This window comes from Micromys minutus, assembly GCF_963924665.1.
Source record: "Micromys minutus genome assembly, chromosome: 20".
In the NCBI taxonomy this organism is placed as follows: Eukaryota; Metazoa; Chordata; class Mammalia; order Rodentia; family Muridae; genus Micromys; species Micromys minutus.
In genome coordinates this window covers 14263476-14407654 of record NC_137955.1, presented here as the reverse complement: position 1 = coordinate 14407654, position 144179 = coordinate 14263476, and the positions used below count along the sequence as shown (strand labels likewise).

General features: G+C 41.4%; 3 protein-coding genes and 2 pseudogenes across 6 annotated transcripts; 2 read left to right on the top strand and 3 right to left on the bottom strand.

Moving 5' to 3' along the window:
* Nucleotides 1-33354: 33354 nt before the first annotated feature.
* LOC308433651 (activated RNA polymerase II transcriptional coactivator p15-like) lies at nucleotides 33355-46204 on the bottom strand (annotated as a pseudogene). The gene is made up of 2 exons: nucleotides 46162-46204; nucleotides 33355-33716 (listed from the first exon to the last, which is right to left on the bottom strand). The product of its transcript is annotated as an activated RNA polymerase II transcriptional coactivator p15-like (transcript).
* Nucleotides 46205-55157: 8953 nt separating this feature from the next.
* On the bottom strand, nucleotides 55158-57697 carry LOC308433649 (granzyme A-like; annotated as a pseudogene). The gene is made up of 2 exons: nucleotides 57565-57697; nucleotides 55158-55444 (listed from the first exon to the last, which is right to left on the bottom strand). The product of its transcript is annotated as a granzyme A-like (transcript).
* A 10751-nt stretch (nucleotides 57698-68448) lies between these two features.
* Nucleotides 68449-74282, top strand: GZMA (granzyme A; the record flags this gene model as incomplete). The annotated part of the gene is made up of 5 exons (XM_080933895.1): nucleotides 68449-68518; nucleotides 70119-70263; nucleotides 71726-71864; nucleotides 72047-72316; nucleotides 74121-74282. The coding sequence occupies 5 exons, from the start codon at nucleotides 68449-68451 to the stop codon at nucleotides 74280-74282; spliced, it is 786 nt and encodes a 261-aa protein (XP_080790021.1).
* Nucleotides 74283-76900: 2618 nt separating this feature from the next.
* CDC20B (cell division cycle 20B) lies at nucleotides 76901-129800 on the bottom strand (the record flags this gene model as incomplete). The annotated part of the gene is given in 13 exon segments (XM_080933735.1): nucleotides 76901-77082; nucleotides 85005-85122; nucleotides 85627-85752; nucleotides 87804-87914; nucleotides 87918-88014; nucleotides 88847-88941; nucleotides 90051-90247; nucleotides 95678-95791; nucleotides 101842-101935; nucleotides 106282-106415; nucleotides 108065-108305; nucleotides 129406-129468; nucleotides 129741-129800. Coding segments are annotated over 13 exon segments (1632 nt in total).
* On the top strand, nucleotides 116265-120131 carry GPX8 (glutathione peroxidase 8 (putative); the record flags this gene model as incomplete). 2 transcript variants are annotated; one of them, XM_080933540.1, is made up of 3 exons in its annotated part: nucleotides 116265-116468; nucleotides 116950-117211; nucleotides 119701-120131. In XM_080933540.1, the coding sequence occupies 3 exons, from the start codon at nucleotides 116265-116267 to the stop codon at nucleotides 119862-119864; spliced, it is 630 nt and encodes a 209-aa protein (XP_080789666.1). In that variant the 3' UTR covers nucleotides 119865-120131. The 2 variants fall into 2 exon arrangements, with proteins under 2 accessions (XP_080789666.1, XP_080789667.1); XM_080933541.1 differs by lacking the exon at nucleotides 116950-117211.
* Nucleotides 129801-144179: the final 14379 nt, after the last annotated feature.

The following is a 144179-nucleotide window of genomic DNA, read 5'->3' as shown; positions in this document are numbered from 1 at the left end:
GGAAAATTCTAGACACATACAATTCATAAGTTGTAACATTCTGAGGAACTGTAATTGTAAGGTAAACCTCTGAGGAAGGTGAGATCTATATACACTCCATGAGCAAGACCTGACCCCTCCCTTGTGCATCTTTTCTGTGTTTTACCGAAGCGTTGGTCACAAGGCAGCCATGTCTATGATCAGACCATCGGTGCATTGACGTGTTTGTGTTCGGGTCCTCTTTATTTTCTCTAGTAGTGACCCAACGTGCATTAATAAAATAGAGTTGGCAATTTGAATATGACAAAGATAAGCCATGGAATGAATGCTTCCTTTAAGCAAAAGCAAGTGGCTGTTCTCAAAGGGAAAAGATTATACACAGAGACGATCTTCAAACCATGCACTTGTAACCAAGGTGAAGAATGTCTTCTATCTGGCTAATGGATCTCAAACTGATAAATGTACAGCCAGTGCATGGTAAGTGCTGAAAGATAGAAGACATGAGGTTACAGGGTTCAGGACCATTGACTGTCTCAGGCCCACAATGGGACTCTCCACAGATAAAGGGGGAGGAAGTGCAGTGTTCATCCCACATAATCCCAATGAAAAAGTCAGAAGCCTTCAAGTCCTACCATTGACGTAGACAAGTATATAGCTCTATAGCCTAATATCCAGACTTTCCACAGTCCCAAGTAATTCTTAGATTTCCACATTATAGTATTTATAAGAATTAACTCAGAAAAAATGTTTAAATTTTATTTAATTGGAAAACCTTTCCCTTCTGACTAACAAATCTTCACCATGTCCTGCTGTGTGGTGAATATTTTTGTTCTTATAAAAATAATACATGCTAACAGTTAAGAGCACTAGTTGCTCTTACAGAGGACCTGGGACCAATTCCCAGCACCTAGAACCATCGCTAACTCCAGTGATGAGGCTCTGATTCCTTCCTGTGGAATTCCTTCTTCTTTCTACCTTTGCAGGCACTGCATGCACGTGGCGAACGGACATTGTGTGCAAACAAAACACCTACATGCTAAAATAAAATTAGATGAATCTTTTAAAAAATAACTCATAGTAGTCATGAATCTGAAACAGTGTTTTTCCCTTCTTGTGTACTTTGCAAATGGCTCTTGTAGAACTGCTTTTTGTAAAGTTCCTTGTGCATAATGCTGTCTGGCATTTGAGGTTATTATCTGCTCTATTATTTCGCCATCATTTGAAATGATATAGCAGCTTTTTCCGTTCAAAATATAATAGCAACTCTATTGGAAGAGAGTTGGATGGAGCAACATCCTGAATGCTAGCACTATTGTAGAAATCAAAGCTTCCCCGCATGGGATAAGATGACACCAATTCAGGCCAATTCTGGGATCTTCACTATGTAACCTTTAGGAAGCCATTCTTCATTTATTGACTTAGTCACACATTAATCAAACGCGTCCCAAACCCTTCTGTTCCCAGCACCTTCTGTGTTGATCACTGTAGAAGCCAAGAAGAAAAGAGAATTTCTGCCCTATTTATTTCCATTGGCATAAAAATAAACATGGTATATAAACATAGAAATATGGATGCTACACTTTGGGTTTTGAATAGCCTCAAAGGACTGTATGTCAGAGGCTGTGAAAGATGGTGGAAGTCTTCAAGTGATACCACCATGTTATCTAGAAGGACTGTGGGAATCCCTTCTTTTCCCTCTCCTCTCCTCCCTTCTCTTCTCACATTCTGTGCATCCTAGGCAAAACTTCTTATACTCATTACACTCTAGCCCCTTTTGCTCCCTCTTTTACTTTCTGGTAGGTGAACAGCCTCCCGATTATGTGCTCCTATAATGAGGTTCTGCCTTACTATAACCCAAAACAATTGTTCAACTCTACCATGGTCTGAAACTCCTACAACTGTGAACCTTTCTCCCCTTTAAGTTGATTAACTCGGGCAGCTTGCTACAGTGTCAGATAGGAGAGAAACACAACTATGGTCCAAATTTTGTTACAATGGAGACGTACAGAAATTATTATCATGGGGACACGAACATGGCCAGGAGCTTTATTCAAGCAAAAGTAAGTGAGCCTGTTCAGATAACACCCAATTTAACAATGTCCGAAGGTAGAGGAAAGAGAAAGAACTAGATTACCAGATCTGTGTTCCCCACTTCTGACCACGTAAAAGTAAAAAAAGAACTACAGCAATCACTACAGTCAAGCTATAGACAAAGATTAACCCTGACCACCACTAACGTTACTGTTTGGTCTTAATCTCTCCTGGAAGGTGATCTAACACAAAAGAACTGTGTGCAATCTCAAAGATCTTTCTCTAACTGGCAGGAGGTGGGGGCTGGTGAGGGGGCAGACTTTACCCTCTCCCAGCAGGAGATTTCTGGGCAAATAGCAGTTTCTTGAGGATTGTTAATTCACTATCTGAAGGTCAAAGGAAGAGCAACAATTGTCACTTTGTACCTTCATTCTTGCCAAACTGGCTACACTTGTCACCATGAATACAACATGGATAGAAGAGTCCTGAGCACAGGAAATCAGTGAAATAAGATTCAGATTCCATCTCTGCCGTGAGCTATGAAACCTTGACACTTCATTTTTCCAGGCTCCCATTTCTCCGTTCTTCATATCTGTGGGTTGGACCAGATAAGGCATAAGGTTCATAACAGCCAAGAAAATTCTAATACTGAAGTCAAAATATTCTCCTGATTATTTCGAGCCACCAACGCAGCCTCGATACCGAAGCCACCCTCCTCCTTCTCAGATGCCCGATCATTTCCAAGCTGCAGCCACACATGAGCATGAGCTATGAATATGAGAGACCAAACGGCAGAAGCGGGGGCCCCAAAGAGCCAGTCAGCAACCACACGAGGCTCCTCACCCCATCTCAATTTCACAAGTTTGGCAGCCCCAGATTTCTCTTATATTAGGAGAGCCTTTGGAAAAAAGTATCTCAGCAAAGTCATTTTTCTTTTTATAATAATATTTATTGGTATCTACGGAAATGGAAAACAGATGACAGGTTATAAACATAGACCAAGGGAAATGAGAGATTGTTCAACAGGCTGCCCTGTTTGTAACTCACCTTTTGTGAAGAGTGTTGCGAAACATTTGCTAAAGAAGAGGAACCACTACTGTGAGTCCTGAACCCCAGCACCTCGGTTCCCTGGCTTGCAATCCACAGCTAGTCTAGTCTTATCTCCATGACATCTACTGCCCCAGCTCTAGATAACTTCGAGGCAAACGCCACCACCATACTGTGTCATCTGTAAGTCCCCCAGTATGTAGCTCTAAAGAACAAGTGTCCTTTTGAAAGGATAACCTTACAAGACCATCTTTACAACTTTTAGAAATTATCTTTTAGAACCTTTATCTTAAGACTTAATCAATTGATGCTATGTTTGTTCTTGAGTTTTTCTGGCGATTTGTTTGTTTGATTATTTGTTTCCAGAGAAGGGTCTCATATGTAACCCAGGCTAGCCTCAAAGTCATGATCCTCCTGCTTCTGCACACTTCTCCTGTATACTAGGATTATAGGCCTACCTCTACCAACACTGGCTCTTTAACATCAAACAATATTCTGTGTTCACTTTCCCCAACCATCCTCTTTTCTTAACAAGAAACATTCAGTTCAGAATCCAGATGTTTCCCGTATTTGAAACTGATTTATATGCGCCTTATGTTTTTGAATGTAGAGTGTGGATGTTCTTGTCATTTTCTCCCATGATTTGGTCGTTGAGGAAACAAGCATTTCTCACATAGTTCCCAGCGTGATTTTTACTATTACAGTGTCACTAGCAAGGCTGCTCTCTGTGTTCTAGCTTCCATCGAATGATAAAGTGTAATTGGAAATGATACACCAGTGATCGGTGTCTGGGGTGAACACTTTGGTCAGTGTGGATTATCTCTCTGTCAGGAGCTAACAACTACCTCCTGATTCTTGAAGACATGACAACCTTGCCTTCTTTATGATGCTTCTTCCTGTTGGATTGCATTTTTCTATGCATTTACCGTGAATGAGATGAGAGTCTGTGCTGTGTTCACTTTCATACAACAGGCAGGGTGCTTGCTTTTGAAAGGAAGCATACAGCAAGTTTATGCAGGCTCTTTCCATTTTGAAACCAGGGTATTTGTTTAATTTTATCTTTGCATTCAAATGCATAACAAGATACACTGCTATTGGAAATATAAAATGTGGTAACCTTTTATTCAGCTTTACTCCTGGCTCCTATAGGCCTATCTTTATTTTGGTGGCTCCATGATGCCTCTAAGTACTCATAGACATCGGCTTCTTTTGACCCACGCGCGGTCCATGCCACCCACCTGCCCCAGCTGTTTCTGCTCTAGGTGGTCTGAGACTGTCCCCAATGTGTAGTTTTCACTCACTTCCCCTTGGCGTGTTGTTGTCAAGCCTTACACACACACATTCCAAACTCGGCTGTGGGCTTTGTGTGTACCACCACTATACCCTTTGAACTCAATTAAGTCACCACATCAAAGAGCACACCAAAATACTCTGATCTAAGTGGTATGATATAGTTTTTCCATCTAGATAAGTCAAATGATCTTGTACAATCCCATCCCTTATAAAATATTTATAACAACCTTTTTTCAGAGATGTGCTGAGAGAAACATCACATCTGTTTCCATGTTGCCTTTTCCTTCCTCTTTCACTTTTCCAACTTTGTCCCCACCCCACACCCTACTGTCCAATCATATGTCACCTTGGCATCACCCTACAATACACAATAAGACACACAGTTGTTCATTTGCTTTCTCACACTATCTGCCTAAAATGATCTTATGATGACTGCAGTGATGCTGTCCCCCAAATTATGTTTATCAAACACTTCAGGATGTTTATTTCTTGTCTGAGGAGGCCTATTTGTTTGTGGTCCACAGAAAGTTCTTCTTTAAAATATATTTCATTGGGAATTTATAGGTAGGGTTTGGAAATATAGAGTGCTTGTTGCTCTTGCAAAGGACCCAAGTTTAGTTCGCAGAACCCACAGAGAACTCACATTCATCACTATCTCCAGTCCCAGGAGATCCACTGCCCTCTTCTGGCCTTCTTGAACAACATACATGTGTGTACTGAACATACATAGATACATAAGCATTCGCGTGTAAAATTATTGTGACGTGGTCACTTAAGCTTCATACCACGTCTAACATACATGAAAAACCCAAAGGAAGGTGGCTGACCACAGTTCTGTTGCTTTCCTTTCCATGGGTAACTGTTTGTCTTACAGAAACTCAGATTTTTTTTTTCCTTAGAAAAACACCGAAGAGAAGAGGAGGCAAAAAGAATTTAAAAGCAAGAGGACAGGGAGGGATGCTCTGTCTGCTGGACATTTCAGGGCTGTTGTTCTCACAAGTTCACAGCAGCCATGGTTACCTGCACAAGAACTGCAGACCAAGCCCCCCTCAAGGCCCCACTCTCAACAGAGGAGCTATTGGCAGTTGAGCAGAAGGAGAAACATTCTCTGGGGATGTGGCTGCTGGTAAATTGCCCAAATTCCAATGGACTGTTCCTTATCCATGCACATACTGGTAGCAAATAATAATAACAAAAGTAATAAACAGGTTTTGTGATATCCTTTAAATTCTTTTTAATATTTATTTTAATTTATACTTTTATTAATATTTTGTTAGAATACATCTTATATACTTTTACCTTCCACCTTTGTATGTTTGTGTGGGGGGTATGTGCAAGTGTTCATATGCACACAAGAGCACATGCACATATGTGAAGGTACATGTATAGAGAGTTCAGTATAGAATGTCTTCATCAATCACTCTCCCCTTGTATTTTGAAACATGGTCTCTCATTGGTCCTCTCGCCAGTTTAGTTAGACTGACTGACTAGCAAGTTCCAGGTGTATGCCTCAACCTCTCCAAAAATTTATTTGTTGGATTATGTCTGGCTTTTTAGATGGGCCCTAGGTATTAGACTCAGGTCTTCATGCTTGCACAAAAGCATTTTGCCTTCTGAGTCACTTCCCTAGCCTCCCATCCCTTTAAAAAGGTAACCTTATAGAAATACAAAGAAATGTTCATTTCTTATCACTGTATTGTGTACAGTGTATGAATGGAACAGCCATTCAGTTTGTCTTCTACTGATGGACGTTTGGCTTATGTCTAGCCTTTCATTCCAATTAAGACTTCAGTAAATAGGACATCTATTTTTTCTAATTTTTTTTTTTCTGGTAAGCTTCTCACATGGTTAAGATTTGCCTCAATTCCTAACCCTTTATGTCCTCATTTTGTTTCCCTAAGGTCTGGGACAGAATCTGGTACATAGTAGATGCTCAATATGTGTTTTCTGAGCAAAGAACTCATTCATCTGTGCATACGATTTAAGAGCATACCAGTTAACTTCATGAAGACAAATGGTGGGGGGCTAGACCCATGCATAAGTTGGTGACAATTCTGTATACTAAGAGACCCACTTAATTCTAAAGAAGATAACCCAAACCACCACAACTCCAAAGTCACCTCCTTGCCAATGTATTTTGGAAGCTTGTCTGTTTTATAGTTACCTGCACAAGATGGCTTGAAGATCATAACCTGCTTCCACACCCTAAGTACACATACCACCATGCCTGCAGAGAATATTTTATCTTCTGCTCTGGTTTTGTGTGATTTGAGAGTCTCCCAAGACACTATGGCTAAAGGCTTACTCCTAATAGTGGGTCTGTTAGGAGAAGATGATTAAAGTACTGGGTCGTGGAACTGGGTAAGTGGTAACCAGATAATGAGATACTTATTTTGTGACTTCTAGTTCCTTATGACTGCTTACCCACCATGACCTTCTACCATTGCTACCTGATATCACCATCTATCACAGGGCTGTCACCAGACTACAGCAGGGTACACACCAAACCCTCGCACCTCCAAAACGGTAAAGTAAATGAACTTCTTTTCTTTTCACACCCTGTCCCAGGTATTTTGTTATAAAGATCATATTGAGCACCACCGAGGGGTTAAGGATCATGAGCTTCTCCTATGTCACTTTTTTTGCTTCATTGTGCTACTACTTATTTTTTATGAAGTCTAGTCATCCCCACTGGAATGTAGGTTCATGGTGGAAGATCAAATTTTTCTATATATCTTGTTCTTAGCTCTAGTCTTCATGCCCCACACTGAGTTTGGCACATGGTAAATATTCTAGAAATATTTGCTGAATAAAAAAAGAAGTAAATCAAGATTTTTAAAAAAGAAAGCATGTATTGGTTGGTTGGTTGGTTGGTTGGTTGGTTGGTCTGTTGGTTGGTTGGTTGGTTGGTTGGTCTGTTGGTTGGTTGGTTGGTTGGTTGGTTGGTTGGTCTGTTGGTTGGTTGGTTGGTTGGTTGGTTGGTGGGTTGGTTGGTTGGTTGGTTGGTTGGTTTGGAAAAGGGCCTCACTCTGTAATCCAGGCTGGCGTGAAACTCTAAGCAATGCTTCTATCCCAACCTCTCAAGTGTTGGGATTACAAACATGAGCCATCATACCAAGTAGAAAAATTCTTTCTATTGCAAACAAAAATAACTATGAAGCAAATCTACTTCTAAATCTTCTTCAGCCTGTTTCTTATAGTAGTGCTTCCTCTAAGAAAAAGAAGACACACCTTTATGATGATCAAGTTGAAGTAGAAACCCAGGTCTCCCTGCAGTCTTCCTCCACAGCCACAGGAGGTCTGTCATCATTATGAGCAGTGACGATGGTGTGGAGTCCAACTTGGCTTCCATGGATAACTCCAGACACAGAGGGTTGAGTTACCAGTTACATCTGCCCATGTGCCCTATTGAGACCACAGGGAACAGGCTGCTCTCTACCCTCTCAGAAGGGATGGTGGCCCCAGGCCAAAACAGAGTGCTTAGGAACGTTCATTACTGATTGGGCAAAAGGCCAGGTTGACCCATGCTTTTTCTGATGTCCTGGTGAAGGGAAGTGGGGTACTTTTTCCCCTCATGGTTTGGCTATAGACAAACAGTTACTGTCTTTCTGTCTTGCTCAGTCTCTCCTTTCCTGGCCCTTTTATTTATTTATTTATTTATTTATTTATTTATTTATTTATTTATTTATTTATTTCTGGGGCTTGTTTTTCCTTTCTTTTTCTTTTCTTTTCTTTTTTTTTTTTTTTTTTTTTTTTCATTTTGGTTGTTGTTGTTGACTGTGTGTGTGTTTATGTTTTAAGGGTGGCTTCTTCCTCAATAAGTCTGGAGGTATATAAATCAAAAACCTACCACTAATTTCCTTAGGGTCCACATATCTACCCAGTCTATGTTACTCTCTTCAACTTTCTGTCTCCTTTCTTAAATTTAAATACACAGAGACAATCAATTCTGCGGGTCCTCATCTTATCACATGAAGAAGGGAGTGGGTGAACACTGAAGGGTGGGCAAATAAAAATTTTATTCATATAGAAAAATAGAGTTAAAAAAACCCCTAGTGGCAGCAAGATGCCAAATGAGAGAGACTGCCAGCAAGCACTACAGCTCTTTATTCTGGCTCTTCGCTTGAAGTGGGTCTTGGGTTGCCAACCAAGACCAGCCCTCAGAAAAACAAACCGATGGAGAACAAGTCCCTGATGAGAACCAAAAGTGCCAGGTCTCCAAGGCAGGAGCAGTGGTCCTCCTTAGACAAGTAGTCCAGGAGTCTGAATATCAAAATGCTATGGACCAGGTTTATATAGTACCAGGTGGGTCCTGATTGGTGGGTGTATTGTGGATATGCAAATAAATGAAGGATAAAAACCAATCAGAACTGAGCCCGCCAAAGGAGAGACAGAGACAGTGAGATAAAGGCAGAGACAGCGATACACACATGTTAGAGAGAAGCTGTCAAATGGGCTTCCAATCAGGTTAGCAGCTTCATTTCCGTTGCTGCCTTGCCAGTTATAGGGAGGTGGGATGTCCATGGTCAGAAGAGTGCTACAAACCAGGTGGTGCCCTGGGGATACCTAGCTCCAGCTGTCACAGATTTTGCACTATTCTTGATTCCAGTTGATTCTGGAAAAGCAGCCCGTGGCCAGCTCTTTGCACCCTGACGTGCCCACCTTATGGGGTTGGGGTATGATGCTAATTTCTAATGATAGAAATAAGGAAAAGTATACATGCTTAGGAGGAAATATAGAAAGGTTTATTTACTACATTTTTCTCAGATGTAGACGTCTGAGGCTGTATATTTAGATCCCTTTTGTTAAGAATGGCATGTGAGGTGATATTTTACTCTTAGGACACAGGATGCAATCTCATTCATGCATCTGTCAATTCATTGATAATGATAATTTGTAAGTGTCTTGATATTTTGTAGGCATCTTGCCATATACCCAACCTGAATCATCCTTGAAGGTACAAGGTTAAGCAAGCTCTTGATGTCATAAGCTGGTGGAGGTGACCTCACTGTCATGAGCTGACGGAGGTGACCCCATTGTCATGGGCTGATGGAGGTGACCTCACTGTCACGGGGTGGTGGAGGAGATCATATAAACTACTGACAAACAGTAATGGTAACAAGAGGAGAGAGCAGCTGTCGAGCTGTCCAGCATGAGATGGAACTGGGTGGAGTCAATTTTCAAAGACTCAATCGTGAAAGTGATGTTTGTCCAGAGGAATAACTGGGAGCATCATTATAAACAGAGGAGGAGCCTGAGGAAAAATCGGGGCTGGAAAGAAGGGAACAGCAAGCAAGTCCATGTGGGTGACAAACAGAACAAGAAATAATGAGGAAAGAAGGATGTAAGGCATGAGGTATAAGGTCTATACAAAAGGCCAGCACTCAAGTTTTCTTTAACAGGGAGGTTTCAGTGCATGGATGGAAAAGTCTTTACATTTTCCCCTTGAGTGACTGAAGAGTTAAGTCTCCTTCCAGAGTTTGTTGTTGAGGTTTACTCTTCACAGGCATTGGAAATGATCACGTTCATAAAATCAAGAGCATGAAGATGGTTAGTGTTGGCTGCAGGAAGGATAATGTGGAGTTTCCAACCAACTCACATAAGTGTTCCATCACACAAACCTACAGTCAACAATATGCGTTGTACATGTAAGTTAGTAAGAGGTATATGGGGGCTGGAAAGAGGGCTCCGTGGTTAAGAGCACTGACTGTTCTTCCAGAGGTCCTGAGTTAATTTCCCAGGAACCACATGGTGGCTCACAACCATCTGTAATGGGATCCGATGCCCTCTTCTGGTGCGTCTGTAGGCAGCTACAGTGTACACTCATATGCATAAAATAAGTGAATAATTCTTTTAAAAAAACAATAACAAAGAGGTGTAGAGGGGTTGGTCTCATGTTGGTCTTCTTACAACAATAATTTATTTTTCAAATAATACCTTCTTTTTCTAGCCAAAGCCCATTTCAGTCAACATTTTGTCAATTCCAGGGTCCCCAGGCATTACCACAATCACAGCTTAAGAAAGCAAGGACCACTGCATTTATTTCAACCAATTAGTGGTCCATTTAAGTCAGCCAACAATTCAAAGTCCCAGAAACAGTTTGCCATGAAGTTTATTTGTGTTACTGCTGCCCTGAAAATAAGGAAGGACTAAGAAAGTGAAAAAAACAAAGATATTATGGCTACAAGGAAGACCTTAAACTAAGGCTCTACCCTTAATCTTATCACATGTAGGAGACCCACATACAAAGGATGTGGCCTGAAATTGATGGACTTCAGCCAGAACAAGGCGTTCATCTGACAAGCCACAGAGGCAGCAGCTATAATCCAGGGGAGGGTTTGGTCCTCTGATGTCAACCAGTATTGTTGCTGTGGACTCTTTTGGACTGGCTGTCCCCCAGCTGTGGGTAATTTGATGGTCACTTGACCCTAAGGCAGGACCACAAGTCCCACTTCTATTGAATCTACATTAATGCTCATGCTTTGGAGAAGAGGAGGCTGGAGCTAACAACAAAGACTCCAGAACATTTTCCCAGAGCTACAGGCTAAACCTCTAAGCTATGACAGTACTCATGAAATATTTGTTGAGTGCACAAGCTCAATTTGGAAGACTCAAGAGGAGAAAATCTCAGGAGAAGCAAAGTATTTTTACATGTTTTTGCTTGTTGTGTTCTTTCTTCCTAATGTCCCAAGTTTTCTTCTTTTATCCTTTTCACTCTCTTTAGACCACTTTTTAGTGTACCCTATGCTGTCAGCATGCTTCTCATGGCCATGAAGACTCTTTTAGTAGGTATTTTTGCTGGATGAAGGAATCTTGACTGACAACTTTTTCTTCCATGTATCACTTCCTTCTGGTCCCATGGCTTCTGATGACAAATCATCATTTTGAATTACTTTCCTCTCTTACTGCTTTCAAGATATCCCCATTTCATCTTTAGGTTTAGAAGTGTGTGTGTATGTGTGTGTGTGTGTGTGTGTGTGTGTGTGTGTGTTTCTCGACCATTATGGGAAAGGTATAAGGACAGGAACATGAGGCACCTGTTGCATTGCAACCACAGTCAGAGAGGGAGAGAGAGAGAGAGAGAGAGAGAGAGAGAGAGAGAGAGAGAGAGAGAGATGAATGCTGCACTTACTGTCTCCTTTTGACTCATTCCAGGACCACAGCCCATGGAATAGAGTTGCTTTAAGATGGGTCTTTTCACCTCGGCTACATTTCTCTAGAAATGTCCTTACAGAGAAACCAGAATGTGTCTCCTAGGTATTCTAAATCCAGTTGGCTTTTAGAATGGCCAATGAAGGTTGGCCATTAGGAAGACTATGTTCAAACTGATTACAAAATGTGTCTACTCTTGCAGAATAAAGAAAAATGCTTCTGGGCATGCTCGGTTTTCTCCAAAAAGTTTTAGCAAAAAAAAAAAGAAAGAAAGAAAGAAAGAAAGAAAGAAAGAAAGAAAGATAAAAACAAACCATGAGAAGACAAGGACAAGAAGATATTTTTAAAGTATGTTAATATAGACGTTTCCCTTAAAGGTGCCTGCCTCACTTAGCAGTTAACAACTAGGGACCGGAATGGTTAGGAGAGGCAGAAATATTTTATTTTTTATTCTTTGGCAGAGGATGATCAAACAAATGGTTGATATTACCATGTGGTTAGTGAGAGTATCCACCCAAAAGGATCTTGTTTTGAAAGGTCACTGGATGATGAAACACTAGTGAATGAGTTAGCACATTCTTAAATTCACTCTGAAGGGTTGATTAGGAGAAAGTCCTGAGTGGGGGAGGCAGATGACTGAGAACATGACTTTGAAGGACACTGTTTGTCCCCAGGTTTCTCTAAGCTCCCAGTTGCTGGGAGATGGGCAATACTCTTTCATGCCCTGTCTGCCATGGTGTCCTGCTCACGTCATTCCCAATGCAAAGGAGTCAATCAACAATGGCTGAAACCACTCGCAGAAATAAACTTGCTCTGTAAGTAGACTTGTTCTGGTATTTTTGCCACGGTCATGAAAACTAATATAAGTGAGGAAGAACTTATATACTGTGATTAAGCAGAATTAGGTTGGATATGTTGCTTTGAAAATTATGAGAGTCCTTAGAAATGCTACTCATGGAATGCTTTCAATTTCACAATTCTAGAGAAACCGTAAAGTACTTGGTACAGAAAGATTGCTGCTCAGCAGGCAAGACCCACAAGAGTGTTGATGCCAAGATTCCCCGGCTAAGCTACGACGACTCTATATAGCCATAGTCTTATCCCTGAGCACAATGTCAATGTGAAGATGAGTCTTCTCTGACAGTGCCGGTCAGATGGCATTAGTCACTCCAAAACGCCATTGTGTCTTAGTGTTCTAGAATCCCACTGAAGGCTGGAGTGCAACAACAACCTTCACGATGACTTCCAGATCACACTAGATAGGAAGTACAACCTTCACGATGACTTCCAGATCACACTAGATAGGAAGTACAACCTTCACGATGACTTCCAGATCACACTAGATAGGAAATACAACCTTCACGATGACTTCCAGATCACTCTAGATAGGAAATACAATCTTCACGATGACTTCCAGATCACACTAGATAGGAAATACAATCCTCTTGAAACCCTGGCGATAAGTGATATGCTAGCAACATGGTTAGCAACTGGCTCAGGAGGCAGGAAGCCCTGCTTTGTATCGTTTGCCAATTCCTGCTCTCAAATAATGCTAGTCAATAGGACAGCACTATTGTGAACTTGAGAAGAGCCATGCAGTAGTGTATGACTACACGTGCTGATACAGTAAACATAAAAACTTCAACAATACCAGTGATCGTAAAATGTAACAAATAATCAGAAAAGAGTGCATTTTTAATATTTAACACTTGTGCCATTCATTCAATTATAAGTTTAACTCAATTTTGATATTAGTCTGATTTAATAATTGGTTCCCAAGAATTTCTGAAAATTTTAACAGTTTGCCCTTTGTGAACTGATGGCTAGAGACTCCAACATACCATGGTCAGCATTTTATTTCATGAAGAAATATTGGCTGAAAACTGAAGTAGTTTTTAAAAATAGGCTTTTTTGAAAAGATAAATCAGCCTTTTACAATTTTTTAACACACACACACATATACACAAAATCAGAGTAGTTTTAAGGCAGTCTCACAAGGTCTTTTTAGTTACACATGTTAAACAGCTAAAGTCCCAAACCTGAAATATAGCAAAATAAAAAGACTTTGGAGGCACCAATTTGATATAAATGGGAAATTACAAACTTGATCTCATGTGTCAAGTCACAGTCAAAATGCAAGCGATATTAAACATATTAGATTCAATTGAAACCATATTATATGTATATAAAACACAAATAAAAGTCATACTTAGATTTAGGTCCAATCATCAATAGATCTCATCATATATTTGAATATTTTGAAATCAGGAAAACATCTGAAACATTCCTAGTCTTTTTTTGGGAGGGATGCAGTGGAATTTTATTGATGGTATTCAAGAGAGTAGGGTGGGCTTCCTAGGCCCCTTCTGTTATTATGGGGGTCTGGGATGGAATTTGCGAGGGAGATGCTCAATGTTGGGGGCTGAGTTGGGATGGGACTCCTCAGCAGCTGAGGGCCTCTCTCTTGCTCTCAGTGTCTTTGCTGGGGGATGGGTGGTCCGGGGTTTCTTACTCCTTAGAGGCCGTGTAGGTCAGAAGCATTCCTAGTCTTAACATGAATGCTGTTGGGCCTGTACTATTTCTACATATGCTTGTAGTTTTTACATGGTTTTAGATTTTTAAAAATTAATTATGTATATGGTTGATTGAATGAAAGTGGCCTCCATAGGCCCATAGGGGGTGGCACTATTGGGAGGTTTGGCCTTGTTGTAGGAAGTGTCACTTGAGGGTAGACTGAGTTTTAGACTCAAGCCAGACCCAATGGCTCACTCTCTCCTCAGACTGCCTGCCAATCCAAAGGTAGTGCTCTCAGCTCCTTCTCCAGCACCATGTCTGCCTGTGCACTGCCATGCTTCCTACAATAATGATAATGGACCAAGCCTCTGAAACTGTAAGCCAGCTTCAACTAAGTTTTTTTCTAATTAAGAGTTGTCATGGTAATGGTGTCTCATCACAGCAATTAAGCAATAAGACAGTGGCTGTCTCTATGAGTGGGTAAATGCATGTACAAGCGTAGATATCTAATGAAAGGCTCTAGTAGGCCCAAGCATAGCAAACATGGCTTTGGCAGGCCTTGCCCTCCCTCCATTGCCTCTTTGTCACTAAAAACCACTGGATTGCATTCTTAAAGCTAGCCACCAGGGTCTGTTCCCTTCTTTGGCCATTTCCTCTTCCTGAGGCTGACCACTAAGCTATCTATCACAGTATTGAAGTCCAACAATCAAAAGCCTCCTTTGGCTACCCTAACTAACTTACCCAATTAAAAGGAAACACTTCATCCTAACTCAGGTTCCCCCCTTTTACCTTTATAAACTGCCAGTTGCCTATGGCACACATCTGTCTCGTCCCTATTCAGAGACAGTTCTTTGTTCCTCTGAGGAAAATCGCCCTTCCCCCTCTTCCTTGCCTCTTCTCTCTTCTCTTCCTTGTTCCCTTTCCTTTCTCCTTCATCCTGTTTTTGTGTCTTATCCCCTGCCCTTTGTCCCTTTGGGGCAAATGAATGTAACATCAGTGCTAGGAACCAAGCAAGCAGGGCATGTTCCTAACTGCTAAGCTTTCTCCAGCCTCAAAATTACCTGAATTTTATGAAATCATGTCTTTTCAAAAATGTGGATGGTACTGGAGATTATAATGTTTAGTAATAAGCCAGACTTAGAGAGAGAGATATGGTACATTTATCTTATGTGTTAAGTACAAATTTAAAAAAAAAGAAAATAGGAGGGAGATTATTTGGAAATGGGAGGAAGTAAGAAGAGGACAAGGGAAGAGATTGAAGGACTGACACTTACCAGTGTGTATTATGTACGTAGATTGTGTGCAACACAAGAATCCATGATTTTGCACAATTAATATACACCATGAAAGTAGGAAAAGTAAAAAAAAAAAAATGTAAAGCAAAAAAAAACTAAAAATAATTTTTTCACTGGTTTAAAAATGCTGAGTGTTTGATGAACTGTGGCTTCCTGGGTCTACAAAGGCTTCTGCAGAATACTTAAGTGTTCAACCCAATATCCTCCACATTTCTATTGCTATAAAATATAAAATATCAACTGTACAGTTTTATGTGTTTCAAAAATGACTTTAGCACCAGACATTGGTGGTTCAATTCTTGCAATCTTAGGTATCTAGGAGATCGGTGTGGCCCACAGTGAGAGACATCAGACGATAACAGCTCCAGTGATAGTGAATCTGCGTTTCCTGAGGAAGCACTCCAGTTACTTACACAATTGCTGGTCACCAAGTGAGGTTAGCCAATGCCTGGCCCCCAAAACTGTAAGAAAAGAGAACCTTTCCACCATGATTCGCCTCTTCAGCAAGGTCTCTTCCTTGGGCTCCTGGCTATAAATTTCATCTGCTTTAACTTGTTTTTGATATAAAGCTTTCCTGAAATGGTTACACTTCCAACAGCTCTAGAGCTGAAGACAACTCCTCGGCTGCTAACATCTCAAGCTCCACGTGCACACTCCCTTAAGAGACACAAGGGTAAACGACTCCCCCACTTTGTGTGCACAGTTCTGTATTCAGCAGTTTTACTCATTCACAGTCAAAAGTGGTCAGAAAACATTAGATGGAAAATTCCAGAAAGAAGGAAAAACCACATTCACTTAACTTTTCCTGAAGGATACAGTTACACAGTTCTACTTTATTATTAATCTTCCTAATCTCTTACTGTGCCTAACTTACGAATTGATATTTATCATAAGTACATGTGATATATAGATATAGTATGAGAGAACAGTACACTCTACAGTCTCAGGCTGGTGAGGGTCTTGGGATTTGTTCCCCACAGGTTAAGTATAGAAATGACTGCCTGTAACCAACAATCATGGTCATACTTTGTCAGAAGTAATTTGTCCAGGAATCTTTCAGCCACCTTCCTTCCAGACACTGTTTAAAGGAGCATTTGAGAATTTGAAACTTAGCAGAAAGATCAAGCACAAGAGCACTGGAAATATTTTCCTGCACAGACTCAGTTTAGAGACATGATCTGAGAACATAAAAAAGTAAAAGTCCATTCAAGTGCCTACTTTCATGTCAGAGTAACTTTAATTTAGACGGAGTCTTTTCGCTGTAATATCACTTTGTAAATCCCTTACTATGTGGGGAGATGCCTTTGTGGATAACGTACTGGCTGCTTAAGCATGAGGACCCGAGTTTAGATTCTCAGCCTAGGCATGGCAGGTCTGAGCAAGGCGGAAGTGGTCAGAGATGGTGGTTCCCCAGCATTAGTTAACCAATAAGATTTGTGTTCAATGAGGGATCCTGCCTTAAAATGCAAGGCAAAAAGCAAAAAAGAAGACATTTAACATCAACCATTGGCCTTCACATGCATGCATACACATATTTACATGCATACAACACACACACACACACACACACACACACACACACACACAAAATAACAACATAACAACAGAGTACATATAGTCATTACAGCAACTGTCTTAGATTTGTTATCTTCTAAAGCAGAGTGGGAAAGAAGACCCAAAGAAGTACTAAAAGAAAATTCAGAGAGTGCATTAGGGAAGGGGAGGAAGCCTCATGAGCAGATTATCACTGCAGGAACCTGTGCTCTGACCTAGAGACAGTAGTGAGCATACCTGGAGTTAATCAGCAAGGGCATAAAGCAACTACAACCTACTGTCAGTCAATATTCAAAGGCTGTTTCCAGAGCTCTTAATTCCTAGAACTTTAAGGCTACATGAAATTTGCATTTAGGGAGCACGGAGATGGGAAGTTCTGAATTGTATGTCCAGGACAGAAGAGTCGGACCAGATAACTATTCTAGTTCATCACATTAACAAACTATCCTTCTATTTCTCTATTTTCTTTAGAAATACACTTAAAATATCCAAGTTTACTAGGGGTGGGAGTGGGAAGAGTTGGTTAGTAGAATATTCATGTAAAATTTAGTGAAGATAAGAGTTCATTTTTCTCATCAATATTATGGGGCACAAAATACACTATTATTGTTCAAAAGGTATTTCGTTATTTCGCACCTATTAAGATGGCTGTAAGGAGAGAAACCATCAAGCATTAAGAAAAATGGACAGCAACTGGAATCTTTGCCTAAAGCAGATGGAAAAGAAAACTGGTGTAGCCACTATGAAAGGAGGCATGACAGGTCAACAAGAATAAAAAAAAAAATCCACACAATCTACTATCTTCATTGTGGGGTATACACTCAAAAGAATCAAAAGGAAGAACTTACATAGGTGTTTGTGCATCTGTGTCCACACAGCATGATGGATAGAGAGAAGTCAAACGCTGACTTAATGTTTATAAGCATATGCATGAATGAACAAACCATGATATACACTTACAACTTCATAAGGGAAATGAATTACTGGGGCTAGTGAGATGGCTCAGCAGATAAAGATGCTGGCTGCCAAGCCTGAGGACCAGGGTTCAATCCCCAGGTTCATAAGGTGAGAAGGGAGAAAAACAGCAAGTTGTTCTCCAGCCTGCATGCACACACACAAAATAAGTGATTAGAATGTTTGTAATTAAACAAAGTTCAATGCATACTCCTACACAAACAAACCTTGAGGATACGGTCATAAAGGACAAATCCCACATGATTCTACTTCTAAAAGGTACCTAAAGCAATCAAATGAATAGAGAACAAGAACTGTGTTTGCCAGGGTTATGAGACAAGAATGGAAAACTACTGTTTAATTGGTGTAGAGTTTCAGTTAGAAAGAGCCAGAGATGACTGACTGTATTTGCTACCCTTGAACCCCCTTGCAGATGGCTAAAGTGATGAAATCCATTATACACATTTGTGTGCATGTGGTATGAATCTATAGCCACCACATTTAAAATTCTGCAAAAATAAAATAAAATAAATGGGCTGAAGTCTGAGGCCCTAAGTTCTATAACCAATACCATAATAAATTAACACACAAACAACCATTGTATGGATTTTTAAAGTCTTGCATTAATTTTCTAAAAATCTGTTATTCACATGTCTACTTAACAGAAGAGGGCATTGAATCCCATTACAGATGGTTGTGAGCCACCATGCGGTTGCAGGAATTGAACTTGGGACCTCTGAAAGAGCAGTCAGTGCTCTTAACTGCTGAGTCATCTCTCTAGGTCTTACAAGTGAAGCCTAGCAAGCATGGAGGAACTGTGGTTCCAACTATCAGTTGCTCAGAGGCCTGTGCTGGTCATTCCTTCTTCCTCCGGCCCCTTCAGGATGCTGGAATGGAAGATAGATCAGCACTGTCAAATTCCCACTTCTAACCTTGAGCACATCAAATAGCAGCTGTGCAACAACCCCCCAGCTGACTCTTGTACACTCCCATTCTCTGTACTGCAGCCTCACTTTAAACATGAGAATCCAGAGTCTACCTGTAAGAAGCAAAAGAATTCTCTATCAATCCTCAAACTGTTGACTGGATCTCTATATTTTCAAGAATGGCAGGATTTGAACCATGCATTTAGGATCCCTGAATATACATGTGTCTGTGTTGTGTGTCATCCAGAGAAGCCTGGGCGTGCATCTGTTTTATACTTTCTTTTGTTCTGTGGTTTGTGTGTTTGACTGATTTGTAAACAAAGTCTCGTGCAGCCTGAGCTAGCTTTGAACTTGCTATGTAGCTGAAGTTGACCTTGAACTTCTCGTCTGCCTTTCCTCTGCTGGAAAACAACCTATGCACCACTGCTCTTGGTTTAATGTTTTGTACTTCGGTTTTCTATAAGAGTTCTTATAGACATTTTTTTACTTTTTAAAAAACTATATAAATAAATATATTATGTGTGATATATGTTATAATATGTATATATATATATATACATATATATATATATATCTTTAAAAATTGGAGCTGGAGAGATGTCTCAATGGTTAAGAACACAAACTGCTCTTGTAGAAGACCAAAGTTTAGTTGCCAGCACCTGTGATGGGTAGGCCACGCCCTCCTATAACTCCAGCCCCAGGAGCTCTGACAAGCTCTCCTGGACACCATGGACACCTGCAACTCACACACACAAATATCTACACAGAGATACACACATACACACATAACTAAATATAAAGTAAATAGTTTCAAGAGGTAATAGAAAACTGCTAGCCCCAGTGTAGGGAAATGCCAGAGCAGAGAGGCAGGAGTTGGTGGGTGGGTGGAGGAGCCCCCTCATAGAATCAGAGGGAGGGGGTATGGGATAGGGGGCTTCCAGAGGGAAAACTGGGAAAGGGGGATAACATTTGAAATGTAAATAAATGGCCCAGAAAGCCATCACTCGCAGACCAAACGCTCAGGCCATTTGCCACCAGGAACAGCAGAGAACCAGGGACACAGGTCTGGCGAGACTGCGGTGCGCTGTGAGTAGCCAGGGCACAGAGAGGGCAAGACCTAGCACACGGTAGGTGCAACATGATGGTGAACTTCAGTGACCCCAAAAACTCCACCAGAGAACTTCTACAGCTGATAAACAACTTCAGCAAAATGGCTGGAAATAAAATTAACTCAAACAAATCAGTAGCCTTCCTCTACTCAAAGGACAAACATGCAGAGAAAGAAATTAGGGTAAAGATACTCTTCACAATAGTCACAAACAATATGAAATACCTTGGTGTGACTCTAACTAAGCAAGTGCAGAGCCTGTATGACAAGAACTTCAAGTCTCTGAAGAAGGAAATTGAGGAAGATCTCAGAAAATGGAAAGATCTCCCATGCTCATGGATTGGAAGGATCAACATTGTAAAAATGGCCATCCTACCAAAAGCAATTTACAGATTCAATGCAATCCCTATCAAAATTCCAACCCAATTCTTCATAGAGTTGGAAAGAGCAATGTGCAATTTCATCTGGAATAACGAAAGACCTAGAATAGCAAAATCCATCCTCAACAAGAAAACATCTGCAGAAATCACCATTGCTGACCTCAAGCTATATTACAAGGCAATTGTGTTAGAAACTGCATGGTACTGGTACAGAGATAGGCAGGTTGATCAATGGGATAGAATAGAAGATCCAGAAATGATCCTCACATATATGGTCACTTGATTTTTGACAAAGGAGCTATAAATATTCAATGGAAAAAGAACAGCCTCTTCAACAAATGGTGTTGGTCAAACTGGCACTCAGCATACAGAAGAATGAAACTAGACCCTTTCTTATCTCCTTGTACAAAGCTCAAGTACAAATGGATCAAAGATCTTTACATCAAACCAGGTACACTGAAACTATTAGAAGAGAAAGTAGGGAAAACCTTAGAACACATAAGCACAGGAGAAAATTTCCTGAACAGAACACCAATGGCTGGTGCTCTAAGGTCAAATATCAACAAATGGGACTTAATGAGATTGCAAAGTTTCTGTAAGGCTAAGGACACTGTCAAGAAAACAAAATGGCAGGCAACAGATTGAAAAAAGATCTTTACCAACCCCTCATCTGATAGAGGCCTAATATCCAAGCTATACAAAGAACTCAAGAAGTTAGACACTAGAGAATTAAACAACCCTATAAAAAATGGGGTACAGAGCTAAATGAAAAGTTCTCAATTGAGGAATATCGAATGGCTGAGAAGCATCTAAGGAAGTGCTCGACATCCTTAGTCATCAGGGAAATGCAAATCAAAACAACCCTGACACCAACCAGAATGGCTAAGATCAAAAATTCAGATAACAGCAGATGCAGATGCTGGTGAGGATGCAGAGAAAGAGGAACACTTCTCCACTGTTGGTGGGGTTGTAAACTGGTACAACCACTCTGGAAATCAGTCTTGCAGTTCCTCAGAAAATTGGACATAGTACTACCTGAAGATCCAGTTATTCCACTTCTGGGCATATACCCCAGAGATGCTCCAACATACAACAAAGACACATGCACCACAATGTTCATAGCAGCCCTATTTATAATAGCCAGAAGCTGGAAAGAACCCAGATGTCCTTCAGTAGATGAATGGATACAAAAATTGTGGTATATTAATACAATGGAGTACTACTCAGCTATCAGAAACAATGACTTTATGAAATTCTTAAGAAAATGGATACATCTAGACAATATCATCCTGAGTGAGGTAACCCAGTCACAAAAGAACAGACATAATATCCAGTCACTGATAATTGGATACTAACCCCAGAAAGCTCTGAACACCCCCAGAAACAACTCACAGACTATATGAAGCCCAAGAAAAACAAAGGCCAAAAAAAAAAAAAAAATCCTCAGTCCTTCTTAGGGAAAAAAAAATGTATAGCACCCTCTCAGAGTGTGGTACACCTGGACCTCAAATCATTAATAATCCAAGAGCTAAGATAATAGCCTTGTGGCGATTTTTGGTAATCACAGATCATTATGCTTAATCTATACCCTTACAAGAAATCTGTTTCCATGTTACATTCTGTCCTACATGTACTTCTTGCTTATGGTAACTAGTGGGATTTCTATGCATGCTATCACACCTCTAAAAGAATTAGGTACTGACAAAATTATTCATATAATGTTATGCCAAAATGCCTTTAAAAATCTGTAAATGTATCCCTCTTTTTTTAAAAAAAATAAAGTGGTAAGGAATAATAAAAAAAAGAAAGAAAAGAAATGTAAATAAATAAAATATCCAATTTTTTTAAAAGGTTGTTTAAAAATTGGTAGCCACGTGTCACATGACATGACCTTCAGGAGTGGACGGTTGAAACCACCCCACCATCCCCACCCACTCAACACAATGGCATGAGCTTAATTAGCAATTATCGTGGTAGCAGTGGCTAGAAGTGACAACTCCCAGAGCCCTATTGTGGTGAGTCTCTTCACTGAGCTTTGTTTTCTTATTTCAGAACAAAGAGACCTATCTAGAAGACTCTATTACAGCACATCACAATGAGTCTCTCTGAAGAGAGAAAAGTGCTCTGTGTCTGTGCTGGCCAATGTGGAAGCCCTACTCACAAGTGATTGAACAGGAGCTGGGTCTTTAATTCTAATTATCCAGTTTTATTTGCTCCCTTGAGCGGCAGCTACTATACTAAAAGAATGCAACTTTAAAACATGATTTCTGAATGCCCTGGGTCTATGACATTCTAACATTCTTGAACTTTGTAAATAACCCTACATCGGCCTTATTCCTTCTACCAAAATTTATATTCAAGAGATTGAAATTTGACTTCCTCAAAATAAACAGTAGGTGTCTCCATGGCCCACAACATCAACTATTCAAATTGTGTTTTAAAGCCTATAGATAAAGATAAACAGACATCTGCCAAGTCAGTGTGCTGTCTCTAGACAGTCACCAAAACCTGTAATCTAGTTGTTTTCTGGGAAATCCCTACATGCTACAACATTGGACTTAAGAACAGAACGTGAGCTCACACAGCCCCGGGTGGCTGGTTGCCCATCAGTTACTTTGAGTGGTTCCTCTGGGTCCCCTGGAATCCAGGATACCTCTGCAGTTCGTCAGAGATCCCGTATCTTGCCAAGGCAGAATTTCAACAAAAATGCAGACCAGTATCCATTAGCTCAAAACCTCGTTCCAAGAAATGTTGCAAAGCGGTTCCCTAGAATGATTCTGACCATCCTCCTACAAAGGAGAAAAACTACAGCAGCAGAGGCAGACATGGGTGAAGCCAAGGCAGGTAGGTGGCAGCGCGCCGAGAAAACCAGCACTGGACTTGAGAGTGGCCTGTGGGTTGTCTAGCTCCCTGTGTTAAGAAAATGGCTTCAGACATTACTGCGCGTCTTCCCTATACTTTCTCCTGCTGTGATGAAACACCAAAAGTGACGGGGAGGAAAGGGTTTATGTGGCTTACACATCCTCTGTCAAGGGGCACTGAGGGAAGCCGAAGCAGGAACTCAAAGAGGGGACATGGAGACAGGAACTGAAGCAGAGGCCATGGAGGAACACTGCTTACTGGCTTGCTCTTCGTGGCTTGCTCAGCCTGCTTCCTTTTATGGCCTTATACCTGTCCAGGTGTGGCACTGCCCCAAGAGGGCTGGTCCTTCCCACATCAATCATTAATTTTAAATTTTTCCCACAGGCTACCCTAGAGACCAGTCGTATAGAGATATTTTCATAGTTGAGAGCCTCTTTCTAAAATTACTCTACCTCGTGTCGATTTGACAAAAAAACACCAGCCAGTACACTGACACTCAGATTTCTTGGGCAGACTTCAGGGAGCAAATATTACACATTGTGCCCAGCTTTCTAGTGCACCTCCTCTTACACAAGTATCTCAAAGTGCACAGGCACTTTTGCACAGACATCACGACAGCACACACACACTCACACACATCACTACTGTCTCATCACCATAGCACTGCGGTGGTTACACAGTGGTCGGTTGATACCATGCACTCTGGATTTGCATCCCAGGTCACAGCTAACTGGCTATGCCACATCACTCTACCTGTTAGATGATCTTTTAGGCAGCTGTAGAAAGAGAAGGCAGAGAGAAGGAGAGGCTTGGTTCCACCTTAAGTATAACCATATTTATTTCCAGCAACGAAGCATCTTATCATCCATGCATGTAGATGGGCAAAATATCTATATGATGGGAAGTGTACCCTTATAGAGGCAGAAATGGGTAAAGTTGTCTTCTGTGGTCTACAGGGGAAACTGTAAAGCATAGTTTAGCAGGAAATTATCACAACCTCCTTAATAACCAGATCCTTCATATATAAAGAGAACATTTGAAAAAGAACAATAAATTATCATACTGAAAGGTCAATGTGTACAAGAGAACATTAAGGAAGAGTTCTATCTTATACATCAGCTATGTGAAGAATTCTCTCACATCTTTATTTTTGTTGTTGTGTGGTTGTGGATATTTTCCAGCCTCCTCTGTTCTCATGAACTGTCTTGTGTGTTACTTTCTCAGCTCGACGGGAGATTTTCATTTGAACAATAATCTATGAGTCTTTACTTTCATAGACTCTTCATTCACAATACACATGCACATAAAAATAATCTAATCTCCCCCTTCTTCCAGTGCTGTATCTCACACCTGCTTCCCAGAGCATCCTGGGACAACATTCTTTCATGCTCTATTTTGTGTTGCTGTAACAGAACTCCTGGGGCAGAGTGCTATTGTTTAAATCAAGAATATCAGCTGAAGCTGACATGATAATCTCCATCACCAAGGAAACACAAGAGGGAGGTGGTAATAACGGAATGTTAGGGCCTAGGGAGAAGTCTTTGGATTCACACTTCTGGGGAGGATCAGGTGGCATGGCCCTCTCTTTGCTTTTTATTCTGCTTACTGGCTCTCGTTGTTCATTCCTGACACAATGTCCTGCCTCACCCTGTACAGGCCTCAAAACAATGGGTCTGTTCAATCATGAACTGGAACTGTAAGCCCAAAGAAACCTTTCCTCTTTATAAATGAGTTACCTTGAGCATTTGTTAGAGTGGCTGAAGGTAGAACCTGGACAATTTACAAAGTATAAACAAGAAATAGGCAGCAAAGTTGATGGGCTTGTACCCGGCAAGGGTCTCCTTGCTCTACAAACAAAAGAACAGCTAAATAGCAGAGGTGGGAGAGGGGCTGATAAAGGGGGAAAAGGAGAGGACAGACTCACTGTAACTGAGACTCCCTTTTATGATAATTAAATCATACCATGATAATGCCCTGTGAACATGGAGTTTGGGCCTCCATTTTTCCATCCTGCCTCATTGGGAGTTCAGTTTCCAATGAACTTTGGGAGACACACTCAAACCAGAGACTTTTACTCCTGGCTTCTAAAATCCACCTTCTTAGCCTATCAGTCCCTAACTCTCAAGCAGTAACTGAAGGTCCAAAATCCAAGGGCCTCATGGGATAAACCGTGGATGAGTCTCAATACACGATCTACCTGGCAGTAAATCTTTAGAATTAATCAATCACATGCTTCAAAAAGACAATGATAAGACTGAAATAACACATTCCCCGTTTTGTAAGGAAAGGGAAAGGCAAGGAAGGGGTAACTGGCCCACAACATTCAAAACCCAACAGGAAACAACAGGAAAGTTTTACAGCTGGAGGGTTACCTCCTTTAACTCCATCGTACACATCCTGAGCACTCTGTCTCTGAGATCCTGACATAGTATGTCAAGACCTCAGGCTTAAGGACTCTCTGAGTGTATATAATTAGAATCATGCAGCACTTTTATCCCCCAGAGCAGGGGCATAAACATTACCCTGGTCTCTTAGAGCTGCAGCTCGAGCAAGCCAAAGAATAAATGACTTACAAGAACAGAGACTGAATCGGTTGTGTTTTATTAAAGAAAAAGAACGAGCCAGGATATGTTTTAATATATAGTGCAAAGTGAGGTGGGAGGGGTGTAGATTTATGTTAAGGTGATTGGACAGGAGAAAGATAGGTGGGGAAAGTTTGAAGAGTGGAAGGAGAGACAGGGGGTGGAGAGAGAAGGAGAAGGATTCAAGATGGAGCTTGAGAAGGGTGATCTGGATCCAGGTGGGCTTAATTGGCGTTAGGTAGACATGAATATTTTAAGGAATTCTATATGTCATTTATCTCATATAGAAGGCCAATTTGTATCTTTGTTCATTGGATATAATCCTATTGTGTAGAAGGTTTGTGGATTGAGAATTTGATATATAAACCTACAAGAAAATTATCAGTTTCGGAGTCATGTTTGTGCCAGGGCGGTCGAATCCACCTAGGACAGAAACAACAGGCCAATGGAGTGAACCATACCTGAGTTCTTAGAGGTGTCCTGAAGCACATAGTGGTATGGGGACCACATGTGTGCACACAGGCATTCGTGGAGTAAGACCTCGGGGGCTGGTCAAAGGATAAGCCATTTTTAAATATTTACAGCAACAACCTGTTAAAGCCTTTTAAAGACTCTAATTATTAAACTTTTAGTTTGTACTATCTGTTCTACAGCCCCTGGGCTATCTTCTCTGACCTATTTGTGTTTGATTGATTTGGGGTTTTAGTCACACACACACACACACACACACACACACACCATTCTTGTAGTTCAATGGAGGCAATGTCTCCTAAGCTGAGTAGATTCTCTTTTTGCAGTTCCCACAATCCATAGCCATTGCTGTATTTGTGTATCTATGTGTGTTACACACCTTTCCTAATAGTGACTTGAACAGAATAATCGTAACTAAGTTCCCTGGGATTCCCAGCACCTGAATCTTCTCTGGCTCTCATTCTGTGATTCTCCAGTCTCCTGACTGTGAAGTTTGTCTTTATCTCCAGGTCATGTGATCAGGTAAATAGTTTTGTGCCTGGGACAGTGCTTGGCTCACCTCAGTCTAGGTCTCTTTATTCTGGCCAGGTCCTCTTGCTTTGTGATTGCAGTCTCTGCAGTTAACCTCAGTGTACCACGGGCTTTCATTTCCGCCAACATGACCTTTGGCCTGCACTGGCCTGGGGTTATCTGAAAGCTTCCTTTGCCCTTCTTTTCCACTTCCCTTTGAGTGTGAACCTCAAAGCAATTTCCCAGACATCTGCTAGTGTGTCATTTTGTTCTCACAAGCCTGGGAACCTTACTCTATGCTCCTGTCCAAACCTGGCTTGGTTTTAGATGTGAAACCATCTTTTCCCTTAGGGCGGAAAACCTTCTAGAAGGTTGTGGTTTGATTTTGGTACCCCACTCCCCCTTGCCTTGGTCACAATGTGTCTTCCTACATGTCTGGAGGTTGAGAGTATTCGTTCCCCTTTTTCAATGGTTTAGAACTGTTGCTTTTAAAGAAAATAAATGAGATTTATTATGAGCTCCCTTGGCAGAGTGTTTGTTTAAGCCCCATAATGCCCTGGGTTTGATGCCCACCACCACATAAGATGTATTTGGTAACACATGCATGCAATCCCAGTAGAAGAAGTAGATCAGAAATTCAAGACCATCCCCTAGACAGTGATCATGGGGTCAGACTGGGATAAGAGACCAGAGCGGGGCAGGGGAGGGTAGTCAGAAGAAAAGGAGATACGAGTAAGCCATCCTCATATAGACCATTCGACTCCTTTGGTGGGAGCTGCTCTACGCCCTCACACCCAGAAAACTTTCCAACTTTCTGCCTCATCCTTGCTCTATGAAGAAAAGCTCACTGGTAAGTTGAGTATTGCTCTTCTGTCTGCAGCTCCCTTGAGCAACTATATTTTCATGCAAATGCACACATGGTACATAGAAAACCATGGCTACTTGCAACCAGCCTCTGTGGTGTCCAGCATCATTTCCAATCCTAGTGTTTGCTTCCTAGAGTTACTCCACTTTCCAAAACTTTCAGGCCACCCAAAAGCTCAGTTCTCAGAGAATATCAAAAGTTACAACTTTACAGATTACTCAAATTTGTCCTTCTTATAAAGATGAGACCAGCTCTTTTCCTCCCTCTCTCTGTCTGTGTGTGTGTGTGTGTGTGTGTGTGTGTGTCTTTGTACACATGACCTCATACATATGATTGTGTCTTTCCTTCTATTATTCCTAGGAAATAGAACAAAGTTCATCAGACTTGACACCAGGGGCCTTTAATGACTGAACAATTTCATCAACTCTTGGTTTTTAAATGATCGAAACCATCATCATCATTGTTAATGGGGCAAGGCGACATAAAGACAACACTCTTAAAAATAAATTACAAGGACCACATACCACAAAATGAAACGGGGGTGGCCAGAGAAGGACCTATTTGGCTGGAAATTCGGTGGCTTAATTTCATAGATGTTACATTTAAAGTATTCAGTAGGGTAGACATGTCAAATAGGAATAGAGAGCTAGGGATGTGACTAAGTAGACAGTGCTTGCCTACCATCCACAAACCTGAAAAGTGAGTTTGTACAGGTGCTCAGATAAGAACAGCATAAATATTAGCTATTTTATCAGCAATATGTGTGAATTTGAGTTTTACTGGTGTAAACAGACACCATGACCAAGACAACTCTTATAAGGACAACATTTAACTGGGGCTGGCTTATAGGTTCAGAGGTTCAGTCCATTATCAAGGCGGGAGCATGGCTGCATCCAGGCAGGCACGGTATAGTAGGAGCTGAGAGTCCTACATCTTCATCCGAAGGCTCTTAGCAGAATACTGACTTCTAGACAGCTAGAGTAAGGGTCTTATACATACCATAATGCAAAATACATTTAGTCCAACTTCAAAAGTCCTTATACTCTAGAGCAGTCTCAACAAAGTCAAAAGTCCAAAGTTCAAAGTTTCTTCTGAGATTCATCCAGTCACTTAACTGTAATCCCCAAAGCAAGGCAGGAAACCATCTGGGCAAACTCCAAACTCTGCATCAGCTTGTCTGATGTCAAAGCAGTTTTCAGATCTCCAATTCCTTTTCATCTTTGTTGATGAAAACAAACTTCTTTCTCCTGGGCTGGTTCTACTCTGTTTGATGCTTTCTTCAGCAGCTAGCCAATAGATCTGATATTTTGAACATCTTGGGGTCTCCAAGGCAACTTCAGTGTTACAGCTTCTTGTTTCAATGTCTGGGATCCACATATTATCTCTTTCAAAGGGTTGGCATTACTTCTGCATCTCTGCCCTCTATAGCACTCTAAGTTCAGGTTAATCCACTCCACCACTGCTGCTGTTCTTGGTAATCATCCCATAGTACTAGAATCTTCAATACACTGGCATCTTCAGCTGCAACTAGGCTTCACCAAATGGCCTCTCCTAAGCTTTCTTCATGGTGCCAAGCCACAAATTCTTTGCATGACCCCTTCAGTCCTGGACCATCAATTGCAACTGAGGCTGCACCTTCACCAGTGACCTTCCATGGCCTCTCAAAATGCTGAGCCTCAGCTGCTTTTCATGACCCCATCATAACTTCAAAATCAGTACCACATGGGTGATTCTTACACATTATGAAGTACAGCTGCAGCACAAGGTACAATCTTGTCTAACTCTGAAACACAGCTCTCAGAAAATACGCCCCAGAATTCACCTAAGCAATGCTGGTCATTTCTTAATGACCACTAATTTCTTATCTCAGCTAACAAGCATCAGTTGTCCCAGTATCCATTCTATTCTGAACTCTAAATCCAGAGCCAGTTCCTGCTGCTTTCTGGGGCTGAAACATGCCCCCCTTGTTCTATTACATTATCACTAGCTTTCTGTTTTCCAGCTTCTTCACTGCCTAGGCTTGGCTGTCCTGGAACTTGCTCTGTAGACTGACTTTGGTCTCAGAGATCTACATGCCTGTCTCCTAAGCACTAGGATTAAAAGTGTAGTCCATGAAGCCTGGACTTAAAGCTTTTATTCACCTAGAACTTGCTGTGTTCAGGGCTGGCCTTGAACTTGGAGATCTACTTGTCTTTGCCTCCTGGGACTAAAGGCTTGTACTACCTCGCTGGGTAGGATCTTGCCCCAAAGTTACTACTCCCTTAATTCAATTTAATATCCTTGAGCACAGGATTTAGCTCTATTTAACTTCCTGGTGCCTGTTTAATACCATATATCTTATATTTTTCTTTCTAAGCTTGCTACACTTGTTCTAAATGCTTTTCATAAAACTGAACCAGAGAACAAAGTCTCTACTGGACTTTTTTGAGATTTTTTTTAATGTGATTAATATGAATCTCTTTACCTTAGCCTCAGCTAGACTCTTCAGCCAAGGGGCAAGAGCAGGCATTTTCTTCACCCAAATCCCACCAAAACAGTCTCTCTAGGCCACATATTGAAATTCTACACTGAAATCTCTTAGGCCAGGTCTACACAGTTCAAATCACTCTCAGTAACAAAGTCTTCTATATTCTTACTAGGATAGCCCATTAAGCCCCACTTAAAGCATTCCACTGCTTTCCAAATCCAATGTCCCAAAGTCCACAATATTCCAAACAAAAGCATGATCAGGCCGATCATAGCAATACCCCAGTCCCTGGTACCTACTTCTGCCTAACAGACTTTATGACCAATGCAATATTTTTATTGTTGTTGTTAAAAATTTGTTTATTTTATGTATGTGAGTACATTGTTGCTGTCTTCAGACACACCAGAAGGAGGCATAAGATCCCATTATAGATGGCTGTGAGTCACCATGTGGTTGCTGGGAATTGAACTCATGACCTTTGGAAGAGTGTAGTCAGAGCTCTTAACCTTTAAGCTATCTCTCCAGCCCAACCAATATATGCATCTCTTATAAGGACAACATTTAACTGAGGCTGGCTTACAGGTTCAGATGTTTGGTTCATTATCATCAAGGAGAAGCATGGTAGCATCCAGGCAGACATGGTGCAGGAGGAGCTGAGAGTTCTACATCTTCATCTGAAGACAGCTAGGCAAAGACTGATTTCTAGTCAGCTAGAATGAGGCTCTTAAAGCCCACACCCACAGTGACACACCTACCCCAACAAGACCACACCTTCAAATGGTGCCATTCCCTGGACTGAGCATATAAAACCCATCACAGTGTGCCTCAGTGGCCCTGACAACAGCCATTTTGTGTAATAATGGAATTAAACCATGACTAGAGTGGATTTAGGGGAGAGTCAAAGTAGATGGACTGGAGTTAGAGAGTGAAATATTATGAAGGTAGAATGCTAACATGAGGAAGACAGGTTCAAGGAATTGAGCCAGTCAGGGCACTACACGGGTACTGAGTCACCTAGAACTAAGACAAAAATTGTAGTAGAAAGGATGTAGTTGATATTAAGGTGCAGGCAGGCACAAGATAAGGCAACGCCTGTGATTGAGCAGTGAAAAACTAAGGTGGGGACAGAGTTTCGGAAAGGAGGAGAGAAGCCAAGAGACGGGGAGAAGTCAAGATAGAGGAAGAAGATGACCCATGGCCATGTGGCTTTAAATAGCCACAGGTAGCTATGAATATCTTATAAGGGATGGATTATTACAGGATAATTTATGTTGTATAGGTGGGCAGATAATATCATATCAACTAGACCTGAGTTTCTTGTGTGGATGTTTTATGGAGTGAGAATTTACTGCTATAAACCTGATTGATGAGTTAGAAGCCTTTAGAGTCTTGCTTTTACGGGGTTGCTGGGAATGCAAGCAGAGTCCTCAGCAGGGAGCCACGAGAGGACAGAGTAGCCTGTGGCTGCAGAGAGCCAAGAGCTGTCAGTGCCGCAACAAAGTCTGTGAGTTTGGCCAAATGAGATGAAAATACCCCACAAATTCCTCAGAAACACTCAAGAGAATCAACACGTGGTTCAGCAGTTTTCTCCTGAATACACACTCAAAGGAGATGCAAGCAGAGACGTGTGAAACACTAACAGTACCCAGAAGGTAAGGACAGCCTAACGCTTCTAGCAGGCCAATGGATAAATGGCGGACCACTATTAAACAGTTAAAATACATCCTGATACAGGCTGCAATAAGAATGAACCCTGAAAACACTGTACCAAGCAGAATAAAACAGTCCAAAGGATGAATGACTTATGATTCAACTTTTGTAAAACATGTATACATGCAAATGCATTGACAGACTAGATTACAGGCCACCAGGTGCTGAGACAAAGGAAAAATAGAAGGGTGTTACCTAACAGTTCTAGGATTTCTGCTAGGAAGTGATGAAAAAGATTTGGAAAGGTAGCAGTGAGAATTTGAAATGGTATACATCTGTTTAATACTGTTGAAGTCTATTACTAACATGGTTTAAATGGCATTTTTATAACCTAACTAGTATTTAAATGAATAAAGCAATATACCTAAAATCATTGAATTACACGTGTTGAATAGGTGGAACTGTATAGCCTATGAGCTATATCTTAGCACAGTGACTACACAAAACTGGAAATAAATGGCTGTCCCAGAGGTGGTTTAGGTGGTGACATGAAAGAATGCACCACTGTGTGTTGTGTGCTGGGAAGCTGCAGAGCACTCCGTTACCTAGAAAACCCACCACACAGCACCTTTTGGCCTAGACCACATCTAACTGACCAAACTCTAACCAAATTAATTCGGTGAGAACCCATTCAAGTCTGTTCTCGTGTCAAGGTTCAATCCAAGTCCACAGTTCAGAAAGTCAGTAAATCACATGGGCCCCTTTTTCCACCAGCATCTTATGGAGAAAGCCTGCTCCTACCTTATTGTTACTGACAGAAAAGAACTATGACCTAACCGCTGGCAGAAGCCGAGGAGTCCATAGGCTTCCACATCCTCCACTCAGCCCACCCCATCCTGACCTCAGATCATCTTTGTCTACTTGATGCAAACTCATCATCAATAACTAAATTGATTCTAACACCTCTAATTTATTTGTTCCCTCTCTATATTCAGACACTCTGACTTAAACAAAAGTGTCCTAACCAATCTGTAACTAGGAAGTGTGCAGTCGCTCTCCTAATGTGAGTTTCTACCCTCATTCCAGCACACATCCATCCTTTGCTCTAGATTAGAACTCAGTATTTGTATAAAAGCACTGCTCTACAGACAAGTCTAACCTCCCACATAGCAGCAGATCGCTGCCCCTTAAACGTAAACTATAAACCCTGAAGCTGTCACTGCCTCTGCATTGGTGCCAGAAGTTCCTCTTTACCAAGTACAGATCATTTGCCTGTTGAAAACCCTTAACTGGCTGATATTGACAATTACTGTTATGATCTTTACAATGAATGCCATAAGTCACACCACAAGACAAATCTTGAATGGGACATTTTTGGGGAAGGGGTTATACAGAGTCTACCTCTGGGCAAAGGTGGCGGAATAAAAGGTAAGTCGAGAAAAAAACTGGCCTTTTATTTTATTTTTTTAAGATTGTAATGATCTGACTTTATTTTATACTAGGTAAGGGACACAAAGCAATCCTCTTTAATGAAGTTGACAGCTTCACTTAGAACATTTTAATAATGCACACTTTTTAAAAAGTATTTGTCTTACAAATTTTTCTGCAATCCAAATATGCAACAGTTTGGAAAACAACATTTAGAAAACAGAAGCCAATGTAAAGAGACAGATTAAAACAGCTACAACAGTACAGGTTTGCTATGACTCAGAGTTTACAGCTTTCTCACTGCATCACCTATGTCGGAGATCTGTTTCTTCAGCTGGCTCCACTGTTCCATGTTTAAAGAAATACTGTTTCTCCCTGGTTCATTTCACCTTCTGAGTCCATCCAGCATTCTCTATTATCAATTAGAATCTTTCCTTTAGTGTCCCGAACACTGACATATCCCATCTTTCCTGTCTGGAACATGTTATCCCCCCTGCTGCTGCTGCCCTTTGGAGGATACCAGAGTTCTAGAAGTCTCCCCAGGCTTTTGCTTCTTCACAGGTTTCTCTGAGACAACTGCATTTTCCTCTAACTACTTTTCAACTTTGCTCTCAGAATCACTGCCCGAAGAGCTTGAAGATAAAGTTTCTTTTATGTAGGCATTGCTCCTCGCCAGCCGTCCAACAGCCTCTAGAGCTCACTCGCTTGCTCCAGACTGTGGACTGGCCTTTTATAAGGGGATGTCGCATGTGCACACTGGAGGATGTGCAATGCTGGGAATGTGTTCCATCTTGGCAGCTTGTTATGATATATTCTGCTATCTCTGGACCCCTGGGGCAGGCGTGGAGATGCCTGATTACCAACAATTACTTCTTTCTAGAACCATAAAAAATATCACCCAGTACTGTGAATGCTAGTCAATAGGAGTAAAGCTTCTAGTTGGGTACCAGCTTATTTTTTTTTTATGTTCAATTAAATACATGATATTTTCGGCAGTAGGGTCTTACCTTCAGGTTGTGGAAAGTAACCAAAGCCTTTGCAATAGTCGGTGATGATTAGGCGATCTACGGGACCCCTTTGGCCAATGACTTGACAATATGTAACCAATTTCTATCATGGGAGTGGGGGTCAGGGTCTACTTTGTGGCATTAGATATCTAACTGGGGCATTTTAAAATTTCTTTTCAATACTCATATGCATGTGTATGTATGTGTTTATTGTATGTTGTATTTTTTGTCTTACTGAGTTTTTGTTTTGATTTGATTTTTGGTTTTGGCCTTTTTTGTTTTGAGAGATAGAACATTAAGGTGGGTATATATGAAGGCAGGAGTACTTAGGAGAAACAAGGGAAGGGAAACAATGTAATCAAAATTGTATGAAAATGTTTTTCTGAATAAATAAAGACAAAAGAACCTTCACTGGCTCCCTCTCCTCCTTTGATATCTATAGACCTTATTCATCATAATACTCAACTTTAATGCTCCCAGACCTCTAACCTCATCCCTCATTGTTGCCCACACTGGGGTTCCTGAAATATTTGCTAGTTAAAGTACCCACATAACCCAGGTCCCGAGGTCTAGGGTTTATCTCTCCATCTAGCACGAGTCCAGCAAAAAGATTCAACCAAAAATGTACTGCATGAGGTATTTATTGAAATCATCTATCAAGTCCACTGCTGAGACACAGTATCAATTCTACTTTTTTATATAAAACATAACATCCACTTTTCATCCCTGTGTCTGGACACAAAAGATCTTCATTAAAGACTCAGTGAGTAGGTTGGTGGATGGATCAATGGCTGGAGAGATATGTGCATGGATACATAGACAGATGAGGATGGAGATGAACTGCTTAACTATGAGAGAAAGGTTACATTAGGAAAGTGTAGCTGCTTGTATCATGAATGCTAACTGTGTTCCCCAAAATCTGTTTATACAGGAGACTACAGTAGCTTCTGGAAACCTGCCCCCAATTGGTTCTGATTGGTAAATAAAGATGCCAACAGCCAATAGCTGGGGAGAACAGGCAGAGGCAGGATTTTAGGATTCTGGAGATTGGGACCAGGAGGAAGCAGAAAGAAGGAGATTGTGCTTTAAGGGAGGTGGGAAAGGAGGAGAGACACCACGCAGGGAGAGTGCAGAACAGAGAGGCAGAGCTGCCCTGTGAAGGGCCCCGAGAGGCAGCTCAGAGAAATGCCCTTGTTGAAGGTGTGTTACTCAGGGAAGGCTTTGAGATTTCAAAAGCCCATGCCATTCCCAGTTAGGTCTCTCTGCCTCATGGCTACATCTCAAAATGTAGCTTTGAGTTACTTCTCTAGTACCATGCCTGCCTGCAGCCATGGTCCCAACCCTTGTGGTCATACACTAACCTTCTGAAACCAGAAACATCAAATTAAACACCTTCTTTTGTAACTTGACTTAGTTATAGTGTCTTATCACACAATAGAAAACTAACTAAGACAATGTCTTCACTAATCTTTATGATTTTAGATCTCAAAACATGCTAACATAGAAGATTTTCAATAAAGATATTGATCATAAATTAATATGTAACTATGTAAGTTATATAAATAGTATCATAGTAGACCATAATTTAATAAGTAAATATGGTGTTATAATTAAGTATCTTATATAAAATAATGCTTTAGACATTAAAAGTTCAGACATGAAAAATCCTACTAACTAGAATAAAGTTTAAGACATTAAAAGGAACACTCAGCAATTAAAACCATTGGTAAAATAATTTCCATTCCAATATAAAAACGGACCACATTTCCTTGACCATTCTTCAACTGATAAACATCCGTGTGGTTTCAATTTCCTGGATTTGTGAATAGAGCAGCAATGAACATAAATGAGCAACTATCTCTGTGGTAAGATATAGAGAGAGTCCTTGGAGTACATGCCCAATAGTGGAATAACTGGGTCATGTGGTAAATCAGTTTATTGATGAACTTTCACATTCATCTCCTCAGTGGTTGAGCCTGTTTGTACTCCCACCAGCAATGAGGAAATGTTTCCCTTCCCCACATCAACAGCAGCATCTGCCATCATTTTTGCATTAGTGACGTGACTATCAGGAGAGTAACCAACTACTTTTTGAATCAACTGAAGGCCAATTCCAAAAGATAGAATCCATGCCTGACACCATTACAGGGGCTAAGACCTGTGACTAGACAGATCATGGGCCCTAGGTGAGAATCTACTTTGTCACACTGCAAATTGGAAATGGAATTAAACTGACTACTAACGATTCCTCATTGTACTCACGGATCAGTACATTTCTAAAATCTCATAGATTCTTCTTTTTGCGGTAGACGACAAGTAACACCGACACCCCGCAACTGGACAAGGTTCAGAAAGTAAGTGTGACTGCAGAGTGATCATCCATGAATGGGACATCTACATCACACCCTAGTGCCTTCCAAAGCATAGGCATTGTTATGGAAGAGGACCAGGAAGGACAGTAAGAGACGTAGACGGTGGGTGATGAGAAGGAAACTGTTTTCTGAGCACAACCGAGCACTTGCACACATGAATGCCCAGCAGTTCTGACGGCATACACAAGATCTGCACAAGCTCAAGCCAAATTAAATTCCAGTATGGAGTGGCGAGGTAGGTACAGAGCCAACTCCTAACTGAGGAGCTATTGATAATTGGTAGCTCCTTAGAGAGGGACAGTTATCTTTTTAGTGTATAGCCACACTGCTAAGAATACGTAGCCAACACTAATACAACTTAATGGGTTGAGTTTTTAAATAAAGACAGAGTTGAGTGGGTATAGAATGGGTGGATGAGTCTAGGAGGATATGGAAGAGAATGAATATTACCAAAATACAACTCTCAAAGGATTTACAAAAATATTTGAAATGTCCATTAGTGTCATCCATCTCTGATGCTACCAACATTTTAAGATTTTTTTTTCTAAGCCAGATTGTACTATATATCCTTGGCTAGGCTGAAGGTTGTTATATAGACCATCCATTTCTTGAATTCACAGTCATATACCTGCCTCTGCCTCTCACATACTCAGAATAAAGGTGTGGGCCTCCATACCTAGATGGTACCTACTTTCTAAAAGAAATACTGACAGACTAGATTAAATGTCATGTAGAAAAAATAATTGTTAGCAAACATTTACTTTGAAAGTGTCTTTATTAACTATTCTGACCTCAATTCATTACAAAATATTAAAACTATAATTATATACATAATAAAATAATTATTTTATCTTCTGCAATTACCACCAAGCAAACGCTCTCTTTGCCACTTGTAGTTAAAATATATTTTTCTCTCCATCCATTTAGTTTGTTTGTGTGTGTGTATGTCTGGTGTGTGTGTGTGTGTGTGTGTGTGTGTGTGTGTGTAGGCATATATGCACATGAAGATCAGATGACACCCAAGAGTTAGTTTTCTCCTTCCACCATGTGGATTCCAGGTTTGGCGACTCCCCTGAGTGATCTTCCCAGCCCTAAAATATATTCTTGTATTTTTCACTGCTTATATGTGATACATAAAACAGATAAAATGAGAATGTTGAGATCTTAGGTTTTTACTGCTGTGAACACACACCATGACCATAAAGGCAATTCATAAAGGACAGACAACATGTAATTCGGGCTAGCTTCCAGGTTCAGAGGCTCAGTCCAGTATCCTCAAGATGGGAATATGGCAGAATCCAGGCAGGCCTGGTGCAGGAGAAGCTGAGAATTCCACATCTTCATCTGAAGGCTGCTAAGAGAATACTGGCTTGCTTCCCCTGGCTTGCCCAGCCTGCTTTCTTATAGAGCCCAGGTCTACCAGCCCAGGGATGGCACCACCCACAATGAACCCTCCCAGCCTTGATCACTAGTTGAGAAGATGCCTTACAGCTGGATCTCATGATGGCATTTCCTCAAGAAAGGCTTTTTTTTTTTTTCTGTGATAACTCCAACTTGTTTTTTTGTTTTTTTTTTTTTTTGTTTGTTTGTTTTGTTTGGTTATTGTTTTGTTTTGTTTTTTGTTTTGGTTTTGGTTTTTTGGGGGTTTTTTTTGTTTTTTTTTTTTTGTTTTTTTTTTTTTTTGTTTTTTGTTTTTTGGCAATTGCCTCTGAAAACAAGGGTCTGCAGAAGAATTTCAGCCACTAGTATGTTATTAAGTGGGGTGAGCCAGAGCAGTGGGGTAGAAATTCAAAGAGGTGGAGACAAGTCTCTTCAGGGTCCTCTGTCGATACAGCTACCGCTGGAGTGTGCCTGGTGGAACTACTTCCTGGATTCTATTTGAAAATTAGTTTTGTTTAGACAGAGCAGGCAAAAGAGAAGTCGCACACTGCTCTGTGTATATTAATCAGATTTTCCTAATAAGGTATTCCTTGTCTATCTCAGGTCCTGGAGCTTCCAGGAAAATCTTTTGCTTCCTCATACCCAATTGCAATGGGAAAGGTTTGAAGAGCAAAATAAGAAATATGTTGTGAGGGACTAAGTTGAATGAATATATGTGAAGCTGTTTCAGCCTGTGCAGAGCTAGTTGTCATGGTAACAGCTGGGGAGAAATAAACACAAGAGGCAGAGATCACCTGAGGAACCTCAAAGGTGTGTGATACAGGTTCTTAGCTATTCCTCCCGTGATAATAGGCTTCTACAATGCACATGATGTCTCCATTTTTTTTTTTTGTTTGAAAATAAAGCTTCCCACAGGTAGCTAGTGGTAACATTTAGTTGGCGTCTGTCTTAGTTAGGATTTTATTGCTATGAAGAGACACCGTGACCAAGGCAACTCTTATAAAGGCAAACATTTAACTGGGGCTGGCTTACAGTTTCAGAGATTTATTCCATTATCATCTTGATGGAAATCATGGCAATGTACAGACAGACTTAGTGCTGGAGAAGGGGTTGAGAATTCTACATCATGATCTGAAGGAGGCCAGGAAGAGACTAGAATTCCACACTGGGCAGAACTTGAGGATAGGAGATCTCAAAGCCTACCCCACAGCGACACACTTCCTCCAACAAGGCCACACCTACTCTAAAATCTCTAATAGTCCCATTAATCAATGGACCAAGCATTCAAACTAGAGGCTATGGGAGCTATTCCTATTCAAACTACCACAAGGTCGCCTCCAGGTCTATATATCTACAGTCTCAAAAGAGACTTGAGTAGGAAAAGTTCAACCACTATCAATCAGTCTTATGTTGAAATAACACATCTCTTCTCAGCCACACCTTCTAGAGTTTTCTCAACACTGGCCCACAGTTTGGTGGTTTGGGCTTATTGCTGGGCACAGTGACTTTGAGTCTAAGACTATCATGGCCTTACAGTCTTCAGTCCATGGTTACTGCAACTGCTGGGTCAGGGCTGTCCTTGACAGCCTTGAGCACAAGCACCAATGATACCAGGGCACCCCTGGGAGCTACACATTCTCCCCCATCATCACCTGGAGCTTCTCTACTTCCTGGGACCATATAAACCAGTGCCTCTCATCCCCCTGTAGAGTAAGTCTGTTCTTTGCTTGCTGGCTGACTGGCATGGAAGACTGAACGGACCCCATTCTTCCTCCTTCCTATTTATTTCAGCTCTCATTAGTTTACCGCATCCTAGAGCAGTGGCTCTCAACCTTCCTGATCCTGAGATCCTTTGATACACTTCCTATTGTTGCTGTGACCCCGCCCCCACCATAAAATTATTCTTGTTGCTACTTCATAACTGTAATTTTGCTACTGTTATGAATCATAATTTAAATACCTCTGCTTCTCCAGCAGGTGGTTATTCACAGGTTGAGAATCCCTGACCTAGATAGAAACCTATACCCTCTTTCTTCCTAAATTCACCAGAACTTAGTATCATATGGATACTAAGAACAAATTGTGTGAAACAGCCACGGGGAGTCTTGTTGAGAGGAGCCATTGATCCATATAGGTTGATTCCCTGCCATGGTGACCCATGCTGTCATAAGAATGGACGTGTAGATATCCCTGGGGACTTTTAACATATGAGTTTATGTTTGTATATTTATGTGTACATGCCCATGGTATTCGTACATACATTGGGGTACCCAAGGAAGCCAGAAGAAGACATCAGATGCCCTGGAGGTACAGATACAGACAGTTGTTAGCTGCCCTACATGGGCATGCAAATTGAAATCTGCTCTTTTGTAAGAGCAAGGGTCTTACCAACTGAGCCATCTCTTTGGCCCTGTAAGTATCTCTTTGGTATAATAATTAAGTCTCCTTTGAACATATATACCCAGCAGAAGGATTGTGGGGTCCTATGGTCAGTCTGTTTTTACTTTGAAGGGAACCCCAGACTATGTCCATGAAGCCTGCATTAATTTACATTCCCATCAAGAGCGTACAAGAGTGACTTTCCGCACATGCCTACTACTACCACTTCACTCTTGATGGTCGCCTTTCGATTGATTTGCACTTTCCTAGTGATTTCCGCATCTCCCTGCCAGCCACTGCAGACTTCTCTGAAGAGGATGGAGAGGGAGAGAAAGAGTGCTGTGTTCTCATCTTATTAAGCCAGCATCTGGAAAGTGCTCTCCACGTGGGGAAGGACACTAGAAGCATCAAGATGCCTGTAGCTTCCTTTCCCCCCATGGCCATCTTTTTCCTTCTAATTTCTTGAAGCAAGATATATATTTTATATGAAAATAGAAATCAACATAACCTTAATTTATGCTTAATGCTTTATAAAGGGGAGAAGGAAATAATAACCCCCAATCATTCTTAATGTAATCATTTCATTATCTAAAAGGCACAGCTCTTAAAGTGCCAGTGTCCAAGGCAATCATATGAAAGCATCAGCTTCATTTTGTGACTCTTACGAAGACAGACCTCTACCCTGCCAGTGCACTAGAGTAGCGATGCATGGGCTGCAATGCTGGTTGTAATAACACAAATCAATGCTCTAGATAAGTCTTCCAAAGTTTTGTTTCAATATCTTGTTTGTAGTTGTGCCCATGCCCAGTAGAATAATGAAGAAAATAGCACTACAATAATTGGAACTACATGCATTCATGCACACACACACACACACACTCATTCACATAAGTGTTACAAAATTAATGGTATACTAATGGCCTCTCAGACAATTGCTCGCTGAGTATCTTAGTGTCATCGTTGTCCACTGCACTTCACATTTGAGAACCAAGACCACAAAGGTCACTAACTGGACTGAGCATGCGCTGGTCAGTCGAAGGGCTGGGCTTAAACTCTGACTTAAGGTTCAACAATGCTTCCAGAGCTTTGACATAGGATCTAAGAGCCAAGCTTGGAAATCAGAAAACCCATGGCTTTACCAAAGCCATATGCAGATATTTAAGCTGCATGCATATGCCCTGTTTTCTTAGAGTCTCATAACTCTGTAGGAAAAGTGTTAAAAGAAAGACAAGACAGTAGGTAAGAAGCCACGATTGGAGGACACTGTGCCTCCTGATGGGAGAATATGGGTTTGTACTCCATGGGAGAGACAGGTCAATGCTTTGACATTATTAATGGTGTGAACTTGGGCATTTAAACTGCATCCTCAGTTACCTGGAAAAATTCCACCCATCTTCCATTGTACTTTGAGCTGTGTCACGCATAACTGGGTGCCTGGGAGTCACAGACACTCCATTATTACTGTTACTGCAGATTCTGGTTTTTTTTTCTTTACTTTTAATACAATTTACTAAAACTGCCACTACAAATAATTAACTTGCTATGAAAGAGTGTGGGATTTTTAAGGTCAATACCCCAGTGTCTCACCTGTAGGGGACACCAACACCCAGAAAAGAGAATACCTTCCCACTCTGACCTCTCTGTGTCATGTGCTTTATGAGGTTGCCTGGCATTTCCCCACCTACACTTGGACTAAGTGGTGTGAACTCTGTTAAAGGAGAATTCAAGATACAGGTTGCAGAGAGACCAGGAAAAATTGGGATAAACTCAGCCTGAACAATGGAGAGGCTGGCAGCAGGTTGAGTCAGAACTTGAAAAGAACACATATCATTCTGCTAACATTAAAATGCTCAGATCCGGCTCTGAGAGCACCAAAGCTGGACCACAAAAGGAATTAAACGCAGTGGATCAACAACTTCGACCTCTGGGCCGTTTCTTTCTCAGCCTCCCCAGTACACTGGCTTTTTCTTATCTAAATGGAAATCTCCTCTACCCTCACCCAAAATCTCATGCACCTTAAACTTCCTTCAAGAAGACTTAGCAGCACCCGTCTCTGAGTTCCTGCAGCACCTTGCCGAAACCCAGACCTGACACTTCTGAGCACTGAGGTGAAGCTGAAACACCGCCTGCCCATCTTCCTAGTGCTTACAGTGTTGGAAGACAACTGTGTTCCCTTCACTACTGGGCCCCTTTTAACAGCAGATAGTTAAAAATAGTTGCAGGACAAATGGGATGGTTGTGAATTGATTTAAAAAAGAAGTCCTGCAACCTGAATTAAGAGGCGGGGACTGGAAAGAGGGCTCAGTCTGTTAAGATCCCTTGCCCAAGTAAGACCTGCTCAGGACCTGAGTTCATTTCCCCCAACCCACATGGTGGCTCACTACCATGATAACTCCAGTCCCAGGGATATAATGCCTTCTTCTGACTTCCACAGATACACATGCAGGCAAACATTCATACACATAAAATAATTATTTCTTAAACCTATAACCTTAATGTCTTTGAAGTGGATCGTGGTATGAAATTCAGACCCAGAGTGGCTGGAAGATGAAGTCATGGAGTTTAGGAATCCAAGTCAGGAGGCTGAGTTTCTTTTTTATTGGATATTTTATGTATTTACATTTCAAATGTTATCCTCTTTGGCCCCACCAAATACTTTTTTCTATCCAGGTATAAACATGCTAAGGTTTTATACTTACATGGGTACATATTTTACTAATAATAGACTTTTTCATCTATGATAATTCAAGGTTTTCAGTATCTTTGCTTCTGAATAGACAGTAGAGAACTGGTTTCCATGCAAACGGGGTAGCAGGAAGTCTGCTTGAGGCTAAAGCCAAGTCCTGGGGTCCTGCCAAGAATGCTGCCAACCCAATCCACCCTGCTCCCTTCCAGTCCTCCAAGTTCTGGCCACTCGGTGGTCTGAGATGTCACTACCACGTATCAACTGACTCTGTGAAATGCCATCTGCTGGTGATGACAACCCACAATGTCAAAATTAGAATAATAGCTGCTTTCTTAGATATGCCCACAGTCCTCTGCTCTCAGGGGGTCACTGGCGTCAGACTCAGCCGTATGCTTCCTGGCTCCAAACCATTCTCTCCAGTGGGTTTACGGAATGTGTGCCATCATTGTGAAAACAAAGCCTGAGAACTATCATAGAGAAAGAAAGAAAGAAAGAAAGAAAGAAAGAAAGAAAGAAAGAAAGGAAGGAAGGAAGGAAGGAAGGAAGAAAGAAAGAAAGAAAGAAAGAAAGAGTAAAAAGAAACCCTTCTACAAATTCATCATTTTCATCCTAGTGAGAAAAAAAATGGGTAATGAAGAAATGGAAAGAGAGGGAGAGAGGGGCAGAGAGAACGAGGCATCAATTGAGGTACAGGGCATAAAAAAATCATTTAAAAGTAGGGATGTTTACTTACAATAAAACTTTAAAAATAAAGCTAATCTCAAGCCTGACATTCTAGCATCTGGGAAGCAGAGGTAAGAGGATCCAGGCTAGCCTTGGCTACCTAACTAGCTTGGGGCTAGCCTGGGCTACATGAAACCCTGTCTCAGAAAACAAACAACAGAAACCAAGCACTCAGCTGAGTTTGATCAAATGCTATGAAGCATGTCTGCATCTCGGGGGACACAGGCATGGGGCAAATATTACAGCATCAAGAGCCGGCTGGAGCCTGGTGACTCCATCTATTTATTTCCCTGGTACAGGAGACGCATGTAAGAATTAGCACTGTAATTTTTTATATTAGCCTAATTTTCCTGTGGTTAAGGATGATTGCATAAGCAATGGTTTCAGCCTCTATTGATCTCTTAATTTTTCCAGAATCCTGTAAAGGAATTATGGGAGGAAATGAGGTGCCATCTCATGCCAGACACTACGTGGTTTTAATCAAAAGGCTGGAAATGTGTGCAGGGGCTTTGATCAAAGACAGCTGGGTGCTGACAGCTGCTCACTGTGACCTGTCAGTCATCCCAGCTCCTCTCATTCCCAAAGCTGATTCATAGCTATTCAGTTCAAAGCCACAGTTAGGATGAAACAGAGAAAAAAATGTGGACGCGTATAATCAGCATTATATTCTGTTGTGATATTTACCTCACAAACAAGGGCCAGACAGTATGGATAAGACAGAAAGGCACAATTCTGCATTATTTAAAAGTGGATCTTTTCCCACTACAAATATCAACAGTATTAGAAGCTGAAAAGACAGAGAAATAATCGCACTCAGGTGAATTGCCCCCACACCATATCTGTCAGGATTTTGTTTCCTGTTTGGTTCATAAGCACATGTTACACAATTACTAAGTTTTGAGTGTCTCCTATAGTGACAGCCCACTTATTCCCTAACCATTGGTCTTTTCCTACTTTAATATGATATTTTAGAGTAATCCCCAGAAATTACTACTCTTTGACTGTGTAAAAAAATACCAATACCCTATAACTTAAACTAATGACTTGGGTCATCATTTTAACGGCAGCATCATGCGGGTCTATCTACTATTCTCTAACCTGCACCTGTTGTTGGTGAGCAATGCCTGACATTCCCTGTTCACTCTAGCCCAAATTGCCTGAAGCAAAATTCAGCTTAAAATTATATATAAAGTTATGCTATATAAAAACTAAAATTTATCAAGCAAGAACATCAGCATGACCAGGGGCAGAGAGATCACCCAGGACCCGCCCCCGGATTCTTATAAGCTCACTTTTCTTAATCAGTCTGTAAAACCCATCTTTCTGGATGTCATGAATACTGATAGAAAAGGTTGATGTCCTCGCATCTGATCTTTATTTAGCTTACTTTTTCCTCGAAAAGATTTATTGTGCACACAGGGTTGAGTGAATTATCACCAGGAAAGTTTTCACCCTGTTGTGCTGAGCTTAAATAACCCTAAAATAAGCTACTTGTGTTTAAACTCCCAGAGTGTGTACCAACACCAGCTCTTGGTCATGTTAAACTGAGCTGCCTTCCTGTCTGCTGTGGATCATCATTCTACTGGCTGTGGAGGGTGCAGAGACCCTGCATGAAATGCCCAGAAACTGATAGACAGAAGACATATGACTCAATAAAAGTGGGTACCAAGTATGAACAGTCAAGAATATGCATGTACTGAGCCACCGTAAAGTTTTGTTAGTCATGGGGCATTACAGGTCAAACTCTGTTCCCTAAAGATTTAATTCTTGTTGGTCTAAGTACTGATAAATCAGTTGTACTCTGACATAAGGTCTTTAGGGAAGTAATGCACTTGGAATGGGTTTGTAGGTTGGCTCTAATCCAATTTTATTGCTGCGTTTCCAAGAAGGGATGAGGACAGACAGAGGATGAGCAGCTGAAGATGAAGCAAGAAGGTAGGCACTGGGCCGGAGAGATGGCTCAGTGGTTAAGAGCACTGGCTGCTCTTCCAGAGGTCCTGAGTTCAACTCCCAGCAACCACATGGTGGCTCACAACCATCTTTAATGGGATCTGATGCCCTCTTCTGGTGCATATGAAAACAGCAATGGTGTACTCATGTAAATAAAATAAATAAATATTAAAAAAAGAAGAAGAAGAAGAAGGTAGGCCTTAGGGGGCAGACTGATCCAATGAACTCTGACCTTGAACTTGTAAACCTCCTGAATTGTGAGGAAATTCGTTTTTGCTGTTAAATGACACAGTCTTTGATCTTTTGTCATAGCATCCCCAGAAAACAAACTCAATAGGAAATGCAAGCTATATGGTAAAATACACAACATTTCTCTACAGAGTGGACACAATTAAGCAAACCAGAAGAAATTAAATGTTCATGTGGAAGTAATGTGGTTACATTAGCCAGCTTTGTATTACTACAGCAAAATACCCTAGGCAACTAACTTTATAAAAGAAAAAGTTTTGTTTAGCTTGGTTTTTAGAGGTTTCAAGTTCAAGATCAAATGGAACCATTTTTTAGTGTGTAATGAGAGCAGAATATGGCAGCCATACCATAGTAGGAGTACATGGAGTAGCCATCGGGGCTCTGCTGCATACGGGCAGATGAGAAGGAGAAAAGAGGGAGGGAGAAAAATTGATTTAAAGAGAGAGGGAGAGAGAGAGAAGGATCCACAGTCCTGTCCTTTTCTTTTATTGCAGTAACTGTTCTTTTCAACTTTATTTTTTAAAAAACAGATACATGTATAGATTTTTAAAAGTATTTCTGCATAAAAGTATATGAATATATTATTGTCAGCACTTGATTTTTTTTAAAAGATTCTTAGTAGGCATTGAAATCTTACTAGTTACAATGATCAGGAAGTATATGTAAAACAAAACGTAACATGGAAAGAGTCTAAGTTTTCTTGGTGTGTAAAGATTAAACATAATGATTTTTAAATACCAAGAATTGCCATAAGGCTATATTTTTAGTTCTTGAATTATTAATGATTTAAGGTCTAGGTGTACCCCACTCTGAGAGGGCGCTATGCACTTATTTTTTTTTACTAAGAAGGACTGTGGCTTCCACCTTCCACTTTCAGGGCTAGTATCCAATTATCAGTAACTGCATGTTGTGTCTGTTCCTTTTTGACTGGGTTATTTCACTCAGGATCATATTCTCTAGATCCATCCATTTTCCTAGGAATTTCACAAAGTCATTGTTTCTAATAGCTGAGTAATACTCCATTGTGTAAATATACCACAATTTCTGTATCCATTCATCTACTGAAGGAAATCTGTGTTCTTTCCAGCTTCTGACTATTATAAATAAGGCTGCTATGAACATGGTGAAGCATGTGTCCTTGTTATATGTTGGAGTATCTTTTGGTATATGCCCTAGAAGTGGAATAACTGGGACTTCAGGTAGTACTATGTCCAATTTTCTGAGGAACCTCCAGATGGATTTCCAAAGTGGTTGTACCAGCTTACAACCCCACCAACAGTGGAGAAGTGTTCCTCTTTCTAAGTATGTTGAGCACTTCCTTAGATGCTTTTCAGCCATTCGATATTCCTCAATTGAGAACTTTTCATTTAGCTCTGTACACCATTTTTTAATGGGATTGTTTGATTCTCTGGAGTCTAACTTCTTGAGTTCGTTGTATATAGTGGATATTAAACCTCAATCTGATGTGGAATTGGTAAAGATCGTTTTCCAATCTGTTGGCTACCATTTAGTTTTCTTGACATTTTCCTTAGCCTTACATAAAATTTGCAGTCTTATTAAGTTACATTTATCAATTCTTGGTCTTAGAGCACAAGTCATTGGTGTTCTGTTCAGGAAATTTTCCCCTGTGCCAATATGTTCTAAACTTTTCTTTCTTTTCTCTTTTAATAGTTTCAGTGTACCTACTTTTATGTGAAGATCTTTGATCCTCTTACACTTGAGCTTTGTACAAGGAGATAAGAAAGGATCTATTTTCATTCTTCTGCATGCTGACTGCCAGTTGAGCAACCACCATTTGTTGAAGAGGCTGTCCTTTTTTCCATTGAATGTTTTCAGCTCATTTGTCAAAGATCAAGTGACCAATGTGTAAGAGTTCATTTCTAGATCTTCTATTCTGTTCCATTGACCTACCTGCCTATCTCTGTACCAGTTCCATGAGGTTTTTAACACAGTTGCTTTGTAATATAGTTTGAGGTCAGAGATGGTGATTCCTGCAGAAGTTTTCTTGTGTTGAGAATAGATTTCACTATTCTAGGTTTTTTGTTGTTCCAGATGAATTTGCAAATTCTTTTTCCAACTCTATCAAGAGTTGAGTTGGAACTTTGATGGGGATTGCAAGAATCTGTAGATTGGTTTGGTAAGATGGCCATTTTTACAATGTTAGTCCTTCCAATCCATGTGCATGGGAGAACTTTCCATCTTGAGATCTTCTTCAGTTTCCTTCTTCAGAGATTTAAAGTTCTTGTCATACAAATTCTTCACTTGCTTAATTAGAGTCACACCAAGGTATTTCATATTGTTTGTAATTATTGTGAAGGGTATCTTTGCCCTAATTTCTTTCTCAACGTGACTGTCCTTTGAGTAGAGCAAGGCTACTAATTTGTTTGAGTTAATTTTATATCCAGTCATTTAAATTTATATAATTTTACAGCTGAAGTTGCTTATCAGCTGTAAAAGTTCTCTGGAGGAATTTTTGGGGTCACTTAAGTAAAGTATCATGTCATCTGCAAATAGTGATATTTTGACTTCTTCCTTTCTGATTCATATCCCTTTGATTTCTTTTTGCTGTCTAATTGCTCTGTCCAGAACTTCCAGTACTACATTGAGTAGGTAGGGGGAGAATGGGCAGCCTTGTCTAGTCCCTGATTTTAGTGGGATTGCTCCAAGTTTCTCACCGTTTAGTTTGAAGTTGGCTATTGGTTTGCTGTATATTGCTTTCATTATGTTTAGGTATGGGTCTTGGATTCCTGCTCTTTCCAAGACTTTTAACATGAAGGGGTATTGAATTTTGTCAAATGCTTTCTCAGCATCTAGTGAGATGATCATGTGGGTTTTTTTTCCTTTGAGTTTGTTTATATGGTGGATTACATTGATGGATTTCCATATATAAAACCATCCCTGCATCTCAGGGATGAAGCCTACTTGACTATGGTGAATGATCATTTTGATATGTTCTTAGATTTGGTTTGCAAGAATTTTATTGAGTATTTTTGCTTCGATGCTTATATGAGAGATTGGTCTGAAGTTCTCTTTCCTTGTAAGGTCTTTGTGTGGTTTAGGAATGAGAGTTATTTAGGCTTCGAGGAATGAGTTTGGTAGTTCTCTATCTGATTGTTTTGTGGAATAGTTTAGAGATTATTGGTATTAGGTTGCCAATAAATGTCTGATAGAATTCTGCACTGAACCCATCTGGCCCTGGGCTTTTTTGTTTGGGAGGCTTTGATGACTGCTTCTATTTTTTTAGGTGTTATGGGATTGTTTAGATGGTTTATCTGATCCTGATTTAACTTTGGCATCTGGTATCTATCTAGAAATTGATCCATTTCCTCCAGATTTTCCAGTTTTGCTGAGTATAGGCTTTTGTAGTAAGATCTGATGATTTCTTGAATTTCCTCAGTTTCTGTTATTATGTCTTCCCTTTCATTTCTGATTTTGTTAATTTGGATACTCTCTTGTGCTGTCTAGCTAGTCTGGCTAAGGGTTTATTTATCTTTTTGATTTTCTCAAAGAACCAGCTCCTGGTTTTGTTGATTCTTTGTAATTTTTTTGTTTCTACTTCGTTGATTTCTGTTCTGAGTTTGATTATTTCCTGCCATTTACTCCTCTTGGGTGTATCTGCTTCTTTTTGTTCTAGAGCTTTCAACTGTGCTGTCAAGTTGCTCCTGTATGCTCTTTCCAGTTTCTTTTTGGAGGCACCCAGAGCTATGAGTTTTCCTCTCAGTACTGCTTTCATTGCATCCCATAGGTTTGGGTATCTTGTGCATTCATTTTCATTAAATTTTTAAAAATCCTTAATTTCTTTCTTTATTTCTTCTTTGACCATGTTATCATTGAGTAGAGCATTGTTTAGTTTCCATGTGTATGTGAGCTTTTTTTTTTTTTTTTTTTTTTTTTGTCTTTGTTGTTATTAATGACCAGACTTAGTCCATGGTTATCTGATAGAATAAATGGGAATATTTCAATCTTCTTATATCTATTGAAGCTTGCTTTGTGACCGACTATATGGTCAATTTTGGAAAAGGTGCCATGAGGTGCCAAGTAGAAGGTGTACTCTTTTGTTTTAGGATGAAATGTTCTGTAGATGTCTTTTAATTCCAATTGGTTCACAACCTCTGCCACTTTCACTGTGTCTGTTCAGTTTCTGCTTCCATGATCATGTTCATTGATGAGAGTTGGGTGTTGAAGTTTCCCATTATTATTGTGTGTGGTGCAATATGTTTTGAGCTTTAGTAGGTTTTCTTTCATGAATATGGGTGCTCTTGTATTTGGAGTATATATGTTTAGGATTGAAAATTTATCCTGATAGATTTTTCCTGTAATTAGTAAAAAGTGTCCTTTCTTATCTTTTTTGATAACTTTAGTTTGAAAAATCTATTTTATTCAATATTTGAATGGCTACTTCAGCTTCTTTCTTGGGCCATTTTCTTGAAAGGCTTTTTTCCCAGCTTTTTACTCTGAGGTAGTGTCTGTCTTTGCCTCTGACATGAGTTTCCTGTATACAGGAAAATGCTGGATTCTGTTTATGTATCCAGTCTCTGTCTATGTCTCATTATTGGGGAATTGAGTCCTTTTATGTTAACAGATATTAAGGAATAGTGATTGTTGTTTCCTGTTATTTTTGTTGTTAGAGGTAGAATTATGTCTGTGTGTCTTTCTTCTTTTGGTTTTCTTGCTTAGTCATTTTCTTGCTTTTTCTAGGGTGTAGTTTCTCTTTTTGTGTTGAGTTTTTCATCTATTATCTTTTGTAGGACTGGATTTGTGGTCAGATATTAAGTAAGTTTAGTTTTGTCCTGGAATATCTTGGTCTATCCATCTATTGTAATTGAGAGTTTTGTTGGATATAGTAACCTGAGCTGGCATTTGTGTTCTCTTAGAGTCTGTATGATGTCTGTCCAGGACCGTCTAGCTTTCATAGTCTCTGTTGAGAAGTTGAGTGTAATTGTTTATATGTTACATGTCCTTTATCCCTTACTGCCTTTATTATTCTTTCTTTGTTTTGAACATTTGGTGTTTTGACTCTTATGTGTTGGGAAGAATTTCTTTTCTGGTCCAATCTATTTGGAGTTCTGTAGGCTTCTTGTATGTTCATGGTCATCTCATTCTTAAAGGTAGGGAAGTTTTCTTCTATGATTTTGTTGAAGATATTTACTGTGCCTTTTAGTTGATATTTTTCGCCCTCTTCTATACCTATTAGCCTTAGGTTTGGTCTTCTCATTGTGTCCTGTATTTCCTGGACATTTTAGGTTAAGAGCTTTTTGGTTTTTGCATCTTCTCTTACTGTTTTCTATGCTGTCTTCGGCCCCTGGGATCCTCTCTTTCATCTCTTGTAGTTTGCTGGTGATGCTTGCATCTGTGACTCCTGATTTCATTTTTAGGTTTTCTATCTCCAAGACTGTCTCTTTTTGTGTTTTCTTTATTGTTTCTATTTCTGTTTTCAAGTCCATCATCTGTTTGGTTGTGTTTTCTTGTAGTTCTTTGAGTGATTTTTCCTTGTTCTCCTGTAATTGTTTAAGGGAGTTATTCATGTGCTTCTCCAAGATCTCAATCATCATCATGAAATATGATTTCAAGTCTAAGTCTTGTTTTTCTGGTGTGTTTGGCAATCCACTACTTGCTATGGTGGGAGAGCTAGGTTCTGGTGTTGCCAATTTGTCTTTGTTTCCACTGCTTAAGTTCTTTCGTTTTCCTCTTGCCATCTTGTTATATGTGATTATATGTGGTCTTGTCACTGACTCGTGCCTGTCTCTCCTGTGGATCTGAGGGACCGTGGGCTCAGGAAGAAAATTGCTTCTGAATGTTCAGCTTTTTGTGGGCAAGCAGCGAGTTCTGATGGCAGTGACTCGGTTCTGTCTTTGTGGGCTCAGGTGTGGAAGCTCTTGTGAGGTTGTTCTCGGAGCTCAGCCCTCTGCCCACAGGTCCTGAGTCCTACTGGCAGAGACCTGGTTCTTTCTCTAGGCTAAAAAGGACCCTTTTCTCGAGAACACAGCACTCTCTGCTTTTGAGAACTTCCTACGTGCCCTCCCTGGGCCTATGTGTCAGGCTCACCTCTGGTCCAGGTGTAAAAGCACCTGCGGAACTGATCTTAGAGCACTGCCTTTCCCATGCAGATCCTGAGACCAGATAACAGAATCCGGGCCCTCACTGTGGGCCAGAAAGGACACTTTTTTTGAGAACACAGCACTCTCCGAGTTCCAAGAACTCTGGACACAACCTCAGCGGGCCTGTGCCCCAGGCACTCTGCTGGTCCAGGTGGAAAAGACCCTTTGCGTCTGTTCCAAAAGCACAGCCTTCCTGGGAAGATCCCGATTCCCACTGACAGAGACCCAGCCCTCTCTGTGGGCCAAAAAAGACCCTTTTCCACAAGCACCGCCAAGCACTCTCTGCACTCTGGGTCACCAAATACAAATCAGAACTAATTTGAGATTTAATCTTACATCTGTCAGAATGGTGGAAATTAGTAACACACGTGACAACACATGCTGATAGGGATGTGGAACTGCTGGTTGAAGTGCAAACTTTTACAGACAGTATGAAAATCCATATGACAGTTCTTCATAAAATTAAGAGTTGATCTTCCTCGAGACCCAGCTGCAACTTTAATTTTTTCAAACCCTATTTTTAATGGTGGTTCTTAAACGTTTTAACCTCCCTTGTAGCCCACCACCCACCAGAGGTAGAGGGAAAGAAAGGCTATGGGGGGAAGTGTGCCTATTTAGAAAGGTTCCTTCGAGCCACTCCTGTCTGTGTTGTCTGAAAATCTGCAGTTCAGTTCACGGGTCAGCAGCGGCAGCTTGAGACACTTGCAAACACTTCAAAGATGTTTGCAAACACAGTCCAGCTCAGTAGAGTCTGGATAGCAAACACAAGTCAGCAGGAGGACAGGAGGAATATCAGGAGAAATTAGTCCTCAGCCGTGCCTCTCAGAGAAGCAAAGGTCAGTGAAGACTTGAGACCCACAAGGGCTGCGCAGCTAGTTCTGTAAGCAATCCTAGCTCAGCATCCATCACTGTCTGTTGAGTTCTATTTATACCCTCCAAACATCACATGTCCTTCATGGGTCCTGCCTCAGCACATGTCTGACTCAGCTGACATCACTCTGACAATCAGCTAGCATCTGCAGAAGCAGGCAAGAAACTACAGCACCCCACCAGCAGTTTTTTGTTTGTTTTTTTGGTGTGTTTCTTTGTATGGAGTCCCAACAAATGCAGCTCAGCTATGCTATGTAAGGCAGACCAATACACATGTGTCGTTAGCAAAGAATCCTCCATTGAGTGTTCTTTCATGTGCTTGCTTTAGCAGAATATTCTTTCTCCTGTGTCTGCTTCAGCTAAACATTTCTTCACGAGTCCACCTTAGTCTTTCACCTGTGCTCAATTCAGGAAAACATCCCTTCACATGTTTGTCCCAGCAAAACACTATCGAACCAAACCCCTTCCAAAAAAAAACCCTTAAGTTTCACTCAGCTATACCACTCGTTGGCATATACCCAAAGGATGTGCCATCCTACCACAAGGACACTGATCAACTGTGTTCTCAGAAGTTTTATTCACTTAAGAGTGCATATTAGCTGCTTAAGTGCATGGTGATTAGGCTACAGTCCACAGACCCAGAAAAGTCAGGTGAAGAAGGGGAGTATGCATGAATCTGGGAAGAGGAAATAAACAGAATGGATTCTGAGGGTGGACTAGGAGGAGGTGGGGCAGAAGTGGGAGGGATCAGTTGGAAGGAGGGAGTGTGGAGAGAGATATGGAAGAGGAGTGGAAACCTAGTTAGAGGAAACTTTCTGGAATCCATGAGGGTGACCCTAGAGGACTCCCACTAATGGAGGATATGGAGTTTGAACTGCCCATCTTTTGCATCTAGACAAGGCTTTCAGCTAAATTTTTTTGAATATTTTTTCATGCGTGTTGGTGTTTTGCCTGCTTATTTTCGTGTGAGGGTCTTAGATTCCCTGGAGTTGGAGTTGCAAACAGTTGTGAGCCACTGTGTGGTTGCTGGGAACTGAACTCAGGTCCTCTGGAAGAGCAGCCAGTGCTCTTAACCACTGAGCCATCTCTCCAGCTCCAGTCGGACTGTTGGCTGAGGATATCCCACGAAGATCTCTATACAATCTAGGCTGAAGCTAGGACAGAAGGTCGCCCTCTGAAAACTGACAGTGTTCTGTCATTTTTCTGACTATAACTTCCATTCGCTTATTGAATGCGGAGAGGCAGAGGCGGTGCAGGCTTGGAGACTTCACCCCTATGTCCTGGTCTTTGGCAAGCTATGGAAAGAGAAGCCTGTACACCAGCCCATCTACAAACCCCTCCTCCTATCGCCTGTTCTGCCGGCAAGATGTACTGGGGCAATGGTTGCAGAAAACTGTGGGAGTGGCCAACCAGTGTCTGATTTAATTTGATTTCTACTCCACAAAGAGTCACGCCCTACCCTGCTTGGATAGCTAAGAACTGGAGACTGGCTAGCCCAAAGACCTAGGATAGAACCAAAAATAGCTGCCAAAAGTAATGACAATAAAACAAAAATATCAATGAAATTATTTCTAATAATATCCATATACTCATAGACAGGTGCGCTGTCCAGTAGTCATTAAAGAAGCTTCCCCTGGCAGCAGATGGCAGTGCGCACAGAGACCCATGGCCAGACATTTTGTGGGTAATGAGTCTAAATTGGAGGTTACCATTGAGTCCCTCCACTCAGAGATCACAGAACCCCTCAGAAGAGGAGGGCTGTGGGAGTCAGAAGGATGGAGGACACTAGGAGACATGGCCCACTCATTCACCTAAGCAGGGCTCACATGGGCTCACGGAGGGTAAGAGGCAAGCATGGAGCCTGCTTGGGTCTCCAGTAGGTCTTCTGTGTATATGTTATGGCTGTTATCTTGCTGGTTTGGGGGACTCCTAACAGTGGAAGCAGGTGTGTTCTCTGACAAGGTTCCACCTTATCTTATTGTATCTTGTTTTGTCCTGGCTGGCTGGCTGTTGGAGATTGGCTCTTTTCTAAAGAGGAAATGGAAGGGGAGAAGATGGGGAGAGGAGAGATGGGGCAGCTGGGAGGAATGGAGGGAGGTGAAACTGTGGTTGGGATGTACTGTATGAGAAGAGAATCTATTTCCAATAACAAAAATAATTCATACATACACAAAATTTTAAGATATTTGGGAGGATGAGGACCATTTTGGCTTCCCTGGGGTTGGCGTCTCTCAAACAGCATGGAGAAAAGCACCAGGGCTCACTTTCTGAATAATACGAAGTTATTCTGAATGGAGGGCCCTCTTCTCACATCTCTTTCTTGCCACTGAGAGAGTTAAGTGTGAAGCCGCAGTCTTCAGGACTGACGTGGCAGGTTAAGCAAGGAGCCGCTGACTGTCAGACAGGCTGTGGCTGGTGCAGTTAGGAAGAGTGACTGCTTTTGGCATAGGGGAAGTTTCAAATCCCTTTGTTTGGTCTCTTTTAGTGATGACTTCAGGCATCTGCTTCTGAGGATCAGTGTCTCCTGCAGCGGTTTTCTGTATACAGTTGAGATATTTGTTTGTAAGGAGAATGTAGACACCAGGCTTCTTGAGGTCACCACATTTCTCAAAGTAAATGACACCCCTGAAAAAGTAATCACATATCAGGGGGCTTCCAGAATCCCCCCAGAACAGAAAGGGAAGTGTTTTAAGGATGTTTAAGTTTTATGTTTAAGTAAGATTCTCACTAATCATTTTATTTACCCTCCATCCTCCCATCCACACTTCATTTACAACTTTCATCCTCTTTCCTGATTTAAGACCAAAGCTTAAATCTCCTTTAACGAGAGATAACTTAGTGATGAGAAATAAGATTTAGGAAGATAAATATCACATTTTCTCTTATATGCAGAAACTAGATTAAAAATTAACGAGAATGGGAGGCTGAGGCATGAGGATCACTGTGAGTTCTGGGCTGGACTGGGCAAAAACAACAACAATGAAACAACCAAAAGCCAATATGAGTGCCTGTCTCAAAAACAAAAACCAAACCAAATGGATGACGTGACTGACAGTGAGCAGGAAAGAAGAGTTTAGGAGAGGAAGGGGACTGTCAGGCAGGTCCGGGAGGACAGAGAGAGCAATACAGAGCATGTGATTGAAGAGTACACTATGTGTGTGAATGTGTGTATATGTGTGTATACTTGTGAATGTGTGTGAATATGTGTGTATGTGTGTGAATGTGTGTATATATGTGTGTGTGCTTGTGTGTATGTGTGTGTATGTATATGTGTGTGAATATGTGTGTGTATGTGTGTGTATGTGTGTGTGCATATGTGAATGTGTGTATATGTGTGTGAATGTGTGTATGTGTGTATATGTATATGTATGTGAATTTGTGTATATGTGTGTGCATGTGTGTGTATATATGTGTGTGTGCATGTGTGTGTATGTATATGTATGTGAATGTATGTATGTATATGTGTGTGAATGTGTATGTATATGTGTGTGAATGTGTGTATGTGTGTATATGTGTGTGAATATGTGTATATGAGTATATACTTGTGTATGTGTGTGAATATGTGTGTATGTGTGTGAATGTGTGTATATATATGTGTGTGTGCTTGTGTGTATGTGTGTGTATGTATATGTGTGTGAATATGTGTGTGTATGTGTGTATGTGTGTGAATGTGTGTATATGTGTGTGTATGTGGGTGTATATGTGTGTTTGGGTGTGCATGGGTGTGTACATGTGTGTTTGTGCATGTGCATGCGTGTGTGTAAAAATTTTATGATGAGATCCATTACATAGACTCTAAGGAAACTGGATAGGGAAATGAATCAGGAAAAAGATATTGAATGAAAATGAAAAACAAAGCTCTCCCTGGCATCTGTGGGCACAGATGTACTTCTGGTTCCCAGTCATTTCCTTTCCAAAAGGTGGCTCTGCAGCACAGCAGACTCCTTTTCATCCAGAAGACAAGAAGAGAATACAAATTTCCTCCCACTGACCTGTACCATCTTCTAAAATAGTGATGATGATGATGATGATAGGATGTTTCTCTATCTAGGGGACCCAGGTTCAATGCCCAGCACCCACATGGCAGAGTACAACTGTCTGTAACTCCAGCTCCAGAAAATCCATGTCACAAGACATACATGTGATATATGTGTGTGTGTGTGTGTGTACATGTGTGTGTACATATGTGTGTAGGCAATACCCACACACATAAAATTTAAAAATATTATTCTCTCTACCTCTCTGTTTATGTCTCTATCTATCCCGCCCCTCTCTTTGCATGCATGAAATATCATGTACCACAGTGTGTACATGGAGGTCAGAGGACAACTTGTGAAAATTGATTCTCTTCTATCATGTGGAATCTGTGGATGAAATTCAGATGTGGCAGCATGCACTTGTACAGCTTAGCCATATTGCTGACCCTTTAAAAAATATTTTAATGTATCTTCCTTATTGACCAATTATCTCAGAAGAAGACATATGTTGGAGCAATTAGAAAGCTTAAGATGGGGTTTCAAACATGTTGTTCTTCAAGGATAATATGTGCTAAAAATTATCATTAGAAAAGAGAGCCCACTCCCCGAGGGAGACAGAAGATGGTGCCACCACTCCAGGGACAAGCAGGAATCTTAGACACAAAAGGGAATGGGAGCTGTCCACCATGTTCTTTCTAGGAGATCCCTTTAAATCTTTCGTTCCCCCGAGTCAATGGATGGTTAGACATTTTAATTTACGTTCACTGCATGAATCGTTTCCCCTCTCCTGCCACCTGCACAGAACCTGCTGTTGTCCACCAAAGTTTGAAATTGCAATGCTTTGGATTGTTGCAGAGTTTTCAATCAATCACAGTGATGTTGACTTCTCTTAAGATGTTGGAAACTTTGCAGGAGTCTCTCTCCTGGTGCTCCCGCATCAGGCCATGTGACCTTGCCATGTGATTCTGCCATGTGACACTTGGTGTGGGATTTCACTTTGTCCCCTCTCTTTGGGAGGTGGATTCCCCACAGCATTGGCTATAGTCAAATTACCGACCAGCTGAAAGCAAAAAGTTGCTTATGTTCCCATGGAGAAGATAGAGGAAGAAGCACAGCCCGAAGGAAGCGTAACCAAGGGAGGTGAGTACCTTGTGGTTGGGGGGGGAGCTGCCTCCCACCATTTAGGGGAACAAGGCAGGAATCAGCATTTTTGTGAGAGGTGACCCAGGGAGAGTGAGGCTTTACCCCCTCACCACCGACCCTGTGATGAGCATCAGAGCCCCTGCTGAAGTCTTATTCCTGCTATAAAGTTCACAGTCCATTTGCAGCTTTGTGACAATCTGTGAGCCTTTTGCTCTCACTCACCTCTGGTCTTACTTCATCCTACTTTTTGTGTCTCTAGTCACAACAGAACTCTAGTCACATTCCCCCTCCTGCTTAAAACACTTCCCTGTGGTGTTCAGACTTCTAGGCAATGTTTATAAAGCCTGCCTTTGTAGCCTGTGTCTAGCTTTACCCCTCGATCTCAAATCTCACCCTAACTGCTTTTCTCTCCTCTTTTCCCAAGATACCCTTCTTTACAAGTTGTTCTTCCTGTATAGAAAGCCCCTTCCTCCTTTTTCTCTGGTACCAGCAGGATTTTCTTGGTACCCCCGTGTTATCTTGGTCATAGAGAAGCAGAATAGATCAGTTCAGCATGAGTAGTTTGTCTGTCCCTGTCTAGACTGAGTACCTTTAGGGGAAGTCCTGCATACAATGTGTCTTCCACAGAAGAGGTAGGCAGGCTTAGATCCCTCAGAGACCATCAGTATCAGACAAGGAGAGTTGAATGAAGGATGTCTCTGTATTCTATTTTGAGTAGGGGTAAAACCAATGATGTCATACACAACCCCAAAATAACCAAACACCACTGGATAAAATTCATGATAGATGTGTCCTCCCAATCACAATATTGACTCTTTCCCCTCTGCTTCCTGGGTGAGTAAGACTTATAAAGATGCCTCTCATAGGGCTAGCCCACTTACTGACAGCTCTCCAGCTGGCACAGACCCAGGTCCTCAGTGTTCTCCTAGGCAGCCAGAGAGAGCTCAGATTCTACCAGGAGGCCCTCTGCATCTCCTCTTACTGAGACTACCCAGTAGTCTCCCAGAGAGGCCATGTCCCTTGCTGAGTGAGCATCATTCAGCACAGACTTGCCTCTTACAATTTCAAATACTCTCAGTGAGTCTTTGTTTAACATTTTAATTAAATAAAACCAATAAACTGCTCAGAACATTGTTGGGTAAAAAAAGTTAAGTTGAAATAAAAATTGGTATTGACTGAAAGGGGATGAAATGTGGTGAGGAATATGAAAATATATTTGGTAACTCGAATTAGACATGGGAGCCATGGAATTTAGTCTGCCTCTCAAGAGAGGACAGATCCAGTCTCTGGTCTGGAAGGAGGAGATCTTGAGTACGCTGGAGTGTCTCTTCGCTGTCTGGAGGAATAGCAATCTTCACTCCCTGAAACACACTTGTGAAGTACATGCCAGCTAAGCCAAATGGCAACTAAAGAACATCTTCGGAAAGCCTGTCAGTTTAGTTCCAACGTTACGTGATTACTGAAACCTGAAGTACTTACGAAGCCTCAGTTGGATGACCACAACCCTGTCCCTTGATTGGTCTTATTTTTCAGTCGGAAGTCAAACTGTGAATGATAGAGGACGAAATGCCCTGCAGCCTGACCAGCAATAAATAGTTCATTTGCTGTAGGGGAGGAAGGGGCTGAAGGGAAGGAGACGACGGCAACGGTGCGCTCCAGCTAGAAACCGTGCTGCGCATGCGCACCTGATATCTACTCTTGCGTGACCCTGTAACACACAGATTATCAAAGATGAGTTGTGACACACGGGTTATCAAGGATCAGTTTCTGCCTTGGGGTTTTGGAAAAGATAGTGAGGTAGCATTATAGCATTTTTCTTGGGTTCTCTGAAGCTATGTAAGGCAGAAATACTTATAAGGGGCCTAATAAATGCGAGCATTCCTTCTCTTACTCTTCAAGGGCAAAATTTCATCTTTAGTCAACAAAGAAATCAGATAACCCTGTGTTTGTCCAATAAGGTAATGCCAAAGGAAGGCATGTTTCTCGGAAGACCCTTTGGCCTGAGCGCTGCTCCTGCTAAGCAGGAAGAGTGGAGTGTGAGGCCATCTGTATTTCCTCCATCAGAAACCAGCTAAAGATGCATCTTGTGTCTTTTTCAGGGTTTCTATTCCTGCACAAAGCGTCATAACCAAGAAGCAAGTTGGGGAGGAAAGGGTTTATTCAACTTATACTTCCATATAGATGATCATCACCAAAGAAAGTCAGGACTGGAACTCAAGCAGGTCAGGAAGCAGGAGCTGATGCAGAGGCCATGGAGGGATGTCACTTACTGGCTTGCTTCCCCTGACTTGCTCAGCTTGCTTTCTTATAGAACCCAGGTCTACCAGCCCAGGGATGGCACCACCCACAAAGGGCTGGGCCTTCTCCCCCTTCCTCATCAATAGCTGAGAAAATTCCTTACAGATGGATCTCATGAAGGCATTTCCTCAAGGGAGGCTCCTTTCACTGAGATAACTCCAGCTTGTGGCAAGTTGACACACAAAACCAGCCAGTATACCTTGTCTCTGTGGTCTGGGATGGAAGTCTGAGAAAACCAGACTTGTCCCAGAAGTCCCTGCCTCCATCTCTGATTCTTCATAGAACTTGGCAAAGACCATTCAAGTTCCTCGGACCCCCATTTTCCTCAAGCTGACAGTAAGAATGTGGCCAGCAATATCTTCCAGTCTTAATGGTCCCTAATAAGCCAGGCGGACATTGTCCTCAACACACACACACACACACACACACACACAAGCATTCTCACCCAGCAGACTTACTCTCCCCCACAAATGAGAAGCTCCTTTACCTCCTTCAGGCATTTGCTCAGCAAGGTCTGATCTGGGAACCCTTTTCCCACACCCCACCACCCTGTCTGAGGCCAGCTCAGTCAGACAAGAGGTTCCCTGGGGCAGGAGCAAGGATTGAAAGAAAAGAGAGACAGTTAGTCAAAATTATAACCTGACTTCAGCCAGTTCTGAAGCTGAAGTGAAGCCTTCTTTATTCAGTCCTCTTTTAAACCACTTTAATTACATGCAGAAAGTAACATCAGTTCTGAATCAGGAAACAAGCAAGTTAATGATCAAAAATCCTGTAAACATCTTTCTGGGGGCTAGATGGAAGAGATCAGGGCAAGAGACAAAGAGACTGCCACACCTACATCCTACATCTGCTGAGTCTGCCCTGAGCTTCAAATGTAAATGTTCTTAATCTGGGCCAGTTTCCTGAGTTTAGAGCCAAAGTCAGATTTCTGCCTTGACTAACTTCAAATTGTCCTAGTGATGTCAAAAATTCCCACCGCCAACTGTCCAGTTGTGTCAAAAGGCTCTCCACATCTCTCCCCATCACCAATTAATTTTATAAACAACACTGTGTCTGTCTTAGGTTGTTCTGACAGAAATGCCTCCATTACTTATCCTGGAATATGCATCATCATATTCCATATTAATATGGAATATAATATCAATGCACTTCTGGCTGGGGTCAGTAAGGTACTCTACAGAACGTTACCTGTCATGGACTAACAGCCTGTTAATAACTCTGGATGGGAGTCCATTTTTAGTTTCAAGCCATCATGTTGATGTTGTTAAAGGCAAGCCTTATCACAACAGGCAGAAATAAAAATATTTCCAGGACTAGAAGGACTAGCACAATCAAGCCATATATGCCATTCTTGAAGCTAGACCAAGAAGGAAATACTGACTTCAGGCCAGGAATAAATTTATCAGCAATATCTGCAGCATCAAAGCTCAGAGGGGCAGCATTCTTTAAAGTAAAATCTCAATGTGCAAGGCTAAAATATCTAAAGAGGTGTTAGTACAATGCCAAATACCCTGCAAGTGTCTCTGAATTTTTTCCCAATTATAGTGACTATCATTGTAAAGTTTAGAAGTAACACAAATTTATTGGTATTTAGTATGACACTGGAGATGGCTTCTTGCTTTTATTTTGAACCTCCTCCCCAATAATTTGAATACTGTTATAAAGAGCATTTTCTAAATGCTTATCTAAATCCTCGAGAATATTCAAAACATTAGTAACTTTTTTGCTAAATGATTAACAAAAGTAGCTTTCTTAACTTCTGTCAAGGCAATAGCAGAAGCAGTAGTGCTAGCTATCAATACAATTAAAGCTGCTATGCCAGCAATAATCAAGCCCACCACCTTCTTGCTTCTGTATAAGCCCTGACTTACTTCTAGTATCTGCAAGCCCTTTATCAGAATACCACAGTCCTATAATACTCACAGGCAATAAAACAAAAGCTCCTTGATAAACCACCATAACAAACATGTCAGATTTCAACATTAACACAATCAATACAACTTACATTAAATATCATAGAAGAAACAACTGATAAAAGAATAGCTGCTTTAATACATTGCTAACATTTGCTCAAAGTCTAGATCCTGTCCCAATTTTATCCACTGTAAATGTAGCTCCACAAGGCAATTGTGAATTTTTAATGTCTTTAAAAATGTCCAGAACCAGTCTTCCCAATGAAAACTATTATTTCCAATATTAGATTGATTTCTAGTCCAGTCCATGATTCAGTCAGAATAACTGGTCACATTAAAGTTAAGAGAAAAGTCATTATAACTTTTTCTCTATTTGATTAAGTTTCCTAGGTCAGTTTCCAGTCTCTATGTTCTCTGTCCCACAAGGTCTGAAAGCGTGAGGCAAGGCAGCTTGTCCAATCTGGGTTAAAGGCAAAGGTGGGTGAGAAACAGATGTCCAATACAGCTTCCCATTCACCATTGTCGAGGCACTCAGCAAGTTCACAGGTCAGCATGATTCCTTGTCTCAGCATCAGCAAGTCTCACCAACCACTCTGGCAGCTAGCATGCTCTTGCAGCATCCTGTGAGAAAAAACACAAACACACCCTCTTCCCTACATTAATACTTGATCAGGACCCTACCATATGCCAGTATGTAGATCCTTTCATTTCACCTAGGCATAAGTTTGCCCAGTTGTAAAATGCCATAGACACACAGCAGAGAGTTCCTTGACATCCAGATTTTAAAATAAAAAGAGCATGATTTAAATAATTGTGGTATATGGGGATGTAACTCCCCCCTTTTATTTTATGAAGATATTGTTTGAAGTTCCACAATACCTGTTTCACAATATCTTGTCCTTGAGAATTATATGGAATCCCAATAATATGGATAATATTAAATTGTTGGCAAAAAAAAAAATCTCAAGTGCTTGACTGCTATAGCCAGTTCCATTATCTGTCTTAATCTGATTTGGAACACCACCATAGGATAACAACATAGGCAATGAGAAATTATACTTTTAGTTGCTTCTCCTGCTAAAGCAGTTGCAACTTGAAAGCCTGAAAAGGTGTCAATATTCAAATAAACAATTTGATTTTCTAAAATTAGATGTGAGTAATATCTATTTGCCATAATTGTTTAGGTATAAGTTCTCTAGCTAACAGTTTCTCTATAGAGCCTATGACTTGCCTGGACTATAAACCTGCTGGGGCATTAGCTTTACTAAGTGGTCCAGGAAATCTAGTATCTCTTAACTATCTAATTATGGAACTGTAAGTTCTTTTAAGTTGTATTTATATAAACAATTGTGAAATTTGAGAATTAGCAGTATCTAAAAAGGAACAATTTTAAGCAATTGCAAACCATGAGCTATATATTGGCTATCAGTATATAAATTTAGAATTTTAATTTTTTAACATTTAAAAACAGTGGCTACGACATATAATTTAATCATTTGTGCTGCAGCAGGGGGAAACTCAAGAGAATGAACTTGTGATCAAATTACATATACTGTCTTCTCATCAGATAAGCCATCTATAAATACAGCAAATGCATTATCTGTGGGTTGCATTTGTAAATTTACAGGAAATATAAAAGTATGCCTAGAGAAAAAAATTTTAATAACTTGTTTTTTGGGTAATGATTATCAATTTTGCCTGAAAAGTCTGCACATGCAATAGGCCAAATTTAGCAGTAACCAATTCAATTGTTGTTTGGAATAAGGAACAAATATTTTATCAGGTTAAAACATTTCTTTTTAAAAAAATACTTTCATAATTCTATCATAAAATTCTGTATTAACACATCAATGGCTACATGATAGGAAGATAAAAAGAAAGATGAATTTACATTAATGGTTCCTTTTACCTAAGGACTGCTGTGGGTGCAAAGCAAAAAATTACAAACAGCCAACAATTGATCATAATCAATATAATACCTGCTGTTAATTAATTGCTTTCTCTATATTTTCTGTAAAACTTCTCATACCTCAATTAACCAGGACTTGCATCTCTTGAGACTAACAGAGGCTTAAGACCTCCTGTGGTGAGCTTAAGTGGTCTTAGCCAATTAACATCTGACAACTTTTGAAAGGGAAGGGGAAGGGAAGGGAAGGGAAGGGAAGGGAAGGGAAGGGAAGGGAAGGGAAGGGAAGGGAAGGGAAGGGGAAGGGGAAGGGAAGGGAAGGGAAGGGAAGGGGAAGGGGAAGGGAAGGGAAGGGAAGGGAAGGGAAGGGGAAGGGGAAGGGAAGGGGAAGGGGAAGGGAAGGGGAAGGGGAAGGGAAGGGGAAGGGAAGGGGAAGGGGAAGGGAAGGGGAAGGGGAAGGGAAGGGGAAGGGGAAGGGAAGGGGAGAGAGAGGGGAAGGGAAGGGGAAGGGAAGGGGAAGGGGAAGGGGAGGGGGAGGGGAAGGGAAGGGAAGGGGAAGGGAAGGGGAAGGGGAAGGGAAGGGGAAGGGGAAGGGAAGGGGAAGGGGAGGGAAAGGGGAAGGGAAGGGGAAGGGGAAGGGAAGGGGAAGGGAAGGGGAAGGGGAAGGGAAGGGGAAGGGAAGGGGAAGGGAAGGGGAAGGGAAGGGGAAGGGAAGGGGAAGGGAGGGGAAGGGAAGAGAAAGGGAAGGGAAGGGAAGGGAAGGGAAGGGAAGGGAAGAGAAGAGAAGAGAAGAGAAGAGAAGAGAAGAGAAGAGAAGAGAAGAGAAGAGAAGAGAAGAAAAGAGAAGAGAAGAGAAGAGAGGAGAGAAGAAGAGAAGAGAAGAGAAGAGAACTAAATGTGCCAAAGGGACCCAGGTATACCACATGAATGAGGACCCAACTTCAGATCCCCCAAAATTCCCATTGATGCCAGGTGGGAGACACAGCCCAACTTCAAAAGATAGAGACAGGAGATTCCCTAGAGCAAACTGGCTAGCCAGATCAACCACACCAGAGAGTTCTGGATTTTATTGAGAGATTCTGCTTCCGTGATTAAAGTAGAAAGGCAACTGAGAATGATTCCTAACTGACATCTACCTAAGGCCTGCACATGTGCATATGCACACACATGTGCACACACACACAGGAACATACACACACACACACAGAGGCACACTCACACACATGTGTTGGAGAAAAATAGTTGATTTCACAGACTGCTGCAAGGGTCTCAGGATACCTTACAAGTTCACAAATCACACTTGGAGATCTGCTTTGCAATATTGCAGTAGGCTCACACCTAGTAGAATGCATTTAAATGTTCATAAGAATAGAAAGAAACAGCTACGCACAGAAGTTTTTGAAGTTTGAATCTCATTACCAAAGCCATTTTGGAAAGGGCTTTTAGAACAAAGTTAATGGACATTCTTTAACCTCAGGGGAGATGAGTGTGTTTAGGGTGATGTGTGTAGTGTGTGTAGGGTAATACGGACACAGACAACACTTTTCAATTTCAAAACTTTTACAAAACTATCATAGTCAGGACAAGACAAACCAACAAAAGGACAGACCTATACATAAGTTTTGTACAACTGAAACCTCAGATGAACACTCATAGTCAAATAATATTCAAAAAAAAAGTTACAACAACTCTGTGAGAGAAAGATAGTCTCTTGAACAAATAATGTTGAAGTAACTGAACATTCACATTGAAAGGATGAAAACCGAAAGCTGCCTCAACCACACACTAAGTGTCATCAGGCCGGAGGGAGAGACACAGCAGTTAACAGCACAGGCTCCTGCCGAGGACCTGAGCTCAGTGCTCAGCACCTTACCACCACCTCCAGTTCTTGAAGGTTTTCTGTCCTCCTGTACATGCAAAGACATATACACACGATTAAAAAATAAAATTAATATTTCTAAGGCAATTTAAACTATTACCAAAAAGACTCAAAAATTGGCCCAGAAATGAACAAAGCAGAAGACAGCATCTGAGAAAATGTAGGTAGGACCTTGTACAGCCTCAGGTTAGTGGGTGACCTTCTAAATATGACTTTCAAGAAGTGAGGGCCAGGGCTGACAAGTGGAGTGTCTCCAAATCCTAAAGCTTCACGCTTCAAAGTGCAACATCAAGACAGAGACTGTCCCAGATGTGGAGAAAATATTTGCAAATCATCCATGTGAGTGTGGAGCCTGTATTTGGAATATGTAAAGAATGCTTATCCTTCAGTAATTAAAAAAATAATTTTGTAACAAACTTTGTGAGTTATAATAGTATTTTATAAAAAAGAAAAAGAGAAAAAGAATTTTAAAAGCAACAATGACATATGAATAACACATGAGAGGCTACATTAGTCATTGGGGAAATCAAAGCCACAAGGAGATGCTACTTCACACCCACTAAAACAGAAATTATAGAACAATGACGACATTGCAATGATACAGACCAATTAGAGCCCTTGTAGGTTACTAGGGAAAGCTTAATATGCTATTTCCACTTCACAAAATACTTCAATAGTTCGTAAAAATGTTAAACACACAGTTACTATGTAATTACCCAAATTACCTAGTAATTGCGCTAGTAGGTACAGACTCCCCCACCAAAAAAAAAAATAAAAACAAGTTCACATTTAAAATTTATACAGAAGTGTTCACAGTAGCTCAAGAGTACAAATAAGACACATACCCATCATCTAATGAATGAATAAATATAATACAGTTTACCTATATAGTGAAATATTATTGACAATAAAAAGAAATAAAATAGTGACAGCCATTATAATATAAACTCTCAAAAGAATTGTGCAAGGTGAAAATAATAGGGAAAAAAAGGAAAAAAAGAGTCCTTCATATTTTATGATTGCATTTGTCTAAAATGCCCAGGACAGGCAAATCTGTAAAGACAGAAAGTAGATTAAAGGGGCCCTGATCAACACCTAGTTGATAAAAGGTTCTTGGGGAAAATCAAATGTCCTAAGTTAGATTATAGTGGTGACTATACAACTCTGGAAGTATGCCTTAAATGGGTGTTGCTATAGCGCAAGAATTACACTTTGCCAAACAGTTAAAAGTCAGAATAAATGGAGAAACCATGACCACGATTATATATAAACAAAGCTGACAGTGTCTCCCTTTTCACTTGGTGCAAGTGTAAATTTGAAAAAAAAAATAAAAAAATAAAAAAATAAACAAAAAACCTGACAAGAAAATTACTCACCAAAACCAGCATTGTGGTATTTCATGAGGTTCCTGAAAATGACAAAACCCAGTGTACTGGTGAGATCTGGGAAAATGATGAGCCACAGGTATCTAAGCAGAGTCCCTTCTAAGGTCACGTGATTTCTGAAGAAGTACTCAGTTGATCTGAAGCCACAGGGTGTTAACTGTGAGGCTGTGGGTCTTAACACCAGACATCCTCCCAGAACATATGGCCAGCCATGTGCCTCACAATGGAGACCACTTCCTCCACTCAGAAAGCTGAAAGCTTTCTACTAGGAACCAAGTCAACACTAGCCTCCAAAGACTGGCCATCGATTCGGTCTGTTTTAAGAAAGCAACTTTCCTTGATGCTAGGACAAATTAACCTAACTTTTACTTTCCTTTGAAACTGAGGCAGGAACTTCTGTCCATAAATATTCCTCTGGGCCTCCACGAATATTTTTCTTATCAATTCTTAAAACTCAAGAAAATAGCTAAAAAGAAATGTGCTTTGTGACCAATTTTAGGACATTTTTTTTAAAACTCCAAGTGTGTGTATGTGTGTGTCTGTATCTGTGTGAGCACTCGCATATGTGTGAGGAGACCAGAGGTTGACACTGGGCACGTTCCTCAAGCAGCCCCTGTTGTTTTCTAAGACAATGTCTCTCACTAACCCTAGAGCTTGCCTTCTCTGCAAGATCTTCCTCTCTCTGCAGGAATGCTGTTGCACCCAGATTGTTATGTAGGTTCTGGGGATCAGTACCTGAGTCCTCATGTTTATGTGGCAAGCACTTAAACAGTTGAGCTACCTCCCTAGCACCTAATACTCTCATTTTCAGTTTTCAAAGAGCTCCTACTAAGAGATCCTGAAGATTTGTCTTGCCATTGGTGAAATACCCAATTGAGTCACTTCTAGTCCCTGCTTATGAACTACTTTTTAATGACAACAAGATTCCCTTCCCACCATTGATAGGAGGCTACAACCCCCCTCTCCACACACGGTGCTAACTCAGTCATCACTCCCACAGGTGAGGAGGGATCATGCCTGCTCTCACATATTTTAGTTTCATTTTCCAACTCTGCACCTGGAGATGTAAAAGAAGAAAACTGAAACCACATCCTTTGTACTCTCATATATAAGCGGAAGGAAACAAAAACAGAGATCCCTGCTGATTGATGTGGGGAGAGCCATGATGAGGAACCCCTGCGTTCCCCGGGTGCCGTCTCTTGCTACTGTAATTTTTCTTCTGCTAATTCCTGAAGGTAAGACAGACTCACATCACTTCCATCAAAACCATAATGGAGTGGATTTGTGGGCTGTTTTAACAATAGGACCTTAAGTATAACTAATAGAGTACCTAAAACCTGGGAACATTTAGCTTTTGTTTTAAAGTATATTGATTTTAAAAAAATATACATATATATATATATAATTTCTTTCCAAAAATTAGCAAAACCACAATGTAGATTGATACCAATTTATAACTTGAGTTTTGCCTTAAAAGACAATTAGAGATGTGCAAAGAAATGAATGAAATACTCTTGAGTTGAGAGAGCAAGCTCTACCTTTCAAGAAAGGAAATAGTGGTAAATGAGGCATCTCAGCTTTTCTTCCTTCAAATACTGTGCAGACAGCTTTGAAGAGAGTTACCCGGAGCTGAAACTAGACAGCAGAAGCTGATGAGGACTGTGGGGAGTTTCCACTTTTTCTCTCAGTTGATGTTTCTCTGACAAGTCTTCCCGACTCTGTGAAGACTTCACGTTGACTCCTTGGAGGAGCTGTAGTGTTTTCTCTTCAGCTGTTCCTCCTATGTAGTAAATAGGAACCAATATTCCTGTCTGAGGAAGAGCACCGTGCACCATGGGAATGCGATCACGGTTCAACAAGAACAACAGCTTCTGAGAGGTTCTCCGTGTTTCTTGATGAACCTGGTAGGAAGATTGGTATGGGGTAAAATGGCTGACAAATTTGCAAGTATTGATCTCTAATCAAGCAAACATAACACTCAGCCAAAATGGTCAGAAGTATTTCAGGAGAATCCAGGAATATTTTGTGTAGAGGTTAAAAAATGGAAACTCTGTCACAAGGACACAAGGTCTTCTCCCATCACCCACGCTTGCCTCATGCCTTTGTATCTCCTCATTCTCTAACAGTGGATCTATTATCCTTGTCCAGCTCATGCAAGTTTTGCTAAGGTAAATTATCTACTCATGGCTCCTCTGCTCCTTACAGCTCATTTGGAAGGGGCTTTAACACTGTTTAGTCTGGGGATTGAAAAAGAACCTGAGGTGCATCCCGTGTTGTTCTCTTGACTTGTGAAGAAGAGTGATGCCCTTGTTCCCTGAAATCTCACAGTGACCAAAGTCTTCATGGAGGGTCACAGCTAGAAAGTGCTAACATCACTTGCTGTATGTTTGGAAGGTCTCTGAGTGAAAGTGGGGAAGTAGCAGGCATCTAAAAACCCACTCCTTGCTCTGCTTCTCCAATTCACACTCATCCAGAGGGGAGCAGGGACAGCTAGGCTTACATGGACACCAGCAGCTCCCCTTAGCAACCGATGCTGGTGCCAAGCACTACACAGCTCTCTGCCCTTGGCACACCCTGAGCTCTAAAACTACAGTTGTGACAGATTTCCAGCTGAATGGTTCCCAGGACACCAGTGACAGGCTTTGGTGGATGTGACAGCAGGAGCCCAAAAGGGCTGAGACTTAGAGTGAGACATCAAGACCATATAGAACATGAACATAAGGTGATACCAAATTCTTTCCAAACTGAAAAGGCATGCCTTGTCCCAGAAATGTGGCCTTCCTGGGGGCTAGTAGGAGTGGGCACTGACCTGGTTGGCCTTCTTCTGTTGAACAGGTGGCTGTGAGAGAATCATTGGAGGAGACACAGTAGCTCCTCACTCAAGACCGTACATGGTTCTACTTAAACTTAATTCAAAAACCATCTGTTCTGGCGCTTTGATTGAAAAGGACTGGGTGTTGACCGCTGCCCATTGTAACCTGTAAGTTCTTGAGATTAAAAAGCTTTTGGAGAAATTGTTGAGAAGAAACAATAAGAATAGGACTACATCTCACTAACATGGAAAAAAACCCCTTACTTCTTTATATATAAGGGAAGTCTTAGACAACTTGCATTGATCTGGAAAGAAGTTAAGCTCAGATTTGTTTCAAGGAGTCAAGTCACTGAGGAAAGAGTGTCCATAAGCCTTATCTGAAGGTCCACAGGGGAGGGAAGGAAGGAGCAAGGGAGGAGGGGAGAGAGAGGGAGGGAGAGAAGGAGGGAAGAAAGGAGGGAGGGAGGGAGGGAAGGAGGGAGAGAGACAGAGAGATAGAGAGAAAGAGAGAGACAGAGAGAGAGAGAGAATCACAGACTTGCCAGGTATAGGGAGGTGGAGGTGGATCTAGAAAGAAATGGGGAAGAACTGGAGTGAATATGATCAAGATACATTGTATCTGAATTTTAAAAAGATAATTGGTTTAATAAGTGGAAATAAAATCACTATGGTTAGCTTATAAAGGGGAGAGGGGAATCACTGTCAGGAATTAACTAGCTAGTGAGCTGGGGTAAGACTGAAATACCAGCAGCTGCTGTTCTGCAGAACATCCATGGACCACTACGTAGCATCCACCTCTCCCACTTCTCTTAAGCATGTTCCATTTACTGTGTGAATCCCGTGTGGAGGGTTTTTGGTTCTTCTCTACCAAGTGGCTTTTTTCCTTTGTTGCCTTGGTAACACTGTCCCCAGTGCCTATGCACTTGTCACAATATTACATTACAGCAAAGCTAATCATGGAGAGGAAAGATGAAAACAAACCCAAAATTTGCATCTTGAAAATGGAACTTGTCTCATTTGCTTGTTTAAAAAAAATTTAAAGTTATCTTGTCATAAATAAGCTGTTAGAGATTGGACAGGTGTGATGGCTCAAATGTCATTTGTCCTCTCAAAAGTCCATTTGCTGTATGTAAGGTAACCATACAAAAATACAGTGGGACCTTTAATAGGTAGATCATTGGGGTGAATGCAGACTTCAGAGTCAGTCGGTTAGCATGAGTAGCTTGCTATACATTGAGCTTGAGCTTGGTCTCTGGTCCCTGTCTTGCTCCCTCTGTCACTCAGCTGATCCTCTTCCCACGTCCCCATCCCTCCCACCTCCATGAGTGGACATGGCACAGGCACAAGCAGATCTGACACTGAGCTCTCAAACTCCGAAGCTGTGAGCCAAAGGAAAGCTCTAGCTAGTCTTCATTACACACCCAGCACCCGGTGTGTTGTTAAAGCTACATAAATCTAAGGCAGCAATGATAACAAAGACCTAAACACCTTACCCATCAAAACAGTATATTCTTTCAAGACACAAATTTTCCTAAAAGGAGCATATATACCAATGGTATAATGAAGCTGTGTGATATATATTATACCCAATCCCTTATTAAACAAGTAACTAGTATTGTATTTATTACAGGAAAAACAAATCTGAAGTCATTCTTGGGGCTCACTCAAGGAAGAATGAGCCAGAACAGCAGATATTATCTGTTAAAAAAGCATTTCCCTATCCATGCTTTGATAAATATACACATGAGGGTGATCTACAACTCCTACAGGTATGTACCTTTCATTGTCTTCTTGAGTGACAATACCTTATAAGGTCTCACCATGTGCATGAGAGAGTATGTCCCTAGTAACCTCCCTGGTACAAATAAGAGAGTTCCAAAGGACTGGGTGAGAAGTTCAACCATTAATACTAATCCCATACTCCTAACTAGTTATGTTTTTCTTCCTACAGCTAAACAAAAAAGCAACAATTAACAAAAACGTGGCTATCCTCCGCCTACCTAAAAAGGGGGATAATGTGAAACCAGGAACCAGATGCCAAGTAGCAGGATGGGGGAAGTTTCGAAATAACTCACCTCTGTCTGATACTCTGAGAGAAGTCAACATTACTGTCATAGACAGAAAAATCTGCAATGATGAAAAACATTATAATTTTAATCCTATAATTGGACTAAATATGATTTGTGCAGGAAACCTCCATGGTGGGAAGGACTCATGCAATGTAAGTGAAATGAGATGGAGTGTGTTAGCCACTGAAGCAAGGCACCTGGGTGTGCATGGTGTGATGTCATGCTTGGCTTTGTCAGAGGATTGACTCCTATGGGTTCTGCTGTGCTGGTTGGTTGGATGGGTGGGTGAGTAGGTGGTTGTTTGGTTGGGTAGTTGGGTGGGTGTGTGGGTGGGTGGGTGATTGTTTGGTTGGGTGGTTGTTTGGATGGCTGGGTGGGTAGTTGGATGGGTGGGTGGGTGGGTGTTTGGTTGGGTGGTTGGTTGGTTGGTTGGTTGGTTGGTTGGTTGGGTGGGTGGGTGGTTGGTTGAGACAATGAGTCCCACTTTGTAGCTCTGGCTGTTCTGAAACTTACAGAGATCCACCTATCTCTGCCTCCCAAGTGCTGGGACTAAAGGCACACACTACCATGCCTAGCATTCTACTATGCTTTTTGAAATTTGGTAAGTTGTAGGTAAACAAAATAACACACTTAGCTTCAAAGTCACTAAAAATAAGAATTCACTGCTGAGACCACTGGCATCATTTCTACATTGAGTTTATTTCATATATTAAAAAAACAAAACAAACAAAATGCTTTGAAGAAATGGGTGGGGTGTTTCTCATTTTGCTTATATTACCATATATAGATACAAGCAAGAGACATAAAAGTTCTAAAGAGTTCCTGGAAAGTTGTCAATATTTCCCATCTCACCATAACCCCAAAAAGCCTTTGATGTAGATGTGTTTGAAATGCCAGCCATTCCCAAATCTGCCAGGGACCTGGAATTAGACACCACAGTTTCCTAGCACTGAGAAGAGTAAATAATTTCAGGTATGACCCCCCACCAGAGAATGGATAAGCCTCCCTCCCAGTGTCCCCAAAAACAGGAGGAACAGGGCCTGATTAAAGATAAGAATTAAAAAGAAGACTTTGCAAATTTTTAAACCCTCAGTTCTAGCTTGTCAGTTCTCACCTTTCCCATAAGTCCACAGAATCAGCCTGAGGGGAGGGTGGTGTGCTGCTATCAGGGAGCTCCTGGAAGCAGAGGGATTAGGCCTTGTGTTCAGGACCAAGATTAGCCAAATGCTAAAACAAGGCATTTGTTCTTCACATCCTTCCTCTTTTATTTACCCTTTCCTCCTCATCACCTCCCACCTCAATCCTCCTCATCACCTCGACCCAGGAACCTGACTTTCCCTCTTTGGGAATCAATGCATCATCCAGAGGTCACAGCAGCATCTCAGGGCACCCTTGCTTCCCACCAGCCAGGAGACACTGGAGCTCAGCAGAGCCTCCCTGTTCTTTCAGTGTCTAGGACTGGCCACTAATGAATCGAGTCTGCAGGGCTGATTATGCACATGGCAGATGCTCAGGGGGAAGAAATGTGTCTTGGTAGGGATGACCATACTCATCATCACTTCATACAGACATAAAGCCAACCCTTCCCTGGAAGGAGAACCTCAGTTTTCTTTCTTTGAGAAAATAAGTATATGTGAGAGGAACCAGAAAACATAGCAGTTTCTCTTCACCTAAGTATATCAGCTGCTTTTGCTGTTTCACTCCTTGAGTTATTAATAAGCATGACCAAGAAAGACTGCTTTCGGGAGGAAAAGACAATCTCAAAATCAGTGAATAAAATAACATTCTTTCATTTCTGTTTTCACTAATCTGCAAGTATTAAAATATTACTCCTCATCTAGATGTTTTAAGTAGTCATTTTCAGTGAAGTCTGAGCTGCTTTTCGTATTAAGTGCTACAGAACTTCTTCACTGGCCATACTGATCCCACCTTACCCCATCCCTCTTGTTTTCCCAGGGTGATTCTGGAAGCCCCCTGATATGTGAGCGCATTTTCCGGGGCATCACAGCATTTGGCCTTTCAGGGAAGTGTGGAGATCCCCGAGGGCCAGGCATTTATACTTTCCTCTCAAACAAATACCTCAAATGGATAAAGAAGACTATGAAGGGCGCTGTTTAAATGGGTGACATTCACTTTATCTGCTGTCACTTCTGCATCTGAACACAAATAAAATCAACTTGAATGGCCATACGTGTCCTCCTGTAATGTTCTTGGGTAGATCTCCAGGAGGGAGATTAGAAAACCAGGACCACCAGTATCCTCCATGCATCCAAGGATGGGATTTCTCCCTGGGTGAAGCACTTCGCTCTCAGATCTGTCTGACAGGAAGCATGGTGAAGGGTCAGGCATTCTGAACTGCTCTAGGGTGTAGGAGTGGAAAGAAATGAAGCCCCGCCCCCTGCACTATCACACTTCCATGTGCTTATTCATATGCAAGAGCTGAGGGGACATAAATCAGAACTGACTCAGGGATAGGTTCCCTAGGCAGATGGGCACTGCCTCATGGCCTTTGGCCTAAGATGAAGCAGAGCCCAGGACCCACATCAAGAGATTCTGAGTTAATTGATATTGGTGAACCCTAGAACATGGGATTTCTTACCTCATCATCCCTATAAGATGAATACCACCCAAGACTCCCTGAACTACAAAATGAAGCTTTTATTAGAGAGGAGTTCTGGGGTGATACTTCAGACATTTTATAACCTTTAATATAAAAAATTTTAATTACAACAAATAAACCACTACATATTGAATGCCATTTTTAAAATTGTTGGCTCAAAACTTCATGCATTGCTAGCTAAAATACAAATTTGCCTTTCTTCTTGGAAAAATTACTAGTGTCTATTGAAGATTAGCCTGTTTATATGTTATAACTTAGCAATTCTACGCCTGAGGATATACCAAACTGAAATGAGTGTTTTGTCCACCCAAGATATATTCAGCAATGTACATACCAGACTAAGTACTTAAACTCAAAACTCTAAATAACTTATGTGGCCAGGCCTTTTGCCTACTTGTTTGGGTTCCTATATCTACCACCCTTCTCTGCTCCAATTTCTTCCAACCCCCCATCCTACCCCCAACACTAGGTAGGTAAGAAAGAGAGTTAGAGGAGAAAGGGGGGTGTAGCTCTCTTTAGACTACTTCTTGCTGATTAGGGTTTTCAAGTTTCTTGGGTCAAACTTAATCTTCATCAGATATCTCCAACCAGCAATCCAGCAACCCAGGAAAAGCAGCAGCTGCAGCAGGAATGGCAGCAGCAGGAACAGCAGTGGGGGGGGGGCAGCAGGTGTCGGGTGGAGACAGTAGTGGGGAGCAGCAACTGCCACAGGCTCTCCCGGACCTCTCACATTTATACCCTCTAAAGAGTTCCCAGAATTCCAAGCATAATCTATCCTCAGATCTCAAAATCACTCCCCTCCTAGAGCACAAGACAAATCATAGTCAGCTGCTGTTGGCAATACAAAGCAGACTCACATCCCAAACCTGAGACCTAAACAAAAACACATTCACATAATGTAACTGGGTTTCTAAAGAAATTAAACTTCTCACTACAAACTTAAATTCCATTTCTAACTCAAAACCAAGTCTACATTTATAGAGTGAGATATATAGCAATGAAAGAGCCGCAGTCTCATGCAACACTGGGTTTCTTGCATGTTTATTGCATGATTCCACATATCTGAAATATGTAGGCATAAATAAAACTAGTCCATCATGATAAAAGGCAGAATATAGAGGCTGTTTACTGACACTAGGCACAAGAGATCCTTTTAGGGTACCAGAAGCATCCATTTCTTTATCTGGATGGTACTCACAGCTACCTACCTATTCATGAACCAAAAATGTACCCAGCTAGTCACTAAGGATTTATAGACTCCAAGTTTTGTAGCACAAAATTTAAGATGGTTGTAATCAAGGCTTCTATTTTGTGTCTTGTCTGGGCTTTTACTAATTTCTTTATAAGAATAATATCCCAAACTTTCCACTAAAATTAATATCAGAAATATATTGTTTTTTTCTGAAATTAGACCCATTCACTCACATACCAATATTAATTGTAGAAATGAACTTTGATAATGACATTGTCATAATACTGTTAAAACAGAAAACCTAAAATAGAATGATAGGGGATAATTGAAACTCCATGCGTGTTCGTGTGTGTGTGTGTGTGTGTGTGTGTGTGTGTGTGTAAGAAAGTGGGAGACAGAGAGACAAGACAGACAGAGGCAGAAAGATAGATTTACAGTTTTAGATGCTCTAAATTTTTCTAAAGAAGGAATTGCTAAAGTCACTTAAAGGAAGATGGGAAGAAAACCAAATGGCAAATTAACATGATCTTGGCAAGAGAATCCTAATTTCTCTGGTATTTACACTACCCAGCTCTACAACAATTAAGGTTTTTGTTTTGTTTTGTGGGAGGTATAAAGGAGAAGGCTTTTTTTTTCCTTTAAGAGCCAGGAGTGTGGGCTTATACCTATAAACCTGGCTCTTAGGAGGTAAAGAGAAGGATTGGAAGTTGGGGCCAAACTGAACTATATACTAATTTCAAGAATAGCCTGAGATTGGAGAGGGAGAGAGAAGAGGGGCGGGGGAGAGAGAGGAAGAGGGACAGGGGAAGATGAAAAGAGGAAGAGGAAGGGGAAGGAGAAGGGGAAGGGGACAGAGATCCCTGGGCTGTGAGATAGGAAGAAGAAGTATAGAAAGAAAAGAATCAGGAAAGGAAGAGCCGGACATCACAACTTCCGTTCCCAATGACCTAGAGGAGAAGGAAAGCCCGCAGAACTATTCTCCCTAGGGCTGGCTGGGTTGGTTGTCTTGTGGCATTTCCACACGCAAGCTGTCCCATCCGTGGCAGCAGAAAATAGGCGCGTCTGGTCTGGACTCGGGGCCAAATGCAGCACTCTGTCTCTGTGACCTATGGGAGAAAGAACATGAGTCTCCCATCTTGGTACAAGGGCGGCTGCTGAGAACTAGGGTAATCTAAGATAGGACCTTCCTAGGGTAGAGTGTTGCCTGCACCGGTCAAGCTCACCTGCCGGACCGTTCAGGCCTTTAACCCAGCACCTGAGACTTTGCTAAATTCTCTCTCCATTGACTGTTCCACCTCCACCCCACCCCTACTCCCACCCCACCCAACCCTACCCACTTCCATTCCCAACACCACCCCAGCCCTGACCAGAGCCTGTGGCTGTCCTAACAAACGGCCACAAGTTGGGTGGTTAGGTACGGGAAATTGACTCTCCCACGGTCTGAGGTTGAAGTGTGACGTCTAGGGGTGAGTGGGATTCTCAGCCTTGCCACTTCCGGTTCCTGACTGCAGCCACCATTCCTCTGTTTGTGTTCACGCCAGGCCTGCCCGCCTCCATGAGAACAGACTCCCCTTTGTCTAGTCTTTGATTTTCCCACAAGTCCTAGGACACATGACATTGGATTTAGGCCCACCCGCGTAACCTGGGACTGCTCCTTCCAAGAACCTGGAACCCACCACGTAATGAAAATCGCTTTGTCCTTAGATGGTCGTGCTCAAAGGCTACAGAGATTTTGCACCCGTCTCTTTGAGGAGCATGTACCATAGCCTACAACCCTACAAATGCCCCCATTCTCGTTAGGTCTATCTTCCACAATCTCAGAGAGCCAACACTGGGCTCAGAATAAAGCCATCCCTTTGGGACAGGTTCCAAGAAATGGATCACATAAGTGAATGCAACTTGAGCAATGGGGTCCAAAAACTCTTTTACAAAGCAAGTGCAAGAGTTGCTTACAGTTATTCTGAAGCATGTGGCTTCCCTTCTGGTACTTTATTCACTATTCCCAAAGATCATTCTCAGTTATACTTGCTTTATATGAGGTTGATACATATTTTAAAATGAAAACCACATTTAATGGTCACACTAATTTGGGGACTCTGAATTAAAATTAATGTAAGTTCCTTACTTCAGATCTCAATTTTTAGGGCTGCTGTATACATTGGGGGTGTTTTGAAAACGCAGCTATCATTCTCAACCTCTCCTGCAGTCCTTTTGACTAACCTAGCCTAGCACAACAGTCAGTGGCCCCTGTAAGCAAAACCCTGGGCCAAAATAGACAAAAATGATTCCATGAGAAGAGATTAGAACAAAAAGTATGTGAAAGAGAACAGGGCCAGAGAAGGCTTGAGAGGGACAGTATTTGGTGACACAGTGGAATCCCAACGGGAAGAGGGGCTCATCTCACCCTAACACCAGGAGCTCTCCCAAGTCAGATGAGAAAGGGACTCTGAGACATCATCTCTAGTACAAGTACTTCAGCATGAAGGAGTGTGTAGCACTGTTCAGATCTGAGGGAGATATAACCTAGAGCTCAGGGTCTTGTTTTGCCCACAAGTCACTCCTTTATGCACACACAAAACACATACACCAGTAAGAACCAGGCGTGGGACTCATCCTGTGAATATTGATACATAAAATTAGGTTCACTAAAGTAATATAACTCCAAAGTCTACAAATGAATAAAATGTGCGGGAATAATAAACATCTCACACAAGGACACACCACTCATAAACAGCAGAGCCAGAACTATGGCCAGCTCAATGCTCTTTTCCTATTGAAGGCCATCGTACATATTAAACATACATTTTATATATAAAACATTATATTTTTATATATAGAAACTACATACATATGTGTGTGTTTATGTGTGCTTTAAAAGGACATAGAAGCAGACCCAGAGAGATGGCTCAGCAGATAAGAGCACTTATTATTTTTGTAGAGGACCTGAATTTGATTCTGGGCTCCCATGTCAGCCAGTTCACACCTGCCTATAGTTCCCCAGGGTCTAACTCCCTCTTCTAGACTCTGAAAGCTCCCGCACTCGCATATGGATATACTCAGCCACGTGTACACATAATTTAAAACAAGTCTTCAAAATTAAAAAAAAAAAAAAAAAAAAAAAAACAGAACCTTGCACCAAAGCTTTTCAATTATTTCAGCCCATTTCTTCTCATTTTAAAAGTCTCATTGATAGATCCGTGTTGTTTATTTTTTGAATGTCCAAGAAATGTACAAGAATGTACAAGAAAGTTATCTTTTTGCACAAGTGGGAAGTTGAGTAACTTTAAATCTAGGACATCTTTAGCTGTAGACTAGCATACTTGCCCAGCATGTGCCGGGCTCTGGTTTGATCCCAAGTACAACACGAAAGAAGAAAGGAACAGAGAGAGGGAAGGAGGGAGGGAGGGAGAGAGAGAGAGAGGGAGGGGATAATCAAATCACAATTTTAACTTTAACAATTAATTTTAGAAGCTTATTCTATAATAAGCCACAAGGAAGAAATGTAAAACAGTCTGTCTCTTGGGGATAGAGAGGTGGCTCAGCAGTTAAATCCGTGCACTGCTCCTGTACCACTGCCCCCCATGAGGTAACTTACTACCTGTATATTCAGCCTCAGGGGAACCCAACTCATCTAGGCCCCCAGGGAACCTTCACTAGCAGGTACACATATCCACAGACACTCAAGCATAATTAAAAATGAAGCCCTTTCACAGTGCACAGACTTGTAGTCTCACACTTGAACTGCTCCAAGTAGTTTTGCTACTATCTTTCTTCATCTCCTAGACAGAAAGCTGTCTATCAAAAGAAATACTAAACAGTTGCAGCATTCGATTCACACAGAATATTGTCGCATAGGGATCTCTCTTGCCAACACATTAAACATTCCCATTCATTCCCACACACTAAGTTCTAGGCACAAGTCTTTAATGAATACTGCTAACTTAAAATAATGCTTTTTAATCTATCCCAAGGATAAAGTCTTTATTATATTCAATAGAAAATGAGCAGTTTAAAATGCCTTATCATTCTCCATGTGTTAAAAAGAAAAAAATAAAACAGAATAGCAAAAGGTGTGGGGGGAATCCCAAATATTTTCCAAAGTTGGAATTGAAAGCTAGCTTGACTTAAATTAAACAGAAACTTCTAGAGAAATGACTCGGGGTGGGGATGGGGAAGCAGCATGTTCTCGAAGCCCCTTCCAAACACAGCAGTGACAGTCTTAACTTACAAAGTAGTGGGAAATGACATGTTTACCTCAGACAAAAATATTCATTTGAGGAGAGATTGTGGCTTCAAATTCTAAGAATATTGTTGCTGGGTGAGCTGCAAGTTTTGTTTTCTGTATGAATATCATCAATGACACTACATGCTGTTCCTTTTCCATGGACCAAAGAATCCACATCAAGGGCAGGTCTTACCTGCAAGCTAGAAAGTCACCTACACCAGGTGTCTTTTTCATATAATAAATTAATTTTTGAGAATTGTATACAGTGTATTTTGATTACTGTCATTCCCCACTCCTCTAAGATCCTTTCTCACCTTCCTGTTGTTCGCTCTCAAATTCCTGTCATTTATTTTTTTTAGTTATGTCTTTTTCTTTCTTTTTTATTGGATATTCTCTGCATTTACATTTCAGATGTTATCCGCCAATCCCATCTTTCCTACCCTTGCCTCCATGAAGGTGCTCCCTCTCTCAACCACACTCTCCAACATCAGCACACTGGCATTCCCCTACACTGGGAAAACGAGCCTTCACTGGACCAAAGGCCACTCCTCCCACTGATGCCAGAGAATACTATCTTCTACTGCATATGCACTGGGGCCATGGGTCTCTCCATGTAAACTTATTGGTTGATGTTTTAGTCCCTGGGAGCTATGGTGGGTTTGGTTAGTTGATCATTTTGTTCTTCCCATGGGGTTGCAGACTCTTTCTGGTCCTCAGTCCTTTCACTAACTCCTTCATTGGGGTCTCCTTGTTCAGTCTGATGGTTAGCTGCAACCATCCTCTTCTGTATGAATCTGGTTCTGGCAGAGCCTCTGAGGAGGCATCCATATAATGTTTCTGCCAGTAAGCACTACTTGGCATCAGCAATATGGTTTGGGTTTAGTGACTGCATATGGGATGGATCCCCTGGGGAAGCAGTCTCTAGATGATCTTTTCTCCAATCCCTACTCCTCTATTTGTCACTTTATTTCCTCCCTTGAGTATTTTGTTCTCCTTTCTTAAGAAGGACTGAGGTATTGACCTTCTGGCATTCCTTCTCTTGGGCTTCATAAGTTGTGTGAATTGTTTCTTGGGTATTCTGAGATTTAGGAGCTAGTATCTGCTTATAAGTGAGTACATACCATGAGTGGGTTTTTTGTGACTGGGTTACCTCACTCAGGATGATAGCTTCAAGTTCCATTTATTTGCCTAAGAATTTCATGAAGTCATTGTTTTTAATAGCTGAGCAGTTCTCCATTGTGTTAATGTACTGCAATTTCTGTATCCATCCCTCTATTGAAGAACATCTGGGATCTTTCCAGCTCTGACTATTATAAATAAGGCTGTTATAAATATGGGAAGCATGTGTCCTTGTTAGATGTTGGAGCTGTTTTGGGATATATGCCTAGGAGTGGTATAGCTGGGTCCTCAGGTAGTACTATGTCCAACATTCTGAGGAACCGCCAGACTGATTTTCAGAGTGGCTGTACGAGTTTACAATCCCACCAACAGTGGAGAAGTGTTCCTCTTTCTCCACATTCTTGCCAGCATCTGCAGTCACCTGAGTTTTTGATCTTAGGCATTCTAACTCGTGTGAGGTAGAAACTTAGGGTGGTTTTGATTTGCATTTCCCTGATGACTAGGAATGTTGAACATTTCTTTAGGTGCTTCTTGGCCATTTTGATATTCCTCAATTAAGAATTCTTTGTTTAGCTCTGTACCCAAATTTTTAGTAGGATTCTTTGATTCTCTAGAGTTTAACTTCTTGAGTTCTTTGTATATATTGAATACCAGCCCTCTATCAGATGTAGGATTGATAAAGATCTTTTCCCAATCTTTTGGTTGGTAGTTTCTCTTTTTGACAGTGTCATTTGCCCTACAGGAGCTTTTCATTTCATGAGATTACATTATTATTTCTTGATCTTAGAGCATAAACCATTGGTGTTCTGTTCAGGAAAATTTCCCCTGTGCCTATGTGTTCTAAGCTCTTCCCCACTTTCTCTTCTATTTGTTTCAGTGTACTTGGTTTTATGTGGATAACTTTGATCCACTTGAACTTGAGCTTTGTACAAGGAAATAAGGAAGGGTCATTTTGCATTCTTCTGAATGCTGACTGCCAGTTGAATCAACACCAATTATTGAAGAGTCTGTCCTTCTTCCATTGAATGTTTTTACTCCTTTGTCAAAGACCAAGTGACCATGGTGTGTGGGTTTATTTCTGATCTACCTGCCTGTCTCTGTACCAGTACCATGCAGTTTTTAATCACAATTGATCTGTAATACAGCTTAAGGTCAGGGATGGTGGTTCCCCAAAAGTTTTTTTTATTGTTGTGAATGCTTTTTGCTATCCTGAGTTTTTTATTATTCCAAGTGAATTTGCAAATTGCCCTTTCTGACTCTATGAAGAATTGAGTTGGAATTTTGATGGGTATTGCATTGAATTTGTAAATTGCCTTAGGCAAGATGACCATTTTTACTATGCTGATCCTTCCAATCCATGAGCATGGGAGATCTTTCCATCTTCTGAGGTCTTCTTCAATTTCCTTTTTCAAAGACTTGAAGTTTTTGGACAGATCCTTCACTTACTTGGTTAGTGTCACACCAAGGTATTTTATGACTATTTATGACTATTGAAAAGGGTGTCAATTCTCTAATTTCTTTTTCAGCCTGTTTATCCTTTGAGTAGAGGAAGGCTCATGACTTGTTTGAGTTAATTTTATATCCAGCCAATTTGCTGAAGGTGTTTATCAGCTTTAAAAGTTCTCTGATAGAATTTTTGGGGTCACTTAAGTCTACTATTATATCATCTGCAAACAGTGATATTTTGACTTTTTTCTTTCCAATTTGTATCCCTTTGACCTCTTTTTGCTCTCTGATTGCTCTGGCTAATACTTCCAGTGCTATATTGAACAGGTAGGGAGAGAGTCAGCAGCCCTGTCTTGTCCCTGATTTTAGTGAGATTGCTTCAAGTCTCTCACCATTTAGTTTGATGTTGGATACTGGTTTGCTGTATATTGCTTTTCTTGTATTTAAGTATCGGCCTTGAATTACTCATCTTTCCGAGACTTTTAACATGAAGGGGTGTTGAATTTTGTCAAATACTTTCTCAGGTTCTAGAGTGATAATCGTGTGATTTTTTTTCCCTTTGAGTTTGTTTATATAGTGGATGACTTTGATGGATTTCCATATATTGGACCATCTTATTTCTGTATATTGGACCATCCTTGCATCCCTGGGATGAAGCCTATTTGATCATTGTGACTAAGTGTTTTGATGTGTTCTTGGATTCAGTTTGCCAGAATTGTATTGAGTATTTTTGCACCAATGTTTATGAAAGAAATTGGTCTGACATTCAGAGGAGCAGAGACTGAAGAAAAGATCATCCAGAGACTGCCTCACCTGGGGATCCATCCTATATTCAACCACCAAACCCACACACTATTGCTGATGCCAAGAAGAGCTTACTGGCAGGAGCCTGATATGGATGCCTCCTCAGAGGCTCTGCCAGAGCCTTACTGATACAGATTAAGATGCTTGCAGCTAACCATCAGCCTGATCACAAGAAAGCAAGAGGAGGGGGAGGGACGTGGAGTAGGGGGAAAGGCATAACATTTGAAATGTAATATAGGAAATATCCAATAAAAATAATAATAAAAAGAAACGGGGGAAAAGTGTTAGTTAGGGAGCAAGTCTAGCTTATGGTCTAGGTATTTATTAATAACATTAAGCCACTGGGGTGTGGATGGAAAAGCCTGTGGTTTTAGGGCTCAGAGTGAAACCAAGTAGAAATTAAGAAGCAAAAATAAAACTCACAGTTATGAACTCCTCATGTACCTCAGCAAGCTCCCTATAAGAATTTCCAGGTGGATCTGGGAGACACTGAACACCATACCCATGTCCTCTCAAGGGTTCACAACAGACAGGAGGCACCCAAGCCTTTTAGAAGTTCTTAGAAGGAGGAAGAAACTATTCTTGTTTAAACCAGAACTCCAATTGTATCTGAATACACAATTAGGTTCTGTGTAGCAACCATCCAGCTGGAACTATTGGATAGGAAAGGAACCATCAGGTTAGTGATGAAAATTAGTATTCGGGAACTCAAACATTCTTGGGTTTTGATTTTGGGTTTTTTTTTTAAGATTTATTTAATTTTATGTGAGTACAGTGTTGCTCTCCTCAGACATACGAGAAAGGGCATCAGATCCCATTACAGATGGTTGTGAGCTACCATGTGGTTGCTAAGAATTGAACTCAGGACTTCTGGAAGAATAGTCAGTGCTTTTAACCACTGAACCATCTCTCCAGCCCTAACCAATCTTTAAGAGGGTAAGTGTTACAAGAATTCATTGGATTCACTCTAAAGACAGAAAAAAAAGTCAGGCAGGTTTAAAACTGATGTACTTGCAGCTAAAGGCTCAATAAATAACAAATGAACCTCTGGCCTTTGTTGTTTATTGCTTGTGATAGGATCTTACTGTGAAGCCCAGTAGACTCCAAACTTGCTCTGCAGCCTAGGCTAGCCTGAAATTTATAATTTCTCTACTCTGCTTGTCAAATTCTAAGGTTACAAGTAGGCCCCAGCCTGCCCAGCAAGCCTAAGTTTATTTATTTACACATATTCAAGAAAGAGTAATCTGGACACTTTCAAGAGAGAGACAAGTACAATCAAATTTAAAAACATTTATCTCTATGTTCTGAGGGAGGAGTGGGTGTAGGATTTGGTTCTCTATTGATGTTAAAAATCAAAGATTCAGTCTCTCATCAGACCTTTCCCAGTTGGTTGTAGCACACTTTGCCATGGATAGGTATATAGCATTCACTCACCGAAGAACCCACCAGACCTGGACAGTGTGGGGCAGGTCCATAGTGCCACATCATTCTTGGGAGCACCTTGGCCAGTTACAATCTCCTTTGTCTGAGGTAGCCAGATGAGAGAACAAATCTATAATGAGGACCACAAAACACCAAATGCTAGCAACTTTTGATGCATGGTGAATGTGCCTAAATTGATTCTAAACTATATTTTGCTCTGTTCACCTATCCTCCAGCCTCAGCGAGGACTCGGTATTTTTAGAAATTAAATCCATCCAGAGGGAGTTTATCCCAAAGCATCCAAAGACCAAGGCTCCAGTGCAATGAACAAGAAAATTTAAATAAATTGTGATCACTGGCCAGGGATAGCCATACTACATACAAGTTTCAGAGTCAAACTGTGGTGAGAAAGCAGAGAAGGAAGAGATGGAGAAAAAAAAGGAAGATGAGAAGAAATGAAAATTGGACTAACACTGGACTTACTAGTTAAAAGATTGTAGAAAAAACACATTCATAAGAATTGGTATTTCTTTTGGACTCAGAGACTAAGAAAAGGTGCGATCCTACATCCTATTGTAATTTTTCTTCATAATAAATTACATATTTGGGATGAAGATGGACTCCAGATGCTTACCTGTGAGTGTGTGCTTGGAGTCTGAATGCTCTTCCCAGTATTTACATCCAAAATACGCAGATATCCGTCCTTCATTCCTCCTCCAATAGCAAGAATCTCAGATTGCCAGGGACACCACTTCATGGCCTATAAAGTTCCAAATGATAACACAGGTAGGTGAGCCCTGGAGAAAGCAAGCTGGAGAAAGATGTGTGCAGGTAGCCAAAGCCTACAGGTCTGCAGCTGCAGCGCTCTCTCACGTGAGGGCCAATGTACCCTCCAGAAAGTATTCCCCAGAGATGAGAGGCCACTGCTGAAAAGGGAGATGCCTAATAGAACATTTCCCTAACAATTTTCAGCACTTTTAGTATAGAAAAAATCTACAAAACAGCACAACAAAAAAACTGCAAGCTAAACATTCACGGAGCAGAACACTATGGCAGAACAAACTCCTGGCTCTTCTGAGGTCTGCACTGAAGTGCAGCCTTCACTTTATCCAACAGAGTTTTTGTCTTCCAGATAACAGTAAGTGAAAGAAAGCTGCACAAAGCTACTGGTCAATTCAAATTTCAGGCATCTCAAATCTTAATACACTTTGGAAGATCAATTTATTTCAAATAATTCTACTCAACTGAAAAATTAGAAGTAGTATCTCATAACTGCACTGATAGGCGAGATGACTAGCAACTTCTGAAGAGAACTTTTATAACTATTTCAGTAACATTTCTCTGCAATCATCCCTGTTTCTAATCTCACTTTTGCATGTCATTTTCTGTGCATCAAAGTATTTTACAGAGTAGCAAATATTGGGCTTACACTGATTTCTTCTTCTATTGATTATTATCCCTGTGTTTTCACATACATTGCATCATTCTCATTTTTAATGTTTTTAACTTTTATTCATGTGTATGTGGGTATGTATGTTTATGTAACCTGAGGAGGCTAAAAATAATGTTGAATCTCCTGGAACTGAAGTTATAGGACTTGTGTAAGTAGTTGTGACTCCTCTGTAAGAGAAGCAAACTCTCTTACTGCTCAAGCATCTCTCCAGGCTCCTGAGTTATTATTTTTACTAATCTTATTACATTCCATCAGAATCTGCTGTCCTAATACTGGATTCATTGGGGGGTGTGTATAGGGTTAGTTAACATTTTAAATGAGAAGTAAATTGTTTTATGTTACATCCAGCATTTGCTTGCTCTCTCTCTCTCTCTCTCTCTCTCTCTCTCTCTCTCTCTCTCACACACACACACACACACACACACACACACACACACACACACACTGCATCTTTGTTTCTGACAAGTACCTTAAATATCTTTGGATAAATTCCAAATTTTAAAACTGTGGCTATAACAGCCTTCCAAACAACTATAAATTTTTAAAGCACCAGCACCAAAAGCATACTATTGTATTCCTGGGTACTTGAAGTTTAACATGTTACTTAATAACTCGTGGACTGTAATTGTGAACTAATTCTATGTGACAAATCCTATGTGCTTTACCTTGTGTTTCTCCTTGGCAGGGATGAACTGTCCTGATGCTGTATTTCTCTAATGCTGTTCTTGTAACTAGTCTTCCTTTTAACTACCTGCATTTACAGATTTTCTTAAACATTTGTATCCATTTTCTTATTTTGTAACTTATTTACTTTATTTTATATGCATGGATGTTGTACCTGCAAGAATGTGTATCTGGTGCCTGTGAAGGTCAGAAAAAGTACTAGATCCTGAGGAAGAAGAGTTAGAGATGTTTGGGAGATGTCTTGTGGGTTCTGGAACCTAAACCCAAGTGCTTTAAACTCCATGTGTCTTCTGGAGTTTTGCCTGCTTGCTCCAAAGTAAGGCAATGCAGTCTTCCTCACTTTGTGTCTTATTGTTGTTGTTTGTTTTGTTGGGGTGTGTGTGTATGTGTGTGTGTGTGTATGTGTGTGTGTCCAGAGAATTGAACCTGTAGCATTATGTATGCCACAATGAAACAGTCCCTTCTCTCATTTTACTTTTTGAGACAAGGTCTCACAAAATTGCATCTGTTGGCCTTGAATCTACTCTGTAATGGAGGCAGACACAAACTTCCCATCCTCCTGTCTTAGTCTCCCAAATAGCAGGCCTGTACCACTAGGCCTGGCTAATTTTCTCTTTTATCTGAGATAGCTACTGGTCTCTGCAAAAGCAGACCTAGGCCATTAAATTTCTTACCTTAACTGCTGTGGACTGAGGTATGACTTTCAGTGGCATGCCCTGCACACCAGGCCATATTATCAGTAACCCATCATTATACCCACTGGAAAGCTGCCTGACATCAGGTGATCATTTCAGAGCACACACAGCCTCCTTATGGTGAAGGGTTCCAACACGATGTTGGGCCACCCGAACATCATGGTGGTGGACCCGTCCCAATCTGGACCCACTGAATTAGAGATGAAGAGAAGAGGCAGGTTTATGTGACAAAAAAAGAGGGGGGGGAAGCCTCTCTACCTCATAACCAGGAGAAAACATGGGAAAAAGCACAGTTCAAAACAAACTATGGAAAGACCTATTAGGACATTTCCAAACACAGATGGAAATCCCTTGGGCTTGAAGAATGGGTGTACTCTGCCTTCGTGATTATTCTCACAGGTAAACTAGGTTTACCCAGGCTTGGTGGTCCACACAGCTAATCCCAGCACTCAGCAGCCGGGGCAGGCTGCTCTCTAAGTTCAAGGCCAGTCAGGGCTACACAAAAGGGAAAAAGGCAAAACAGATTTGTTTGTCAGCATTTCAAAATTGGAATCAAAATAGACTCTTCTAACAGCTTTAATATTATAAGAGTGTAAGAAAAAACAAAGGTGAAAATTTTGCCCAACAGTGGTGGGCCTTTGATCTCAGCACTCAGGAGGCAGAGGCAGGAGGATCAATCCCAACCTGTTCTACGGGGTGAGATCCATGGCTGCCAGGGCTACACAGAGAAACCTTGTCTTTAAAAATACAAGAAGGAGGAAAAGGAAGAAAGAAGAAAGAAGAAAAGACAAGGACCATGATAATCATCATGAAAAAGACAAAATTAGACAATTACAAGATTCTCTCAGGACACATATCAGAAGACCTGAACACCTACTGGGACAGAAGGGGTAAGAGATGCAAAGCCTAGTGAGCTGTTTTGTTTCACTATAGATTCAGTTTTGTCTTTAAGTGCTATGGTTATGGTCAGTGAGCTCCCATAGCTGGTGAGACAGACACCAGTTCAAATCCGGTCTGTTTACCTGCTGAGGATACAGTGGTTCCAGCTCAAGGCTCCAACTACTGACAAATGACCAAGCATGTTTCTCAGCTGCTTTTTAGTGACTACATCCCATAGCTGGAAGAAAAAAAAAAGAACAACAATTAGGAGCATCCATAACATTGTCTTCTCCTCAGCTTGCTATGTTCTCAAAGACCTTAGAGCAAATAATTAGATATAGGCAGCCTGTTATAAACTAAGAGAAAACTCAGTACTGTTCATTCTAATGGCCATCCTGCTCTGATTGCATACTGGGGCCATGGGAAGAGTATTGTCCTATGTCAGCAGTTATGGCTTATTGGTAGGGTAGAGCCTAGAAATGTGTTGTTCATTATGAAGCACCTAAAATGAATCCAATATGCAACCAAGGATTGAAAACCATTATTGAGCTTCTAACCCCTGCAAAATCTCATGCTTTACCTACAGTTCCAACAAAGACACTTGCTGAGTATTTCTCATCCAAAACTTCATAAACAAGAAAAGTTTTGCTCTTTGGAGCTTTGGTGATTATTTGAATATCAATACCAATTGTACAGCCTTACTCCAAAATGCAGGATGCCTAAGGTGCACAGCCTTTTAATTAGACTGTGTGGATAAAATGAGGGTGTATGAACACTTGGAGAGTCAGAACTCACTTTGCTCCTGAGACTCCATTCTTTTTGGTACAGAAGACAGTGTGACACAAAGGGGGAAGGCTAACTGTGGAATAAATCAACTTTATGATGTAACCCAACCTCCAAGGTTACCTAGCCCCAGGCAACATTCTTGATGCTGCTAAAAGCAGTCATAGTAATAGTGACATGAGGAATTAGACTGACAGACACTTGGTCATCTCAGACAGCCTATTGGAAAATAAAAGTCATCTTACATCACTCTACTTCTAGCACAACCTCAGGTGAACAAAACCAGAAAAGGCATCCTCTCTTCGGGGTTCCAAAGCTAGAGGCTTTGTAAGTCCAATTTGAGTTTGAAAGAGTTTTTAATGAAATATAACAGAAATATTGTTTGAAAAATGAAAGAAGGTACCCTTGGGTCTCTAAGAAATGCCATTTGAAAGAAAACTATTTTGTTTGTCTTCCCTTGCTTCCTGTAGCTCCACGGACCTCACTTAATCCCGTTTCTCTATTGATATGCTAGAGTTATCTATCAACTGCACAGAGGACACCAGGAGGAAATGTTCCCTGTATCTGCACTTCTCCTTCACTAGTGCCAACAGCCAGGCATGATCCCTCTTTCATCCAGGACACAGATGACACATAATGACAGAAGATGCTTAAGTCTATATTTTCGTTCCAACTGTGGTCTTGCCCATCCCAGATGTATACAGAGGATCGGAGGCCTATAGCAATGAGATTTTGAGAACTCCAGTCCAGGATATGGAGATCTATGAGAAAAAAAACTGAAATTAGCATGATTGTGCACCCAATTGGAAATATTTTCAAATTAACAGCTTTAAAAGAAAGGGAGAAAGACCAGTAACTTTTCTGTGGTTTCAGATCATTGAAAGTTTAAAAATTAAAAACTGAAACAGAATTTGGTTCAAGAGTCAGTCTAATGAGCAATGTGAAGCATTTATGCTAAAAAAAAAACTATGTAAAAATATCTTTTTTCTACTTAGTGTGTTCATTCACTAGATGTATCTCACCTAATAGACCTCTAAAAATTAATGCCACATAGTTTTATAAAAATATAGACCAGCCACGTCTTATTTATATGAGAAATAGTACCATCATTTCTACTAAAAAAAAAAAAAAAGTAAAGTAAAAACAGGTAAACTAACTCAGGAAGTCAAAGCATGAAGACTCAACCTATCCACCCAAAGGGAGAATTTTTCACCTTTTTTTTCGGGGGGGGCTCTGTCCTGCTTAGCGGGATTTATTAAGCATAATCCACAAAAGCAACTAAGTTGGGGCCTTTGCCTAGTGGTTACAAAAGCTGAAAGGTTCCTTTCCCACAGTATCAACTTTAGCTCATAAACACGGCTTCCATCGTGCTCCCTTCCTTTGCTCAGACTGTGCAACACCAATCTACCAAAGCAGACTCTGGCCAGGATACAAGTTGTGCCAGGCTGTGAGTGAGTGAGTGAGTGAGTGAGTGAGTGAGAGAGAGAGAGAGAGAGAGAGAGAGAGAGAGAGAGAGAGAGAGAGAGTGTTGTGTCTGCTTGCACATGACAGCTGCTATTTCCTGGAGGCTACAGTCGGGTAGGGCCAGAATTCCTTTCTGGACCTTAACTTCAGCAGAGAAGCCTCTTCCAACTTGAACCCTGGAGTGACCTTTTTTTTCTTATATGACTTTGTCCTCACCCAGCACCTACAGCAAAACCTGGAACACAGACTATCTTCTCTGTGGTCAGTGACAGGGAGGTTGGAAAGTCAAAGTGTGAGGGGAAATCTTGAATAGAGGAGCCAAAGAAACGTGTCCTTTAGGTTTAAGTACAAGAATTCACACACGTTTCAGCCTAGCAGCTAATTGTGTGAGTGAAGAAGAGACTCCAGGTAGCCTAGCAAAAGTTGAAATAAGGAACAGAAATTTAAAGCATCTACTGAAGCCTCAGCCTGGACACAGAGCCACATATATGAGAAACAAACTCAAATCAAGCAGTCAAGGCTTAAGAAATGGATCTGAGATTATAAACATAAGACAAAACAGTAAGGTCAGAGCTAAAGGGTGACCCTAACTAAGGCAAAAGCATCAACATTCTCAAGAGGATTCCAAGTGAAAGTAATATAGTATGTGTAATGTCCCAAATATAATTCAATTATTGAACACATGTGAAGAGAAAACACAATCAATAGATGAAAACTCAAGATAACCTGGTTATAAGAACTGCTGGATAAAGGAAAGATAAGAAGCATAAGTATTAAAATTAATAAGGTAGAAACTACAATACAAGTCTCTAAAACAGAAGCACAGGCTATAAAAGCCATAGATGTAAATGTTTACATTAAATTTAACAAAGTCTAAAACATCCATTAATGGGCTCAGTAGCAAAATAAAAATAGCAGAGCAGCTGGGGTGAGTAACAGTCAAAGGCCTAACATGGGCGTAATTGGAGCCAAACTTGGAATAAGAAGAAAGAGGCTTGAAATGATTCTAGTTTTCAACAGAAAGGAGAGAAACCAAAAATCAATGAAACAGGATCTTCCAAATACTAAAAGTAAAATCTTCCAACTTAGAATTCCATGTTAATCTGATCAACAAAAAAAAGCTCAAAGGAGCCCTCCAGAATAGAGAGAAGTTACTTAAGAGAGTTTGTTAGTTGTCGACAGGATTCAGAAACACCTAGAAGGCACAGCTCAGCTAGGGGTTGTGAGAAGCCAAATGAGGGATGAAAAACTGCTTTCAGTGAGTGATGCCTTCCAGATAGAGATCCAAGGACCGTGCAACATGTGCCTGCCTTTGTCTCCTCTTCCTGACCAAGTGCATGTGTGACTGATGCTGCTATCGACCTCTGACATCAGACCCTACTCCAGCTTTCAGCACTTGGACTGTGGCCACTAAAATGTCCAGCCTGTGGACTGAGGAGTTATTGACTCTCAGTCTGTCCATGTACAGATGCCGCCACTAGACTACCTAACCTGTATAAGGCAATATAGCAAATTCCCTTTTATAATATATCTATATTCTATTGGCTTTATTTCTTCAAGGAACCCTACCACTACTAAGAAAAAGTTAAATCTTTAAGAATTAAGCAGAACATTAGAACTAGTAAAATATTTGAGTAAACACAAAGAATTATTTTTTCCTCTTACAAAATTTTTTTTGGTTTTTTACTTTACTCTGTGTGTGTGTGTGTGTGTGTGTGTGTGTGTGTGTGTGTGTATGTGTGTGTGTGTGTGTGTGTGTGTGTGTGTAAGAAAGAGAGAGACAGAGACAGAGACAGAGAGAGACAGACAGATAAACAGACACAGAGAGAGGGAGAGGTGGTGTATGTGGTGTATAGAAACATATTCAAATGTAAGTGTAGGGACCCCAACTGACATTGAGAGTTTTCTTCAATCCTTCCCTTTTTATTAAATCTGAGTTCCTTGCAGACCCTACAACTCCTTAATTCTGGGTAGTCTAGCTAGCCAGCTTGACCAAGGAATACTCATCTCTGTTTCCTAAGTGCTGAATCACAGGTACCTAAATAACTATATGGTTTCTTAGATTTTACCTGGGTTTTAGAATCCAAACCTTGGTCTTCGTGATTGTAGGAAAATTGCTTTATCTACTGAGTTACAGTTTTAGCCAATTTTTTTATTTTATAATACAATGAAAGGGTTCTCAAACAATGTCATGTAAAACATATTACAGATACGGTAACTTGAGAACATGTAGGTTATAATATAATACCTCAAGCAATCAATATAAACACACAATAAAGACATCCAGCCCAAAAGTCAATAGATCCATGAAAGTAAAATGGAAATAGAAAATATGCAAAAAATGATCCTTGGGCACACCTTTATTTAGAGCATAGAGAGACAAAAGAGGACCAGGCACTAGCCAAAGGCCCAGAACAGAGTAGTTATAAAGTCAGGAAGCCTATGTCTCCACTTTAAACAGACACATATAGCAGGCAACCCAAAGAAATCTTTCCATAATTGCAAATCGGGGTATTTAGAAGGGTAGTTCCAATGAACAGGGTGGTGAGATTTAGAATCCCACCACAGTGGACTCAAGACAATCCAGAAAAAGACAGATGTGATCAATATAAACATCTTTGACAAGTTTGACTGTTGAGGAAGAAAGGTAAGCTGCACACTGCCACATGACCCTGCCTGACTTCTCAAGGAGACCTGTGGGGCCCCAGGAACATCCAGGTTAGAACCCCTTCCTAACCAGTCCCCTGCCTGATGGGTCCACCTGGCACACAGCCAGCAGAAGTGAGCTACATGCTGTCCCCTGAGCTCCATCCTCAGGCCCACAGCTCTGCCTTACTCCCAAAGGAGGCCTATGGAAGTGGGGGGCGGGGACAAGAACATTCAGATCCACCTGGAACACAGCCAGCAGAGGTGAGCAGTGTGCTGTTTCCTGAGCTCCATTATCAGAACAGCTCTGTCTGTTTCTCAAGGAGTCCTGCCAGCATTAGGAACACCCAGGCAATACCAGGGACAACCAGATAGCTAAAGGCCAGCATGAATACACAATCAACAAGAGCCAGGGAAATATGGCAGCACCAAGCCTAGCTATCCTACTATAGCAAGTCCTGGACATCCCAAAAGAGTCAAAGCATGAGAAGATGACCTTTAATCCAATCTTATAAAGATAACAGAGGCTTTTAAAGATGAATAAATCACTCAAAGAAATACAGGAATATACAATCAAACAGGTTAAGGAAGTGAATAAAACTGTTCAAGATCTGAAAAATGAAAATAGAAACAATAAAGAAAACATAAACTAAGGGAATCCTGGAGATAAAAAACCTAGGGAAGAGAACAGGAACTACAGATGTAAATATCACCAACTGAATGCAAGAGATGGAAGAGAGACTCTCAGGCATAGAAGATATGATTGAAGAAATTGACACATTGGCCAAAGAAACTGTTAAATCTAAGAAGTTTCTGACACAATGCATCCAAGAAATCTGGGACACTATGAAAGACCAAACCTATGAATAATGAGAATATAAGAAAATGATTCCAAGCTCCAAGACACAGAAAATATTTTCAACAAATTCATAAAAGAAAATTTCCCCAACCTAAGAAGGAGATGCCTCTATAAATATAACAAAACTTACAGAACACCAAACAGACTGGACCAGAAAGGAAAATCCTCCCTCCACATAGTAAAGCACTAAATGTAGAGAACAAAGAAAATATTAAAGGCTACAACAGAAAAGGCTAAGTAACATATAAAGGCAAACCTATGGGAATTACTATTGAAGGAAGGAAAGTAAAGAGCTAGGCTTGAAGAAAACGTGGGCACGGAAGTTGCCTCTTAATATGAGTGTTGAGTTTTTAATATTTCTTGGGAATTGACACCCCCTAATTGTTCAGGACAATAAATTCTTTGGCAGAAATAGCTTCAAGTGTGTGATAGTGGAGAACTACTCCCCTCTGCTTATACCTCTTTGTGGATGTCCCCTCCCTCGCCAGAGAAGCTTACCCTTGCTCTCAGCCCAATCATCCATCGTACATTCCCTTTATTTTGGCCACTAACTTTACTGTCACTGATCTACCAAAGCTCTTCCATCATGCCAACTCCTTTCATAAAGAATTTGAAGCAGTTTTCCCTCCTTCTTCCTCTGCTTCACAAACTTGTAACAACACTAAATTTATTCTTGATTTTTTTGTTTTCTATATTTTATGCGTGCAATGTAACACACACAGTATAAACTGTCTTCATTCTTCTTAAATTTTTCTTAGTCAACAAATCCCAAACTAAATGGCTACACCTGTATTTTTTATCTCACTGAGATTTATAACTCGCAATTTACATTCTATATTGGCATTTGTGAATTAGCAGGGTCTTCCAAAAATTATGACAGGCACCTAACACACCCAATGTCTTACAGATTGGACATATCCACATTTAAAATCCATGTATAAAAGTAGGTTAACATCAGGTCAATTCATTCTGACTCAATAAAACAAAACTGTACTAGTGAGAAACAATACTCATGCCCTACCACCAACAATACCTATTCCTAAAACTTAAAGTAGTGCCCAAAACATGTCAGTTATATTAACTTTGTTGCATGGTACATTGTATAGATATGAAACAAATAGGCCACCTGGATTTTTTGGAATAAGACTTCAGGTCTCTGTGGGAGCACAGGCTGCATCTTGTTATTTCAGATGCTCAACTGGTAATCTAAGCATTGACTTATCGTAGTCATTCCGAAGGCCAGTGAGATGAATCTTCACTTCCAGTTGGCATATTGAATAGTGGACACTGCTAAATCTCCTAAAATAGAATTCATCTCTGGCTCCATCTCTACAGCCTGCAGGAAACAAGCAGGAAACACACATCTCTAAGATCCCACAAATACAGTTTTTCTCCCATGGATGGTAAGAGACTACAGAATGAGAAAAAGTAGACACTCTGATAAAACTGTGACACAAAGAATATAGGAAAGAAAATACAAAAGGGTTCAGTATAAACTTTTAATAAGAGTTAAAAATTATTTGGTGGCACTAATTAACAGACTACATACATGACAGACATAAACATAGACAAAGGTCTCATGAGGGATACATAGCGCACCATGTCAGACTTTGAATATTCATTTTGTCCTTTGAAAGTTTTTAAAAAGGGAATTTGTATGTCTGCATATTCAACCCATCCATGTCACCCTCAAGATCTAAGTCTACTCTGTCTTTGTTCATAAATAGTTGATAACTTAGTAATCTTAACCTTTTCTTTTAATCATACTGTACTAGAATACAGCTACTAGTTTTTGGCTAATTTTACCCGTGACTATTTGAGCCCATGTTTCTATCATTTCTTCTACATTTTCATCAAAAATCCCCACAAAGTCTAAACCACTGACCACTATCTTCTCATCTCTAGCCCTCGATGCATGATCAACCCGATAATGATACGTACACCAACTGGAAACAAGATAACAAGTGACTTGCGGTCTCTGTGACTCAATGATTTCTGATAAAAACTCAAGAGGCTCATAGTGCTATACCAAGAAAGCCAATTGTTACTCATAAATGCCTGTCTTGGGGTTCACTATGAACTGCTGTAACTGTCACTACTGAAGCTACTGAAAACATTCATGCTTTCTGATAAAAGGTTACAAAATATTTTTTAACAAAATCGATACCCAACACATTAACAACTGAGATAAGGAACTCTTCATATACAGTTCTTGTCAAATGTATACAGGGACCTGGACTCAAGCCCCAACAGTGCACACACATACACACACATACACACACACACACACACACACACACACACACACACACAAAATCAATCAATCAATAAGAACAACAAAAAAGTTCTTATAACTAATGAGTGATGAGTGATTATACTCAAGTTGCAGAATATATAGTTAATATTAAAGTCAATTGCATTCTTATATGACATCAACTAAAATTTAAAAATTGAAAACAAATAGTATTTATATTATTAAGCCAAAATTTAAATATTTAAGTATAAATCTCAAAAAAAAACATGTAAATATGTGAATGAGGGGCTGGAAAGATGGCTCCGTGGTTAAGAGCACTGACTGCTCTTCCAGAAGTCCTGAGTTTAATTCCCAGCAACCACATGGTGGCTCACAACCATCTGTAATGGAATCTGATGCCCTTTTCTGGTGAGTCTCAAGACAGCTACAGTATACTCACACATGTAAAATAAGTAAATCTTTTAAAATTTTGTATATGAAAATACATTTTAAACTTTGGTGAAAGAAAAAATATCTATGCAGGAGGTTATGCACATAAAAGAATACGGACACTCGTTATGTCTATGTGCCAATTCCTCCCTATTTGATCAAGAGTCAATGCAATCACAATCAAACTTGGCAAGTTATTTTATGAATATTGATAAGGTAATTCTAAGCCATACGGAGACATGAAGAGGAAAAGTAGTCGACACATATTGAAGGAGAAGAAGAAAATAGCAAGACCAACATTACCCACCTCCAAGACTTACTCACAAGTTGCAGTAACTGGGCCTGTGTGGTGCTGACGAAGACCCAAGAAGCCTGATGGGGACTGGCTGGCGAGCTAGAAACACTAACAGCCTCATCTTATTATTAAGGAAAGAACAGAGGCAACATGGTGGAGAAAGAGAACTGTTAACTGCTTCTGCAACCTCTGGATTCCATACATGAAACACTGAATCTACACAGAGACCTTATGTTCTTCACAAACTTTAATTCAAAGTGTATCACAGACAACTATCACTCTCCTAGAAACAGCCTGGGAGAAATACTGGATGGACTTGGGGTTTGTGGTTACTTTTTAGATAGAACACTAAGAACAAAACTCATGACACTGAACTTCCATTCTGTAAGATATGATCAAGAGATGAGAAGAAGCAAGTAATTTTCTACATTTGATAATTGGATTTGATAAAGGATTGTTGGTTTTTCAAAATGTACAAAAATAAATTGAACCTGAACAAACATTATCAAGATGGCTCAAAAGATAAAGGTCCTTGGCACCAGATCTGACAGCCTGAATTCAATCTACAAAGCCCACATGTTGGAAAATAAAATCAATTCCCATAAATTATATTTGATATTTTTACACATGTATAAATACTTTATGCCTTATAAAATGTTTTATATGTTGTAATATAATTATATATTATCTAAACTGTTAGACTGTAAAAGACACATTTGCCCAGCCTTTTGAGGGTTTGTTTTAATCTGATAAAATATCATCTTAGAAGAATATAGTTACTGCTGCTCAGACAAAAGAAGGAGAGGACTAAGCCAGAGAATTCACCAAGAGTGTGCAAGCTCCTGGGTTCCTACACTCAACAGCAGAACTTCAAAAGAAAAAAGAAGCTGTGGAGAACAGAGAAGAAAGAAGGGGGGTGCGGAGGCAGGGCACCGTCCAGATATTTTATTCTGCTTTAAATGTATTATTATTTATGAAAAGGGGGCTGATGATTTCTCCTCTCATCACCACAGTCTAATTCTAGAGCAAACCCCCAAAGAACATGTTCAAAACCTGAACTATGTACTCATTTTTACATACCTATTTCCACCCCACCCCTCATTTTACTATTAGGAAATACAGGCCTTAAAAACTAGATATGTATGGAGGTCTAAATGATGGGGCCTAAAAACTTTTAATGAAAAATTAAGAGCACAGAAGTGCTCCTCTTCAGAATCGAGGATCTCTCTCTCTCTCTCTTTATCTATCTATCTATCTATCTATCTATCTATCTATCTATCTATCTATCTATCTCTATCTCTCTCTATCTTTCTCCTCCCTCTCCCTCTCTGTCTCCCCTTCCCTCCCCTCTCCCTCTCTCTCTCTCCCCATCCCTCTCTCTCCCTCCCTCTCTCTGCTCACGATTTTATCGGAGGTCCAACCCATATTTACAAGATTTTATTTCAAAAGGAAAATAACAGGCACATATCCTTGGCATGTTGAGATGAGGTACTAAGTCCTAACACAGCACTCGGGTCTACAGAGTTCGGGTCTATAGTCCTCGCTAACAGTACTACAAAAAAACACAAAGCCTCAAAAGAGAGAAAAGGTAGAGAAGAGAATGTGTTGGGAGCTCAGAGACAAACATTTCGTGTGTTCGAAATCTTATCTGCCCTAAGATGTTTTTAGAAACGTCCACAGCATTACCTCACTGAGCTTTAGAGTCATTCGGATTCACCTCCAACCCCTCCATCCTCGTTTTGGGCCCATCTGGAACACGTAAAAGTCACAGGGGTTGCCTACCATGAAGCTAATGGGATTAATCGGGAGTGGATAACTCATAGAAAAATACTTTAGGCTGGGCAGTGAAGCTCTAGGGAAGCCAGTGCTACACAGAGAAACCTTGTCCAAAAAAAAGAAAGGAAGAAAGAAAAAAAGAAAAAAATGAAGACAGCACTAGAAAGCAGACTACAAGATTTTTCTGGATAGTAAATAATGGGTTAATAATAGCTGGCTACAAATTACATAAGAAAAGAAGTGCTATAAAGAAATGACCCTTTAAAGATTAAAACAAGGGTGTCCTAAGTGGAGAAGGCAGAGGTTGGAGGATTGGGAACTGAAAGACAGCCTGAGCCACACAGAGAGTTTCACACTGGCCTGAACAACATAGGGAAACCTTGTCTCAAAAAACTTTCACTGAGATAGTCAAATTTAAATTGTAATAACATGGTTTGCCAGAGAAGAGAGAAAAACAGTAAGATTTTAAAAAATAGAACAAAGAAGAAAAAATCAGAAAAATCAATTCAGAAGTAGCAATAATTAGTTCAAAATACAAGAAAAAGAAACTAAATGAAAAAGTTAAGAAAGAATAATTGGAGAATTTTACTTTATGTAAAGGCCCACTGCACACAGGTATGGACAGCCCCTGCCCCACCTTGCTTATAACAGCAGGTGATTGAAGGGATCAGCACTGGAGCCAGCAAGAATGCCTGCTGAGAAACTGAACTCTTTTAACTCTTTAGGGGCCTGTGAAAATAAAAAAAAAAAAAAAATGAAAGGAAATCATGCATTCACACACACACACACACACACACACACACACACTTGGCCAGACCCAAACACCAGTTTCATCAGTTACACATGTTCACATGCATACTTATATACATACACATATACCTACATATGTGCATATGTAAGACAGACAGACATATATACATATTGTACATACACACACACACACACACACACATATATATACACATTTGGTTGATAGAGCACAGCCCCAACAGCCACAATATTTTTTCTCTCAACCTTTTTATATCTTCTTAGACAAAAGTTATCTATAAAATTACCTCATAGATAAATTGTTACACAAAGAGGAGTTATAGAGGAATTTGATAGTGAGTTCAAATCAGTGTTTTATTCTATATGCTCATTATAAGTTCAAAGCAACAGTTTCATATGGCCTTGCTTTACCATAGTGTACACATGTGGCCTCATCCTTGGACCTGGCCTAGAATGAAGGCTTTCCCTTGATCACAAAATTGTCCCAAGCCTATTTCTCTTCTTAGTGCAATTTATGAAAGTTCATTGTATTCCTTATTATGCACCCTTTACTTACTATTCTATGAGAAAGGGGCACATCTATTCTTGACTCTAACTTTATTACATCTTTCTAGCAAAAAAACTAATACCACCTCCTTAAACTTTCTTTCTAAAATTATTTTGATCAAATTAGGAATTCTATAAAGTCACTAATTCATCTAAGCAGCATTATTATGTAAAAGTACATCTTCATATTGATCTGTAGAAAATGTCTAATAGGAAAAGCATATTAGCAGTAAGAAACCATCCTGGGATAAAGTCTCTGGGGTCCATGCCTCACAGAACATATTCATCGAAACCATTCGAACAGTGGGCCATCTCCAGAAAACACATTTGCTTTCCATATCCTTTCCTACATGGTTTGTGTCAGTCCACCAAATGTTGTTTTTAACATGCAATGAAATGGAGCTGAGTATTAATGCCAATATTTATCACTCTGGAATTCCAGAACACTGGTGATAGGAGATGCTGCTCACAGTGGCCAGAGGGGAAGTTGGGCAGCATACAGAATACATAAAGTCAGAACAAGATGGGACTTCTCAACCCATATGAACTAGGAAACAGTGTCCACACATGGAGTGAAACTGAGCTTTACAGCCAATCAAACTTTGACTCAAATGTGAGTGTCACAGACATTTACAGAAATAGTGAATCTAGTTTCTGAGAGAGAGGAGTTCCAGGATTACAGCTCTACAGCAGGCCAAGTGGGCAGCCTGCCCTTCAGACTGGTGGGGGAACACCAAAGAAAAGAGGGGAATGGCGTCAGCCAATGTATGGTCATGCTATCAATGGTGAGAATCAGATCACGGATGCCAATGGGAAACAGCAGCTTTGTAGACATGTTCACTAAGAACAGAATAGCCAGCAGGTGAAACAGAGTTAGACTAGAGGAGGAGGCTGCCAACGTGAATCCAGCTGTACGTTAACAAGATAAGGACACTGACTAATGAGTCTGGCTTGGTTTTGTGAAGTGTGGTGGAAGCACCTCCAGGAACCAAAGGATTAATGAGGTAAGTGGGGAGCTGAGTTCTTGTCTGCTGCTCAAGAGTCCCCGTAGAGTCTAAATTCATACGAAATGGCTGTCTCGCATGATGCAGAGGAAAGCACAGCAAGTGCTGATGGGAGAACTAAGAATGATAACCTCTAGAAAATCTGACTTGGGGGTGAAGGTGGCCAGAGCACAGAATTATGGGAGTTATCAAACTTGTATGATGATGCTGACTTAGTCCAGTGAATATAGATAACATTTTAAGGTAAGGAAGGACTGAAAGAGGCAGGGACAAAGGACAGCTGGAACAGTAGATAACAAGTCTCTGCCCCATACCTGTCCAGACACACTGGGACTCTTCACAGAGACACATTTTCCCATCAATCTGCTGGACTCCCTTTTGGGTTGAAAATAGCCAGTTGAGGCATTGCTGGGAACAAATGCACAAAAAGAAAACATGTTAGGAGCACACGTGTGCATCTCAGATGTGATGAATGAAGACACCGCAGCTGAGTACTCCCTAGAGAGGTCAAAGCTTTCACAGTGTGAGACTCTTAGATTATTTTTAACCTCAGCAACACCATACAGCAGGGATTACTGAGCTAAACTAAAAGGCTTTCTTTATTCTTCCAGCCCAAACACTTAATAAACAGTCTAATCACAAACCAACAATAGAACCTTTACTCATGAGAAATGAGAATAGCCAACCTCAAAGAGATTAAGGAAATTCTTTAAGTTTCCATAAACACAAAAATATAATTGCTGTTTTATTGGGACAGTACATAGAATATTATTCTGACCTTTTTTGCCCAACTTTGTTCAAAACTATGTAGAAAAATTAGAAATAAGTACAAATAAAAGCATGCACTGGCATTTTCAAAATACATAAAGATAAGTGAGTAAAGCAGAGAAAATTCATTTTTGGTCTCCACAGTCCAGAAATAATTCTCTTTACAAGCACATTTTTAATATTTTGGTTTCCTCCATTGTGGCAATGTAGTGTGATGAAAATATCTCTTATATTCTAAGAGACTGAAACTTTTGTTGGACCTCACAGCCAGAGTTACCAATGCACCTTGAGGTCACTTAAGACTGCTGTCCTACTGTGTGCTCAGCCTGTTTGTTTAACCTTTAAGAGAACAATGTAATAGTTAACCTTACTTGCCATAAGTTTCCTGTGTGATCAACTTTTACAACCTGAGCTAATGCATAGCCCTAATTTTAAGTGATGTACTCTTCCCAGAGAAATGTGTGTTATAATAATTATTTTCTGGAAACAGCAAATAGAGGCTGAAACACCCTTATAAAATTAATATCCATCATAAGTATTGTCTGCAACATTCAGATAGTGTTTGGTAAACAATGAAGTTTGCAGTACTGTTCGTTATCAGGGTCAGTTGGATTCAATAACTCAACTCCTTATAAAACTCCGTTAAAGATTTCTCTTCAGCATCTACCTTTATTCCTTCCCCATGACATATGTTCTGTGCTGTTCAATTAAAAAAAAAGAAAAAAGACAAACCTTTGCTAGGGACACTCACTCAGACATTCATAAAGACAGACAGACAGACAGACAGACACTGAACAGGAAGAGAGATAGCTTCACAAGACAGCACGCAGACAGGCACAGACTCAACCATATACCAGAAAAACAAGATGGATGAAAAACACAGGGAGGGTGAAGTGGAAAACTGAGAAGTGAGTTCACTCTTGGTTAAATAATACCAAGAGGAAGTGCTTTGACTTCTTTCCTTAATGTGACATTGAGCCATTATTGAAGACAGTGCATCAAATTCACTCACTCCTCAACTTATCAAAAGTAACTATTACCAGTCAATGAGTCATGGATCTTGTATATTCAAGCTAAATAATTGACCACAAAGCAGTTTCTCAACCTTGGCACCATTAATAGTTCAAGACAGGTAATTATATCTTGTTTGGGGCTGACCTGTGCTTTGGTGTGCTTAGCAGCTTAGCTGGCCTGCACCCACTAGGATGCCCTTCCCCAGAATGATAACAGTGGAAAACGCACCAAATATGTTGTGAGGAACAAAATCCTCAGCTAAGAACCACTGTTATAAACTAGCATCCCTAACACAGCCTCCTGGTCAGGAGCTCAGTGTGGTGTCTCAGATGTAATAGACTTTATCAACTCATTTTTTCAAATTCTCCAGAGTTGTCTAGCACATGCTTCTCTTCTAGGTACCCATGGGCTCCCTTCTTATGTGTGATCTGCATTATACTTTCAATAGTGGCTTAGGCCCAGCCGAATTAATGTGAGTTCTAGAAGTTTCAACAACTACTCAGGCTCTCGTTGTGGTAAGATCCTCCAGAAGACCAGGGGAGACCACAGAAAGACCACACATGCTTCCTGCTGCGCTGTGCTGTCCTCCTCACTCTGAACACTATCTGCCTCCCACCTAACCACAACAGCATATGCTCACTACCGTATGGTACCACTGTTCCCATGATCCTCTCCCAGGTTCTTCAGTGACACCAGGCTTCCCTTTAACAATTGCTTCAAGAGATGTCTTGGCAAACCCATCATGTATTCACAGAGCCACCAACATTACTGCCAACAGTATGGATAAGAGGGAAGAAAAGTCCTAAGGGGCTAGGCAGTGGCGATCTAATTATCAGCAGAAGGTGAGAAAACAGTGGCCCAGGCATGAGGCCCAGCAGCATTCCTAATGATTTCATAGAACTCCCTGACATTATCCAACACCCAACCCCTTGAGTGGATCACACTCAGCATGAAAGCATGAATGAAAGACCTGTTCTGTGTATTTGTTTTCTGTTTCTTATGAGCTAAAACAATTAGAATTTATACTCACAGCATGTCCTTTCCTCTTGAACAGCATACATAGGAAGCACAGAAAGAGACACATCCTAGATGAATAGTCTTTACTGAAGTGTACTCTTGTGGCTTCCCTTGTTTAAAGCCTTTGGGATGAAACACTGTGTCCTTCAAAAGCCAGTCACCGAATTTGGCAAACTGAAAAACATGTTACTGACATACAGTGTACCCAAAAGACCTAGAGTGAGCTCCTGAGATCTTAAAAGCATAAGAATAGATCTAAAAGAAATTCACAAACGACTGCAAAGGCGTACTGAAAAATATTCATTTACAAATCTACATCATTGCTTCTCAACCTTCCTCATGCTGAAACACTTTAATACAGTTCCACCTGTTGTGGTGACCCCAACCACAAAATCACTTCTTTGCTAACTATAATGTTACTACTGTTATGAGATCTAACGTCAATATCTGATATGCAGGATATGCATTATGCAACCCTGTGAAAGGGCTATTCGGCCCCCAAAGAGGTCACACCCCACAGCCGAGACCCACTGGTCTAGAGCGTAGCTTCTAACTGTAGATTGGGTGGGAGCTAAGAAATTGTTGGCAGAACGGAAGGCTCTCTGATCATGCAGTGACCAAACATTAATTTAAAATTAAATGCATAATGAATCTAAGTTATTTCAGTGCAGGCTCATGTGACCTCACACAACTTCACCACAGCCTCAACTCTGAACAAACATGACACTTTGCACTGTAAAGTCTGTGATACCACATGATGTCAGCAAACACTGCCCAAACACCTCTGCTCAGATTCAAAGCTGTTGTATGCTAGAACAGTAGTGGTTGGCTGTGCATACAAGGTTTTCTGCTCTTACAGAAACCTAAGAATTTCATTAGGAAAAACTTCTAGTATTTTTCCACTATCATTCCTCAGCAAGAAAGTATCAAAGGAATATATAATTGAGTTATTTTATACTACAGCATTTGATTTTTAAAACTGCTGATGAATTCCCAACTTGAATTTCATAAAGAAAAATAATCAGTGAATGAACTTAGGCCTGAGTTTAGGGTAGAATTTCTAACACTTTCTGAAATGGCCCTAAGCACACTTTCACCATTTTGCACTATACATTTACACAAAGCAGCATTCTCAGCACTGATAGTTATAAGATCAAGACATCAATCAAATCTGAAAGATACTAAAATATTCTACATCATGTAATATCAGTCATTTAGCCAAGATTTAATTTTTCATGTAAAAATAAACAAGTAGATCCATCTCATTGACATGCAAATTTGATTTAACAAATGATGGATACACACACATATATGTGTTTAAATGTTTTAAAATAATTTCTTATTATTTGTTAATAGGAAATTTTTTGATTTTATTACCATTTTGTATACTTATATCCCCAGAACCGCATAAAAATTTTTCCAGTGAGTGCTGGAGAGGTAATTAATAAAAGCACTGACTGCTCTCCCAGAGGTCCTGAGTCCAATTCCCAGCAACCACATAGTAGCTCATAAACATCTGTAATGGGATCCAATGCCCTCTTCTTGTGTGTCTGAAGACAGCTACAGTGTAGTCATATACATAAAATAAATACATTTTTAAAAAAATATTTCTCAGGTGAAAAGGGGTATATAAGAAAATCTGCATTACAGGATCAATCAAACTGGTGCTGAGAGACTTTTTAGATGGGCCCTTTAGGACAAACCAAGTCACCCACTGGCTGGAAATAATCACACTAGGTATATATTATCTTTCTGTGACTTTGATCTTTCCTTCTTTGGTGACTATTCTCCTTTGCTGTGTTCTGAGTGGCCCTCTTGTCCCATGGAAGTTTTTTGTTGTTGTTCAGTGCCTCTGTTAACATCCCTCATTTGTTCCATCCTTTCTAACTGGTTTCTGAGGGCACACAGGCAACCCCTTCCTCATATTCAAAACTCAGAAAACTCTCTCTGCCTACCTGGTTTTTGGTGGCAACATTTTCCTTCCAGCCTCTGTCCCCAGCAAGAGGTGTCTTGCAAAGATGGAAAGTGTAGTTATTCATTTCAGAACATCCTTTAGTTGGGGTTTTCAGTGAATCTTTGTTATAGGATGCTGCAAGAAAGACATTTAGCTTTGAATCTATTTATAAAACAATGTAGTCACTTGAATTACTAATCTGCTGTCCGCAGCATATATCTCTGTGGATTAGAAAATGAAGGCCTGAGTTCTCTGACCAAATTATCAGGAAAATAAAGAGGAATGGCCAGGGCCTTAGCTGAAGCTCTCAGCTCATGAATGAGCAATCAAAAGAAACTGCCTCAGTGGTCTCTAAAGCCAGGATGAAATGCCAGAGTTCAAGGCCCAACTCCATCCCCAACAGCAGCTGCCAAAGCACTCACTTCTGCACAGATAAAACAATTTCAGAACAGATAAAATGGTTTGGTAGCTTAAATGATGCAGCAAGGAGCATCTTGTCAGGCTAAGATCATCCTGCTCAGTCATCACTGGATGTTTGTGTTACCAGTCATTGGTCTTCACTACATGATTCTTATGGTATCACTTTGCCTCTCCTCCTTTCTGTTACAGAAAGATGTCTTAAAGGTAGTTGGAGATAGTAACAGTAAAATACTTTCTAAGAAAACAGAAGTCGGTGTTATTTACATTCATATTTTTATGTTTTCTGTGATGGTTAGCTTTAGTTGTCACCTTGTCAAGTCTAGAATCACCTAGGAAGAGGATGGAAGGGGTTATCTACATTAGGTGGCCTGTAATATGCCTATAGAAGACTATCATAATTAAGTTAATTGGTGAGGGAATGCCTAGCCCACTGTGGGTGACACCATTCCCTAGGCAGGAGATTCTGAACTGTGTATGAGTAAAGAAATGGAGCCAAGCACAAGAAAATGAGTAAGTAGGCATACATGCAAGTGTTTATTCACTCTCTGCTTTTGGATGTGATGTTACTACATGCCTCAAGTCTCTGCCTTTATTTATCTGAAATAATAGAGTGTATCCTGGATTTGTAAGCCAAATAAATTCCTCCTTCACTAAGTGGTTCTTTTGCCACAGTATTGTCAAGCAACAGAAATAAAACTAAAATATATTCTCTTATATTTATTTTATATATGTGGAAGGTTTTTTGCTCCTGAAGAATAGAAATTACAAAGGATGCACCCAGATGAGAATCACATATCTCAAAAAGAGCCATTGAGGGCTCTGACTGGTCAGTTGAGGATCCTGAAAGTCACATCAGGGCTTAGGTGGGCTAAAGTATGTTCTCCACCACCCCACCCCATCATGCTCCAACACGCCGAACCCTGACAAACCACCACCACCCAGGGCAAGCATTACAGTGTCTTCTTTCTGCCCCCTTCTGCTCATTCACATTTCCACTCTCTTCTTCTTGTATCTCCTGCTTTTACCTTTTATTCAACTTGGTTACATAATTACAAGTATATATAGTTGTTCAGACTCTCATGCACAAGAAATCTTTCCAAAATCATTAACATTTTAGAGTCTTCAAAACAAAATTATATTTATATAGTGCAGAAATACACACACACACACAAACACACACACACACACACATATATATGCTCTCTGAGCCATAATTAAAGCACAACATATAATGAACATAACAGCCACTACACTATAAAAAGAGCAGAAACACAACCTGTGTCAGAATGTGTCCTGTGGGAGTCCCTGCACTTGGACTACCAACATAAAGAATTGCAACTTATGTCTAACTGAATGCCTAAAACTGAGCTCATGTAGTAGAGACAGGGTGTCTGCTGTTGGTGCTGTCTTTAGCCCAGATCCCAGAGATTGAGGGATGTGGGAGAGAGGGCCCTCTTCCACAGAGGGAGAGCTCTTCAGGTCCCTGGCTGGGCTTGGCTGCCATCTGGTGGTGATGGGGCTGCTGGCCACAGGTATCTCCGCAGACAGCCTCTTCACCAAGTTGCTCTTGAAGTTAGAGTATGTTGTGATGACTGAGTCAAGCTCCTGTTGAACAACAATAAAATCTGTGAGTTCTAGTGGGTTCAAAGATTCAAAGAGTAATAATTCCTTCCAATGAAATCATGTGCTGTTTATCTAGAACACCACTATATATGCACATGAAATTTAAATTTGGTGACCGTGAAGAATTTTTTTTCTTCACTAGAATATTACATAATCCCAACTTCCCATCCATGGTTTTTAAATATGTCCAAACAGTTTAGAGAGTGATTCTATTTAACTTATCATCATTACAGGTTCGTGTAAATAAAACATGTGCAGTGACTATGTGGAACACTGTCAACTTCTCCCAGCTTCAATGTTCTTGCTGGCTCTAAGGTTTAGAACTTGGCAGACTAAGCCAGCCATGTCTGTGGGCCATATCCAGACAATAGCTACACTCCCAGTCATGCCAACCAAGACTGGTGGAGACTAAAATAAGGAGGAGCTGTCATGTTGGAAAGAAGACAGGCAGTCTTGTTTAAAATTTCCTTGGTTTTCTATAACCTAAATATGCATTTCGAGACAAAATAATTTTGAGTTTAAAAGAGGGAGGGAAAAAGAGTAAGACTGATGGTGTGTCATATGAGAAAAGTGGTCAATTAGTTTCATGCTGGTAGTCACACTGTACTGTGACATGTCTGCATTCCTCTGACTTGGCAACTGTCACTCTGCCCATCTTGAATGATTCCACATAGAATCATTGCTGAGGTAACCACTGGCTCACATTATCAGCTGGATTCACCTACAACCCCTTCAGGGACCTGACTAGGAAATTGCTTGTCTGTTCCACACTGGATTAGCGGCCTACTGAGTCCAAGTAACCGTCCCCCAGGATTGCAGATGCTAATCCCTGCCACCTAGCAATGTCTTTCACAGCAAAGAAGCTTTGCATGTGAAGTCCCACACAAGGTACTTAGTCTGAGACTAAGTCTCAGACTAGCTTACATGAGTTGGGGATACTACCCCCAACATCCTATCAAGGTCTGAATACCATCATTTGCCCCGATAAGATGGTTGAAGATAATGATCCAAGAGGAGGTATCACTGTAGCCACTTCCACAGCCAGAAAGTGCTGACCTCCACCAGAACTGAGAAACACAAGGTGCTGGTGCTTCAGATGAATCTCTGGGGGAAGTAACGCTTGCTGACATTTGTCCTCTACCCTGCAAAACTGGCCTCCAGCCTTCAAAGTTGCAAGAGAAGAAGGGCGTGTTTTAGGTGACAGAGCTTTGGGTGATTTCTTCCACAGGAGGTGGATGCACATCCTCCACAGCTTCAACAGACTCCCAACAATTGACCATTTTTATTAATAACACCTCTAAAATACCCAGCTTAGAAATGTGTGTTAGACCACTTCTATGGTTAGTCTGAGCTGCAGCTTGGACATGGTGGGTAGAACACTTGCTTTGGGGATTAAAATGGGTAGGTTCTCACTACATAGTCTAGGCCAGCCTCGAACTCCGGACTGCAGGTTCTCCTGCCTTTGTCTCCCGAAAGCTGGGATTACAGGAGAGATCTATAGAGCACTTGTCCAGGACCTTTTCTTTTAATTGTTTTCATTCTGCTGTGTACTCATTGTAAATACTTTTCAGAATGTTTTAATATTTCTAAATAAAAAATACAGGATGAGGAAGATAAGGAGAAGGAAGAAAAAATAAAAGGGAAGAAGACATATGTATATGCCAGAATTCAAAGGCCAAGTCCACTGGGGTGACAGGGTCCACACGAGAGAGGCTAAAATGAACTTCTAATGGCAGCTACATGTGTGCCAGCACGTGCGAGGCTCCATCACATGCCGGAAGGGAAGCCAGAGTGCTGATCCAGAAGAAAGAAGAAACTGTTGCCAAATATTTAAAGAGATGCAAGAAAGTTTATTTTAAATTGCCCCATTGCCAAAACCTTGACCACAGAAAGGAAGAAGTAAATTTCCATTCAATACAAGGATCTTTCCAAGGGAGCACAATTGAACTCAGCCTAATGAATGTACAGTTTGTCAGCCAATCCTTCCACTGGGAGTAGTTAGGTATTCAGCATAATCTTTTAATGTTTTAACCCCTCAGCATTAATATAAAATTTACCCATGCAAAATTGAATCCAAGTAAGGTAAATTATTCATTATTATTTCATTAAAATATGAAAATATTAACAAATGATATGCAAATATAGAAAGCACAGAGGTGGCACGTAGACACCCCTGGCTGAGGCTGCACTGCTTCATCTTTGATGTTTTTAAGCTTTTGTTCCAGGACCTATCTCCTACTAAGGAAATGCCTGTCGCATAGTTTTAAATGACTCAAGTATTTATTAATAGAGAGGAAGAGGAAGATAAGAAAAATAAGACAAAGGAAGGAAAGGGACGAAGCCCATCGTCTCAGCTCGTCCACCTTGAGTGGCTACATCGTGGTGACATTATACAGAGAGGAATCCGGAGCCCAAGATAAATAAAAAGGAACCTAGAGAGGTTAAAAATAAGGTCAGGAAGTCACAGAATGAAGTGCCCAAGAAAACAGAAACAAACAGGTCTGGTGATAAATGATCCGACACACAAGTGTTTGGTGGGTGAGAAAATCCTGTAAAGTCCAGAAAAGGCAATGTAAGTTGGTGGCGGAGTTTTGCAAGAATCTCATGATGGTGCAGATGAGATGGCTCAGTAGGTAAAAGTGCTTGCTACCGAACCTGAGTTTGATCCCCAGGACCCACATGGTACGAGGAGATATGTGCCATCCTCTAGTCTTCCACAAGGTAGGTGGGAGGTAGGTGGTAAGGAGAGGGAGGGTAATTTTCAAAAAGAGAAAAAAGAGAAAGGAAATCTCATGACAAAGGCAGAAATAATAAAGATGGTTCTATGGCTCTAGTGTACACCCCACTACTACCCGACCACAGCCCCGCCACACACCCAGCCCCACCCAGTGAGGTGGCATTCTAACCACAAGGCCCTTGGAAATCAGAGTCTCAATACTGTATATTATTATTGGGACCTAAATACCAGGCTGAGCTGCTGAGATGTCATAGTGGGTAAGCACTTGCTGAGTTCAGTCCCCAGAACACACAGAAATTTAGGTGGAAGAAACAACTCTACAAAGTTGTCCTCTCACCTCCACATGCATCATGCCATGACACAAATGTACAGAACATACATCATAAACATACACTAATTTTTCAAATGATAAAAGATTTCAACACCCCTATGCCTTTCACATTCTAGTGGAACATAAAACCCAAACTGAAACTGTAAGTATCCTATTGATAAAGAAAGTATTTTTTAAATTATTTTGGATTTTCCACTGCAAATGATATTTAGGAGGTAGACATGTACAAGATAAATTAAGCACCACATAATATATTTATGTATTAAAACATTACTTGATGACCTATAAGTATGTACAATTTAATGTTTTTGTGTGTCAGTTTTTAAAGGTTTTTAACAAAAACTATCCTGTTCGTTTTCCAATAGGAATTATCTGTTGTCCTCATCCCCATTCCTGCTGCTGGGACATCCTTAGCCTCCACTCATCCCTCAAGGTCTTTCTGACACATTTGGAAATGCCACTCTCGTGAAGACTAACACGTTTGGAAATGCCACTCTCATGAAGACTACTTTATCTTTACTTTCTGCTCTGCAGACTTTCTGCAACTCCCTCCAGGTTATCTCAAGACACGTGGGAATGCTTTCTTGCTTTTCTATACTCCCAGATTTTTTCCGCCCTTATAGTAACTTCTTAGAAAGCTAAAGGTCTCCGGTAAGTAGAACTCCTTCACCAGGCTGGAGCAATCTTGCGTCCTATATTGTCCCCCACAAGCGTGGTTTAACTATCACAGAGAAATGGTGTCCTGCAAATCAAAGAATTCTTCTGGTTATCAAGCTGAAAACCAAATTCTTGGTTGCTGTGTTCACTACTTCTTTGAACTTAACTGAGTTAATAATTCCTTCCTAGTATGCACATGAGCATGTGGTTTCTGTGGGGTCACCACTGCTGCCTTCTATTTCCATTCCTGGCATGTCTCCAGAACTCCATAATTGATTTTCAGTTTGTCCAAAGCTGGCTCCTTCACTGGAAGTTCATTCACATGCTTCGCAGAGACTGAGGTGGCCAGTGAACCACTCCTATCACTTCATCCAGTGTTGACTCCCTAGTCTCCCAGCCCTGACAGCCATCTCAGCAACCCTTCCTCCCACTCAGAAAACCTTCCTTTACCTGTTAAGACTGGTGAGTTTTCTGGACCACTATCCCTCTGCAAAGAGATGTATAATGTGATACATGTTATTTCTGAGAAGAGCCTAGTGTTGGCAGAATGTGTATATAGTAGCAACAAATCCCAATATCTTAGAGGTGGTATCAGGTTGTGCACAGAGAAACACTGCCAAATCTGTATTTGTCCCACACTGTCCAGGACAAGAGTCTGCTGAACTGGTGTGAATGTTTTATCAGTGGGCCTGCCTAGTGATGTTTGACATGCTTTCAGTACTTGACCTTCCCAAACCTTAAGGACCATTAAATTAACACACTAAATCTAAGTTCCCTTGACAAGAAACCTGCACTTGCTATTATGATGCTTGGTAACTGGACGTGGTGATACCCAGCTGTAGTACCAGCTCTGTGGGAAGCACAGTCAGGAGGATCAGAGGAGCCCATAATCTCAAAGCCAGTCTAGACATCATGGCAGGATCCTATTAATAATAATTAATAATAATAATAACAATAACAATAACAGCAACTAGGACCAGCAAGATGGTTTGCTTTCACACCTGAAAACCCACATGGTAGAAGGAGAGAACCAACTTTTACAAGTTGTCACCTGACCTCTGCACATGCACAGTGATGCTCAGATACGCATATACACATGCATACATTCACACACAAAAGCATACATAGATGATGATAGATAGAGGTAACATTTAACTAAATAAAGTTTTAAAAGTGTTCATCCACACTAAACTTTCGTATCAGACTAGCATGTGCCTCAGACCTAAATGATTGCTTACTAATCTAGTATACTGGCTTGTATGGAAATTGTGTGTAAGTTTAAGTAGCTGGAACTTTTCAAACTCACTCTACTCCGGATCACTTGGTGAATCTCTGTAGAAGAAAATAGACCAACCAAGTATTTTCTCAAAATAATCTCACCCTTTATAAAAAAAAGGCCCTGTTCATCAGCAGCCCTCCCAGAGGAAACCACTCTGGCTCCCTATCTCAAAGGGATGAGTCACATGGTTCTGATTTCCAAATGTCAGCAGTTCTTCTACAGGTTAACTTTTTAGAGCCCAAGTTCCCTAGTCATTGACTTGGGTTGCCTGATGGTGAAGGACTGTATCCACAGAGACAAGGCACACATCCTTCCCGTAAGGCTCTGGGGCTTTGGTGCCCATGCATCATGAGAAGATACTACAAAGAATAAAAATTATTCCAGGCTGGGGAGATGGCTCAGCAGTTAAGGGCACTGACTGCTCTTCCAGAGGTCCTGAGTTCAAATCCCAGCAACCACATGGTGGCTCACAACCATCTGTAATGGGATCCAATGCCCTCTTCTGGTGTGTCTGAAGACAGCGATGGTGTACTCATAAATAAAATAAACCCTAAAGAAAAACAGAATGGAAATTCTTAGGAAGCCTTGGGTGGGCTAAGTGATGTAGCAGGTCCAGGGGTCCCATGTGGGAAGCAAGGACAGAGTGGCAGAGTGACAAAGGAATGCTGGGACATAGTGGGAGGTGGGGTGTTCACCAGCAGAGGACATCTAACACTCTCAGGAACTGATCAGTTTCTGGGTAGTTTTGTTTTTCACTGGAAATATATTTAGAAAGGAATGCTTTCTACATGGTCATTTTTTGATGTCTGTGTCCATTCTTGTTTGTTTAGGCAGTGGTGGCAGTGGTGGTGGTGGTGGTGAAGGAGGTGGTAATGGTGGAGGTGGTGGTGGTGTTGGTGGTGGTGGTAATGGTGGTGGTGGTGGTAGTGGAGAAGGAAGAGGTGGTGGTGGTGATGGAGGAGGTGGTTAAGGAGGTGGTGGTAGTGGAAGAGGAGGTGGTAATGGTTGAGGTGGTGGTGGGAGTGGAGGAGGAGGAGGTGGTGGTGGTGGTAGAGGAGGAGGTGGTAATGGTGATGGTGGTGGTGGTAATGGAAGAGGAAAAAGAGGAAGTAGTGGTGGTGGTGGTGGTAGTGGTGGAGGAAGAGGAGGTGGTTAAGGAGGTGGTGGTGGTGGAAGTTGTAGTTGTTTTCAATTTTTGGTGTTTGTTTTGTTTTCCTTGTTCTTATTTTTGAGACAGGTTCTCTCTGTGTATAACCCTGACTGGACAGAACCATGATCCTCCTGCCTCAGCTGCTACAGTGCTGGGATTACCAGCCTGCAGTACGGTGCAGCCCAGCTCTGCTGCATCTGTCCCGATTCAGCAATGGGAGGAGTAGAGTGGTTCTCTTGCTAGCTTTACCTAACTAAACTACCTTTGCTCTACACCCACCCCACACACCACAGAAGCTGGGGACAGGCCCTCCAAAGCATCAGGAGCAACAGAAAGCCAGCATCTTGGTTCACTCTAGACTTCCTGGACATGCGCAGTGCCAGCAAAAGAATGGCACTTAGTCCAGAGTTTCCTGTGTGTTAAACAGGGCAGATCCTAAGGCGACTGCGGAATACAGCCTCCTGTTCCCATCCCTCATAACTATGATCTTCAGAGCAAAGCTCTGTGTAGTGAGCTACGGCCAAAGAGAAAAGAGATGGAAGATACAGCAGCTAGTGAGTGTGCTGTAGGTTTGAAGGGTTTGTTTGGGTCTTGTGCTTGAGTTCTGCTATTTAAATATTTAAATTCTGCCGTAAAGGTTCTGCTTTAATGTTGAGTCCAGAATTTTTCATCTACAGTTTGGAGTTCATTGGTGAGTCATTTTCATAGGTCAGAGCCATGCTGTCTCAGAGGGCAATGGACAGGATTACAGAGTAAGTCAAAGAACTATTCATGAAATTTCTCAGTGGGGCTTGTAGGTGTGTGTCATGTATGTGTGTATGTATATTTATATGTATATGAGGGGTTATGTGGGGGGTGCATATGTGGGGGTATGTGTGTATATGTGTGTATGTATGGGGATATGTGTGCATGAGTGTTTGAGGGGTGCCTGTATATGTGTTCCTGTGTGTATGTATTTATGTGTGTGCCTGCATATATTTGTGCCTGTGTGTTCATATGTATACCTGTGTGTTTCTGCAGGTGTGCACCTATGTGTAGATGTCTGCATGTGTGTACCTGTGTGTGTGCAGGTGTGCTAGTGCCTGAGCCCACACGTACGCTTGGTTATGTTGAAAAATATCTTGCCAGTGACAAAGACAAAACTGAAGAAAACAAAGCTGCTGTCGTTTCTGGTAGATAAGGGGTGTTACGCCTTTACGGCTTTCTATTTTTACTATATTTGCCTGACATCTGGTTGCCCTCACTAGATGATGTCCGAATAAATAGAATGACCTTTTCCAACCTTTGTTGCTCCATTATAAATTCTTTATATTCATATAGTATGGTCAATAAACACATAAAACTTTTAAGTACTTTGTGGTCCCACGTCATATTAACAGACCACATTAATCCACACCTAAACTACTCCTGGGGGTTATTCGGTCCTCCACACCTAGTCCGTTGCTCAGTGAACACACAGGATGCAGGGCCGACCAATAACCACTCATTTCCAAGTTACAAGAGCACCACCTTCTGGTGAAACGTTTTCGTAGAAGGGCGGCATCTTAAGGATCTGCTAAAACGATACGAATTCTTCTATCCAAAAAAGAGTTAAAGTGCAGCCACTTTAACAAATATGTTGGAATTTTTTGAGTTTCTGACTTTGTTTGATTCTTCTGGGAAGGGTCCTCCTGCTCTTCAGCAGCCAAGGGGTTTGTAAGCCCTTCCGGTTCTCCTTAACTCCGCGGGTTTCAAATTTCAGCCCCTCCTTGAATTCCAGCCTGCTGAGACTCCCAGAAGCATCCAAAATGGAGCCTCTCGGTGCCTACCCACTAAAATGTTTCGGGGCCAAAGCAAAGATATTTGCAGTTTTGCTGTCTATGGTTCTGTGCACCGTGACGCTTTTTCTCCTTCAGTTGAAATTCCTGAAGCCGAGAATCAACAGCTTCTACTCCTTTGAGGTGAAGGATGCCAAAGGAAAGATGGTGTCTCTGGAAAAGTTCAAAGGCAAAGTAAGTTTTGGGGGTTTTATTTCTGTTGTTTCGCAGCTCTGATACTTATTCTCACCATAGAGTAGGGTTCCTTACAGCCGTAAGCTGGAAAGTAGTCTTCGAAGTAATATCGTTAGATGTCCTTTCAGTTATCAGGGTTCTAAGAGCTTTAAACTTCCAATCCATAACGCGACTGATTTTCTCAAAAGCTGCTTTCTCTTTTGTGCGGAACTGATGCTGTATTATCTAGACGATGCTGTGTGGCTGTGGTGAGACCCGTTACTAGGAGTGTTCTTTATGTAATCCGACTAGAACTTTGTCACTGTCGCCCATTCGTTTGGGTTATGGTTTTCAATACAGTTAGATCTGTCTAAAAATACAGAATCCATCGGACATCGTACATCCTAGTCTCCTGAAATGGTTTAGGAGTTTAACTGCATGAAAGATTTTTTTTTTAATCTTTTGCTTCTCTTTCCGGTGGGGTTTTTTCTTTTTCCGGGAGGCTTCCCTAGTTGTAAACGTGGCTAGTGACTGCCGATTCACAGACAAGAGTTACGAGACACTCAGGGAGCTGCACAAGGAATTTGGGCCCTATCACTTCAACGTCCTGGCTTTCCCGTGCAATCAGTTTGGAGAATCGGAGCCCAAGTCCAGCAAGGAGATAGAATCTTTTGCAAGAAAAAACTACGGAGTCACATTCCCCATCTTCCACAAGATTAAGATTTTAGGGCCGGAAGCAGAACCTGCGTTTAGATTTCTTGTTGGTAAATATCTATTCTGCCTCAATGTTGTTCATTCCTTCTCATCTGATACATTATTTATAAGTGATATAGAGAAAGATAAATAGATATTATTAGGACCATAGCTCATATTTCGTTTAAAATATTTTACTGGGAAATTTTCATAAAATTCTCAAAGATCCAGAACCTCACCCTTTACAATTTTCTAGAACTCATATGTCCCTGAAATTGATGTTCTGGCTTCTTAGATGGTGAAGAATTCTACTTTGATGTGTTTTTATTTATATGGTCGTTGTGGTGAAGACTTAGGTGAAACGTGGCTACACCTGCTTCCCCTAAGATTTCAACCTTCCCGTCATCTAACTAGCCTTTGGGGCAATGCCCCTGCCTCTTTTAAAGCTGCACGTCAGGAATACCTGTGGCGAAACATCACTGAGTACTTTTGTTTGGTTTTACAGTGGCCTTTTATCAGAAACGTTATCCTCAAGGCTGACCTGTCAGTTTGCATGGTTTGTGCTGAGATCCAAAGAAGAATAACTTATTTTCAAAGCCCAGTCATGTGGGGGGGCTTTATAAGTAAGCTGGCGGGGGGGGGCGCTCTATAAGTAAGCTGGCGGGGGGGGGGCGCTCTATAAGTAAGCTGGGGGGGGACACTCTATAAGTAAGCAGGCCGGGGGGGGCGCTCTATAAGTAAGCTGGCGGGGGGGGGGCTCTATAAGTAAGCAGGCCAGGGGGGGCGCTCTATAAGTAAGCTGGTGGGGGCGCTCTATAAGTAAGCTGGCAGGAGGGCTCTATAAGTAAGCAGGCCGGGGGGGGCGCACTCTATAAGTAAGCAGGCCGGGGGGGCACTCTATAAGTAAGCAGGCCGGGGGTGGGCACTCTATAAGAGTAAGCAGGCCGGGGGGGGGGCACTCTATAAGTAAGCTGGCAGGAGGGCTCTATAAGTAAGCAGCCGGGGGGGGGGGGGGGGGGGGCTCTATAAGTAAGCTGGCCAGGGCCATCCATCTAAAGCACTGCAAAGCACTTGGAAGGCAATGAGCAGGAACCCTGTGGCTTTTGTTTCTGGGGAAATACAGAAAAGGCAGAACAGAAGCCCTCCCTTGAGCAAAGCATCCAAACACAATCTAACCAGAACACTGTCAAATACTACAGCTCCTGAACTCCTAAGCTCTTACTGAGAGAGGAAAAAAAAGCCTGTGAACCCAACTCACCTCGTATAACCAAAAATGCAACAAACAGTATGGAGGTCCCCTGAGTAAGAGAACCCAGAGGTAAAGGCTACAGGTTCTAGAAGGTATCACCTCTGCCTCGAGGCCTCCACTTGTCTCACTTGCAGAATATTGAAGACAGCAATACCCACGCTGGGGTTGCGAGAAAGCCTGAATTCACTGAGCCCATTTGAATTGAGCACACTTGGCTAGGCACAGAATCAGGACTTAATGATTTTAGTTTTAGTTACTGTATGTTTTTTAAGAGATTTTTTTTTTATTTCTATGTATATGAGTGTTTTGCCTGCATGTATGTATTTGTACATGTATGTCTAGTTCACAAGGAAGCCAGAAAAGGGTACCCGATCACCTGAAACAGGAGTCAGAGACAGTTGTGGGCCACCACATGGATGCCAGGGATGGAGCCCAGCCCTCTGCAGGAGCAATATTCACTCTTCAGCACAGAACTGTCTCTCCAACCCCTAGTTACTATCTCTTTTTCATCAGTAGTAGAGACATAGATTCCAAATTATATAAATTTTAAAATTCACATTAAGATTTATCAAAAGAATGTTGTGATTTCTCAGTGACTATCTCAAGTCCCCTGCAGTTTTCTTTTTTTTTTTCTTTTTTTTTTTTTTTTTTTTTTGGCTCTATTGTTCTGAACAATATTTGAAACATAAGTACATTAAATATGAAAGATCAAGTCATATTTTCCTATTACCAAGGACTTTAAGATATCTTATATTTTTTTAAATGTTGAGAACAGACTGAAGTGGTGGCAAACACCTTTAATCCCAGCACTAGGAAGGTGGAGCTTGGAGGATTAAGAGTTCAAGCTTAGCTTTGGCTACAGAGTGAGTTCAGAGTTAGCCTGAGCTATGTAATGAATTTGAGGTCAGCCTGGGCTGCATAAGCATTAAAAACTAAAGATTAAACTTGTCCAGTCTTGCTAGGGCTGGTAGCACTCACCTGCTAGTCTCAGCATCCAAGAGATTGCATCAGAAGGGTTATAAGTTCAAGTGCAGCCTGGGATGCATGGCAGACACAAAGAGAAAATGTGTTTAGTGATCTAAAATATACAACTTTGGTTCATGTCTCGACTCATCCGGACAGCTACCTATGACATCTGGTTGGGTAGTGAAGCCCCGAGCTCTACTCTGTATGGGTCTTTGCATTTGTTTTTCTTGCTATTAATAATATTAGAACAGTCCTAGTGCCTGTTTATAATATTGTCACTTAAACATATGCTAATAAAACTGAAAACACCAACAAAGATTTGAAAATATATTCTGAATGTTTTAGATTCTTCCAAGAAGGAGCCGAGGTGGAACTTTTGGAAGTATCTGGTCAACCCTGAGGGACAAGTCGTGAAGTTCTGGAGGCCAGAGGAACCCGTTGAAGCCATCAGACCTCATGTATCACAAATGATCGGGCAAATCATTCTTAAAAAGAAAGAGGATCTATGAAGGAACCATGAGTCAGGCCAGTACAGCAGGACAGACGGGCCTCCTTTTAGATTCCAAAACATATGGTACGAAAGATGTTTAAGGCCATCTTATGACTGAGTTGTAATGGCTGTCCCCAGGATAGAAATGTTACCAAGAAGGGAGGAAAGGGGGCTGGGGGTTAGCCAAAGAATCATGATGAAGTATATTACTTCTGTTGACCAGAAGGAAACTCTACCCTGCTCAGTCACCAATACCCTTCACTTAACTTTCTCCAGGATTAACCTTGTGGGAAAACCAGTGCCCGAGGTCACCATGTGGGCCAAGGAACACTGTGAGGGTGGCATTTTTGGGGTAACTAAATCTAGATGTAATAAAATATACAATAAATGTTGCAAAATATAAAGTGCATTTTTTTTCTTTTTCAGTTTTCTGAGATGGGATTTCTCTGAGTAACCCTGGCTGCCCTGGAACTCACTCTGTAGACCAGGTTGGCCTTGAATTCAGAAATCCACCTGCCTCTTCCTCCTGTGTGCTGGGATGTGCGCCACCATACCTTGCAAAGTGCAGACTTTCCAATCATTATCTATATTTTGTTTCACATACAGATTGTGTGTGTGTGTGTGTGTGTGTGTGTGTGTGTTTGTGTTTCTTTAATACAGGTTTTAGTGTTTATTGAATCTGGCCAAATTGTCACTTCTAAATGATTTGAAAACATCATGTTCAGCCCCTCCATGTGATTATTCTTCTAGGATCAATTTAAATTACATAAGTAGGATATTAGTGCCAAGGTTAGCCTCTAATTTTGAGTAAAAACTGCCACATATAGGGAAAAGGTCATTAGTATGTGGACATTTTACTTGATTTCTTTTTTTTTTTAATTTTTAAATGGCAAATTCCATTTTTAATTATTTTTATTGGATATTCTCTGTATTTACATTTCAAATGTTATCCCCTTCCCCCTCCTACTTCCATTCCTCCTCCCCCTCCACTTCCTTCCAACCACCCTCTCCCACCTCAGCTCCCTGGCATTCCCCTACACTGGAAGAACAAGCCTTCACTGGAACAAAGGCCTCTTCACCCACTGATGTCAAACAATGTCCTCTCTACATATGTAACTGGAGTCATTGGTATCTCCATGTGTAACTCTTTGGTTGGTGTTTTAGTCCCTAGAAGTTCTGGAGTGTTTGGTTGGTTAGTAATGTTATTCTTCCCGTAGGGTTGCAAACCTTTCTGCTCCTTCAGTCCTTTCTTCAACTCCCTCATTGGGGTCCCCGTGTTCAGTCTGATGGTTAGCTGCAAGCATCCTCAACTGTACCTATATGACTCTGTTAGAACCTCAATATCAGCCTCCTGCCATTAAGCACTTCTTGGCATCAGCAATAGTGCTTGGGTTTGGTGGCAGCATATGGGATAGATCCCCAGGTGAGGCAGTCTCTGGATTTTTTTTTTTCTTCAATCCATGTTCCTCTATTTGTCACTGTATTTCCTCCCTTAAGTGTTTTGTTCTCCCTTCTAAAGACTGAGGCATCCACTTTCTGGCCTTCCTTCTTTTTGAGTTTCATAAGGTCTGTGAATTGTTTCTTCATATTCAGAGCTTTGGGGGGACTAGTATCCACTTATCAATGAGTACATACCATGTGTGTTCTTTGTGACTGGGTTACCTCACTTGGGATGATTGCTTCTAGTTCCATCCATTTTCCTAGGAATTTCATAAAGTCATTGTTTCTAATAGCTGAGTAGTACTTTATTGTATAAATGTACCACAATTTCTGTATCCATTCCTGGGTTTCTGTATCCAACATCTGGGTTCTTTCCAGCTTCTGGCTATTATAAATAAGACTGCTATGAACATGGTGGAACATGTGTCCTTATTAGATGTTGGAGCATCTTTTGGTTATATGCCCAGGAGTGGTATAGCTTTCACTTGATTTCTTACAGGTCAAGTTTGGCTGCTAAGAGACTACATTTGGGGAGAATTCAATTCTATGTCATTCTAACACTCAAAACCATAAACACCATCTTCAGATAGTTAAAACTCCAATGAAGGGGGGGGGGGGAGGGCATTGTGATCATGTAAGTCCTCAAAGTCAAACCTGCACCTTTTTGCAGATGTGTTTGCATCTTTTCTCCCAAAGCCATAATCTCTCTGTGTTGTGAGCCTTGAGGCTAACAAAGAGAGACCAAGTTATGAGGGTGAATTACTATCCTGTGTAGGGCCTTGCATAGAACTACTGGGGCGGACATGGGGGAGGTTGGATTCAGCCATTTACAATTGGGCAGAAGAGGAAGAGCCTGTGGTTCCCTCCGTTTAGACCCAACGAAGACGGGTGGAGGTCTTGTGGTAAATTCATTCAGGCCACCACACTACACTAACATTCTCACAGAAGCAAAACACATTCCGTGGCGCCTTCTGCTTCAAAGTATGTTTCTAAACACAGGACTATTGATGCGTTCAGTGAGCTCTCTGGAAGAGCAGTGCCCATTATAGGGGCAAGTATTGCAGAGATAGCTTCATGGTGCCAGATCTGTGTGCCAGGAAACCTGGAGACACCTCACCAGCTGCATGACTTCTGGCAAGTCACTAACTCCTGTTAACATCAGTCCCCTTACCTGTAAAGTGGAAGTAAACTGGAACAAAAGGCCTCCTAATCCTGTCATCAGGGAAGCAACCAGAACCCGGACTGTGGTCAGTAAAATAGGAGCCATTGAACTCTATTTGTCTTTTGTAATCTTACCCCAACAGCAAACTAGCAATCTACATTCTGGGCCTCTAAGGACAATTTTCGAACAGGACCCATCCCTCCAAGTGTTGCTTCCCAAGTTCTATTGCCACATCCTCCGACTCCTGACACTAACTTCAAAAATCACTACCGTCGCCTCTGCGCAAGCTCCGTCCAGTCACGTGTGCAGAACTGCTGGCCAGCAGTGCGCAGACAATGCAGGCTCACAGGGCCAGGTGGGTGGTCACAGAGATGAACAGAATGACTGTCCCAGTAGATGTGATTCTGGTGTCCTCAAGTCACCACTTCTCTCCAAGGCCAGATAAAGAGCTTCCATCTATCCAGTGTCGCCAGATGCGATTGCTTTATCTAACCCATGATCTCAATAGCCTCTGCACTTTGGAAGGCAGATAAGGCTCTAAAACCATGTTCTATGAATAGCCTTGACAGAAACTCAAGGGTCCCTTCGGAGACCCCTAACATTCAGCTGATAATGAAGAAGAGCTATTTGTAATGTGCTGACACTCACGACTTGGGGGTCGCAGTTAACTGGGGCACCACATCCCAAATACAGACTGCTGCAGTACACGGGACGTATGTAAAAAGGTAGGCATCATCTCCAACACAAAACAGAACGATGTGGTTGCATGTACCTTCCCTGAGTTAAATACGTCGACTAAAGTTCATTGTACAAACTCATATACTCATGGCAGATACAACAGCAGAGAAGATTGGGACTGAAATTAATATGGATTTGCCCTGAAAACTACACCTCTTAATAATAAAAATTATAGTGCATCTATACTATGGATATATGTGTATACAAATACGTTATATACATATGTGCATATGTGTGTAACATGTTACATGTGTATGCATATATACATGAATATAGGTGCGCTATAATTATATATATGCCATATAATAGAGGCAAGTGATTACATATGTTGTTATATATAATATATACACATGTTATACATATGAGTAATTTTCCTGTACAGCATGGTGTCTGCTAGCTATTTAACAGGCTCCCTTTCTTCAGGAGAAATCCTGACTTGCAGCCACACAGTTTCACAGAGAGCCTAAATGTTCCCATGTGACTGGTGTCAATCTATCAATGGTTTAGCACCTAGTTTGCTGATTTTTCTGATATTTTTAACCAGTGCTTCTCACAATCAACCGAAAATGGCTCCGACAAATGAAAAATCCTTACAAATAAACTTGATAAAAGTGTCATAAGGCTTCCCAAGGAAAAAAGGCTTCATGTGAAATGTATCAAACCTGCCCCTTTCCTTATTGTAAATACATTATTTAGGCAGGGTCCATACAAATGTGGACGTGTTTGCAGTTTCTGAATTATTGGGAGCTGCCCAATCACAGCAAAGTCTGTCGGCCTAAGCGCTCTCTACAGATAGCCTCAGGTAGGAAAATACATGTAGAAGAGAATAAAAGGAGGAAAAGAAGAGGGTAGGTAGGCGGAAGGGAAGAAAGAGGTGAGGCAGAGAGGAGGAAAGAGGAGGAGGAGGAGGAGGACAGGAAGGGGGACCCAAGCCAAAAACTATATTGTTTTCATATGTTAACTGTGTTTTTTAAAGTCTGCTTTGCGTGAGCTGAAGCACTGAGTGGTTCCTTATGTATAATGATAGTGTTTCCATGGAAGAAAATGACCTGTCCGGATAGAGCAGGCCCGTATTTAGTCCTCAGAATGACTTGCGCTAAAATGCTATTGTTTTGCCTCCAAATGAATCCAACCCACTCTTGGATCCCTCTTCCCAGACTCTGCTGGGACATTATCCTTGAAGAGAAAAAGAGCAGCTAGAAGCAGGGAATTGGGAATGGGTAGCTAAGGGACAGGGTCCCTTTCAGGCACTGTGAACAGCACAGCAGCTTTCTCACGGGGGGGGGGGGGGGTAGCAGGTCTGCAGCGCTCTAGCTGCTTCTTTTCTGGCTGCTGGTCCCTCACTTCCGGTGTGTAACCCTCCCCTCACTCCACCCACACAGACACCGTTAGTAGTGAGTTCACCTTTGTCCTTAGCTTTGCTTTTGATTTGTTTTGCTGTTTTATTTGGTACGGGATCCCATAGAACCCAGACTGGCCTCAAACAATTTGTCCTATAGCCACACTGCATTAAACTCTGCCTCCTGGTGTTAGGGTTACAGATGTTTCTCCTTACCGGTGGACCTCATGTCCTTATGTTGATTTTGCTCCACTCTGCCCTCCTCTCTTGTCATCTCAGTAAAACAGAACTGATGAAGCGCTTTCAGTATGTGTGATGGGGGCGTTTGAACAAGGTCCTAGGGTACATCCCAACACTTGCTTATTGAGGGCAAATGGCAGTGTTTTATGTCTCACTTTTCAATTAAAAAATTAAAGCACAAAGAAAAGCCTTCTTAGTTTAGTAGATTTTATTTTTATTGACAGGTCATTAACTAAGGAAAAAAACACACTGATATTTAACCTTAAAAAAAAAAAAAGATGAGGGTCTCATCGGTTAGGAGCACTGGCTGCTCTTCCAGAGGTCCTGAGTTCAAATCCCAGCAACCACATGGTGGCTCACAACCATCTATGATGGGATCCCATGCCCTCTTCTGGTGTGTCTGGGAACAGCCACAGTGTACTCATATACATTAAATAAATAAATTTTTTAAATGAAAACATGAGAATAAGTGACTGTTGATGTGTCTGATTTATACGGTCGGTGTTCAGGGAACATGGTAGAAAATGTGGCAGAGAGATTGTAAGCTAGAGAATAAGGAAGAGTACGGGAAAACACTGTCTTCTGGGCCTGTGTGGTCTTTACACCTAAGAATGACCAACAGATGCTCAGGCCTGTGTAAGATGAAGCCCGCCTACAGTCCACCATGGGTGGGGCTGAGGAGCCACCAGCAAACGCTGACATATGGAAACAGAGGACATTTTTCTTTAAGGGCAGGAGCAGCTAGTTGATTGTTCATGCTTAGATGGACGGCCCCACACTCCTGTGAGTTCAGATTGCTCTATTGTTATTAGAGCTATTTTAGTTTTGTAAAAAGCCATAGAGGTAGAAGGGAGGTATTGGGAAAGGGTCCAGGAGAAGGGGAAAGTTTGGGTTGAATATGATCAAAATTCATTGTACACATTGTATACATTGTGAAATTCTCAAGAAATAACTAAAAATTCTAAAAAACAAAAGAATGAAAACAATACTTACCTTTGCTGTCTTAAACACAAAGACCCTAATAATAGAATACTGATCAACAACAGAAAAAAAAAAAAGATGATATCTGAAAATAGTAAAATGCATAGAAATCAGTTAATAGTATCTGTTTAACCTATGACTAAGAAATATATTTAAATTTAAATAGTTAACACAAGTTTGTTTCACCAGTAAAATTTGGCCCAATAACTTAAGGAGTGCAGTTTGTTTCTTTTGTCGTATATGCTTCTAATAGGTGGGTCCACCAAAGTGAGTTCTAGTGATTTCCTGAGATGTCCACCTGATGTCACCTTGTGACCCTGTGACTCAAATGGCCTCCTGCAGAATGAGAAAGTACTTTAAATAACACTGTGGTCAGTTCTCTCTTCATAAACTAGATCTCATGCTCTTCCAATTATTGTTTTTAAAGAAAACTATTTGCAGTATTTTACACAAAATAGGAGAACTGAGTTATGTCTCCCCAAACAAGTCAGCCTATCCCTACCCCCACCCCAAAATATCCCAAATTTTCTAGATACTTCAAGTGAAAATATTCTAATCCGTGGGTCATTTTGAAAATGAACACAAAGTCTCCCTTCACTGGGTATGACATCACTTGGTGTAACATAAGGCCACAGAGACCTTCTCTACTGCTGGATTATGAAACTGGTAGCTCGCTCCTCCAGCCGAGCAAGATGCCCAAAGGAAAGAAGACCAAGAGGAAGAAGGGGGTCCTGGCCCCTGCCATTGTCAAAAAACAGGAGGCCAAAAAGGTGGTCAGTCCTTTATTTGAGAAAAGGCCCAAGAACTTCGGCATTGGGCAGGACATCCAGCCCAAAAGAGATCCCACACGCTTCATCAAATGGCCCTGCTACAGCTGCAGGCTGTAGCAAAGAGCCATCCATCCTCTATAAGCGGCTCGGAGTACCTCCTGCTATTAACCAGTTCTCCCAGGCCCTGGACAGGCGAACAGCTACTACTCAGCTGATTAAGCTTGTCCACAAGTACAGGCCAGAGACAAAGCAAGAGAAGAAGCAAAGGCTGCTGGCCCGTGCTGAGAAGAAAGCTGCTGGCAAAGGGGACGTCCCAACTAAGAGACCGCCTGTCCTCCAAGCAGGAGTCAATACAGTCACCATCTTGGTGGAGAACAAGAAGGCTCAGCTGGTGGTGATTACCCATGATGTAGACTCCATTGAGCTGGTGGTTTTCCTGTCTGCTCTGTGTCGAAAACTGGGGGTGCCCTACTGCATCATCAAGGGAAAGGCCAGGCTGGGAAAAAGACATTTTTTCTTTTTCAGTTGTGTGAACACCACTGTTGTTCACACAAGTTTACTCAGAAGACAAGGGTGCTCTGGCTAAGCTGATGAAAGCTATTAGGACCAATTATAATGACAGACATGACAAGATCCACCACCACTGGGGAGGCAACATTCTGGGTCCTAAGTCTGTGGCTCCCATTGCCAAGCTGGAAAAGGCAAAGGCTAAAGAACTCGCCACTAAACTGGGCAAAATGTACACTTAAGTTTTCTGTACATAAATACAATAAAATTAACTTCTAAAAAAGAAGAAGAAGAAACTGGTAGTCCCAGAAGAACATCAAAGATTCCGTTAAAAACTTGTCAAATACATATTGTCCCCTTATATTCTAAATCTTCTGTTCGGAAAACAAACACATCGCTCTATACATGCTTTAATAATGTCAAGCTAGGACTCCGAAAATATTACTCGAGTTTTTTTAAAGTAGCAATAGTTAGTACTTTGGTTACTGTAAATCTGTCAACTGTGTCACCCAATAGCCACGCATATGACTATTACCATAAATAGTGCCTCTCTTTGTGGCAAAGCACGCACATGAGTTATAACTGTAACAGCACCTGATGTTGGTTGTATGTGCAATAGGAGAGCAGGTGTGTGTTAGCTGGTGCCTTTATCATACTCAACCAGCTAACAATACACTGCCAGCCCATCACACACAGGGAAAACAGTGCACTCCGCTATCAGGAAGAACCCATCCAGAAGCAAGTGGCAGTGTGGCTGTGGCTGCTAACTTGATCCAACGCAGCCAGCTAACAACACACTGCCTACCTGAGTCAGGCAAGTGCTGTTTTTCTCAGTCCACGGAGTCGCTGAGGCTACGTTTGTGACATAAAAGAGAACAGCTGCAGAACTCTGGTGTGCAAACGAAGCTTGAGGGAGTCTTTCTCTCCGTCCAGTCCACCGTGTGAATTTTGGGGCTACCAGCTGAACCTTCTCACCAGCCAACCCCAGAACACCAATCTTAATAGTTACACTGAAGATGTTTAGAGAAACCTTGTTTTCTTTCTACTAAACTATAAGAAACAAAAGTTTATATTTCCAAGGTATACCCATGTTAACAAGAAAAGAACTTTAAATTTGAGTTTTGGTGGTTTTTTGTTTTGTTTTGTTTGTTTTTCTTGAGGGAGGGTTGGTTGGTTAATTTTTTTCCAGACAGAGTTTCTCTGTGTAGCCCTCGCTGGCCCAGAACTGCTGTGTAGACCAGGTTGGCCTGGAGCTTAGAGATCTACCTGCCTCTGCCTCCCAAGTGTTGGGATTGAGTGCTTGACTCAAACTCTGAATTCTTACACATAGGTTTTTCAAACTTAATGTTTAATTAAAGATGTTATCACTGTAAGAATGAATGAACAAAATTCCAATTGAATTTAGGCAGTAAAGTATCTAGAAGATTAAAAAATAATTTGGGCAGGAAGCATAACTAAAGAAATATGCATGGTAGATCAGTATTAAAATGTTTAAAGAATGTAAGGGCTTTTAAATGTTATTTCTCTATAGGTAACATTAGTCACTGCATTTTTAAAGGCCAGCTGTTTTTTGATTTTGAGTGTCACTGCTTGAATATAGAAAATGTATAAGTTATCTAGAAAGATTTCTAAATTTAAAAGAACGTGAACTAGTTGGTGTAATGAGAAGTAATTGGTACTAGAGATGCAAGTTATATGAGAATTTAACTTTTCCATCTATTAAAAATGGTACAGGGGCTGGAGAGATGGCTCTGCGCTTAAGAGCACTAGTTGCTCTTCCAGAGAACCCAGATTTCATTCTCAGCCCCCAAAAGCCTGAAACTCCAGTTCCAGGAGATCAGAAGCCCTCTTCTTACACTCCGCGGGAACCACACACGCACGTGATACACAGATATAAATACAGGTAAATATACACAAGATAATAAAAATAAGTTTCGAGAACACTTTTAAAAAAAAAAAGAACTACAAGCTTTGGATTAGGGCTTCAAGGGGCAGAAATACTCTGTTGGATCCAGATTTTAGTAGCTGTCGTGAGTACACCGGCCTTATCCACCAGATGGCACTATTTCCACGTCTTTGCATGCTTCTAAGTGCAGCAGAGGGTAGTGCAGCTAGTAACTGTTGGGATAAAGTTCCAACAGCCAGCTAGCAAGGCACTGCCTGCCTGACACACCCACGCTTCAATCCCTGTGAAGGCAAAAATAGCAAGTGCCCGCCAACTAAGTATAAATGATTACCATCAGTTGTAAGAATCCGTTTCCTAGGTCTTTAGATTCTGTAAAGGTTTTTAATTCTCCCATAATTCCTGCAAACGCTTTCTTTAACAAGAATTAGTTTGCTGGAGATCAGAATGAAGACAGAAGGGCAAGTCCAGAACACTCACCTTGGGGGAACCTTGACTTCGCTGCTGCTTCATGCCGTTGGCGAGCACCCGAATGATATTCTCCTTTGGAAATAGATTAACACAATAAGGGAGGAAACTCTTTAGGAAAATCATAACGGAGTGTGTGGAATGTTTCTGAATCCTGAGCTTGCCGAACTACATTCACTCATTCTTTCTAAAGCATCTCCAGAACCTAAATTTCACATAGTTCAGAATTTAAACTAGGCTGTTACACTTCGTGGCATTTCTTGGTCCTAACCGGGTATTACAAACTGTCCCTTCCGCAAGAAGCCCCTTGGGAGGGTTGGGTCCTGAAAGAAAAGGACGGTACTCACCCACAACACCTCCTCCGAGCGGATCCTCCTCCGGGCTGTGCGCTGCAGTTTCCACTCCATCTCCAAGTGACTGCGCTGTTCCCCGACGCCCTGCCTCTCCCCTCGGGGGAGCCTCGTCCCCCTAAACCCACCAAACTTGCCCTCCTTTCTGAGACCCTCGCTCCTCCCACAGCTCCTGGAGCGAATTCCCCAGGGTACCCTTTAAAAAGCCCGCTGGGCGGCAATCAAAGCGGGAACCTCCTTCCCTCCGCCCGCCACAGGCCAGCGCTCCGACGACGTCGGGTCTGGGAGGGGTTCCCCTGCGCGGGGTCCCGCACGGAGCCTCCCCAGCGGCGCGCGCTGCAGCGCCAAGCTTTGCCGCGAGCCGTGGCGGGTGTGGAGCTGCGGCCAGCCGAGCGCCGTCACCACCGCAGGAGGTGCGGAGTCGGCGGGTAGAGGAGCGGGCTTTTGGAGTTCACCGGTTCACCACCGCTTACGTTTTCAAAAGCAAAAAAACGTTTCCTCCTAACGGACTCTAATCCCTTTTTTCATTCCCCTCTCCCTTTCTTCAACCCCACCCTGACTATCAAATTTGGACGCGTGCAGTCACCCTCGCCCTTCTCTTCACTGCTGGTGATAATCGCTTGGGAAAATTCCTGAACATAAACGTTTTTCCCCAATGAGCACATTAACTCCATCTTCAAACTCAGGAAAACCTAGTGGGGTGTCTAGGCTGCCAAGAAGGGGAGGCATTGACATTCCCACTTAATAAATTATGGGCACTGTCCACTTTGGGAACTGGCCAAGTTCTCTTGCTGGATCTTGGGAGCTACTTTCGAAACAGGGGGTTTGTGAGAGGGGAAGGAGCCATAAGACAGCTGACCAGGCCCGGGACCGAATAGACGGTGAAATTGCTTGAGGGGCCTGGAGACTGGCAGGAAACCAGATGGGCTGCGGGCAGTGCCATATGGCAGGAGGCTAAACTGACTTCTGAGGTCTGCCAGCCAAGTCTCTGCCCCTTGTCCTCATCCCAAAGTGACATCAGATTGCATTTGCACTCACTCTAAGAAGTTACTTTGCGCATTTTGGGGGTAGGAGATTCTAACCGGTCAATAATTCTAAAAACCCACTAAACCAACTCTAATGCTTCTGAAAATCCACTCAATTGCTTTTGAAACAAGAAATACCGGCTTCGCCGCAAGTGTTCAAGTGTTTCCAAGTGTTCAATGACAAAGGTTCAAAATGTGTGCTGGGGACCCTCACCTTCAAATGAGATGTACCAAAATGCTTGTATTAAAGTATCTTGCCCACAGAAATGCTGCTTTTCTTGCAGTGTGTTCAAATGCTTACTCATTCCAAGTCCCAGTAAATCCTTTCTGCAAACACTAAGACTCAAAGTGAACCATCGTTGCATGACTCATGCATATTTTAAATGGCCGGTTTTTAAAATGTCAATCAAAGCAAGCAATATATTGAAAATGTGAAATTATTTTTATCTGTTCTATTGTATATATGCATATATTGTGTATTTATGTAATATATATTGCATTTACCCACTTTTGTAGGAACAGGGAAGTAATTTTAGCCTGGATATTCAGAAATATGAAAATGGCTCCTCGTTTAGTGACTCAGTAGTAACTATTACACTCAGAGATCCAGAGTGCTTGGTTTATTGTGCCTATAAGGAAAATTGTGTGCCCTCAACAAACCCAAAAAGGAAAAACCCACAATTTCACTCAAAAAATCTGGCAGACATCACACGTCACATAGTCTAAAATCACTTTCAGAAGATCTACTGGTGTGTCATATCGCCTGGGGCATAACTTAAATTCCTGCTTAAAGGGAATAATCTAAATTCCATGATGAAGATAAACAAACCCATGTTGAAAGTCTACAGAATAACTGGCCAATAAAACCAGTTGTCGTCCATTCAGAGAAACTACACTACTGTGTGAGCCCTGAGGTCCTAGGTGGGGGTCTTCCAGCAGACGGGAAATAGCATTGATTAACCGTAGAAACCTAACATCTAATACTGCAGTACAAGTAATACCAGTGTGGTTATGATCATTCTACCATGATTATAAAATGCTGACATCTAGGGAAATATTTCAAACTAAAACCCCTCTGCCTCTGCCTCTGCCTCACCCTCTCCCTGTCCCTTTGCCTCTGCCTGGGATTAAAGAGCCCGCCACCACAGCTAGCTTCTAAATTTCATTTTTTAAATTGTTGAATCATGTGGTCATTCTGGTGTAAAAAAATTAAAACCTCTATAGTATAGCTCTTTGGTGAAAAGGAGAAATCTTTGCATGTTTTATCGTAATTAATATCAAATACGGTTCAAGGACAGTATCTGATTTAGACGCTTGTGTGCCTCAAATCTGCCGTTGCTGAGTCTTTTTCCTACCAAGTGGCAGTCAGAGGATACCCAAACTTCCCAAATGTCCATCTTTTCTCAACCACATAATTATACTTTGTTCCACATAACATAAATGTCTCAGAAATATACGACGCGCCAAATAAAATTAACCCCTTCTTCGGGCTCCCAACCTCTTCCCACAAAGCTTCGCCAGACTTTCCCCCAAAGCATTTTCCGCGCGTACTTGGGCCCTATGCTCCTCCCTACATCAAATAAGGTATCGTCATATTATCCTTTTGCCTCTAGTACTGTATCCAATCACTCTTCCAGTAATGGAAACCAGAGTTACCCCCATCCCCAACTCCAACCAACGCCAACCCCAGCCTCAGTTCCTCCCGCTCGCCTCCCGCTCTGCTCGCCGTCCGCTCCCGCCCCCAACTCCCGCCAGCCTGGCCCGCGCCTACTGGACAAAAGAGACTGTTGGAGCTCGCTTTTAACGACGTTTGGCACGTGCCCCTCTAGGCGGGGTAGGGAGAGCTGAGCTGGGGGTGGGGTTGGATCTGGGGAGAGTCACGCGGGTGACTGGGTGCCGTGGGAAAGCTAATGAGGCAGGGCTGAGGCTAACCTCACTGTAGGACTGGGAAAAGAGAAGGGAATCAGTCAAGTCTCTCCTGGGCACCAGGGCTTTCTAGGACACAGCTCAGAGTGCTCCAGAAACCAGCAGCTGAACTTAAATTTCTAACCTGCAAAGCTTCCTGCAGTGACTATGATCTCAGTCTGTAAAAACAGGCTGCCACCTGTGGTGTATGGCTCCCCACCCCCACTCCCTATGTGCAAGTAGTTCACGGGTTTATTCTTCCGTCACTACCTGAAATCTTAGGACAGGACTGGTCTTTTATTAGCCCCAACTAAAGATGATGAAAAGTCGAGATTCCCTGGCTTCCCTGTATGTCTGTCTGTGCTATCTTCACGGCAGTTCTCAGGAACTGGGGGGGTGGGGGGGTGATGGAGTAGGGGGACGTTCCCTCACAGGGACTTAGGTCTCTGATTGGTTTAGGTTAGGCTGGTTAGCCAGTGAACCCCGTGAATGCTCCTTTCTAGGCCCCTTTTCAACACTGAGATACAAAACAGCCAATCTCTGCTTCTTCTGTGGGTGCCGGGAGTAGGACCCATGTGCTCAAGATTGCATGATCACTATTTTATCTCCTAGGCTCCCTGGTTTGTCTAGTTTGTAAAACACAAAAGTGAGCTCGCTCCTGTAAGTTTCTTTATATATTTAGAGTGGTTCATGCATAAAGTACTACCCTGATACCATCATTTCCCCAGTTCCAAGGTGATGTGAGACAAATCTTAACTAAAAGTGAATACAACACTGTATTAAAATAACATATAAAATCAGGTTTATGCTGTTAACACCTGCCCACTCACCCCCAAGAAGAGCTGGGTCCAGAGTGTTCTAGACTTGAAAATGCCTTCCATTCTATTTAGAGAGGTAGAGGCAGGCAGATCTCTGTAAGTTTGAGGCCAGTCTGGTCTACATAGTTTTTAGTTCATTGGGCTAACCTGGGAGACATGGTCCAAAAACAAAACAACAACAAAAAACAAAAAACATTTTCTATTAGCACTCCAAATGCAGCAGAAGCCGAAACAGAGAGATAATCTTTCTTTTTATGCCCAAGCCATCTGTCTGTTCCTCCTGGGTGCCCCATTCTGATGTTGCCATATAACATTTAATGTCAGAATAAAGTCAGCCTTTAGCTCCCTGTGTGCTCAAATCCAGCTATACAAGTCTGTCTGTCTGTATCTCTCTCTCTCTCTCTCTCTCTCTCTCTCTCTCTCTCTCTCTCTCTGTCTCTCTCTCTCTCTCTCTCTCTCTCTCTCTCACACACACACACACACACACCTCCCCACGATAACTCCTAAAAAATAAAAACCATAAGGCCCCTAAAGGTACAAATTTATTTCTTTGAGATGACCTGACAGTATTTAGATGTCTAATTTAAAAATGCTTGAGTATGTGTTTTTGTTTGTTTTGTTTTTCAAGACAGGGTCTCTCTATGTAGCCCTGGCCGTCCTGGAACCATAGATCAGGTTGGCCTCAAATCCAGAGACTTCATCTACCTCTGCTTTCCAAGTGCTGGGATTAAAGTTGTAGGTCATTGTGACCCATCTTGAGTAACACGTCTTTATAACATACTTGTGCAGAAGTCACCAGCCTTTCTATTCGGCACCCAAGTACAGAAGGTGTCTAACACATAGTAGGTAGCCAACAGACCATCTGGGTGAATTTTACACTTGCAGCCCAATTCTAAGTAGAAATATACTAAAGTAGAGGAGCCCATCTGGCTGTGGTAGTATAATCTTGATGTCACTGGGGAGCTCACACGTCTAAATATGGTCCAGATCTCTGCTCACCAAGAAGTCTTAAGCTGAAGTCAAGAAGATTTACCAAGAAAAGTAAAGACCCCACGGAGGACAGTGACACACTACCACTTGCAAATGGGCTCTGGCTTGTACACCAGATCCAAGCTGGGTTATTGCCAGTGCCCCACATGAGTTGAGATAGTTCTGGAGTCGTATAATGGAACCGTGATGAAAGCCAGGCCGGACAGACTGCGCAGGTCTAGTTTCTCCTCACGAGTCTGGCTCCCGAGACAGAGGGAGTGTTAATTCACTAATACATCAGTTACAGTCCACAAGTGACCACCTGGACTGACTGGTAACATGATCCAACACAGCTAAGCTTCGTCTGGAACCACAGATAGTCACCTCTAACGTGTTCCACGCTTAGAACAGTAACCAAGAGCATGTTATCAAATCAGAGATTGACACATAGGGGAGCAGAATTCCCAAGTGACAATCTGGAGCCTGAAGCCCTAATCTCAGGCTTATTTCCACAAAGTCTGGGGGTAAAGAGTTGAGGGGCAGTTTGGGTAAACCCATATATAAAAAGATGACTAATTTAAAAAGACAAACTTTGCTTCCTATATCGTGACTATTTGCTCTTGGACATTTCTTTTTCCAAGTTTTCTAGGAACTACTGACATTTTAAATAAAAGTTGAGGTTCTGGGATTCAATAATTCTACGTACAGTCTAATAAATTGGCCTAATGCTGTTTCGTGTGGCTACCAGGAAGGAGACACAAGACTCATGTGGCCCCCAAGTCTCACAGGGATGAGGCAGAGCAGGGCCCCCAGATGATAGATGCCTGTACTACTGTGGGCTGTGGTAGAGGAGAGAGGCCCTTGGTGTGGACAAACCACACCTTTCACAACAGACAGAAGCAAGGATGTTCTTTGTCCCAGGTTAGTCAGCCTTCAACATGGCCCACTAGGATTGAGCATGATTATGCAAATTTGTAATTCAAGCACCTTAACTCAGAGGCAAGAGGGTGACTGATTCAAGATCACCCTCAATTGCATAGCAGCAAATTTAAGGCCAACCCCGACTACATGAAATTCTGTCTCAAAAAAAGGAAAGAAGCCCAAAAGATGGCTTGCTGCAACTCACTTCTGAGAAATGGCCTGGATCCAGGTAGCTGTGGCATATCCATCATTACTGGTGTGAGGGAAAGGGCCAGAGCTAGGCGTGCCTTCCAAACGTCAGTCAGCTGTGCCGCTGCAGTGTCTTGTACTCTACACATGTGGCATTTCCTTCCACGTTAAATACTGGCGAACACGCTGTATGTGTCAAAGAACGCTGGCGGGATTCTGGACCAGCTTTGCTAGACAGACACAGTTTATCGTTCTGGCCTGTCTCCATAACTATGCCCGAAAGCTTCAAGATGTGCACAGAGCTGCTCGCAGAAATGGGTTCCCTCCGTGGTCCAAAGACACAGTGCTTTTTATGGTCTTGTCCTTTTGGCCCAACAATGCCCAAATTAAGGGAGAAAATTTAACCCAGCAGACCATGACAGAGTCAGCTCTTACACAGCTAATAAAGGGGGGGAAACAAAACAAAACAAAATATATGGCTTTAGCTGTTATATAGAGGGACAACCCTAAAATCCCACTTTAAAGAAATAGTTTCGACTAAATTATCTGCCAGCATATGTTAGAATTTCAAATGCCATCAGCATGCCTCGCTTCAGTCGGCCATCATAGGATGCCCTGCTCATGGTTTTCAGGTGTGTCAAAAGGTAACTAGAAACCCCGGGACGGGACTACAGTCGTTAGCCCAGGAATACACACTTAGAAAAGCCCACCATTTATAGACTGCAGTGAACAGTCAGCTGCCAGCTCCGTCCTGGGTGAGGCCTGTCCTTCATGTGGAGACTGCCTCAAGTTGATAATGTGTCAAGTCTGGTTGATAATGTGTCAGTGTGTGATGCTCAGCTGATAATGTGTCACTGTGTGATGTTTAAATGGTACACAATTCAGAGGCTTTCACACACATTTTGTCTGTTACTTTGTTTCATTTCTATTGCCAAAACGCCCTGACAAAAAGCCATTTGCAGGAAAAGGGGTTTATTTTACCTTAGAACTCCAGGTTACAGTTTGTCATTGTGATGAAGCCAAGGCAGGTACTTCAAACAGCCAGTGGCATCCCACCCACTGTCTCCAGCGGGACGAAATGCGTGAGCTCACTTGCTCCATACCTTCTGCTCTGCTCAGTTCCTTTACACACTTCAGGTTGTGCAGCACAGAGCACGCTGTCATCCATGTTGGGCTGAGTCTTCCCAAATAAACTAAGATAATCTCCCACAGACATGGCCACAGACCAATCCATTGTACACCACCCCTCACAGAATCTTTTCATATTCTAGATTGTGTCAAGCTGACACCAGAACTAACCACCACTCCTAAGCAATGATGGGTTTTTATCTCCTTTACTGCTTACATCATCTCCCCACCCTATTATAGCGTATTTGCTGAATTATCATAATGCACCTAGTTGTCTGCAAAATTAATAGCGTCAGCATCTCACTTCTGATGTGGTAGCCTGGTGCCATATAATGGAGTCTTTATCTCCATATTCAAAAAATATAGCTTTTCCTGAACCTTTTCCTCACCTCAAGAAATTAAGTGGCCCGCCCAGCTCTGACACTCAGACTGTGTGTCATGCCCAGTGCATGGAAAGAGAATAACCAAAGAGCCTGGTTATTCAAGGAGCAAATGCTAAAAGGAGAGTTGACTAATACCTTTCATATTTTCTCTGATACAAGAGGCTGAACCTCTGAACCTGTAAACCAGCCCCAATTGAATGTAGTTCTTTATAAGACTTGCCTTGGTCATGGTGTCTCTTCACAGCAATGGAACCCTGACTAAGACAGAAGCACCTATAAAATATATCTCTACTGTCACATACTCCTGTAAATTGAGCAAAATTAGATGTATTTAAATTTTTAGTATTGGATGACTTCATTAAAATTAAAATATAATGTCAGATTCAAAAGGCCCAGTAAGAGCCAGTTGGTGGTGGCACACACCTTTAATCCCAGCACTCAGAAGGCAGAGGCAGGAGGATCTCTGAGTTTGAGGTCAGTCTGATTTACAGAGTGAGTTCCAGGACAGCCAGGGCCACACAGAAAAATTTGAAAACCAAAAGATAATAAAGAAATTTTTTTTAAAAACCTCAAAAAGTATATCAAAAATCATATGCTAAAAGATGAAATTAGCCAAGGGCCGAAGGACTTCATCCATTGGATCTCATGATTCTAATTAACAAAGTCGGCCTGGTGAGTTCGAGGGGTGGGTAAATAGCCATGCAAGCCTAGCAACCAGAGTGCGGCTGCCAGAAGCCACAGTAGAAGAAAAGAACTGACTAATGAAACCTCTGACGTCCATGTGGTATGTTCCAGTACTCATACATATATGAGTACACACACCATACACATCCACACATCATACAAACATATATACACATATATCACATGCACATCATCCATGCATCATACAAACATCATATATACACATACATCACATGCACATCATGCATACATCATATACATGAGCATCAAACACACCATACACACATTAAATACAGTCACATATACATCATAAACACGTTCTACATTCTCACACATTATACATACCCACATACACACCATACACACATACCATACACAAATACACATCATTAACATACATCATACCCATAGCATACTCATATACACATCATATATACTCACATAAATATAATATACATATATGCATCATATATACATGCAAATTATACATATCATACATTCACATACACATCATTCACAATAACATTTTCTAAAAAATAAAATTGTACTTTAAAGCTTTATAATTTCTGATAAAAAATATTTTCATTTATATTTCTCTTGTTATTATTAATGAAGTAAATCATACTTGAGAAAACATCCCTTGATTTTTATTTTGAATTCTGTATCATCTTTGTGGAAAATTAAGACCTTTTGAAAGATTACAGCCTGATCTTTTTACTCTTTTAATATGTAATGTGATAGCTTGGAGACAAGAGAAAATGTGATCTAATTTAATATAAAATTATTATAATTTTCAATTTTGTAAGAAATTAAAATCTATAAAAATTAATATACACATATATGTAATATAATATCCGTACGTGTGATCAATATAAAGCTCCTGAGATATTTCACAACTTTTTGTTTTAGACCCTCAGAGTCCTATTCTCTCTAGACCTGTAGCACATCTCAGATCCTGCCATCCGTATGCCACGTAATCAGAAGCTGCACCCAGGCAGAGGCCAGGGTATTTCAGGACAGCACAGGCCCTAGAGAACCCGTGGTTCACTCTCCCCTGGTTATTTAACCTGGCCCTTCCTTTGATGTTCATCATTGGGTTCAGACACCAATAGAGGAGAGTAACTTTCTAATTGTTATTAATCTGAAACAATAGGAAAGATCCTAAGTGAGCCTGGTTAAAAGGACAAACAATGGAGCTAGAGAGATGACTCAGCAGATGGCTGCTCTTCCAGAGGTCCTGAGTTCAATTCCCAGCAACCACATGGTGGCTCACAACCATCTGTAATGGGATCTGATGCCCTCTTCTGCTGTGTCTGAGGACAGCGACCTTGTACTCATATACATGAAATAAATATTTTTTTAAAAGGATAAACAATGGAGGAAGACTGTCAAATCTCTTGGTGACGTATAGATCCCATTATTTACAGATGGTTTTCAGAGTATGCTGTTCCAAAACAAGTTAGGCATCGTGTGCATTTCATCTGTGATCAGTTTTCAATATTACCCTTTAAAAACTAAAGGCTCAGAGATTGGTCTGCAGTGAGCACAGCCAGACTGAGAGGCAGCAGACACTGTCCTGACAATGAAAACAGATGTTGGCATTAAGTCCACCTGTGCCTCTTCCCTGAAGGTGGTGCTGTGAGCTCAGGAAGCAGCCAGCTCCATTCATAGCTTATTCAGGAATTCTAGGACTCCTTCACAGGTTCTTAAAGTGATACATTCCTTTAAGCAGCGGATTATATTTATATATCACTTTGGACCATCTTAATTGCTTTTTTGATTTTTATTTTCCCCACTTTTTTTAGAAACCCCTTGACTCAGACCGCATTGAGCAAGGTATAAATGGCCTGCGATGCTTCATCATTGGCCGTGGAGAGATGATTCAAACAACCTAAGTGTTTGCAACTATCTCACTGCTCCAGAGGCTAAAACTAAACTCAAACCAGTAATCCCAGCCCTTAGGAGACAGAGACAGGAGGATAGCAAGTTTAAGGCCAGCCCAAGCTATTTAGAGTTGCAGGCCAGCAGAGCAATGGTGGTGCACGCCTTTGATCTCTCGAGGCACTGAGTTCCAGGCCAGTCTGGTCTACAGAGATTTTTAGGACAGCCAGGGATACACAGAGAAACCTGTCTCAAAAACAAAAACAAAAGACAAACAGAGTGATTCAGGCTACTCTAGGTAGCTTGAAAATGTTCCAAAGAAAATGTTTAAATCATTAGAGAAGGCTGAATTTTGCAACAGTCCTCAAAGTTTTAGACAATGTAATTGGCATGTATCCAGTACCAGCTTTACTACAGATTCTTACAGCTTTATCTACACTGGAGTACTGACAACTTGGCCCTTAGCTGCCCCCATGCGATATCTGATCATCACTCTTAAAGGAAACACTTCCAACTTGGCTGCTCCAGTAAGCACACATACCTGTGTAAACACAGAAGCCTTGGACTAACTTCTCCATGCGGTTCAAGTTAACAAGTGGGCCACAATTGCAACACAATTATGTTTACATTTCAGTAATATTATATACAAGGACCTGATTTACTAGGGGAGAACAGCCCTTAAATTCTCCTTCAGGGGAATAGGAAACAGGCACACTAGAGAAGTCTGCAGTCCTCCACCTGCCAATCCCTTCCCGAGTTTATAAAGATAAGACTGACTGTAGACACCACCTCTACTCTCTCTTCCTTTCAGATGTCACACACTGCAGTTTAAACACACACAACCACACATGCACAGGCACGTGCGTGCACACACACACACACACACACACACACACGCACACACACACATGCCTACCCAAACCACACATACTACAGATGAGATAGTAAAAGTCACAAGAATTTGCTAGGCTTGGAATCCAGCTCCATGGTAGAACATTTGTCAGGGCCCTGGGATTGGTCCCCAACACTGGGAGCATTGAGGGGAGGAGGGACGGAAAGATATTTAGTGCGACAGCTCCAACACCACCAGACTGTGGTCACAGGATGAGACGCAGAGGCACAGGGGCAGTCTCTTTTATGTAAAGCCATTTGTAAGCCTTCCCTTCCAATTTCACAATTCTTTGTTTACTGTCCTCAGGTTTCAATATTTATCTTAGATCTCAGAATTCAAAACTGCACCGCCATTCTAAAGGTGCCAATGGCCGAGTTTTGGAAGAAACACTTGATTTTCATTTCCAGGCGTTTTTATTCCCCTGTGGAAACATGGCTATAGAAGACATTAATGATTCAGTTCGTATTTGTTAAAATGCTCAACCACCTACTATTGGTTAAGTAAGTTATTCTGGGATTGAGGAGATGGCCCAGCAGGTAAGGTTTGTGTACAAACAGAAAGAATAAATTCTGATCCCCAGGGCCCATGAAAATACCAGCAGGCACAGCAGCCTTCCTCTAGTCACACACTCAGACTGCAGAGACAGGATCCCTGGGGCAAGCTGCCTAGCTAGACTCAGCTAGACTGGTCTTATTGTCTAGTAATGCCCGGGTTCAAGAAGAGACTCTGCCTCAGTAAATTAGATGGGCAAAAGTCAAGGAAGGCTTCCCAACATCAGCCTCAAGGCTCCACTCACTACATGCCCCCACACACACATACACATGTGTGCTCTCACACATTTAAATACACATCTACAGTTGCTCCTTAATCATGCAGTCAGGAATCTGGATGGTTTTTGATTGTCAGAAACTCCTTTTGTTTTTAAGATTTTTCTTTTAACATGGAAATTTCTTTATCTGGCTGATCACTCAAGAGTGTGTGCATGTTTGTGTGTGTGGTGTGTGTGTGCATGTGTGTGGTGTGTGTGTGTGGTGTGGTGTGTGTGGTGTGTGTGTGTGGTGTGGTGTGTGTGGTGTGTGTGTGTGGTGTGTAGTGTGGTGTGGTGTGTGTGTGTGGTGTGGTGTGGTGTGGTGTGTAGTGTGGTGTGGTGTGTGTGTGTGGTGTGGTGTGGTGTGGTGTGTGTGTGTGGTGTGGTGTGTATGTGTGTGTGTGTGTGTTGTGTGTGTGGTGTGGTGTGTGTGTGTGTGTGGTGTGTGTGTGTGGTGTGTGGTGTGGTGTGGTGTGTGTGTGTGTGTGTGTGGTGTGGTGTGGTGTGGTGTGTGTGTGTGTGTGGTGTGGTGTGTATGTGTGTGTGTGGTATGTGTGGTGTGGTGTGTATGTGTGTGTGTGTGTGTGTGTGTGTGGTGTGTGTGGTGTGGTGTGTGTGTGTGTGTGTGTGTGTGGTGTGGTGTGGTGTGTGTGTGTGGTGTGTGTGTGGTGTAGTGTGTATGTGTGGTGTGTGTGTATGGTGTGTGTGTGTGGTGTGTGTGTGTGTGGTGTGTGTGTGTGTGGTGTGGTGTGTGTGTAGTGTGGTGTGTATGTGTGGTGTGGTGTGTATGTGTGGTGTGTGTGTATGGTGTGTGTGTGTGTGTGTGGTGTGTGTGTGTGTGGTGTGGTGTGTGTGTGGTGTGGTGTGTATGTGTGGTGTGTGTGTATGGTGTGTGTGGTGTGTGTGTGTGGTGTGGTGTGTGTGGTGTGGTATGTATGTGTGGTGTGGTGTGTGTGGTGTGTGTGTGTGGTGTGGTGTGTGTGTGTGGTGTGGTGTGTGTGGTGTGTGTGTGGTGTGGTGTGTGTGTGTGTTGATGTATGCATTTGCCCATGAGTGTGCTTGTGGAAGTGAGAGGTTGACATTAGCTGTCTTACTCATTCTCTTTCATGTTTTTGAGACGGGTTTTTTCACTGAACCTGGAAGTCGCAGTGCTGACTTGGCTGGATGAACCTACCTATCCTACTCTATCCTTGTCTCCACCCACTGAGCACCGGGCTGTACGTATGTGCTACTCCTGGCTTTTATATGAGAATTGAGGATTTGAACCTGGGTCCTCACGCTTACCCAGCAAGCCATGCCCTCAGACTCCATGTTATTTATATTCTTTAACTGGCACACGACTTCTGAAGTACCATGGGAGTTTTGGTACATGTGTAATGTGTCGTGTTCAAATAAGAATGACTGTATCTATTCAAACATTTACCAGAAGAAAGAAATTTGAATTTCTTCACACTTTTCAGTGCTTTTTTTTTTTTTCTTATTTTGCATCTTAGCAGAAAACAGGTGAAAGTAAGGATGAAATGGTGATAAACCCTCAGAATAGCAGGGGGAGGGGAGGGCACAGCACACATAGGCTTATGAGCAGAGTTCCAAGTGCCGAAAGCTCTCTGCTCGCTGAGAAGGAATGGAAATGTCACCAAAGCATTCATAGTCTCACATGAGCAAATGTGTGTGAGAGTACTTCACAACTGTTAAAACACTCTACAGACAACAGCTAACATGGATTAAGCTCTACCATGTACATGGGCTCATTACCACCACACATAGATGTGCACGAGACACAGATATGCCAAAGAGAGACTGGGCCACGTAGTATCTGCATTGCCCAGTTAGGAAAGAGCCACAGATTAAATATGTTCAAGATCCCTCAGCCCACAGGGGCTGTCTAGGATTAATATCCAACTGATCTTCACAGGAGACAGCATCCTGAACAGCTTATATTGAGCCAATATCTTCCCACTGTAGTTGCATCTTCAAAAAATGACTTAAGAGGACTGGTGAGATATCTCTCCAATTATATAGATGATAATGTCCTTATTCTATTGCGTGTTTCATATTTACTAGTGACGTTTTCATCAGTCCGACATAGAGAATACACTGTAGGCTAAATTACAGGTGGTTTTCAGTTAAACAGGTAACTAAAACATGGTTTGTCAAGAGATCTAACAGTCTTTGGCCTTGAGTGGTATTAATTTGAGGATGTGTATGGTGTTAGGTAAGGAACCCCAGGCCTTGTGTATGCTATATGAGCCCTCTACTGGTAAACTATACCCCCAGGTCCTAAAGGGTTAAAAACATTTAAATTCTATTTATTTATGCATCCCTGCCGTATGGGTGGGGCCTGGGAGAATGGAGTCAATAACCAAGGCAGACTAAAGTCTCATGCAACAGCCAACTCTCTTCAGAGCCCCAGACAATTTATACACACACACACACACACTGAGGTTAAGAAAAACTATATGAACAAAGCTCTCATGAGTTCAAGCTATAAACAATTGCAAGGACAAGCTGCACAGAGCAAGACATGTTCTGTAGAGGCATAAACGGTTAATTGAATAACACCAGCAAGCAGTAGTGAGTTTACTTCCGATTAATTGGAGAGTAGTTTGTACTGTCACCGTGCAGCTGAGCTCTTACGTCATCACTCTAATCTAGTGTATGTAACACAACCACTTTGAGCTTATGCCCCACTAGCTTGCAAATAACTAAGATTCAGATGATGGTTATTTTACTTGGCTTTGACAATTACTTGGGGGCTAATCCCTAATCTACTTTTCAAACTGTTGGCCTGGCTACCTCCCCAGGTGTACCCCAGATACTTGCTGTTTCTCCT